Below are 129,942 nucleotides of genomic sequence, written 5' to 3'. Positions count from 1 at the left end.
GCTCTCTCCCCCCCAGTCGCCCGCTCTCTCCCCCCCAGTCGCCCGCTCTCTCCCCCCCAGTCGCCCGCTCTCTCCCCCCCAGTCGCCCGTTCTCTCCCCCCCAGTCGCCCGCTCTCTCCCCCCCAGTCGCCCGCTCTCTCCCCCCCCAGTCGCCCGCTCTCTCCCCCCCCAGTCGCCCGCTCTCTCCCCCCCAGTCGCCCGCTCTCTCCCCCCCCAGTCGCCCGCTCTCTCCCCCCCAGTCGCCCGCTCTCTCCCCCCCAGTCGCCCGCTCTCTCCCCCCCAGTCGCCCGCTCTCTCCCCCCCCAGTCGCCCGCTCTCTCCCCCCCAGTCGCCCGCTCTCTCCCCCCCCAGTCGCCCGCTCTCTCCCCCCCAGTCGCCCGCTCTCTCCCCCCCCAGTCGCCCGCTCTCTCCCCCCCAGTCGCCCGCTCTCTCCCCCCCCAGTCGCCCGCTCTCTCCCCCCCAGTCGCCCGCTCTCTCCCCCCCAGTCGCTCTCCCAGTCGCCCGCTCTCTCCCCCCCCAGTCGCCCGCTCTCTCCCCCCCCAGTCGCCCGCTCTCTCCCCCCCAGTCGCCCGCTCTCTCCCCCCCAGTCGCCCGCTCTCTCCCCCCCAGTCGCCCGCTCTCTCCCCCCCAGTCGCCCGCTCTCTCCCCCCCAGTCGCCCGCTCTCTCCCCCCCCAGTCGCCCGCTCTCTCCCCCCCAGTCGCCCGCTCTCTCCCCCCCAGTCGCCCGCTCTCTCCCCCCCAGTCGCCCGCTCTCTCCCCCCCAGTCGCCCGCTCTCTCCCCCCCAGTCGCCCGCTCTCTCCCCCCCAGTCGCCCGCTCTCTCCCCCCAGTCGCCCGCTCTCTCAGGCTCTCCCCCCCAGTCGCCCGCTCTCTCCCCCCCAGTCGCCCGCTCTCTCCCCCCCAGTCGCCCGCTCTCTCCCCCCCAGTCGCCCGCGCTCTCCCCCCCAGTCGCCCGCGCTCTCCCCCCCAGTCGCCCGCGCTCTCCCCCCCAGTCGCCCGCGCTCTCCCCCCCAGTCGCCCGCGCTCTCCCCCCCAGTCGCCCGCGCTCTCCCCCCCAGTCGCCCGCGCTCTCCCCCCCAGTCGCCCGCGCTCTCCCCCCCCAGTCGCCCGCGCTCTCCCCCCCAGTCGCCCGCGCTCTCCCCCCCCAGTCGCCCGCGCTCTCCCCCCCAGTCGCCCGCGCTCTCCCCCCCCAGTCGCCCGCGCTCTCCCCCCCAGTCGCCCGCGCTCTCCCCCCCAGTCGCCCGCGCTCTCCCCCCCAGTCGCCCGCGCTCTCCCCCCCAGTCGCCCGCGCTCTCCCCCCCAGTCGCCCGCGCTCTCCCCCCCAGTCGCCCGCGCTCTCCCCCCCAGTCGCCCGCGCTCTCCCCCCCAGTCGCCCGCGCTCTCCCCCCCAGTCGCCCGCGCTCTCTCCCCCCCAGTCGCCCGCGCTCTCCCCCCCAGTCGCCCGCGCTCTCCCCCCCAGTCGCCCGCGCTCTCCCCCCCAGTCGCCCGCGCTCTCCCCCCCAGTCGCCCGCGCTCTCCCCCCCAGTCGCCCGCGCTCTCCCCCCCAGTCGCCCGCGCTCTCCCCCCCAGTCGCCCGCGCTCTCCCCCCCAGTCGCCCGCGCTCTCCCCCCCAGTCGCCCGCGCTCTCCCCCCCAGTCGCCCGCGCTCTCCCCCCCAGTCGCCCGCGCTCTCCCCCCCAGTCGCCCGCGCTCTCCCCCCCAGTCGCCCGCGCTCTCCCCCCCAGTCGCCCGCGCTCTCCCCCCCAGTCGCCCGCGCTCTCCCCCCCAGTCGCCCCGCGCTCTCCCCCCCAGTCGCCCGCGCTCTCCCCCCCAGTCGCCCGCGCTCTCCCCCCCCAGTCGCCCGCGCTCTCCCCCCCAGTCGCCCGCGCTCTCCCCCCCAGTCGCCCGCGCTCTCCCCCCCAGTCGCCCGCGCTCTCCCCCCCAGTCGCCCGCGCTCTCCCCCCCAGTCGCCCGCGCTCTCCCCCCCAGTCGCCCGCGCTCTCCCCCCCCAGTCGCCCGCGCTCCTCCCCCCAGTCGCCCGCGCTCTCCCCCCCAGTCGCCCGCGCTCTCCCCCCCAGTCGCCCGCGCTCTCCCCCCCAGTCGCCCGCGCTCTCCCCCCCAGTCGCCCGCGCTCTCCCCCCCAGTCGCCCGCGCTCTCCCCCCCAGTCGCCCGCGCTCTCCCCCCCAGTCGCCCGCGCTCTCCCCCCCAGTCGCCCGCGCTCTCCCCCCCAGTCGCCCGCGCTCTCCCCCCCAGTCGCCCGCGCTCTCCCCCCCCAGTCCGCCCGCGCTCTCCCCCCCAGTCGCCCGCGCTCTCCCCCCCCAGTCGCCCGCGCTCTCCCCCCCAGTCGCCCGCGCTCTCCCCCCCAGTCGCCCGCGCTCTCCCCCCCAGTCGCCCGCGCTCTCCCCCCCAGTCGCCCGCGCTCTCCCCCCCAGTCGCCCGCGCTCTCCCCCCCAGTCGCCCGCGCTCTCCCCCCCAGTCGCCCGCGCTCTCCCCCCCAGTCGCCCGCGCTCTCCCCCCCAGTCGCCCGCGCTCTCCCCCCCAGTCGCCCGCGCTCTCCCCCCCCAGTCGCCCGCGCTCTCCCCCCCAGTCGCCGCGCTCTCTCCCCCCCAGTCGCCCGCGCTCTCCCCCCCAGTCGCCCGCGCTCTCCCCCCCAGTCGCCCGCGCTCTCCCCCCCCAGTCGCCCGCGCTCTCCCCCCCAGTCGCCCGCGCTCTCCCCCCCAGTCGCCCGCGCTCTCCCCCCCAGTCGCCCGCGCTCTCCCCCCCCAGTCGCCCGCGCTCTCCCCCCCAGTCGCCCGCGCTCTCCCCCCCAGTCGCCCGCGCTCTCCCCCCAGTCGCCCGCTCTCTCCCCCCCCAGTCGCCCGCTCTCTCCCCCCCCCCAGTCGCCCGCTCTCTCCCCCCCCCAGTCGCCCGCGCTCTCTCCCCCCCCAGTCGCCCGCGCTCTCTCCCCCCCCAGTCGCCCGCGCTCTCTCCCCCCCCCCAGTCGCCCGCGCTCTCCCCCCCCCCAGTCGCCCGCGCTCTCCCCCCCCCCAGTCGCCCGCGCTCCCCCCCCCCCCCCAGTCGCCCGCTCTCCCAACAACAGCATGCCCTCAAAAAAGCCTCGGCACCGCCAGGCACTCCAGCTCGTTAATGATATCTTAAAATGGAGCAAATGGTCTGGATGCGAGAAAATCTAACTTTATTAACTGAAGAAAACTACACCACACGATCAAAGTAATAAAGAAACTACACCACACGATCAATGCAAAATTGCTTAACAGGGGAAGGCAGATGGCAAAATGAGGGATAAATGGCTACCATGTAAGTCTTACAATCTTAGCAATTTCCCTTAAATTACCACCCCTCTAACTCCTTGCTAGATTGCCCTGCTGAGGAGTCAGAAACCTGCTCACCTGTGGTCCAAAGAGAGAGAAGAGCTCACCTGCAGTCCAAGGAAAATAAGAGAGAGATATGCTTCTGTGAAGCTATCTTTATATCCTGGGAGCTCCTGCTGTTTTGGCGCTGAAAATGTCTGTGTGCAAATTCGCGCTGAAAAGTTTGAATACACAAGAGAAAGGTCATGACCTTCCTCCATTCATACATGAGACATCACGTAGTAGAGTCAATTTCAGTGAATGGATGTGTGTAATCAACCCAATTTTGCTTGCTGTCTGATGATTGGCTGATTCAAACGGGCTATTTCCCAGTGGCCAAACTGCTCCCATTGTCTGGAATGGGTTTGGATGGATTACCCATTCTTTTAAACTGTTTCCCCCCCCCCCCTTGTCTGTGAATGGCTTTGAATGGAGTTGAATTACTGTGTAAACAGCTTGGGAGGCTATAGTAAACAAAGCCATTTCCTGTGGACAGCTTTAAGTGGTTTGATCAGTTTCTGTAAACACATCGATTGTATGGCAGGGCGGGGGAACTCCACCCCCTGTCCGGACCCGCCTATGCTACAGGGTGACTGACTGCCCAGCTCCATTCAAATGCTAACAGAAACCCCCCTTTGATTGGCAGGTCTTTCTCACAGACACACTTACAAGCTGCTATTGTCTCCTGCCATGTGGTCCGACAGCCATTTTAAGCCCTGGAATATTAAAACAGTCCAAAACTCCATATTTTAATAAAATGATTTTCCTCTCAAAGTGTGCGATTTTCACACACTTCTTTGATTCCAGTGTCCAAGTGCCACTCTGCCTACGAGCTTTTCAATGCAGCCTTTTTGCAATTCTGGGTATGTTTTAAAGCATTGTCCAACCCAGAGGCAATTTAAGTCACACAATTCTTCGTACTAATATTTCCCGATCTTCGGGGCTGAGGGGATTTTTGCCAACCCCTACATTCCTCCCTTGGATACTTCCAACTTGCTTGTAGTATCCTCTTAAAGAAGTGAGCAAAATTTTCTGACCCCCGACCAACAACCATCCCCTGTATTTACCTATAGCTAGCTGTCACTGATCCCCTGACCCATCTATTCCCCTTAAATCTGAGAAAAACCGTGGTACGGTAGGCATCTACAGATACATCAACTACAAAATGTTACAACAAGGGGTCTCATACCCCTGCACCACTTGTTACATTATAACATGTTACAAAATTTTGCAATCTTGGTTATACAATGTAATCAAAATGATTCCAAGCACGGAGAGGGTTCTACGCCTCTGCACCACTTGGGACTATAAAACAAGATACAAAAATCTCCATTAAACATTTGAAACAAAATGCTGAAACAATTGAAACAAAATGCTGAAATAAACCCCGACCATCACGTGCCAATGATGGGTCACAAAATTCGAGTGGGTATTGCTCCTCCCACCCAGGCAGTAAATGTTCCTTCCACACCCCTTTAATGGTCTTAAACTTTTAAAACATACAGAATGGATTTTACAGAACAGTCTGATCTGCTAGCCCTGAGCCGTTCCCTTGTCCCTTTGTGGAGGCGGGGTACCCCTCATATTTTACAGACCGAGACCGGGGAGTATGGGATCGCGACTCCCAGTCCCTCCCCTGTTGAAGTGCCTTATTGTTAGCTCTGGGTAATGACTCAGTACACTCTTGGATTCGTCAGACGGACAGGCCTTTTATTTCGCTTGCAAGGGGAATCAGCACCTCTACTCAAGGGGTGAGGCTACTATTCCAATGATACAGCGTAAGCGTTCCATATTTATACAGTGTAACAAACAAGTTTAATTGACATTCCTTTGTTCCTCTATCAGGGTACATTTTAGATTAATCATCAGGTATTAATGACATATTGACAGAAGGATCCTGGACACAAGTCAACCGTTAATCTATAACCGGGCATGAATCGTGTAACCGGAGGTCCTCTTTAATCTTAATCATGTATTGGGAGGCTAGGTTTGCTTACGGTCGCAAGTTATCAGGTCACTGGTTACTTCAAAGGAACCCATTGTTTTACTTCTACATTCTCATTAGGTGGGCAGACATCTGTTCTTGGCTGCAATCTAAGTACGTGCAATAGCTCTAGTTACACATCGACTCTTGACCGGTGTCAAGTCTGAAAACTTTTACCCAGCAAGCACCTGAAATTAACCCCTTATAATATGTAGATTTCCTCATTCACCCCTTTTGTCCTTTCTAAGGACAATCTATTTCGCTAAGTTTAAGAAATTCTACATCAAAGGTCTCCCCCTTAATATCCTCATATTCAGACATCATTGGTACTGGAGGAGTTGACGTTAACAAGGAAAGGACTTTTGTACACAATTTTAAACAACCAATCAATAAACTAATTAAAATTATTATCATAAAAGAAATCACTGTTTAAAAGTACACATTCTTCTATGCATGGTTTGCCCTTCAGGGATCTGGGTAAATCAATATGGCAGTTTCAATTATCGTTGACAAAGAGAACAGTCTTGTTAAAGTCCAAATCCAGTTCATCTTGGCAGTGTATTGTCTTCAACTGATGCCTTCTTACAATGGGACGCGTGTATCCATGTTGGTCGCTCCTTTACTTTTACAGCGGTGTTTGTGGTCAGGAGTACTTGGAAGGGTCCCTGAAATCTGGGTTGAAGGCCATTCTTTCGCTTGAAGATTTTTATGTAGACGTTATCTCCTGGCTCGAAAGTATGGCACTTTCCTTCAGCGGGATCGACCTGGGCTTCCTTCACCTGTTGATGGAAACTAGAAATGCATTTGGTTAGTGCAATGCAATAACTCAACATATCTTCCTCCATTTTATGAATGTCCATTTGTTTAGCTGTTAAAGGTGCCGAAAAGGGCAATCTTTGTGGTCTTCCCATGACGATCTCGTGAGGCGACAATCCTGTAGTTCTGTTGGTAGCAGACCGCATTGTCATTAAAGCTATGGGTAACAAATCAACCAATTTAAGTCCAGTTTCTTTACACAGTTTTGCAAGCTTGTTTTTCAGCATCCCATTATATCTTTCCACTAGTCTAGCCGACTGTGGATGATAACTGCAATGGAGGTGCTGGTTAATCTGTAAGGCTTTGCATAGTTCCTTAATCACTGTTCCCGTAAAATGGGACCCATTGTCACTTGACAGTTTTGCTGGTATCCCAAAGCGAGGTACAATGTCCTTCAATAAACATTTAGCAACAGTAGTGGCGTCACTCTTTCTACAAGGAAACGCTTCAATCCATCTTGAAAACATATCAATAATAACTAATACATATTTAAAGCTCATACACACAGGTAGTTCAATAAAATCCATTTGCAAGTGTACAAAAGGGCCCATGGGGTTTGGGTGGGATGCGGGCTGTACCTTCTTTATTTTCCCTGCATTCATGGTCTGGCAGATAGTACAATTTTCACATATTTGTTTTGCCAACTTTGAGATTCCTGGTGCATACCAGGTCTTGAGGATATAGTCCGCCATCCCCCCCTTTGCCCGCATGGGTGAATTTATGAACACATCGGGCGATTGGTGATAATAATGATTTGGGTGCCACCATGCGGCCGTCATGATGGACCCACAAGCCGTCCGTGTTTTTGAAACAGTGATTAACATCCCACTCCGCTATTTCTTCAGGGCTAGCCTTTTCTTGATGGGCTAGCACATCATTCAGGGATGGGGTTTGTTGTTGATCTATACTTTCTTTAACTGGACAAATCTTAACCTGTGATCCTATCTGTGATAAGGCTATGGTTTTAGCAGCTTGATCTGCTGCTGCATTTCCCAGTGCAACCTCATCCAAATGCCCTGTGTGCGCTTGGCACTTAATAATCACAACTTGTTTAGGTTTTTGGATTGCCAATAAAAGGTTTTTCACCTCTTGTGCGTTTTTAATTTGGGTTCCGGAAGATGTTAAAAAACCACAAAGTTTCCAAATCTGTCCGTAATCATGGGCTACTCCAAACGCATATCTAGAATCGGTATAAATATTAACAGATTGAGCTGTAGCCAATATACATGCTCTGGTTAGCGCAAATAATTCCGCTTGTTGTGCTGAAAATGAACTTGGGAGACGAAACGCTTCTATTGTTCCGTTCTGGGTAGTCACTGCATATGCTGTTTTTGGACTTCCCTTCAAGTCTCTCAATGCTGATCCATCTACATAAAATATATAATCTGGATTTAGTATAGGGTCTTCAGTCAGATCTATCCTTGGTTTAGAAACCAACTGGGTGATTTCTACACAGGAGTGTGGTTCTCCTTCTCCCTCTGTGGGTAGTAAAGTAGCTGGATTCAGGGTGTTGCATCTTTTAATTACCAATCTTGTATTGGACAAAAGTTCTACCTCATATTTAGTTAACCTGGCTGAGGTTAGATGTTGGGTAGCACATTTGGTGAGAAGAATTTCAACCGCATGAGGAACGTACAAAACAGTCTGGTGACCTAGAGTGGTCGTCTGTGCCTGCTGAACGGCATAATACGCTGCTGCTAAAGCAGGCAGACATCCGGGTAATCCTCTTGCTACTGGATCTAATTGAGTGCTAAAAAATGCTACCGGCCGCTGTTTATCTCCATGCAGCTGCGTCAGCACTGATTGTGCGAACCCTGATTTCTGATGCACGAATAAGTTAAACGGCTTGTTGTAATCTGGGAGTCCCAAAGCTGGGGCCGATACCATAGCTTGCTTAACTTGCCGGAAGACTTCCTCGGTACCTGGGTTCCATTCCAATTTCTCCGGCATGGTGGGCATACTAATATCAAGTAATGGTCTGGATATCTCGGAATAATTTAAAATCCATTGTCTGCAATAGCCAGACATTCCTAGGACATGTTTCATTTCCCTTTTTGTCACTGGCTTAGGTGAATTGCAAATTGCCGCTACTCGATCACTTGTTAGCTGCCTGGTATTTCGTTCTAACTGATGTCCCAGATATTTTACCTTTTCTTGAACGATCTGTAACTTGGTTTTGGAAACCTTGGCCTAGAAATTCATTATAGCCACTTTTGGGGCGGTAAAGTCAGGCGGCCGCTAAAGTTTGCGCCCGGCGCAAATTCGAGGCCACTTCCCCGATATTCATTAGCTTCGCCCTAAGAGTTTGCTCGAGCGCTAAAACTGGCGATGCATGGCTCTCTTTAGGTGCTAAGCCGGCGGCCCGGGCGCTAACACCGGAAGGTGGTTGCAGGGCAGGTGCGGCGAGCTGCTGATTGACGGCAGACACTCTGGCTCCGGTGAGCCCTTAAAGGGGGAGGGTGGATTTGGTTTTTTGAAAGGCCGAGACTGCTGTATTTGTGTTGTTGGGGAGGGCTTCTCTCCATCAGTTTGTTATGTGGTACCGGCACACCACCACCACCACCACCTCCTCCTCCTCCTCCTCCTCCTCCTCCTCCATCATCATCTTTGTCTCTCACAAAGTGTTGCAAAACGGCTGCCTTTTCTACTGCAGGAGTGCCCTTTAATTTGCGCTCCCCGCGGCCCGCCTCGGCTGTGTACCGTTCCACTTCACAGTCGTTAGGGCCGCCCGGCGCACAATGGGGCGGCGCGAGTGAAGTTCCGGTTCCGGGCGCACAAAGGGCGTTGCACGACGAAATGACGTCATGATCTGCGCGCGCAGCAGGGCGCGCGCTAAGACTTTGCGCCGGCGCTAAATGTCTACTGAAGTTGGGGCGAGGCGCAGATCGTGCTGTGCCCGGGCGCTAAGCGCCTAGCGCTCGAGATCTACTCCTCCTAAGGCGCTAACGGCTGGCGCGCCCAACTGAATTTCTAGGCCCTTATGTCCTTTATCTGCTAACGCCGTTAACAAAATTAAAGAGTCTTGGACACAGGCTTCTCGGTTTGGTGAAGCTAATAGCAAATCATCTACATATTGAATTAATGTTGAACCCGCTGCTAGGATTACATCGTCCAGATCCTTCTTTAAGCATTGAGAGAAAATCGTAGGGCTTTCGGTAAATCCTTGTGGGAGTCTAGTCCAAGTATACTGCTGGCCTTTATAGGTGAATGCAAATAAAAATTGTGACTCTGGATGTATTGGTATTGAAAAGAAAGCGGAACATAGATCAACTACCGTGTAGAAAGTAGTGTCTGCCGGTATGCTGATTAAAATGGTGACTGGATTGGGGACCACCGGATAGGTAGGGAAGACTGCTTCATTTACTGCCCTTAAATCTTGCACAAACCTCAATTTTTGGGACTCCGCCTTTTCTACTGGTAGAATCGGGGTATTGCAAGGGCTTTTAGTAGGAACAATAATACCTTGTTCTAAAAGTGATTCAATTACTGGCTGTATCCCCCTTTCTGCTCTTTCAGACAATGGGTACTGCTGTCTTCGTGGTAATGGTGCCGCTGGATTTATGGTAACTTTATAGGGTTGTGCCGTATACATTTTTCCTACTTCGTTAGGATGTTGTGCCCATAATTTCCCTGGGACTTGTTCAAGCCATTCTTCAACCTGTTTGGATAACCATACTCCATTGTGTCCCAACTCTCTTCTTTCGAGAAATCCATTAAAAATTTCCTTTGTAGCTAACTTTACTGCAAATCCATTACTGTCATACTGGAGAAGGGCGGCTCCCTCTTTATACCATGTATACGTTACTGGTAGTGAGCTCATTCTCAGTACCATTGGCCCCAAGTCCTTTGAACGGTATCCTTGTGCCACAGCTAAAGTCAGATGTGGCTTGGAATGTTTTATCTTGAACAATGACCTTGAAGTCATGGTTAGATTAACTAAGGCTGCGATTCCTTCTGGCCCAACAAAAACCATTTCGGTGGATAAAAGGTAACTTAGTTTTAAAAACGGGTGATAAAACTTTTCCAATTTCCAGTTGTGTCCAATTTTATCATAATAAACGGTACAATGCAAATCGTAGTGCCAGCTTATGTTTAAGGTATTAATATAGTCAGACAAGACGTATGTCATTTCTTCCCATACCTCTATTTGGTCCACTAAATCTGATCGTAAATTTCCTTGTAGCACTTCCCATGTATACAGAACAGGGTGTTGGGTCTCTTTCATTGGGCAAATACAAGCCTTTTCTTCTGGGATTTGCACCGTTATTCCCGTGGGGGAACATATTATAGTCGCGTTCATCTTGCACAGTAAATCTCTCCCACATAAATTCATACCGGAATCTTCAGATAGTAAGAACGTATGTCCTTGTTCATATTGATCAAATTGTATTGTTATTGGCGCTGATCTTTTTAGACTTTGGGGAATCCCAGTCACTCCTATTATGGAAACCTTTGTTCCGCTTGCTGGGATTTTCTTGGCCAAGTCTCTTCCTATCATGGAAAAGGTAGCTCCTGTATCTACCAAAAAAGTGGTTGGCTGACCTGCCACTTCAATCTCTATTTCTGGTTCACTTCGGGCATCTTTGGAAACTACGGGCATTTGGGTTTCTGGTGCACCTGGTTCTAACTGTCACTGGCTCTGTCCTTGACTACCTCTTGTAGCGAAAGGATTGGAAGTGGTAAAGTCGGGATTCTGTATTCCACCTCCCGTTCCCTTATTTGGGCATTGGGCTCTCCAATGGCCCATTTGTCCTCAATCAAAACATCCCTGCTGACCTAATCCTCCAAAACATCCCTGCTGACCTGATCCTCTGCCTCTATAATTTCCTCCCCTTCCTGCCCGGTATCCACCTCTTCCTCTGCCCCTTCCATATCCTCCCCAATATTGCTGTTGTTGATATTGTTGTTGGGCAGCTATGGGAAACGGTTCTCCCAGTGGTTCACTTTTCTCATACTCTACTAACATGTTATAAGTCTTTTTCCCTTTTTGCTCTCTGTTTCTTTCTTGTAAATCTTTAAGTATAGAAGTCAATTCAGGAAGTTTCTTCTGCCTCCACCCCAAACAAATCAATTGTAATGGTTCTTTTAATTCCGGGCGGAGGCCATTTACAAGAGCACTTACCAAGGGGCCTCGTGATTCTTTTTCAGCCAATCCTGAAAACTCTTTCATTTGTGATTCTACTCGCTCTATATAATCTTCTACATCCTCATCCTTCCTTTGGGTAGTTTCCATTATTTTTGACCAGTTAGTTTTCTTGGGGAAGGTAGTATGCAAGTCGGTATACAACTGGGTCCATAGTCCCTCCGCTGGAGGGTTGGCTGGGCCTGCAGTGGCTGAATTACGATGGGTAGAGAAACCTTTAAAGGTTTCTTCTAATTTCTTGAACTGAGATTCTTTCAACCAACCTTTACAAAGGATTTCCATATCCAAAATACTAGGTTGGTGGCACAGAACAATCATTTTTAACTTTGCTATTGCTTTTTCTAATTCTAATTCTGGATCTGGGAGTTCACCCATTATAGTTCGCAACTCAGACGGGGACCACGGACGGTGAACAGCAACATTGCCGTTTCCTTGAGGGTTCGGAAATTATTTCATGGGAGCCTGTCTAACCGGTAAAACCGGTGATTCTAATTCTACGGGGGAGGGAGGAGCCGTGGGGGGCACCTCTAAATCCGGACTACGGGGGTCCTTACTTCGGGTTCTAGATGATACCCCCGGGCTGGTATGGGGCCATGGTGATGATAAGTGGGGGGCAGGAGCCCGCTCTCTATATGGAGGGGGTGATGATACCGACTGACGTGGGGAGGGTTTTGGCAATGCTGCTGGTGGTGGCTCATACTGAGGATATAACCTCCTAGTTGTTTGGACTAAATCATCATCACTATCCTCCTTTTCTTCGTCTATCGTGGGGGATTTCTTCTCTTTACTTAATGGGCATTGCAGAGCTTGAGGGATCTTTTTCTGCTTTTCCTGCTCTCTCCCCCTTTTGCTGGCAATAACACTCATCTCCCTTTTTTTCGGCTTCTCTTTTCCAATCACAAAATGCAGACCAATCCACACCCTTATTCCTTTTTCTTCCGGGGTCTCTTTCTAGCAGGCATTCCTCGAGACAAGTAATTGTCTATATTAAACGTTCCATCTGGTGGAAAGGGGTGATTACTACCTGAGGTCCATTTGAACCAATTTGGTAAGTGGTCAATAGCTGACTGACCACAATGTTTTAACATAAAAGCGGCTGGCGTGCCTTTTTCAGGCAGTTTACTGTTACTAGAACCCATTGTAGCAGCTTAAATACTTTAGTGTTAAAACATACAAAAATTCCGTAACATTCTATGATCTGCGTGGGACGCCTCTACAGATCAGACATGACTAAACATTAATACATATAACAATAAACAATAAACAATACACTTGTTAAACAACAACCAAAGTGTTACTAAATCCCCAACCTATGCAGCCTTACTGGACAAAGTTGATTGATAATAACAAGTAGTTAAATACTCACTCTCATAAACATTAAACATTAACACTGTGTTTCAGACAATCGCCCACTCTTCTTCCCTCTACCCTACTCCCTTTAGCCAAATTTTTAGCAAAAAGGGCCTTCAATTTGTCCCAACTAACTTCACCCACTCTCTCTCCTTCTACCCTACTCCCTTTATGGAACCTTGCTAGTTCAATTTCCAGTAAATCGCTAGCTCCTTAGTTAATCAAATTCGTGACTTAACCTTCTCTCTCTGGTACCTTTATTTCAGCGCTTCCTACCATCCTTTTCTGCACGATCCTGTTCGCGGGGCGTTAGCGCCTCATGGCTGATCCTCTGTTCCATTTCTGAAAGGGAAGCAGTCACAACGGCAGTTTAACCTCCGAACCCTGTAAGTCAATTACCCGATGGCAGTACTGTCCAATGGAATAAACAGACTATGCGCAGCTATGCTTCTGGCAGGGAAAGTCCCAAAAATGTGGCAAAACACCACCTTCGGCCGATGGGATTTTTCCTAACCGAGCAACGTACTCGGCATCTGTTAACTCACCAATTGGTACAGCAAGCCATCTCGGTGGAACCTCCAAATTGTTGAAGTGCCTTACTTCTTAGCTCTGGGTAATGACTCAATACAATCTTGGATTCGTCAGACGGACAGGCCTTTTATTTCACTTGCAAGGGGAATCAGCACCTCTACTCAAGGGGTGAGGCTACTATTCCAATGATACAGCGTAAGCGTTCCATATTTATACAGTGTAACAAATAAGTTTAATTGACATTCCTTTGTTCCTCTATCAGGGTACATTTTAGATTAATCATCAGGTATTAATGACATATTGACAGAAGGATCCTGGACACATAAGTCAACCGTTAATCTATAACAGGGCATGAATCGTGTAACCGGAGGTCCTCTTTAATCTTAATCATGTATTGGGAGGCTAGGTTTGCTTACGGTCGCAAGTTGTCAGGTCACTGGTTACTTCAAAGGAACCCATTGTTTTACTTCTACATTCTCATTAGGTGGGCAGACATCTGTTCTTGGCTGTAATCTAAGTACGTGCAATAGCTCTAGTTACACATCGACTCTTGACCAGTGTCAAGTCTGAAAACTTTTACCCAGCAAGCACCTGAAATTAACCCCTTATAATATGTAGATTTCCTCACCCCCTCCCGTCGTCCCTTGACTGGCTGCAGAAAATGATGGGTGCCTGTGTGGCGGCTCTCACTGGCCCCACACTCAAACTTGGATCCCAGATCCGGCCACCCATTCATCCTCCCCAGCCACACTTACACTCTAACTTTGCCCGTGGGCCCTGGGTGAGTTCCTCCCTTCCCCGAACGCACCCACACGACTCTAGGGTCTCCCTCTCCCCTTTACAATCTTTCCCGGGCCATCACCACCCACTCCCGGGGAACGCGTCCCTATCTGACAAGGCACCCGCGCTTCCCCACCATGACTCCTCAATAGCGAGGTCTCCCGCAAGTGAACTTTGGTCAGGATAGTGCTGGGTTGGGGGCCGTGCCCCACCGAGCTGGGGCCATCTCTTCCACGTAGGATGAGTAGGCAAGTTCCTCCGGACCCTGTCCGGTTTCTCCCGAAGGTCGCTGCGGAGTCTCCTCCTGGATTTGTCCAGTGGCGAGGTGATCCCCAACATTCTGTATCCATATCTTCATTCGATGCCCAGCTCAGGCTGGGCAAACAGGGCTGCTCCTTTGTCCACTCTCCTGTAAAAAACTTAAAAGGACATGCAGCCAGGTCTCTCACTGACCTGCTGCCTTAGGTGGAGACATAATCGGGTCCCTCGACCTCGGACCAAAATAAAAGCATTTAGCACACTTATAAACTTAAACTTTAAAACTACTAGTTATATCAAAACTTAAAATTCAAACACCTTAAAAACCAGCTATGTAGATTGTAACTTAACACAAAGCTATAATACAAATGCCGCCCGTCTCCGGATGGCCAGGCTAATCTCTGGTGTCACCGTCGCAGGTTACTGCTGCCTGCAGCGAAGCTGGACTGATTCCAACTTCTGGTCCCTGGCAGCTTATGGCTGCTGATTGGGGACCTCTGCCCTTTGGCTTCTCCCTGGTTCGGGAGACCGCCCTACTCCACTGTAAAGCGGGTGACCATGCTTTCTTGGGCTGGGGCACCTTAAGAGACCTTCTGAGGGGCGTCTCTGTGGGGGAAACTTTGGCTGATGGACCCTGAGCCTGGGTCACAGCCCTAGCTGGCTGGGAACCTTCTCCCCCTGGTGCAAATAGCCCGGACTGTATAATATACCTGGCAGCCTGCCGGTACTCCGGGTTTGTCTCCTTTTCCCTACCCACTCCGGTACTGGGGGCAGGTATTCCCTCACCACCCGCTGCTGGTGGCTGAAAATCTTCCTCTCCAGGTTCAAAACCTGGTACCGGCTCCCCTGCAAGAGGAATTGCTATCCCTTCCTCCCCAGATTCCCACACCATAGGGGGAAGCACTCTAGAAGCGGTCTGGGAAGCTTGTCCCTTTAAACAGGCGACTGCGCCTGCACGAACCTCCACCCTGGAGTCCCACGGCAGAGGCTGTGAAGCCTCTGTCTTCAAACAGACGACTGCGTCTGTGCAGAGAAACCGAAGAGGAGCCGCTGTGGTCCTGCAGGCAACTGCGCCTGCGCGAACAATCTCTTCACAGGGCTGGGGAACTGCTACACTATCACAGGCAACCGCGCCTGCGCATTCAATTTCTTTGAAAAGGGTAGGAAGAACCGTTGTGTCTTCCAAGCAGGCTACAGCGCCTGCGCATATAGACTGAGAAGCAGGGACCTTTAAACGGCTGACTGCGCCTGCGTGCATGGCCTCACAGTGACCAGGAGCCGCTGGGGGTTCCAAGTCCGTGACTGCGCCTGCGTGAACCCAGTGTTGGGAAACCTGTCCCCTCAGGCGCGCGACTGCGCCTGTGCGGGAAAACTGAAGAAGAGCCGCTTGGGTCACAGGCTGGGGAACTGCGCCTGCGCGAACAGGCCATTCAAAAGACTGGGGAATTCCTGTCTCCAGATAAGCGACTGTGCATGCACGGGCAGTCTCTTCTGTGAATGAACTCGCAGCAGCCTGCAGATTTCTACTCTCAGGCTGCTGTTTCTCTGTTTCTGAGCCAAATAACTGGTTGAAATTTAAACCTTGGCCAAAGCTTAGGTCCCACTGGGGCGGGGAAGTGTCCCAATTGGTGGGCCGGACAACTTTGCCCTTGGAACAAGCCACAGTGCCTGTCTTTACAGCCTGTGAACTTGAACTTGTATGGTCAGATTTATGCAATTTTCCCTGTGTCCCATCCCTGCCTGTAATCACTGCCACTGGCCCGGACTCTCATGGGTCCCAGAAAGTGCCTGCACGTGCATCCTCCTTGGCCAGCATATCGGCCAGTCATCGTGGGGAGGCAGAGGTGGGCGAGGGGGCTGCTGCACCACTGATGGCTGCTACCTTTCCCTGATTGGCCCTGAGGAAAGATTTTATCGACTCCAGGATGGACTCGACTGTATCGGGAGGAGTTTCTGTCTCTGCCTTCTGAGTTGGGGCTGTGGGGGTCCTGGCTTTATCGTCTCACCGAGGCTTTTTACAATCCCTGCACCAGTGGCCCTCCTCCCCGCACCTGTAACAAGTGACCTTGTTCTGGGAGGGACGTCTCCCCTCCTGGCGCCACTCTTTCTTATATTGAGCCCCAGGTTTGACCTCGTGGACCTTACCCTTGTGCTGGGGGGTCCCACTATTCCTACCATTCCTATATGCTACAGTGAGCTGCCGGATTACAGTCTCTTCGGTTGCTAGGGGGTCGCGGGTGTCAAACCAAGTATCAGCCTTCGCTTTTATCTGGGGCAGGCAATTGGACACCAGGCAACGAAGCCATTGGGTCCGCTGCTGCTGGTTCAGTTGTGCCCTATTTTGTCCCCCTGTACACGCGCTGTTGTAGACTGGCCACAGCCTGTCTGTAAATGCCTGTGGGGTCTCCCCTTCCTTCTACAGTGTTTTCCCTATGCGATCGAATGGATTGCCATCGTTCGCACCCATGGCTTCCAGTATTTCCTCCTTTTAGTCCTCAAAACCCTTCTGCCCTCTCTTAGCCTCATCTGACAGGGTCTGGTAGAGCTTACTATCTACAGAGAAAAGCAACATTTTGGCTTTCTCTTCCTCACCACAGGCGTTAACACAGGCTGCCTGTTCTATCCCTTGGAAGTGCACTTAGGGGTCTCCCTTTTTGGAGAGGAGGGGAATATGTTTCACCAGGCCTCTGAGCTGTTGGGTATCATAGGCTACCAGATAGGTATGCTGAACAGCCCCTGGGTCATTATCATTCACGGGCGGACCGTACCTCCGTTGTCGGAGGGTGTACACTGGTCCTGGTCCCTGCCTGCCTAGCGGGACCTGCTGGCATTCTTCTACCACCCCATTGTCCATCCCTTCTTGATGCCAGAGCTCCTCAAAACCCAGAGCTGTCTAATTCCCTAGCCAGCCTTTCCCTGGGTGTTGCCTGTGGGGTGGTTTGATTTGGGCTGCTGGTACTGTCCGACAGACTCCCCTTCAAACTTATGAGACATACCATCCCTTTAGTCCCCCTTAACTCCATACCCAAACTCTCTATCTTTCGGTTACATGGGGTATGATCTGCTCCACTAAACCTTTGGTTGCAGGCCAGCTTATAAGCTGCCTTTACCTCCCTAACCATTTCCTCCTGCTCTGTTACTTCTGAGGTGAGGCGGGCATTCTCTTCCCGCAGTCTCATCTCGTTACTCCTTGCTTCTGTAAACTGGCACTTTAGGAACTCTATCTTGTGCCTCGCATAGCTTTTGCCCTCGCTAGCTTCTTGGGTGAGGTGTGCGTTTTCCTCCTGTAGCCTCATCTCACTGTCCCTAGCCTCTGTGACTTCCTGTACAAGGAGCTCTATCTCTGCCTGGCATTTTGTGACCTCTAGTGTGAGGCGTGCATTTTCTTCCCGCACCCTCATCCCACTATCTCTGGCCTCATTCACCTCTCATATGAGGCATTCTACCTCCACCTGGCATTGTTCCAACTCAGACTCCTGATACTTGGCCTCTGTAACCTCCTCCCGCACCCTCATCTCGCCCCCCTTAACCTGGCCACTTAAACTAGAATAGGTCAGCTTAGACACTGCCACTACCTTCCGCAGGATTGCCCACAGACTGAGAGCAAGAAAGGCAAAAGCTGATGCTTTCTCCAGATCCAGACCACTTATCATATCAAAAACTGCCTCCAGTCCTGCCGCGGTCGCCAATTTGTAGGGGGCATATTTTACCTGGTTTACGGTAATTTACCTTCCTTTACTTGGTTTACCGTAATTTACCTGGTCAAGCAGCCCTTTTTTCCACTGCACTGAGACCAGTACCAAACAGCGGTTTCAAATCGCTAAACCCACCCTTCCAGTTCTGACTGGAGGAACTTATAATTAATGATATATTAAAATGGACCAAATGGTCTGGATGCGAGAAAATCAAACTACACCACATGATCAAAGTAATAAAGAAACTACACCACACGCTCAATGTAAAATTGCTTAACAGGGGAAGGCAGATGGCAAAAATGAGGGATAAATGGCTACAATGTAAGTCTTACAATCTTAGCAATTTCCCTTAAATTACCACCCCTCTAACTCCTTACTAGATTGCCTTGCTGAGGAGTCAGAAACCTGCTCACCTGTGGTCCAAAGAGAGAGAAGAGCTCACCTGCAGTCCAAGGAAAATAAGAGAGAGATATGCTTCTGGAAGCTATCTTTATATCCTGGGAGCTCCTGCTGTTTTGGCGCTGAAAAGGTCTGTGTACAAATTCGTGCCGAAAAGTTCGAATACACAAGAGAAAGGCCATGAACTTCCTCCATTCATACATGAGACATCATGTAGTTGAGTCAATTTCAGTGAATGGATGTGTGTAATCAACCCAATTGTGCTTGCTGTCTGATAATTGGCTGATTCAAACGGGCTATTTCCCAGTGGCCAAACTGCTCCCATTGTCTGGCATGGGTTTGGATGGATTACCCATTCTTTTAAACTGTCCCCCCCCCCCCCTTGTCTGTGAATAGCTTTGAATGGAGTTGAATTACTGTGTAAACAGCTTAGGAGGCTATAGTAAACAAAGCCATTTCCTGTGGACAGCTTTAAGTGGTTTGACCAGTTTCTGTAAACACATCGATTGTATGGCAGGGCGGGGGAACTCCACCCCCTGTCCAGACCCGCCATGCTACAGGGTGACTGACAGCCCGGCTCCATTCAAATGCTAACAGAAACCCCTCTTTGATTGATTGGCAGGTCTTTCTCACAGACACACTTACAAGCTGCTATTGTCTCCTGCCATGTGGTCCGACAGCCATTTAAGCCCTGGAATATTAAAACAGTCCAAAACTCCATCTTTTAATAAAATGATTTTCCTCTCAAAGTTTGCGATTTTCTTTGATTCCAGTGTCCAAGTGCCGCTCTCCCTACGAGCTTTTCAATGCAGCCTTTTTGCAGTTCTGGGTATGTTTTAAACAATTTAAATCACACAATTCTTCATAATGTTTCCCGATCTTCGGGACTGAGGGGATTTTTGCGAACCCCTACAGGGGCTCCCTGCCAGAAGCAAGCTGCCATGAGTGGAGGGCCACCTCAGTCCCACAACCCTTTTGTAGAACAGAAGGGGAAAAATCACTTCTCTCCATACCCTGACCCTAAGGCTGCACCTAGGAGATGGTGGAGATCTGGATGGAAGCGAACACAACAGCACGCTTTGCACATTGCTAGCCATTACTGGACATTTGCCTCCGGTGTAAAAATGTATGCCAATAGCAATTTCTAGACTCTAGGACGGATTGGATTTTGTACGTGCTCGCCATTAATCTGACCCAGTTCACGCCAATCTCTCTGTTGACAGAGTTTTTTTCTTTTGCAGATGTTCGAACTTTAATGACTTTTTTTTAAGGTACAGGATCCAAGAACATGTTTGTCAAGGTAGATGTCATGAAACTCGCAATTTAGATAATGGAATCATTATTTGCGTTGGATCACATAGTCGGGTCTCCTAGTGAAACGCATTAAACCACTAAAAGCTCCCAGGGCTGTTTACAGACAAGTCGGGAGCGCCTGGGATCCAAAGCTGTTCGATTTGGAAGAACAGGAAAGCTGGAGGTATGACTATCACTACTGCACAGGTAAATGTAATGTTTTCAACCGTTACCACACTGCAAATGTGAATTTCAGTGAGATTATTGGATACGGAGTGAACAGGCGCGAACCATCCTCCTCCCATCTTTTCCTTTCAGATGATAGGGACCAAAGGCGTTGTTGTAAGAATGACTTTCATTTGAAAAGTTGAATCCCATTCATTGCAATTGCTGCTCAGCATATAGCGTTATACAGAACGAATGAATATTCTTTAACTTAAGGGGTAGCATTTCGTAACTAGTATTATAACATGGTGCCAGAGATTTTCCATTCCCCAAACATTTTTTTGTAAAGGTCAAATCATTCAAACACAGAAATGTTCATTCTTTACCAATTTGAGATTTCTTTCCCAAGGCCTCTGATAAGTTTGAGAAATTGAAAGCAGATTTAGACGATCACACGTGAAATGAGGCTGGAATCTCGGTCCTAGACGCTAGGATTACAATGTAGAATGTAGTATTCGTCTTTGAGACAACCAGTTCATGGATACTGGTTGATGGGAGGATTGTAGCACAGGAGAAAAAATAACCAGCTGTTCAGAAAAGTGATCCCCCACCTTTGGCCAGTGAATGGATGGGTTCTGGAAAATGAATGTGTGCTGTTAAACTACTGCGAGATTTTAAGAATAAATCCGGAACAAGACTATTCGGCCCAGCCAAAGCCCTCCACACGGAGTCCATGGATGCTTATCCCCATCCCCAAATCATTTGCTTCACCGATCCGGGCACTCATGGGGATGGCGAGATGCCCGCTAACCTTACAAGAATGTCGCTGGCTTTAAATATATAAAAAATTGCAGTTTATTGATGTTTTAAAATTGTTAGATGTTACCTCAAATAAAATAAACCACTTCCATTCCCAAACACCGCAGAAGGTTCCATAGTGATTGCTTAAAGGGACTGAGTATTCTACAAAGTTTACTCATCATTCTAAATGCGGTAATGTGGATGTCTTTCTCCTCTGGTGTTTTCCAGTCCACCCTTGTTCCTGCATTTAATGTTGTCAATCTACTTGTCAAGATTAACTTGGATCTAACTACTTTGTGCCGAGTCCCCTCTCCAGTCCTCTAGCCCCCCCATTCATAATCTTGCTGAAAATGGTTTACATACTTCACAGGAACAGAAGTAGATCATTCAGCCCCTCCAGCCTGTTCCATCATTCACTTAGATCATGGCTGATCTGTACCTCGATCTCATTTACCCACCCTTGCTCCATATGGCTTGATACCCTTGCCCAACAACAATCTATTGTTCTCAGTCTTGAAAGTTTCAGTTGACCCAGCATCCACAGCTTTTTCAGGGGAGAGAGTTCCAAATTTCTACTATCCTCTGTGTGAGGAAGTGCTTCCTAATTTCACTCCTGAATATCTTGGCTCTAATTTTAAGATCATGCCCTTTTGTTCTGGAGTCCTCCACCAGAGGAAAGAGTTTCTCTGCATCTAACACCTATCAAATCCAATTTTTAAAATAATTGTGAACACCTGGATTAGATCATATTTGCTATGGGGGGGGGGGGTACTTCGAGCAAACACCTTGAAAAGATAAAACACAGAACCAATCTGCGAGCCCATCTGCTGCCGATTTGACTGCTGAAATGAGTGACTGTACAGGTGCTGGCGTTGATATCTCAGCCGGATTCCAGATGTGAAGGACACACGCTGGAGTTGACGCCACTTTAAACAGTAGGTCCACTATACTAAAGGCCGAGGCGGCCAAGAAATCCAGCGCTAACCAAATGCTGTGTAGTCATTAACCCGTGTGGAGCCTCCCCGGGCATTGCAACCGAGAAATAGTTGGAACTTGCAATTGTATACGTGCAAGCAGCTTGTGTGAGAGCAGTCGTGTGTTTATTTTTAATTAACTTTTCTTTTTGCTCCAGTATTTTCTCCAAAAACCGGGAATGTCCCTTACAGGTGAGTGCTGTACAGAAGGGAAGCAGAAGAATGGCATTAGTCACCCGGGCGCCATCTGATTTCCTTGCTGTTAAAACCACCCTGTATCTTAACAGGACCTGTTCAAAAGCTGGAGATCGGATATGAAGGGGCAAAGCACAATGTATTAAATTATTGGATAATACTAGATGTAATACCACATTGCGGCCTATTTTGTGTAACTGCTCCAGACCATTGACAGAACAACCAACCGTTTTGGGAAATGCATTCAACCTGTCAATCATTTCTCTTTTGCAGGGGTTGAAATCTGTTTTCTGCGATTCGGAACAGGAGAAGGCGTTTTTCTTCATTCAGATTTATGTGATCCCAGCAGCGTTTCTGCTGGTTTTAGTCTTTGGGCTGACACTGAACTGCCTGTTCCTGTGCGCTATGGTCCGCCAGACCAAGCCCTGGAACCACAGCACCATGTTCCTCAGCAACCTGACGGTGGCCGACACCATGTGGATGCTAACCCTCCCCTTCCTCATTCACTACCACTTTACCAGGCTGCAGTGGGCTTTCGGCGATGTCGCTTGCAAGATCGTGAGGTGTACGTACCATGTCTGCTTCTACTCCAGCATCTACTTTGTGACTTGCATCAGCCTGGACCGCTACTTGGCCATCGTGCACCCTTTGCAGTCATTCTTCTTGCTGAGCAGGCGGCAGTCCTTGTATGTGTGCGTGGGGGTCTGGGTGCTGTCCTCTATGGTCAGCATCCCCTCCGCCTTCATGGCCTTCACCGTCCTTTGCTCCAACAACCAATCTGTTTGCACCCTCTACGTCTTTTCCCACAACACTAACAAGACATTGCCCTACTCGGCTGTCAGCACGGTGACCGGTTTTCTCCTGCCCTTCGTGGCCATCTGCTACTGTTACTGTTACTCCATCAAAGAGCTCAAAAAGCACAACCTGCACTGCACCCAAAAGAGAAAGAAACTCTTCCGGCTGATGTACTCAGTCCTGGTCATTTTTGGCCTCATGTACCTGCCCTATCACCTCATGAGGAACACCTGCATCTTACTGAGAGCCTTCTGGAGTAACCAGACCCAGCTGATCTACAACTCGGACACGGGCTTCTCGGTGGAGATGGTCATCTGCAGCTTCAACACCTGCGTCAACCCCTTCTTTTATTTTATAACGAGTGGCAACGCCAAGAATTCTCTGAGAAAAACCCTTTCCAGTTGTTGCAGGAAAACCAGACGGCAGCTTAGGCTCAAGGTGGCCGCAGTCCATCCAGTCTAGAGAGCTTGGTATCCAGGGTGTTTTTAACACCCCTTATGTCGCACACTGACCATTTATCACTATGGAATCCAAGCCTTCACAGGACTGCATGGTACCAATGTGATCATAAAGATATTTGTGCACTTTCCACAAGGTACTGTTGACTTACCTTGAGTACTTTACATAACAGATAAATATTTAACATCTCTCTCGCAGTTTAAAATATAATTGCTGCTAATTAAACTTCTCTGTCCAAGTACCAACTTTTAAAAAATATAATTGGGTCCTTGATTTGTTTTATTTTAGTTGCTATAATCGTACAAGAAGATAAAATGTTTTGTATTACAGTGTGCCTTTCAATCACACCACAAGGACATCTGCAAAGAAAACAGTTTGCAACTACCTTTTGGATATCTATCAACATTGATCTATAATATATTAAAAATCTTATGCTGCCACACACTTCTTTTCTACAAAACTTGTTTTGTCACAATCTCATCGCCGCCCCCTCCCCTCCCAATAGTGTTGCTATAGCACCTCTATTTTGTCTCTCCCAGCTTCTAGGAACATCGGTGCAGGAGTAGACTATTCAACTCCTTGGGCTTATTCCGCCATTTATTTAGATCATGGCTTATCTAATTCTCATCTCCATTTACCAGCCTTGGTTCCATATCCCTTAATACCCTTACCTAACAAAAATTTATCCCTCTCAGATTTGACATTTTCAATTGACCCCCCCAAGCCGCAACAGCTTTTTTGGGGGAGGGTTCTAGATTTCCACTACCCTTTGTGGGAAGATGTGCTTCCTGACATCACCCCTGAATGGCCGAGCTCTAATTTTAATGTTACACCCCCTTGTTCTGGACTCCCCCCACCAGAGGAAATAGTTTCTCTCTATCCATTAAATCCTTTAATCATCTTAAACACCTCCTTTAGATCAGCCCTTAGATTTCTATTTGCAAGGGAATTCAAGCCTAGTCTATGCAACCTGTCCTCATAATTTAACCCTTTTAGTCCCGGTATCATTTTGGCAAATCTGCACTGCTCCCCTTCCAAGGCCAATATATCTTTTCTGAGGTGCGGTGCCCAGAACTGAATGCAGTGTTCCAGATGTGGACTAACTAAAGCTTTATACAACTGTGGCATAACTTCCACCCCTTTGTAACCCAACCCCTTTGTGATAAAGGCTAACATTCCATTAGCTTTATAATTATTTTTTGTACCTGCCCACTAGCTTGTAGTGATTTTTGTACATGGACCCCTAAATCTCTCTGCTCCTCCACAATTTCTATCTTTCCTGGGTCTAAAGTGGATGACCTCATGCTTTCCCACATTAAACTCTATCTGCCACAATTTTGCCTACCTAACTTAGTTATCAGCAAATTTGGATATACGGCTCTCTATTCCTTCATCTAAGTCATTGATAAAGATAGTGAAAAGCCGAGGCCCCAGTACAGATCCCTGGCGGACACCACTAGTCACATCCTACTAATTGGAGTACATACCCATTATCTCTACTCTCTGCCTTCTACCTCCTAACCAATTCCCTACCCATGTCAATAGGTTTCCTGCAATTCCATGCACTTTCATTGTTGCTAACAGTCTCCTGTCTGGAACCTTATTAAATGCCTTCTGGAAGTCATATAAATAATATCAAAAGACATTCCCTTATCTACCACATTAGTAAGCTCCTCAAAAAATTCAACTAGATTAGTTAGACATGACTTACCCTTTACATTCTGTGCTGGCTCTCCCTGATCAGTTCATAGTTGTGCAAGTGCTCAGTTGCTACTAACTTCCCCACAACAGACTCAATAATAACCTTCAAAAGGAAATTGGATATATACTTGAAAAGGAAACATTTGCAGGGCTATGGGGAAAGAGCAGGGCGTGGCACTAATTTTATAGCTCTTTCAAATAGCCATCATAGGCACGATGAGCTGAATGACCACCTTCTGTGCTGTATGATACAATGATTCTATGTAATTTAATTTATATCCCCCTCCTTTCCTTCTGCTCTGCCTCCTCTTTGCCCTGTCCTAGTGCCTGCACCACTCCCTTCTTTGCCCCTTCCCCAAGCTTCCAGCCATCTTATCTCTCCCAATAGACCCCACACCCCCGACCCAAGCCCCGGTCCATGCCTCACTGTTGCTACTCTCATAACTTTGCCTTACTGGTTTTCCCCGACATGCTATTCCTGTCTCTACCACTCCTGGTGCCAAAACTCCCCCCTGGGTTCTCCTTCATGAACCCATGCTCCACTCCTCTTACTGCCAGAGTTGTACGCTAGTCTTGTCTCTCTCACCTCCTCCATCTGTCTTATGGCCCCATCCCACTTCTACTTCATCTCACCACCCTCCTATCTTTGGGCTGTGAATAGCGTGCAGGTCCCCCTTTTCCCATCCCTGCCCATCCTTCTCACCAGCTCACTGCGCATTGTGTTCTTGGTTCAGGCTTTGAACCTAGCCTCCACTCCCTTCTTCACTGGGCCTTCCAGTCCAGCCTGAGACCCAGCTTCCCTTCAGTTGCCTGCTTCCTGGGGCCAGAACGTTCCTGGTGCCTAGTGTTGTGTATGTAATATGTGTGCTACTCTGAACCTATGGACAGGACTGCACTACTTGTAGGGCGTAGTGATACGCAGTACCACTCCTGGCCATAGGGGTATAAATAGTACTGTGGGTACTGATCTCCCCTCAGTTCCCGCCTGTGGGCATGAAGTAAAGATCTACGTGTAGTCCCTACCTCCAACCAGTAAAGACCTGTTTGAGTTATACGTTTAAGTCTTTGTGTTAATTGTTCAATACAATACACATACTTAACACTGGCGACGAGTCAGGTTCTTACCCTGCGGCAGTTGAAGAGAGGTTTCAAACATCACCACCCCACTAGAAGCGACAGGCTTTAGGACTCTGAAGCCTCCATCAGCGACTGAGCACTGGAATGCAGCAGCCATCCTGACAGCTTCCAGTGACTGACAGAAGTCTTTCTGCAGTTTCCTTGTTCAACCTAGGTGGTGGGGTAAGCCGTGCAGTGTTGGCTGCAAAGACAGGGCTGGGGAAGTTGGAGAAGATAAGGGCGATCGCAATCCCTGATAAGAGCCGCGGTGAAACGCGCGAGCGGGTAAGCCAGAGCCCGGGAGGGAGCGAGCAAGAGCCGCTTCGGTCGGGAGCCACTTCGCTATCCAGCGATCGCATCCGCTGATAAGGGCCGCACTCGGGCAATCGCGGCGAAGATAAGGGCCGCACTCGGGGGCTGAAGGGAGACGGCGTCGGGGGACGGGTGAAGACCGCCAAGCGCGGGAAAACCGCCATTTTGTGGGCGGAGGACGACGGCAAGAGCGGGAAGCCGCCATCTTTGATAACAAGTAAAGAAAATAAAATCTGAGAAATTGCAAATCTACAATGCCTAAACACGGGAATATTAGCACCTTTGATAGTGACCTCGAAGATTGGGCCATATATGTTGAAAGAGTAAAAAATTATTGTAAGGCCAATAAAATTCGTGACCAAGATAAAGCTCTAACATTATTAAATTTAATGGGTGCGAAGACATACGGGCAATTGAAACACCTGTTATCACCAGATGAACCGGCGGATAAGACGTTCGATGAGATTGTTACTGTCCTGAAAGATCATCTAAACCCCACGCCGCTGATGCTAGCGGAACGATTTAAATTTTACGACAGAAGGCAGCTACAGCATGAAAGCAATGCTGAATATTTGCTGGAATTGCGTAAATTAGCGAAATATTGCCAGTTTGGAACGGGACTGACAGAGGCACTTCGAGACAAATTTGTGTGTGGTTTATTTAAACAGGATACACAAAAGCGACTGCTCGAGGAGAATGAGCTGACGCTTGAGAAGGCGGTCACTATGGCAGCAGCACACGAAGCCGCAGCGAGAGGCACGGCAGTAATGCAGCTACGGTCACCGGAGCTCAGTGCACACAAATTGGGTGTGAGTTCTGGCAAATGTTATCGTTGTGGAAAGACAACGCATGATCAGAACCAGTGTTGGTTTAAAAACCAAGAATGTAGAACTTGTGGTAGGCTTGGACATATAGCTAGAGTATGCAGGTCAGCGAAGAAGACCAGCAACAAGAAGTCACCGCAAGGAAAATACGCAAAGGTACACAAGGTGGCCGAACAGGAGTCCGATTCAGACGCAAGCAGTATTGAACTGGCTAGCTTAAGGGTACTCAACGTTGGTAAGGGTGCAGACCTCCAGACAATTTGGGTTACTCTTCAGATAGAAGGAGTCCAAGTAAAACTGGAATTGGACACTGGATCGGCATTGACGGTCATAAATAAGAAAGATTACGGAAAGTTATTCCAACATATTCCCCTACAGGATACGGGGATTATATTGAAAACATACACGGGGCAAAGAGTGTACCCCATCGGGAAAATAGAGGTTGCAGTGGTCCACAAGGGCGAAGACAGTCAAATAATGGACTTATATGTGATATCTGAAGGAGGTCCTCCACTACTAGGATGGGAGTGGATTAGGAAAATGAATATGGACTGGCATTTCCTACAAACAATAACGAGTGAGAACTCGGTGAAGATAGTCGGCCCAGACTCTGGAACGGATGATGGTAAGCCCAACTCAGGTGCAAAAGACAAAGTTTCAGCACAGAATTCCACTGAGCAACAACAACATAGTTTAACTGTGGATTCTGAGTCTGGCAAGTCTACTGATGTGCCCATTTCTGAGGGACACCGGGCTCGAACTCAACTCCATTTCAAACTACAACAGCAATTAGAACAAATGCTTCGCCGTTTTGAGCAAGAGTTGAATGCAACGAAAGAGTTCTTTGATATAGAGTTGGAGAATCTGGAAAGACAACAGAAGCAGCTGATGGAGAAAATGGAGCAGGAGCACACAAAACGTCTGATGTCAGAGGAGTTAACGGTCAGCCAACTCCTGCATATGCTGAAGGACAGGACTCTGAAATGGGAAAAACTTGAACACGAACTTCAATATTCAAACGAAAGGGGTTCGGAGCACTCAAAGGCTATTGGAAGAGCTGAGGTGGCAACACAGACTGAGATGACTGCAACAGAGCAGCCCTTGGATGCCAAAAGTACGCTGACTCACGTCAACGTAGAACAACAGACCGCTGAAACAGCTGCTCCGGTAGAGGGATTGAATAGTCCGATCAATCAATCTCCAAAAGAAGTTGAAGTAGTAAAATCTCAAATGAGGTCATTAGTAAACGACTTGCTGAAAGCCCAGAAAAAGCTGGATGAAGAGGTACGCATGAAGAAGTCTCTTCAGGAAAGATGTCTGGACTTGGAACAAAAGCTGGCTAACGCCCAGCTGGGTATGGAGGAAATAGAAGACCCTCTCGCTGGCCTAGATCAGGACGACACCGAATATTACTATGTCCTGTCCTGCCCAACTTGTAACTTCGACTCCCACCATACAGAAATCATGGAGGAGCACCGAAAGTCTACAGAACATCGGGAGAAGGTGGCTCTACTACGGAAAAAGGAGGAAGAGAAGGAGGAACTGCGCATGCAGCTGGCAGCTGACGGAGCCCAGAGAGTCTCCAAGAAGCAGAAAAGGAAAAGTCGAAACAGAAGATGACCCATCTGAACCATTATTACCTCTACCAGATCACACACGTGGTCCCTCCGAACGGAGCCAATTCAGTTCGGAAGTTCAAACTGTTAAATCCATGGAAGGACTATTGAATGAGTCACTCCAGCAACGTGAACCGACTACACCACAGAGATTGAATCTGTGAACTGTTTTCCGCAGAGACTGAATCTGTGATCTGTTTTGACATGAAGTTATCTATGTATCTATGTTATTCTGTTATGTAAACCTGAAGTTATATATGTATATATGTTATTACGTTATGTTAAATGGGGAGATGACTGTAAAGCTAGGAAGGGAGGAATGTTGTGTATGTAATATGTGTGCTACTTTGAACCTATGGACAGGACTGCACTACTTGTAGGGCGTAGTGATACGCAGTACCACTCCTGGCCATAGGGGTATAAATAGTACTGTGGGTACTGATCTCCCCTCAGTTCCCGCCTGTGGGCATGAAGTAAAGATCTACGTGTAGTCCCTACCTCCAACCAGTAAAGACCTGTTTGAGTTATACGTTTAAGTCTTTGTGTTAATTGTTCAATACAATACACATACTTAACACCTAGGGTCTGAAGACTTTCTAATCTGGCTCTGCCAGTTGTGGGGGAAACCAAAATGTTCTGAGGAGACAAGTGTCATTCAAATAAAATGACAAAACCTAGTAAGTATGCAGATGAATAGTGAATGATATTTAACATGGTGAATGTCAGATAATGTATATCAATACTAAAATCAGTAACTATGATTACACAATGAAATTACATCAATAAATTAAGTAAAGCAGAAAATGATTTGTCTGAGTTGCTTCATGAAACGTTGAAAGTATCACCTTATTTTATGGTTAATAATTGCCAAACTAGACAGAATGTTAAACATGATAAGTAAATCCATAGTGAAGTTCTAGGAGGGTACATGGATACTCTTATAAAGCAGGGGTGAGACCAGTGTTGGTCACTATACTTATGATAGGACAGAAAGGTAATAAAAAAGATTCCATGAAGTACACCAAGAATAGTAGCAGGTTTTAAATAGATGGACAATGAAGAGAGCCCAAGGAAACTAAATCTGTTACCAGTGGTAAAAAGAGATGCATAAAAAAGAGATTTAACCCAAATGTTTAAAATCATGAGGATTTCAGTGGAGTCAGAGGCCAGAGCCTCTTCACAAATGGCAAATATTGGAACACGGGAAGTGTGTTATTGATGGATTTTAGTACAATTCTGTCAGAATCCAAAAAGCACAAACACTGTCGCAGAAAAAGCAGACCAGAAAAAAATGTATCTCTTGAAAAATAATTGTTTTTCACCTCCAAACATCCATTCAGGATACCAACAGAGTCTATTGCTCACCAGAAACAAAATGCAAACTGAATAATACACCCATCCAACCGCATATCAATTCCCAACTAACAGAGCAATCAAGAAAGGTGAACTGCTTCTTGATAAAGTGAAGAATACTTGACACCATAATAATGCTTACCTTGTAGTGTATATTATCCATAGTCTTTAGTCATCAGTGGTATGAAATTAGTCATCACCAGCAGTGCAAAACATGCTCATTATGAATCGGCAGCCCATTTTGCACTGCTCTAGATTTATTTTCCCCACTGGCTTTAATGGAAAAGAAAATAGAGTGCATTGTAAAACAGGCTGTCGATTCGCTATGAGCATGTTTTGTTCTCATGATGCAGACCAATTTCACCCCTCAGGAGTTTGCTTTGCATTGAATAGTTTAGATGAGGAACTAATCAGCAGGTGGTGATGATAACACATTCAGAACGTCCGACCTCTATATCACCTGATTGAAATGTTATGCTGGGAAACTACAGAAACAATGATTTTGACATTATACTATGTGTTTGGCCTCATCATTGGTGTTTTCTCCCATGGGTATCATCAAAATGGCTTTCAGCACTCCACAAGATACCTGCTCAGTTTGAATTAGGATTATGTTGCTGTCACCAACAGCTCCATAAAAAAGAAAGTCATACATTTATATAGCACCTTTCACAACCACCGGACATCTCAAAGTGCTTTACAGCCAATCAATTACTTTTGGAGTGCAGTCACTGTTGTAATGTGGGAAATGCGGCAGCCAATTAGCACACAGCAAGCTCCCACAAACAGCAATGTAATAATGACCAGATAATCTGTTTTTGTTACGTTAATTGAAAGATAACTATTGGCCAGGACACCGGGGATAACTCCCCTGCTCTTCTTCGAAATAGCGCCATGGGATCTTTTACATCCACCTGAGAGTGCAGACAGTTCCTCGGTTTAACTTCTCACCCGAAAGACGGTACCTCCAGCAGTGCAGCACTCCCTCAGCACTGCACTGGAGCGTCAGCCTAGCTTTATGTGCTCGAGTCCCTGGAGTGGGACTTGAACCCACAACCTTCTGACTCAGAGGCGAGTGGAATCACGGCTGACACTAATGTTCCATACTGGAACATTATATTGGAGGTAATTATAATTTTTGATAAATGACTTATAGGGGGTGAAATTGGGTATAGCCCCGCTTGGGGCGCTAGAATTGGTGGTGCGCAAATTCTACCGCCAGGCGCAACTTATCGCCACCTCGAGCGATATTGGGTTGCATCGCCCCTAAAGGTGATTGCGGCGTAAAATCAGACGCTGCACGGGACCCCTAAGGTGCTAACCTGGCGGCGCTACTCAATATCTGGGTGGCCAGGCGCAGGTGCTGTCAATAATCGATGACCACAAGACATGCTGGCACCGGCCAGTTCTTAAAGGGCGGGTCATTTAGGATCAGCAGCCACACTCATCGCCCTGTAGGCCTCAAAATCGGCGCTGTGCATTCTGTGGCGTTACAAACTTTGACCAGATGGAGAGGGTGAGGCAGAGAGCGGAGCGCTTTACCGATGGGGCATTGGATGCTTTGGTTGGTGCAGTGGAGTGCCGGCGAACAGTGCTGTACCCTGACAATGGCAGGAGGCCTCATCAGAACGAGTACCGCAGAGCTTGGAGGGAAGTTTCGCAAATAGTCAAATCCAGCAGCATGGCGCCCAGGACTCCTGTGCAATGCAGGAAGAAGTTCAACTATCTCACTCGGGTCATTAGGGTGAGTGGCTTTTTGGCAATCTTCTTCATCCCTCCATCTGCACCTGACTTTATGGCCAGAGGGTGCGCGATGCCCCAATGGCCATCTGTCAGCCAGCACCCATGGCCCTTTCTGGGAACGCACACGCACATTCAACTCAGGGCATACTGTAAGGGCTGTTCCACCATGGGGGGCATGAGATGACAACTCGGCATACTGTAAGGGCTGTTCCACCATGGGGGGCATGAGATGACAACTCAGGGCAGCATGTTTCATCACTTCCCGTCCTTTCTCCTGCAGGCCAAGCTGGCCAAGAACCGGAGGGAACAGATTCGTACCGGAGGAGGCCCTCCTCAGCTGTAGACACTGACGGACCTGGAGGAAAGAGTCCACCAGATTGTTGGAGGCCGGATGAGTGGTCCTGTCACCACTGGAGCTGCCGACCCCATTGTGCACAGCGATGGTAAGGTCATCATATTTTTGAACTGTCTCCTTCCGCTTGTTCCCCCCACCAGCATGCTTTTCCACTCTGGACCCATGTCAGAGCATTGCAGCACTCTTGCATCCCTTGTTGCCACCCTGTCCTTTCGCTAAAGCCACTCTTCAACCTCCCTGCTTTCAGATGCTGCACCACCAGCTCGGGAGCCGGGCCATCAAGCTGCCAGGGACACTGACTCTGGAGTCGACGAGCAGGAGGAAGCCGGACCATCCATACCACCCTCAGGCGAGCCAGCCCATCTGCAGACTGGGGATAGTGCTTCCCTGGAGGGGAGCGGGGGGGATGGCTCTGAGGAGGAACCAGTTGCAGGAACCAGTGGGCTCCAGCAACGCAAGGGGGGTAGGGAAGCTCGGGAGCCGTCTCCCCGGAGGGCGAGTCAGGCCACGATGACTGCTGCACAGAGCGCAGAAGAGGTGCATTCCCTCGCAGAAATGAGCGCCCAGGCTCGGCTCAGGCACACTGAGCTGATGGCTGCAGAGGCAAGGATGCCTGAATCCATCAAGACACTGGCAAGGAGAGTGCAAGACTTCAGGGCAGCACAGACGAGGAGTGTACAAAACTTTGGGGCAGCACAGGAAAGGAGTGCCCAGGGCTTCAGGGCAGCACAGGAAAGGAGTGCCCAGGGCTTCGGGGCAGCACAGGAAAGGAGTGCCCAGGGCTTCAGTACATCACTGGAAAGGACTGTCCAGGGCTTCGGTACATCACTGGAAAGGACTGTCCAGGGCTTCGGTACATCACTGGAAAGGACTGTCCAGGGCTTGACCGAAGCACTGGAAAGGACTGTCCAGGGCTTCACCAAAGCACTGGCACCTGCCACGCAAGTGCTGAGTGCTGCCACGCAGTCACTCGCTGGCCTCATGCAAAGGCAGATTGAGGCCACGCAAGCACTGACTGCTGCCAACCTCGATGGATCAGGCAGGATTACCCGGGGCCCTTGCAGCACCACAGCAGGCCAGCAATCTGTGGACCAGCCGATTGGTTCGCATGCTGCGGTGCTGCCCCGTCAGAGTGCCAGTGTGTCGGCCGACCACGGAGCAGGTGTCCGCTCTCAGGATGTCAGCATTCCTGATGTCACCGCTGGCACGTCTCCACTGCAGCTGCCATCACCTGCAGGACAGACTGCTTCCACCCATGCCCAGTTGGAGCAGTCAGCATCCGGGTCCTCCAAGCCCAGAGTCCGTCCAGGCCGTCCCTCAGGGGCATCTGCGCTTTTGGACAGTCAGCAGGCGTCCCCCAGCCTTCATGCAGCCACTGGGGTCCCATTACGGAGGAGCTGCAGGGAGGGAAGGGGCCGTTCTCGCAAGAGAAGTAGATCACCATCAAAGGGGAAAGAGTAGAAGGTGCTGCTGAGACGTCTTATTTCTAGAAATCAAGGCCGCGGATGCTGGTCTGAATGTTAGTAATATTTTGGATAGTCTCCCGGGTGTGCGAGGCACTTGGTCTGAATGTTAGTAATGTTTTGGATAGTCTCCCGGATGTGCGAGTCACTTATGTGTTAGTTTGTTAGTTAAGCTTTCTGGTGCCATTGCTTTGTCATGTTGGAAGGAAGCACAGTTTTCAAAATAAACAAATTATTTTATTGTCATTGGCCATGTCTGCTATTTACATTCATACTGGCCTTCATAGGCTTTGGGTTATCCGAATGGTTCCATTCCTGGTCTTCGATTGGCACCAAGCATTCCGTGAGAGGGGCCTAGAACTGACTCCTTATCAGCCTCTGACGGATGGCCCTTCCAGTTTCTGGGTCCCTCCTGTCTTGGTCCTCCTCCTCCTCCTCCTCTGCTGGTCCTTCAATGTCTGCTGGCATTGGCTGGGTGCGCAGGGTGGCGAGGTTATGGAGCATGCAGCAGACAACAACGAAGTGGGAGACTCGCTCTGGTGAGTACTGCAAGGCGCCTCCCGAATGGTCCAAACAGCAGAACCGCTGCTTCAGCACGCCGATTGTGTGCTCCACAATCCTCGTCGCCTGATGGCTGACGTTGTAGTGCTCTTCTGCAGGGGTGCTAGGCGAACGGAGCGGGGTCATCAGCCATGGGCACAGAGGATAGCCCTTGTCACCGAGAAGCCAGCCTTCTGGGTGAGCCGGGGCCTCGAAAAGGTCTGTTACTGAAGTCTGGCGCAGGATGAATGCGTCGTGGCTGCTGCCTGGGAACTGAGCATTGACCGCGAGGATCAGCTGCCGGTGGTCACGGATCAGCTGCCGGTGGTCACAGACCAGCTGCACATTCAAGGAGTGGAACCCCTTGCGGTTGCGGAAGTCCTCAGGATTCAAAACAGGCGCCCGCAAAGCCACGTGCATGCAGTCAATGGCGCCCTGCACCATAGGGAAGTCCGCTATTGCCGCGAAGCCCTCTGCGTGCTCCCGCTGCTTCTCCGGTGTTGCGGTGAAGGAAATGTACTGCCGCCGCCTTTTAAACAGGGCATCTGTTACTTGCTGGATGCAGCTATGCACCGCAAACTGGGAGATGTTGGCAATGTCCCCAGTTACTGCCTGAAAGGAGCCGGTCGCATAGAAATTCAGTGCTACTGTAATCTTGACAGCCACCGACAGAGAGGTCCTGCAACTTATCTGTGGCTGAAGATCTGCCTGAAGCAGGTGGCACAGCTCAGTCACCACCTCCTTTCTGAATCGCAGCCTCCTAAGACACTGCTCCTCTGATATGTTGAGGTAAGAGAACTGCTGCCTGAATACCCTGGCAGCGTAAGGTCTGGTGTGGCGACGTCTGTTGGCCCTCCTCCGTCTGGCCATTCCTGGCCCTCTCTCCCTCCGTCTCTGTGCCCTTTCCAGATGGTCGAGCAGCAGGACGTTCCCCTCCAAAGCAGCCCCCATAATAATAGATAACAAGAAATTATACAGGGTGTAAACGCTCACCAGCAGCAGGGTGATGGTCTGAAGGCTGAAGGTCCCCTGGCAGCGCTGGGTCACTAGTGATATGGCTCTCAGAGTGCAACTCTGCAACTCTGTGAAAATCTCAAAGAAGTTGTGCTCCCAAAATGGCTGCCGCATTTATACCAGTGCAGTCCCCTTTAAAGAGCGCCCCCCTAAGCCCGAAAGCGACTGGGGAACGTTCCAGTAAGCTGTCCTTATTAGCGCCAGGCGGAACGAAGGGGCGCACCACTGAATTTCCGGTCTGGGGCGCTAAGATTTAGCGCTGGCGCTAAAACCCAGTCAATATGGCAGGAAGCGCTGGGTTTACTGCGCCCGGCCGAAAATTGGCTAACGCCCCACTTCTCGGGCTCTTTAGGCGCTAATCGCTGGCGCTACCAACCGAATTTCTCCCCCATAGTATTTTATTTGAACCTTAACACAGTTAACTGGTTACTTTGAAACAACTAGAAATGAAAAAGTTACAAGCAATGTTCATATTAAGCGGCCATGCAGCGGTCTGGAGGTCCCGCTCAGACTGCTCAGCAGCTTTTAAATGGAAAAACTGCACATGCTTGGAAACCTGAATGGGCCGCGCAACCCGTTAACATAGAAACATAGAAGATAGGAGCAGGAGTAGGCCATTTGGCCCCTCGAGCCTGCTCCGCCATTCAATGAGATCATGGTTGATCATCCAAATTCAGTACCCTGTCCCTGCCTTCTCACCATATCCCGTGATCCCTTTAGCCTTAAGAAATATATCCAACTCATTCTTGAATATATTTAATGAACTGGCCTCCACTGCCCTCTGTGGTAGGGAATTCCACAGGTTCACCACTCTCTGGGTGAAGAAATTCCTCCTCATCTCAGTCCTAAATGGCTTACCACTTATCCTTAGGCTGTGACCCCTGGTTCTGGACTCCCCGGCCATCGGGAACATCCTTCCTGCATCTAATCTGTCTAGTCCTGACAGAATTTTATAAGTTTCAATGAGATCCCCTCTCATTCTTCTAAACTCCAGCGAGTACAAGCCCAATCGACCCAATCTCTCCTCGTACGACATTCCTGCCATCCCAGGTATCAGCCTGGTGAATCTTCGCTGCACTCCTTCCATGGCAAGAACATCCTTCCTCAGATAAGGCAACCAAAACTGCACACAATACTCAAGGTGTGGTCTCACCAAGGCTTTGTACAACTGCAGCAAGACATCCTTGTTCCTGTACTCGAACCCTCTCGCTATGAAGGCCAACATACCATTTGCTTTCTTAACCGCCTGCTGCACCTGCATGCTTACTTTCAGCGACTGGTGCACAAGGACACTCAGGTCTCATTGCACTTCCCCTTCTCCCAATCTATTGCCATTCAGATAATAATCTGCCTTCCTGTTTTTACCACCAAAGTGGATAACCTTGCATTTATCCACATTATATTGCATCTGCCATGCTTCTGCCCAATCACCCAACCTGTCCAGATCATACTGGATTTTCCGGGCATCCTCCTCACAGCATGCTCTCCCACCCAGCTTTGTGTCGTCTGCAAATTTTGAGATATTACATCCAATTCCCTCGTCTAGATCATTAATATATATTGTGAATATATTGTTAAAGGGGCCATGCACCCAAAATAATATTCGCGGGAACATTGGTTACAAGTACAGACACAAGAGTTACATGGTAGATGAGTATTATTAAATAACAGAAAGAAATACCATATTCCCAATCACTGCAGGGGGAAAAATTGCCAACAACTGGTGAAAATTTGAAAAATATTCTGCTGCAGGGTGAACACTTTGGAATAAATAAGTCAAATTCTGTATTTCGAACACTTTATTTACAAAAGCCTCAAGCACTGCAACTAACTCTCACAATATGCACATACAGATAACACGAGATGCAACACCTGCCCTTTTACCTCCCCCCTTCCCACTGTCCAGGCCCCAAACACTCCTTCCAGGTGAAACAGTGATTTACTTGTATTCTTGCAATTTAGTACACTGTATTCGCTGCTCACGATGCGGTCTCCTCTACAATGGGGAGACCAAACGCAGATTGGGTGACCGCTTTGTGGAACACCTCCGTTCAGTCCGTAATGGTGTGACCCCGAGCTTCTGGTCGCCTGTCATTTTAATTCTCCGCTCCACTCCCACTCTGATCTCTCCATCCTCGGCCTCTTACACTGTTCCAACGAAGCTCAACGTAAGCTTGAGGAACAGCACCTCATCTTTTGATTAGGCACTTTGCAGCCTTCTGGACTCAACATCAAGTTCAACAATTTCAGACCATAACCTCGGCCCCTATGTTTTCTTTTTTCTCTCGCATGGCAGCTGTTGATGATTCTGCCATCGCCATTTATACCTCATCCAGAGCCATCTTTTAGTCATAGAGTCATAGAGTTATACAGCACGGATAGAGGCCCTTCGGCCCATCATTTTGTTTCTTAACTTGTCCCATTACCATCTCCTTTTGCCTTGCACCATCATCCCTTTTGTTTTCTAATCTCTCCTGCCTTCCATCCGATCACAGACCTTCCCTTTGTTCTTTCCTCCCCTCCTCCCTTTCCCTGCCCCACACTTGCTTAAAAATCTGTTACTACTCTAACTTTTTACAGTTCTGACAAAGGGTCATCGACCTGAAACGTTAACACTGTTTCTCTCTCCACAATGCTGAGTGTTTCCAGCATTTTCTGTTGTTGTTACAGATAAATATCATTGTTCAGTTTTACACCAGATGGCACTGTTCTACAAGTGCATGTCTAAGGCAGCTGTTAGTTGCTTGAGTGCAGCACTTAACCCTGCATGTCCGTCCATTGTGTTCTGCCCTAGGGCAGTTTCAAACTCGAGTCTCACACATGAGATTCTTCATCCACTTACTAGGGAAGAGTGGGGGAGGTGGCTTCTCGTTGCCTTCCTCATGGTTTTCATCTTTGGAGTACCTTCTCCTAGTTGGGCTGCAACCAAGGCTAAAGAGCCCCGCCTATACTTTACAATGGGGGAGGGGGGCACCCGCACCCATTGGACACGAGCACTCCTGGTGGACATCAACCCAATATTCAGAGCCGGTGCTCCAGTTTTCACTCGCCAGCGCTGTCTGGAGTGAGGCCAGAGCCCAACCTTTCTAACTCAGAGGCGAGAATGCTACCATTGAGCCAGTGGTTACTCCGTCTGGGCATGAGTACCACGCTGGATGTCAACCCAGGGCTTAGAGATTCTTGTATTCACTTGCCAAGGCTTACAGCATGTAACATTTTAAGGGTACAGTAGCGTAGTGTTACTAGACTAGTAATCCAGAGGTCTGGGCTAATAATCCAGAGGCATGAATTCATATTCCCACCACGGCAACTGGGGAATTTAAATTTCATTAATTAAATAAAACCGGAATAAAAAGCTAGTGTCAGTAATGGTGACCATGAAATTACCGGGTTGTCGTAAAAACCCATCTGGTTCACTAATGTCCTTTAGGGGAGGAAATCTACTGTCCTTACCCAGTCTGGCCTACACGTGACTTCAGACCCACAGCCATGTGGTTGACACTTAACTGCCCCTCTGAAATGGCCCAGCACCTCTTCCTGATTTACCTCAGTTGTACCAAACTGCTACAAAGAAGTACTGCCGCGGTTCAACCTTCTCAAGGGCGATTAGGGATGGGCAATAAATGCTGGCCTTGTCAGCGATGCCCATATCCCAGTCTCAGGATACGGGGTAGGACATTTAGGACTGAGGTGAGGAGAAATTTCTTCACTCAGAGGGTGGTGAACTTGTGGAATTCTCTACCACAGAAGGCTGTGGAGGCCAAGTCATTGAATATATTTAAGAAGGAGATAGATCGATTTCTAGACACAAAAGACATCAAGGGGTTTGGGGAGAGAGCGGAAATATGGTATTGAGATAGAGGATCAGCCATGACCATATTGAATGGCTGTGCAGGCTCGAAGGGGCAAATGGCCTACTCCTGCTCCTGTTTTTCTATGTTTCTATGTGAACAAATAAAAACATTTTTTGCCCAATTGTTGTGTCTCTCGGACACACTCCTCATGTGGCCAAGAGGGTGGGCAATCTGCATCCAGGCCTTCATTTATGATGATCTTGTGTCAGTTGCGAGTAGGTCAAGTGAAAGCAGCCAGGGTGTAGATGTTACTCCGTAGATGTTCCAGTAATTTATGCACGGCTCATTTATGACTTATAGGTCCTTTAAAAGTATTGCGTTCTATTTCTGACTACAAAAATCAAGCATTGATAGTTTCAATGATATGGTGACTATGGCAATGCTGCTGGCAACATTTCATGAAGAAAAAAAATTAATTCATAAACCAAATTTTGAAATGCTTTCAGCCTGAATTGAATAGTGCGCTTCCAGCGTTGCATTTTCAATAAGTAAGTGTAAAAAAAGGAAGGAAAGGGTTAATATTTAACCAGCTTCCCACAGTTTTCAAAGGAATGCTTTGTAATAACAACCTGATTCATATTGCCTTATGATCGAACTTCATTTAGCCACTGCCCCCTGGTGGCCCTTTTGCTGGCTGCATTCGTGTTTTTTTATAATAAAAAGTTTTAAATTACACATTGACTAAGTTGCTTTAGAGCAATGATTCACAAATCATAATGAGTTATTGGAATTTTATGCTAAAAGTAATCAGCCAAAATCCTAAAATTCATTGTGTTAAACATAAAGAAAATATACCAGTGATACAACATTAAATGTATGGGGCAGAATTTTGTTCCATGTGCAGAGGTGCTAAACAGCAATAACAGTAAGCAGTGTGCTGCCGCGAGAATGTTAGTCCTCTCCACTGAATTAGTAGCTGTGAAACTTTTTCGCAAATTTTAGCTGGGCAGTGGTCAAGCATACGAATATTTTCATTGTTTCAAGGTCCCATTTTGTGATAGGCCAGTTTAAATGCAGGCCAGGCAAGCCCCACAGGAACACACACAAGAGGCAACAGCGCTAATATTTTTTTGGGGGGGTTACTACTTTTTCCAAAACAAAATTAATTAAAATAATGAACTAATTCAAAAGCAGGGAAAATAAAATAAAATTCCATGTCTGCCCACCAGCCATGGGAACATAGCTCCAGGGTGTGCTGTGTCACGAAGGGGATTGAATTTAAATTTTTTGTGTCATACAAGCCTTTGTTTGCAAATGATATTGAGACTGCTTGGGAGGTTGTGTAGTGAAGGCCCCAAGCAACGGTTTTCAATATTGTGAATTGTAGGAAAATAAAATCAGAACAGATCTAGCAGCTCAAAACTGGGCATCCATGAGGTGCTGTGGGCCATCAGCAGCAGCAGAATTGTATTCCACCACAATCTGGAACCTCATGGCCCGGAATATCACACACTCTACCATTACCATCAAGCCAGGGGACCAATCCTGGTTCAATGAGGAGTGCAGAAGAGCTTGTCAGGAGCAGCACCGGGCGTAGCACCAGTCTTCAGCCAATTTGATTCACTCCACGTGCTATCAGGAAACAGTTGAGCGCACTGGATACAGCAGAGGCTATGGGCTCCAACAACATCCCAGCTGCCGTGCTGAAGACTTGTGCTCCAGAACTTGTTACGCCTCTAGCCAAGCTGCTCCAGTACAGCTACAACACTGGCATCCATCCAACAATGTGGAAAACTGCTCAGGTATGTCCTGTCCACAAAAAGCAGGACAAATCCAATCCGACCAATTACTGCCGCATCAATCTACTCTCAATCATCAGCAAAGTGATGGAAGGTGTTGCTGACAGTACTATCAAGTGGCACTTACTCACCAATAACCTGCTCACTGATGCTCAGTTTGGGTTCTGCCAGGACCACTCGGCTCCAGACCTCATTACAGCCTTGATCCAAACATGGATAAAAGAGTTGAATTCCAGAGGTGAGAGTGACTGCCCTTGATATCAAGGCACCATTTGGCCAAGTGTGACATCGAGGAGCTCTAGTTAAATTGAGGTCAATGGGAATCGGAGGGGGGGGGGAAACACTCCACTGGCTGGAGTCATACCTAGCACAAAGAAAGATGATTGTGGTTGTTGGAGCTCAATCATCACAGCCCCAGGACATCGCTGCAGGAGTTTCTCAGGGCAATTTCCTAGGCCCAACCATTTTCAGCTACTTCATCAATGACCTTCCCTCGATCATAAGGTCAGAAGTGGGGATGTTCGCTGATGATTGCACTGTTCAAATCCATTCGCAACTCCCCTGATAATGAATCAGTCCATGTCCGCATGCAGCAAGACCTGGACGAAATTCAGGCTTGGGCTGATAAGTGGCAAGTAACATTCATGCCACACAAGTGCCAGGCAATGACTATCTCCAACAAGCGAGAGTCTAACCACCGCCCCATGACATTCAATAGCATTACCATTGCTGAATCTCTCACCATCAGCATCCTGGGAGGGTCACCATTGACAAGAAACTTAACTGGACCAGCTACATAAATACTGTAGCAACAAGAGCGGGTCAGAGGCTGGGTATTCTATGGCGAGTGTCTCACCTCCTGACTCCCCAAAGTGTTTCCACCATCTACAAGCACAAGTCAGGAGCCTAATGGAATACTGTCCACTTGCCTGGATGAGTGCAGCTCCAACAACACTCAAGAAGATCGACCCCATCCAGGACCAATAAGCCTGCTTGATTGGCACCCCATCACTCCCTCCACCACCGACGTACTGTGGCTGCAGTGTGTACCATCTACAAGATGCACTGCAGCAACTCGCCAAGGCTGCTTCAGCAGCACCTCCCAAACCCGCGACCTCTACCACCTAGAAGGACAAGCACAGCAGGCGCATGGCAACACCACCACCTGCAAGTTCCCCGCCAAGTTACACACTATCCTGACTTGGAAATATATCAGTATTCCTTCATCGTCGCTGGGTCAAAATCCTGGAACTCTCTAACAGCACTGTGGGAGTACCTTCACCACAAGGACTGCAGCTATACAAAACCCTGGTTAGACCATACCTGGAGTACTGTGAGCAGTTCTGGGCACCACACCTTAGGAAGGATATATTGGCCTTGGAGGGTGTGCAGGATCGGGTGGGATATGTGTCGGTGCAGGCTCGATGGGCCGAAATGGCCTCTATCTGCACTGGGGTTTCTGTGATCTGTGATCTGTGATACCTGGACTTCAAGGGTTGTTATGAGGAGAGATTACACAAACTAGGGTTGTATTCCCTAGAATTTAGCAGGTTAAGGAGTGATTTGATCGAAGTTTTCAAGATATTAAGGGGAACAGATAGGGTAGAAAGAAAGAAACTATTTCCGCTCGTTGGGGATTCTAGGACTAGGGGCATAGTCCAAATATTAGTGTCAGACTTTTCGGGAGTGAAATTAGGAAACACTTCTACACACAAAGACTGGTAGAAGTTGGGAACTCTCTTCCGCAAACGGCAATTGATGCCACATCATTTGTTAATTTTAAATCGGAGATTGATAGATTTTTGTTAACCAAAAGGTATTAAGGGATATGGGGCAAAGGTGTGTATATGGAGTTAGGTCACAGATCAGCCATGATCTAATTGAATGGCAGAACAGGCTCGAGGGGCTGAATGGCCTACCCCTGTTTCTATGTTCCTATGCAATGGTTCAAGAGGGCAGCTCATCACCACCTTCTCAAGGGCAATTAGGGATGGGCAATAAATGCTGGCCTTGACAGCGACGCTCACATCCCAGGAACGAATAAAAAAATAGCTTGAACAGGGTGGGGCGGGGATGGGGGTAGAGCAGAGGACCAGCTTGACCTAGGTTGGAAGGGAGTGGGGGGGGGGGGCAAAAGCGTGCCATCATGAACTGGATGGAAAACAACAACAACAACTTGTATTTATATGGCACCTTTAACATCGTAAGACTTCCCAAGGCACTTCACAGGAGCGTTATCAGACAAAATTTGACATTGAGAATCATAAAGAGATACTAGGACAGAAAGAGAGAGGTTTTCAGAAGCTATTTAAAGGAGGAGAGTGAGCTAAAGACGCAGAGAAGGTGAAAGAAGACTGACAGGTTGAATTGAGCAGGACGAGGGAGAAGACTGACAGCATGGACTGGGGTGGGAACAGGGTGCTGGCTTAAACTGAGGAGCAGGGGGAAGAAGAGTGCCAGCATGAAGTGGGACATTTGGAGGAGGAGAAAATGTCTCTTCAACAGGGTGGTGTAAGAATGATGGGATCGATACTCTGACAAGAATAGTCAGCAAGGGCACTAGACAATTCTTTAACCCCTTCACCTTATCTCCTCATCAAGGACTATCTAGGGTTTACCATCCAATCAATGCCTAAGAGCTAATGATGCCTAAATTTGACTCACCGAACTGTCTAAAATCAGCCAGTTCCAATAATATTAGTATTTACACCTCCCAACCTCCCATCAGGATCTGCACAAGATACTGGGTCAATGAATTAACCCTTTTTTGCCAATTTTGAAAGAAGAAGTCAGACAACAATGTCATGAACTAACAATTGTTTATTCACCTTAGTTAACACCATTTAAACTTAAACATTGAGTATGCAAATAATTAGTAGATAGCATTAATTGATGAAGTAAGTAACAGCTAACAAAGGCAGTTCCGTTATGTCACAGTAATTCAGCATTAACTGCTCACTGATTATAAATTTATAGATAAAGAAACAGTCTGTTGAATAGATTAAATTCTATGAGGGTGAAATTGGATTGGGCCTGAAAAAGGGTGCAAGGGGCGCGATGCGTGATCTGCCTGCGCCCGTTCAAAATGGTGCAGGGGACACGCAAAATTCGTGCTGTCTGTTCATTTACATGATTGGAGCGCCGAGCTCAGCGCTAAATGCGCGGCATTCAAGGGGGGGGGGCCAATATATTGTCTACTGGCCAATAAAAGTTTGCTTCGGCTCTCTGCACTTAAAGGGGAGGTACTTTGTTCCAGAAGCATCTCATTGTCACTCTGTTTGCAGCCATGGCTCAACAGGGAAGAGAAAAGGCAAGGAGATTCTCTGATGCAGCACTGGAGGCCTTGGCCCTGGGGGGTACACAGGGGAAGACATGTCCTCTACCCGCAAAGGCCTTCCAGGCAGAATGCCAGAGGGCAGTGGGAGGAGATAACACAAGCTGTCAGCGCCATGTGTGCTGCCCTCAAGGCCTGGATCCAGTGCTGCAAGAAGTTTAATAACCTCAGGCGAGTGGTCATGGTGAGTGAGTGCATCTTCAAGTGCCACATCCCACCAGCCGCACCACTAGCCTCACATACTGCTCAATGCACCACGCCACAGAAACCACAGAAACCCCACAGTGCATATAGAGGCCATTTCGGCCCATCGAGCCTGCACCGACACATATCCCACCCGATCCCCGTAACCCCTACACCAACACATATCCCACCCTATCCCCGTAACCCCACGTATTTAATCCCCCTAACACTAAGGGTCAATTTATCATAGCCAATCATCCTAACCCGCACATCTTTGGACTGTGGGAGGAAACCGGAGCACCCGGAGGAAACCCACGCAAACACGGGGAGAATGTGCAAACTCCACACAGACAGTCACCCGAGGCCGGATTTGAACCCGGGTCCCTGGCACTGTGAGGCAACAGTGCTAACCACTATGCCACCGTGCTGCCCTCATCACTCACCTACCAACAATCTCTAGCAATCACAACTCATACTCCACAATCATAGCTTCACCTCACCTCCAATATTCCCTTTAAGCTGTGCGTCTGTGCAGCCACGCAGCTGTCTAGAGGCCCCGCGCAGTTGGTGAGCCGGCTTTTAAATAGAAAAACGTGCATGCGTGGAATTTTGAATGGCTCGCCACGCCCATGAAAGCAGCCACACGGGCCAAAAGAATATTAGAGGGAACATTGCTCACCTCACACACTTACCACTGCTGCAAACCTCACACTCATATCTCATGCCTTGCACACACTGCCAGCTATTCAACCATAACACGCATTGCACCACACTCACTGACACACATTCCTTTCTCTTGCAGGCCAAGGTGGCTCACAACTGCCGTGTGCAAAAAGAAAAAAAAGACTTGCATTTACATAGCGCCTTTCACAATCTCAGGACCAATGCGTTTCACAGCCAATGAAGTACTTTTGGAGTGTAGTCACTGTTGTAATGTAGAAAACACAGCAGCCAATTTGCACACAGCAAGCTCCCACAAATAGCAATGGCCAAATAATTAGTTTTTAGTGATGATGATTGAGGGATAAATATTGGCCAGGGAACCAGGGGTAACTCCCCTGCTCTTCTTCAGAATAGTGCCATGAGATCTTTTATGTCCACATGAAAGAGCTGACCTGGCCTTGGTTTAACGTCTCATCCGAAAGACGGCATCTCCAACAGTGCAGCACTTCCTCAGTACTGCACTACAGCAGACAGGTAGGGGAGACACACGTCTTCAAAAGCTCACTACGCTGGAGGAGACAATGCTGGAGATTATTGAAGGGGCCGTCACTGAGGCCGCGGCAAGCGGAGAGGTTGAAAGCATTGATGATGACGATATGCTCATACCTAATCGTTCTTCTCACATCCCACTTCCCCCTCATGACACAATCATTTCTCACTTATAAGCTACTGATGGTGTAAGCATGCACATCTTGATTCCCCACCCCCTTCTCTCACCATAACCCAACCCTTGTGCCTTTCTCCTTTCAGATACCCAAGAACTGCCACCAGCCAAGCCTGTACCCAACCTAGTAGAGAAGGAGAGTGATGGAGAAGAAGAGGCACCATCTCTCGATCTGACACTCCCAGGCACCAGCTCAAAAAATGGCACTCCGCGTATTTTAGAGGGTAGTATAGAGGTGGGATCTGCACGTGGTGAGACACCGGGCACGAGTGGACTGCAGCAAGGCCAGGAGGAAAGGGTAGCTCGGGTGCCAGCTCCCCGCAGGGTGAGGTCACACACGAGCTCTGCTGCACAGGAGTCAGATGATGACTTTGATGGGGCGGCCTTCAGCAGAAGGGTGATGGGCATGCACACAGAAATGCTTGGTGCAATGCCATGTCTGCCAGAGAGTCTCTTGTCAGTGTCAAGGATCATGGAGGAATCTGGCTCCAACATTGCACGGTGTTTTGCGCAGAGCTTGGAGCCCATGATTTCCAGGATGGAAGTGATAGGCAACTCTATTCGAACACTTGTAGACCCAACCATGATGCTGGATGTGATGGGCGATGTTGCAGCTTCCATTGCAGCACAAGCGGAAGCGACCCAATGTCTGAGTGCTGCCGTGGAAGCTCAGATTTCTGCCATGCAGGCTTAGCTTTCTGCCACGCAAGCTCAGACTGATGCCAACATGGCTGGGTTTACGAATGTGGAAAGGGGCTTGCAGGACCTTACAGCAGTCCAGCAATCTGTGCTCCAACAGATGGGTAGGAATGCTGAGGCGCTGCCCCAGGGGAGTGACAGTGGCTCTACTTCTCCACCAGTGCCCTTGCTGCTGCCTGTCAGCCAGCCAGCCCAGACTGCTGCCACCTATGCCGAGGTAGTGCAGTCTACAACTGAGCTTTCCAGCTGCTCGAGGTGATCCTGCAAGGCCATCTGCAGTGCCCCCATGGAAAGTCAGCAGCCTTCCACCAGCCATGCTGCAGCCACTGGGGTAGTACTGCATAGGAGCACTAGATTAGGCAAAGGAACACAAAAGACAGACACTAAGGGAATGCACAAGGGTGATTAGTTGATTTTGTTATGTAATTTTGGATAGATTCATTTATAAATTATGTTTGGAATGTTTGTTTTGTGGTGGCTCTCATTTCATGCCCAGGAGGACGCTGTGATGTTCTATGACAGAAGGATGGTAAGGTGGGGAAGTGATGAACAAGGAGATCTGGGGTTTCATGCAGGGGAACCTGATTCTGATGAGGTGCTCATGGACAGACAGTCCGGAATGGGGATCAGTTATCGGTCTCCTTCCTTCCTCTTCCTCTTCCTCCTCCTCCTGAGGTGGTCGTGGAACCCGTGGTGGCAAGGGCTGCGCCCTTATGATGGCCCAGTTGTGAAGGATGCAGCAGACCACCACGAAATGGGACACCTGCTTCGGCGTGTACCAGAGGGCACCTCCCGAGCGGTCAAGGCAGCGGAACCATTGCTTTAGCACCCCGAAGGTCTGTTCGACGAGGTTCCTCGTGGTGGCAAGGCTCTCATTATATGATTGCTGGCCACAAGTGGTGGGGTTGCGGAGGGAAGTCATCAGCTAGGTATAGAGCAGCCACCCTCGGGTTCGACGTGGTGGCTGCAATATTGCTGGCACACTGGACTGGCACAGGATGACATCATGACAACTGCCAGGATATCGGGCATTCACCATCATGATGTGCTAGGCGTGGTCGCACACTAACTGCACATTAAGTAAGTGGTAGCCTTTGCGGTTGCGGTACATCTCATGATTGAGGTGCGGCGCCCGCAAAGCCATGTGTGTGCAGTCGATGGCACCCTGCACCAAGGGGAAGTCTGACATTCTGGCAAAACCAACTGCACACTCCTCCTGCTTCTCTCTGTTCAGAGAGAAGACAATGACATCCCTTCTCCTGGAGTGCAGAGCCTCTGTGACCTCCCGGATGCAGTGATGGACGGCAAACTGGGAGATGTTAGCTATGTCTCCTGCTCCAGACTGGAAGGATCCAGTGATGAAAAAATTGAGGGCCACCACGGTGACCTTGAGGGCCATTAGCAGTGCCGTCATCACCCTGCTCTGAGGCTGCAGGTCTGGTTTCAAGAGGTTCACCTGTTTGGTGAAGCGGAGCCTCTGAGTATACTGCTTCTTGTTTTTATGAGCTGGTGTGGATGAACTGGTTGCTGTGCTTTACTCTGCTGGATGGTGTTAGCCTTCTGAGATACCAGAGTGATAAACTGTTGTCTATAGAGTGCTAGCCATGACTCCCAGGTCCTTTGCTCCTGGGTAAATTGACCTTCTGCACTGATAGCTGTATTCGAACTTGATGGCTTAAATTTCGCCTTTGTTGATCTCAGAAATGTATACATCAAAGTGACAGACGTGTATCTTATAGCTTTCTGATTTTACGAAGACACCCATCTACATATACTGGACAAAGAACTCCTATACCTTCTAATGCAAGAACTACTAAAAGAACTAAAATTAAACTAAGAACTAAAGAGTGAGGACTAAAGACTAAAGACTAAGGCCTAGAAATTCAGTGGCCTGCGCCACCCGTTAGCACCCTAAGAGGGCACTTAGTGGGTTTTGCACCACAGGCCACAGCTCCCGCTAAATTTAGCGGGACGCTAATGGCGGCGCTAGCCGTTAGCGCTGCGCCACTACCGATGATGTCATTGGTGTGCGCAGCGCCCCGCTACCGCCCCGATTGCGAAATTTAGTAGCACCCCCTGCTTTAAAGCCGGTCGCAATTTGCGACCGGTTCAGGGGGGCCTACCTGCGGCGGTAGAGGCGCTGAGGTGCAGGGTGGCCATTTTTTTTGCTGGCCGCCTGCCAGCACCTCCCCGCGCCGCCGTCCCTGGCCTCCTGAGCACCCCCCTCCCGCGGAGTGCCGGCTGTGTCCCAAGAGCCCGGCACTTCTCCTCGGTGCCGGGCTCTTTTGCCGGCACTCGCGCTCTTTGAGCGCGCTGCAGCAGGCTCCTCCCCTTTAAGAAGGGGAGGAAGGCCTGCAGTACCGCAGCGTGCCGTGCCGCAGCGTGTGGCACTGCGGCACGTTGCGCTGTGATTTTCAGTTGCAGCGTCCCAAGAGGGATGCGGGGCGCCTCGAGTAGCGCCGCGCTTCTGTCTGGGGTGCTGCAACTGAATTTGCGTCGGACGGCCGCAACTCCTTCCAGGGCGGTACTTCCGGCACCCTGGCGAGGAGGTGCCCCGTTTTTTCTAGGCCTAAAGACTTTAATGTCAAAAATGCCATCTTATATATCCTCAATGTCCAAATAAACCTGTTCAGTTCTACTTTCCTAGCATTCAGCCTGACCACTGACTCCAATCACACCAAATTGAATTAACAATTAGTAATTAAATTATTATAGAAATGGACAAACTGGATTAAAATCTTGTTTGACCTTTAACTTTGCTTCCAGCTTGTCAATGGAATTCAGCTCATTCTTTTGGAACCTGTCATTTGTTATAATACCTGACTCTCCTTGGGCTCGTAGCAGGGTTTCAGCTGATTAATAGAATCCCAGTTGAGCCATTTATTTTTCTCTGTCATAGGTAATTTAATATTTAATAAACTACTGATGACAATGTACAGCGAACTCATTATAGCCCTTCCCAGGTTCGTAGGAACATCATGCCTGCTTTGTTTTGCCAGCTATAGTTAAAGTAAAACACCTTATCGCTCTCTTGATACTCCACTTGGCATACTTTTTGATCCAATTGCACTGTTTGCCAATTTTTTTGCACAATTGCATAAACTCCCTGCACGTGTTGCTGTCACTCTTTTAGGTATTAGGGATCCAGTGGCAGGAGCATTGATTCTAGTTTCCACTGACTCATATAAGAGATGTAAAGGTAAGGTCATCTGGTATTCATGATCTTAACGGAGTCACTCCATTGGACTTACTGGGAGTAGGTCTGAGAGCCATGGATACCAGAGGCAACTTAACATTCCAGTCCTTTCCACTAGAACATATATACTTCTTAAGGAGACTGACTATTGTGCAATTAGTGCTTCCCACCTGTCCTGAGGCTTTAACAGTGGTAAGCAATATGAAGCTTCTATTTTACTCCTAGAGCATCCGAAATCCTATCACTTCTGATGTGAAATGGAAACCCCTGTTGTAATCTATACAGAGACACTTGCCATCTGCTGAATACATGATTGATCAGCAGGATGGATGGTAACCACCACAATATCCTTGGATATTGGTAAAAAGGTCCTTGACTGTGAGAATATACTTGTTTGCCCTTTTAGATTTAGTCACAGGTTCCACCCAGTCTACTTGTATATCTGACAACAACAATAACTTGCATTTATAAAGTACCATTAATGTAATAAAATGTCCCAAGGTGCTTTACAGGAGTGTTATCAGGCAAAATTTGACACCAAGCCACACAAGGAGATATTAGGACTGGTGACCAAAAGCTTGTTCAAAGAGGTAGGTTTTAAGGAGCATCTAACAGGAGGAGAGAGAGGTGGAGAAGTAAGGCTGAAGTAAACTTCTCTCCTGTAAAGGAGCCCAGTGGCGAGCGGTAGCTGATTAAAATCTACAGTAGACGGACATTTTTGAACGTGGGTCTCCATACATGAAGCACCCAGTGTTAATAGGTAGTCTGTTTTAATGTTTGATCATTGGCTCCAGCCACAGCATTTCCCATAGGAATTCTGTAACTATTCTCCTATGGCAAGAGGGAACTACCCACTTACAGGGTCCTCCTTCACTAGGAGCTGGTTGTGCATCTGGAATCTGACTTTATTCTGTTACATTATTTGTAATTCCCTGTTGGTTTTAAGATCCTCTGAAATAATGGGATATGCCTGAAGATCTTGAAGATAGAAGTACATTTTGCCTACAGTCTTGTCATTTTTTGCATCACCATTAAATTCCCATCAGGTGCACCTCAGCTATCTCGATAGCTCCCTGAGATGTGTTTTTGCTTTCCCTCTGCTGGGTTGTTACCTCCACTTCCATAATCATATTCGACTTCAGCTCCTGGTTGGTTCTTGATTGAACATGGTTCCTGTTAAGAATCCTAATTTAACCAGACTGAATGCCTCATCATGGCTTTAACCTTGCTCCAAGAAACCTTTAATTCAATCTCCCTAACCAGCCTGTCGACCTCCAGCATCAACTGTGGGTTCTTAATTACTTCCCCTTTGCTGTTTTATTTCCCTAATTTTCCAATAAGGACAAGAATTTTACAAAACTTTTGCATGTATAGTTAGGGTCTGTACGTATCACAAACTTGTTGAGCCCTTTTTGAATCACTATCATAAATGGCCACCGTGATGTGTGGATGAGAGTCCTTCAGATTGAGGAAGTGCATAGGATCCATTAGGACTAAATTCGGCCCCTTCCACCCCCATAGCTATTGTGAGCTCTCCACCAAATTTGTCAACCTAGGTTGTGTAGCATAAGCATCAGAAGTGACATTAGGTGGTCCCGCCTGTGATGGGATTGCAGCAGCCACAACAGAGGGAGGACTCCTTCTCTGGGTACATTTATTTTTTTGCAGGAGGAGTGGTACATGTTTTTGGTCATTTTATCAAACCAAACCTCAAACACCTCCAATTTAAAATTCTCATCCTCGTCTTTAAATATTTCATGACCTTGCCCTCCCTATATTTGTAACCTTCTTCAGTCCTACAACCCTTTGAGAACTCTGTGATCCTCCATGGCTGGCCGTTTGTGCATCCGCCACTCCTTTAGCCCCACCTTTGGTGGCCACGCCTTTGGCCGTCTAGGCCCTAAGCTCTGGAATTTCCTTCTTAAACCACTCTACTTCCTTCTCCTCCTTTAAGACCCTCCTTAAAATATGCCCCTTTGACGTACCTTTCAGTCACTCCTCCTAATAGCTCCTCCTTTGGTTCGATGTCAATTTTTGCCTGGTTACATTTCTATGAAGCGCTGACGACATTAAAGATGCTATATAAATGCAAGTTGTTATTGTTGTTATCAGTGTCAGTGGCAGCACTCTTGTCTCTGAGTCAGAAGGTCATGAGTTCAAGCCCCACATCAGAGACATGAGCAGTGCACATAATCCAGGCTGATAATTCAGTGCTGCATTGTCAGCGGTATCATCTTTTGATTAAACCAAGGTCCTGTATGCCCTCTCTGACAATCAATCATTTTTGGTGGATGTAAAAGATCCCGTGGCACTATTCAAAAAAGAGCAAGGCAGTTTCCCGATGTTCTGGCCAATATTTATGGCTCAACCAACATAGAAACATACATAGAAACATAGAAGATAGGAGCAGGAGTAGGCCATTCGGCCCTTCGAGCCTGCTCCACCATTCAACAAGATCATGGCTAATCATCCAAACCCTAGCACCCGGTCCCTATACCGACAGCCATCCCACCCAAGCCCTATCCCCGTAACCCCACGTATTTAATCCCCCCTAACACTAAGGGCCAATTTTTATCATGGCCAATCAACCTAACCCGCACACCTTTGGACTGTGGGAGGAAACCGGAGCACCCGGAGGAAACCCACGCAAACACGGGGAGAATGTGCAAACTCCACACAGACAGGCACCCGAGGCCGGATTTGAACCCGGGTCCCTGGCGCTGTGAGGCAACAGTACTAACCACTATGCCACCGTGCTGCCACCGAACATCATAATAAACGGATGATCTGGATTATACCTCAATGCTATTTGTGGGACCTTGCTCTGCAGAAATTGGCTACCGAGTTTCCCCACATTATGACAAGGTAGATGCAGAGAGGATGTTTCCCCTTGTGGGGAAATCTAGAACTCGGGGGCATAGTTTCAGAATAAAGGGTCGCCCTTTTAGAACTGAGATGAGGAGGAATTTCTTCTCTCAGAGGGTCGTAAATCTGTGGAATTCTCTGCCCCAGAGAGCTGTGGAGGCTGGGTCATTAAATACATTTAAGGTGGAGATAGACAGATTTTTACAAGATAAAGGAGTGAAGGGTTATGGGGAGCGGACAGGGAAGTTGTTTTGAGCCCAAGATCAGCCATGATTTTATTGCATGGCGGAGCAGGCTCGAGGGGCCGAGTGGCCTATTGCTGCTCCTATTTCTTATGTTCTTATGTTCTTATGAACATATGAATTGACAGACAGGAAAAGACCAGCTGGTCCATCAAGCCTGCCCCATATTCATGATGGCCGGAGCATCGTGACAAGACACTTCCCTTTGCCCCGCAGCCATGTAATCTTCTGGGAGAGGCAAAACACCAGAGAAAAACACAGGGCCAATAAGGAAAAATATACTCTAGAATATTTCTCTCTGACCTCCTCAGGCAATCGAAACCAGTCCAGGAGATCACACAGAACAAGTGTTATCTAAATTATCATATCTGTATGATGTGATCTCTGCTGCCCAGCTACAACAGTGACTACACATCAAACTTACTTCATTAGGTGTAAAGCGCTTTGGGACATCCTGAGGTTGTAAAAAGCACTAGATATAAATGCAAGTCCTTTCCTTTTCTTTGTAAACACGCAGCTTAGGTTAGGAACCCGTGTCCCGTTGCACTTTCAGTGCCATTATTTGTTTTGACATGTATATTCAGGACTGATTAGCTTTCCTTTTCTTTCTTGGTTGTCTTGTATGTAGGTTGGGGCTGGGGGAGAGCTGAGCGAAAGCCAATCCACACTATTGAAATTTATTTCCTCAATGGCCCTGAAATTGCGGTGTCTGTGACAGCGTACTCTCAGAGTACGCCACCATAATCCCTTTGATATGCCCTGCAAGTCCCGGATTTCCACATGCATCCACAGGGGGCTCCGAAAAAGCAATCGCTGGCGCAGAGTTGGGCTATGTGCCCAGCGACTGGCCAGCAATTGTCCACATAAGTCTTATGGTTGATGCAAGCAGGCATAGGGCCTGTTTGCATCAGTGTAAGGGGATATCTAAAGCTTAAATTAAACATTTATATATCCTAAATTATGCACATACACTGTATTAAATGAGTTTATGCAAATATTGGCCCATATTACAGGTTTAATGATGTTTAACATGATTATCAAAAAAAATAATTTTTATTGAGGTTGGTGCAATGAAGGTACTTATGAATAAAATTCTATTTCTGTAAATTGTATAATTATCAGATTTCAAGATTCCATTGCATATTATTAGGGGATTCCCTTTGTAAATGATTGAAATGGAATCCTCCTTTGTGATTGGAGGACCGGGCCAGCATGATCCCAGGTACGCTTCTGACCGGCCTGCGCCCCTGGGATCCGTGGGCCATTTACGCTGCCGTCCGCCTCGAGGCCTGAGACCGCAACTCTTCGCTGCCCGGCTGCCAGCAGGTACTTTCGTAGTTGTTTTGCGGGTCGGGGGCGTACTCTGGAGGTACGCCTCCGACCACAATTTCCAGGCCATTATCTAATTGATCCAGTATGTCACAGGGTTCGCATGAACCAATAAATGGTGTTAGTGACCCATTACAATGTAGAGAGAAGGACCAAAGATTTCAACTCTGACCAGTGAAACAAGAACGGTGTGACTAATAAAGCAATTTGTAAGGGTGCATCAAAATATATTACTTTTTCTACAAAAAAAAATGGGTGCTTATCATTGAAATAAGTGGGAAATAATTGGTGTTAACAAAAACGATCAGAATATTAATAAAAAAATGCAAGAATATTAATAGTAATGAAAGAATATTAATAATAATGAAAGAATATTAATAAGCATAATGCAGAAGCCACGTCACGTGACAGTGGATCATGCCAATTTCAGGATGTGACGTTGGTTCTGATACAGGCGTGGGCCAATGGGAGCAATTGGTGATAGTTTGATTGACAGGCGGACGCTGGCGAGAGTGGACGATGTGGGTACACTGGGCAGGTGTGCTGTTGCTCGCTGTGAGCGGAGCCCTGGGTGCCCAGAGCCACAGTCACGGGGTGCTGGCAGTGGATGTGCGGAGTCCGGGTCAGGTTGCAGTTGCAGGTCAGGTTGTTGAAGGCTGCACTGGGCGGATTGCAGCTGGTTCTGGGCAGCTCTTCCGCTTTGGCGAATGCCGAGCTTTTTCCTTCCCCCCCTCCCCAGCGCTGCTAACATTTGCTGTGCATTTTACATCAAACTAAAAGCTAATGGATGCCCCTTAAAACTACCAACCTTCTTTATATCTGCCCTGAATGAGCTGCTGCCGCTGACAGGCTGTAAACTTTTTTTTTTGAACTTGTTGGATTTTGAACTTTGTGTCTCTTTTTTAGTAGCTTTTGTTGATCACTTTCTTCCTTGAATTGTATGTCGTCATGCCTTTCATTTTAATTGCTTTCTTTATAAAGTTAGTGAGAAAGAACTTGTATTTAAGCAGTGTCTTTCACAATGTCAGCATTTCCCAACCTGCTTCATAACCAATGAAATATTTCTGAAGTGTGGTCACTGTTGCAATGCAGAGAATTGAACAAGTTCCCACAAACCGCAGTGAGATACTTGACCAGGTTTCCGTTAGTTTGCGTTGGTGTCAACCGCGCAGTCCGGGTGAAATCGGCCGAACCAGTGCAAAAATCGAGGAATTTTAAACGTAAGTTGCGTCAATCGTAAATTGAGCTTCCGCAATGTTTTAACGCTGGTTTCTGAATCATTTTGCCTGTGGCTGGCCCTGCCCACAAAACTGGCCATGCCCCCAGATCAAAAAAATGAGGATGGCGATTGTGCCCATTTGCAGACGTTTAAGGAGGGTCTTCAAATCGAGCTATTTTTCTTAGCGCAAGTAGGCACGTTTAAAAAATTTTATGTATTAAAAAATATTAAATTTACTAAGAAACTGACTACACCAATGAAACTACTAAATGGTTCAGTGTAGATGGATAAGGGAGAACCAGTGGATGTAGTGTATTTGGATTTTCAAAAAGCATTTGAGAAGGTGCCACACAAGAGGTTATTACACAAAATTAGGACTTGGGATTGTGGGTAATAGTGTGGATTGAGGATTGGTTAATGGACAGAAAACAGAGACTAGAAATAAACGGGTCATTTTTGGGTTGGCAAGTAGTAACTAGTAGGGTACCGCAAGGATCAGTGCTTGGGCCTCAGCTATTTACAATCTATATTAATGACATAGATGAAGGGACTGAGTAACATCCAAGTTTGCTGATGATGCAAAGTTAGGTGGGAAAGTAATCTATGAGGAGGACACAAAGTGGCTGTAGAGTGATATAGACAGGTTGACTGAGTGGGCAAGAACATGGCAAATGGAATACAATATGGGGAAGTGTGAAGTTATCCACTTTGGTAGGAAAAACAAACAAGCAGAATATTTTTTTGAATGGTGAGAGACTGGAAAATGTTTGCATTCAGGGACCTGGGTGTCCTTGTACATGAATCACAAAGTTAACATGCAGGTATAGCGAGTAATTAAGAAAGCAAATGGTATGTTAGCTTTTGTTACAAAGGGATTAGAGTATAAGAGTAAAAAAGTCTTACTACAATTATAGAGGGCAGTGGTGAGGCCACACCTAGAGTACTGTGTACAGTTCTGGTCCCCTTACCTAAAGAAAGACATACTTGCTTTAGAGGGAGTGCAATGAATGTTCACTAGGCTGGTTCCTGGGATGAGCGACTGCCCTATGAGGAGAGATTGAGTAGACTAGGCCTATATTCCCTGACGTTTAGAAGAATGAGAGGTGATCTAATTGAAACATATAAAATTCTTAAGGGGCTTGATGGTTCATGCTGGAAAAATGTTTCCCCAGGTTGGGGAATCTAGAACTCGGGGTCACAGTCTCAGAATAAGGGGTCAGCCATTTAGGACTGAGATGAGGAGAAATTTCTTCACTCAAAGGGTTGTGAATCTTTGGAATTCTCTACCCCAGAGAGCGGTGGATGATCAGTCGTTGAATATATTCAAGACAGAGGTCGATAAATTTGGGGGAATGAAGGGAATCGAGGGATATGGGGATAGTGCGGGAAGATGGAGTTGAGGCAGAAGATCAGCCATGATCTTGTTGACCGGTGGAGCAGGCTCGAGGGGCCGAATGGTCGACTCCAGCTCCGATTTCTTGCGTCGTTCTTCTTCATTTGTGATTATGCAAATTAACTTTAGCGGAAACTTGAACTGTAACCTAACCAGCGTACTTTGCTCCCATTTTCCCGATTCTGCCCAAAGCAAAAACTTAACCCCAATTAGTTTTAGTGATGGTGATTGAGGGATAAATGTTGACTCAGATACTGGGAAAACTTCACTGCCCCCCCCTTCACATCGTGCCATGGGATGGATCTCGTGCATCCACCTGAGAGGACAGAAGAGGCCTCTGTTTAAAGTCTCATCTGAAAGACGGCACCTCAGACAGTGCAGCACTCCCTCAGTACTGTACTGAAGTGTTGGTCTAGATTATGTGCTCAAATTTCAGGAGTGTTGCTTGAATCCATGACCTTTTTGACTGGGTGCACGTGCTGCCAATAAGCCCATCGGCATCGTGGAAACAGCTTCAGCTAGTTAACCCATCTTTTGCCTCCACTCCTAGAAACTTAGTGAAAGCTTTACTCTCGGGTCAAGTTAACTTGGTTCACATGTTGAAGTGATGTACGAGTCTGATCTTTCTTGTATATGCTTCAATAGAAATACTAAAAAACTCCATTCACACAGCCACAATTGCTCCTTCTACCTACCGTTCTGAAAACCCTTTTTAAAAAAAAAAAAAAAAAAAAAATTTAAACTTTAAAACTTACTTAAAATTTCTTAAAATAACTTCCCTCCCTTTCCCAAACAAAATTATTGCATTTCAAAAGCTCCACGATAAAATATATCTTCCTCCGCAGCCAATGAACAACTTTACACTTGCTTTTTTCAAGTGTAACTTCTAAGGACTTAACCTCACTGAATCCATCAGTGAAATCCACAAAGTTCACTGCGCAAGCGCTGCCTGTGCAGTCGCACGCGCTGTGAATAGACCTCGGGTCTGGAAATGCCGGCGTTCCCCGCATGCGCTGTTCCTGCTGAACGCCGGCATTTCCAACGGCCAGAAGCGTGAGTAACCCGAACATACTCACGCTTCTGGCCTGGAATTTCTGGCCCCATGTTTTAACGCTGGTTTCTGAATCATTTTGCCAGTGGCTGGCCCTGTCCACAAAACTGGCCATGCCCCCAGATCAAAAAAATGAGGATGGCGATTGCGCCCATTTGCAGATGTTTAAGGAGGGCCTTCAAATCGAGCTATTTTTCTTAGCGCAAGTAGGCACGTTTAAAAGTTTTTATGTATTAAAAAATATTTAATTTACGAAGAAACTGACTAGTGTACACCAATGAAACTACTAAATGGTTCAGTGTAGTATTTTTTAAAAGTCATTTGCAGTGATTTAAAATCCGGTTACAGGTGGAGGACTGGACACTTATTAAAAATGCTCACTTTTTGTGATAAACCCATTTTCAGCTGTATTAAAACTGCACGAGGTTACCACTCTTAAATATATCTAGGAACATTTTATAATACAAAGAAAAAATAAATGATTACGTTCTGTGCTGTATTTGTGTTGGTTTATTGACATCTGTTAGTCTTTTGAAGATGTAACTAGTAGGATGGATAAGGGAGAACCAGTGGATGTGGTGTATTTGGATTTTCAAAAAGCATTTGAGAAGGTGCCACACAAGAGGTTATTACACAAAATTAGGACTTGGGATTGTGGGTAATAGTGTGGATTGAGGATTGGTTAATGGACAGAAAACAGAGACTAGAAATAAACGGGTCATTTTTTGGGTTGGCAGGCAGTAACTAGTGGGGTACTGCAAGGATCAGTGCTTGGGCCTCAGCTATTTACAATCTATATTAATGACATAGATGAAGGGACTGAGTGTAACATCCAAGTTTGCTGATGATACAAAGTTAGGTGGGAAAGTAATCTATGAGGAGGACACAAAGTGGCTGTAGAGTGATATAGACAGGTTGACTGAGTGGGCAAGAACATGGCAAATGGAATACAATGTGGGGAAGTCTGAAGTTATCCACTGTGGTAGGAACAACAAAAAAGCAGAATTTTTTTTGAATGGTGAGAGACTGGGAAATGTTTGCATTCAGGGACCTGGGTGTCCTTGTACATGAATCACAAAGTTAACATGCAGGTATAGCAAGTAATTAAGAAAGCAAATGGTATGTTAGCTTTTGTTACAAAGGGATTAGAGTATAAGAGTAAAGAAGTCTTACTACAATTATACAGGGCATTGGTGAGGCCACACCTAGAGTACTGTGTACAGTTCTGGTCTCCTTACCTAAAGAAAGACATACTTGCTTTAGAGGGAGTGCAATGAATGTTCACTAGACTGGTTCCTGGGATGAGCGATTGCCCTATGAGGAGAGATTGAGTAGACTAGGCCTATATTCCCTGACGTTTAGAAGAATGAGAGGTGATCTAATTGAAACATATAAAATTCTTAAGGGGCTTGATGGTTCATGCTGGAAAAATGTTTCCCCAGGTTGGGGAATCTAGAACTCGGGGTCACAGTCTCAGAATAAGGGGTCGGCCATTTAGGACTGAGATGAGGAGAAATTTCTTCACTCAAAGGGTTGTGAATCTTTGGAATTCTCTACCCCAGAGAGCGGTGGATGATCAGTCGTTGAATATATTCAAGACAGAGGTCGATAAATTTGGGGGAATGAAGGGAATCGAGGGATATGGGGATAGTGCGGGAAGATGGAGTTGAGGCAGAAGATCAGCCATGATCTCGTTGACCGGTGGAGCAGGCTCGAAGGGCCAAATGGCCGACTCCAGCTCCGATTTCTTGCGTCGTTCTTCTTCATTTGTGATTATGCAAATTAACTTTAGCGGGAACTTGAACTGTAACCTAACCAGCGTACTTTGCTCCCATTTTCCCAATTCTGCCCAAAGCAAAAACTTAACCCCAATTAGTTTTAGTGATGGTGATTGAGGGATAAATGTTGGCTCAGATACTGGGAAAACTTCACTGCCCCCCCCTTCACATCGTGCCATGGGATGGATCTCGTGCATCCACCTGAGAGGACAGAAGAGGCCTCTGTTTAAAGTCTCATCTGAAAGACGGCACCTCAGACAGTGCAGCACTCCCTCAGTACTGTACTGAAGTGTTGGTCTAGATTATGTGCGCAAATTTCAGGAGTGTTGCTTGAATCCATGGCCTTTTTGACTCGGTGCATGTGCTGCCAATAAGCCCATCGGTATCGCGGAAACAGCTTCAGCTAGTTAACCCATCTTTTGCCTCCACTCCTAGAAACTTAGTGAAAGCTTTACTCTCGGGTCAAGTTAACTTGGCTCACATGTTGAAGTGATGTACGAGTCTGATCTTTCTTGTATATGCTTCAATAGAAATACTAAAAAACTCACACAAAAATAGATGTACATGGTCAACAAGCTTCTCTTGCAGTACATTTTTATGTCTGCCCTGTTTTGTTCTTGTTCAGACTTGCCGTTGAGCAATTACCATAAGTTTTTCTTGCAGATTAGGAGCAGCTGATTTTTCTAAATTAGATGTTTAATGTTTAGACCTTGGGATTCCACCTTGTTTCTTCTCAGCTGCTGTCGGTTTGATTTGTTTTGTGCAATATTCATTTACTTCCTGGGGATATCTTGGTGACCCAAGCTTTAACCATCAGCTCATCACTAAGGTGGTAATAAACCTGATTTGTAGAAAGTCTTTCAAGAAGTTTCCTGTCGTTTGTAATATGCATGATATATTTTTAATCTGTTTAGTTGTGCGTGTTAAAACACGCTATTATCCCTGGCATGTATAGTTATCAGTGATCCTGTAATAACAATCCTACACAGCATGGTCTACAGAGCAGTAGTGATACCCGCCCTCCTGTATGCTTCAGAGACATGGACCATGTACAGCAGGCACCTCAAAGCACTGGAGAGGTACCACCAGCGCTGCCTCTGCAAGATCCTGCAAATCCAACATCTGTGTTCTCGCTCAGGCCAACGTCCCCAACATTGAAGCTTTGACCACGTTCAATCAGCTCTGATGGACGGGCATATCATCCGCATGCCCGATACGAGACTCCCAAAGCAAGCGCTCTACTCGGAGCTCCGACACGGCAAGAGAGCCCCAGGTGGGCAGAGGAAACGCTTCAAGGACACCCTCCAAGCCTCCTTGAAAAAGTGCAACATCCCCACCGACACCTAGGAATCCCTGGCCCAAGACCGCACAAAGTGGAGGAGAAGCATCCGCGAAGGCGCCGAACACCTCGAGTCTCTTCGCCGGAAGCCAAGCGCAAACAGCGGAAGGAGTGCACGTCAACCTAAGCACCCCACCCACCGTCTGCCCCTACAGAGACTGTAGGTCCCGCTTTGGACTCATCAGTCACCTGAGAACTCATTTTTAGTGTGGAAGCAAGTCATCCTCGGTTCCGAGGGACTGCCTAAGAAGAATAGTAACAATCCTACACACAATATGGATGTGGTGTACCTTGACTTCCAGAAAGCCTTCGATAAGGTTCCACACAAAAGATTGTCATGCAAAATTAAGGCTCATGGGATTGGGGGCAAAGTATTAACGTGGATAGAGAACTGGCTGGCGGATAGAAAACAGAGAGTTGGAATAAACGGCTCGTTTTCAGAGTGGCAGGCAGTGACCAGCGGGGTGCCGCAAGGATCTGTCCTGGGACCCCAGCTGTTCACAATATATATAAATGATCTGGATCAGGGAATTGGATGCAATATTTCCAAATTCGCTGACGACACTAAACTAGGAGGAGGGGTGGGCTCTGATGAGGATGTCAGGAGGCTACAGTGCGATTTGGACAGGTTGGGGGAATGGGCGGATACGTGGCAGATGCACTATAATGTGGATAAATGCGAGGTTATCCACTTTGGGGGTAAAAACAGGAGGGTAGATTATTATCTAAATGGCAATAGATTGGGAGATGGGGAAGTGCAGAGGGACCTGGGTGTTCTTGTGCACCAGTCACTGAAGGAGAGCATGCAGGTGCAACAGGCGATTAAGAAGGCAAATGGTATGTTGGCCTTCATATCAAGGGGGTTCGAGTATAGGAATAGGGATACCTTACTACAGCTGTACAAGGTGCTGGTGAGACCGCATCTGGAGTATTGTGTACAGTTTTGGTCGCCCCATCTGCGGAAGGATGTTCTTGCCGCGGAAGGATGTTCTTGCCATGGAAAGAGTGCAACGGCGATTCACCAGGCTGATACCTGGAATGGCGGGAATGACCTACGAAGAGAGATTAAATAGTTTGGGCTTGTACTCACTGGAGTTTAGAAGATTGAGAGGGGATCTCATCGAAACATATAAAATTATGGCAGGCCTGGACAGGCTGAATTCAGAGAGAATGTTTCCAATGGCCAGGGAGCACAGAACCAGGGGCCACAGTCTAAAAATAGCGGGCAAATCATTTAAAACAGAGATGAGGAAGAATTTCTTCACTCAGAGTGGTGAGCCTGTGGAATTCCCTGCCACAGAGGGCTGTGAAGGCTAATTCAATAAATATTTTCAAGAGAGAATTGGATATATTTCTGAAGGCTAAGGGGATTAAGGGTTACGGAGAAAAGGCGGGGACGGGGTACTGAACTGGTAAGATCAGCTATGATCTCAGACGAGGATCAGCCATGATCTCATTGAATGGCGGAGCAGGCTCGAAGGGCCGAATGGCCTACTCCTGTTCCTATCTCTATGTTACTATGTTAATATCTCCCTCTTATTGCTAGCTTTTTTATAATTCTCTGCTTTTCCTATAAAGCTCAAATATACCCTGCTTCAGCATCTTGAACGTAATTTTCTGAGACTAGTCACTTGCCACACCATCTGCAGTAGTATCAATCATAATCACTGCTCTCAAAAGACCAGAACAATCTTTGTTTGATACTGCTAGATTTAAAACCAAGTTGGATGAAAATGGCGTTGTCTGTAAGCTACTGGTTATTTCTTCCTCCCACCCCACCATCTATGTATTTATTTTGAGATATAGATATATTTCCTTATTAGTTTTCATGACAAGTTCTTTCTTGTTCTGGTGCATTTTTCCACTGAGTTAACCTTCATGACAGGAAGAGAAATGGAAACCGCCTCTGGTTGGAAGATTATCTTCTGAAAAAAGTTAATAAATTGCAGCTTGAACATGTTCACTGAATTTTACTGCTGTTTGTGCTAAGTTTTTTTTAAAGGAAAGAGTGCATGATAGTACTAAGAGGATCCATTAAGATGCAGTTGAAAGCGAGCAGTAATGGAACGCACATTTGCTGTATTCAGCTGTTGTACAGTAGAAATTACCTTTAGCACTTACACTTTATGTACTTAAACAGGGAAGCTTGTACTTTTTGCTGGCAATGTGTTAAAGCAGTAGAGGCATAATCCAACTCGAGTGACTCTGCATGTGTTGTATAAAGAAAGTTAATCTTGCTTATCGCTGAAGTATGTCTTGAGAAAATGTTGTAATTAAAGTAATAGCATTGATGTGATTTTGCTTCTAATTCTCTCACTGTAGATCACATTAAAATTCCTCTTTTGGAGCCTGTTTCTGTCCTTTTGGAACCTAATGAATATAAACGAGTTGTGGTTACAAACATCAGTCACCAGACTGCCGCTGTGGTTACCCAAGTATACTCTCAGAAGCAGAATGTGACGGTCTCACTCTCTAAGGTAAGTAAGTGCATCTATGAAAGGCTAACATGGCCTCCCTCATCTGTACTTGCCTTTTTGATCTCTAATGTGTGTAAATAATCAAGTAGAGATGGCATGAAGGATGTGAATTATCTGCTGTTTATAGATTTTTGGTTTCACCTTTAAGAATTTTGATGAAATCAAAGTTTATGTAATACTATTCTTATTCTACAGCATAACATTCACAAAGTATGTGGCAGACACCCAGCAGTTGAAAATATTGCTGCCCGCAATTGTTTTTTGGAAATCAATTTCGATGGGGATCTTGATTTTCTTCTCTCCTTCAATACTCATTTGACCATTGGTTTAAAAAAAAACACTCAAGTACAGCTATAATTCTACTTTTTTATTTTATTCCAACTGGACTCGGTGGAATTGTGACTTATCAATACCAGGTGACCATCTGGTGAAGCAAAACACTGTTAAAACGATCAGAGGTATCTTGTAATGCAGTTTGGAAAGCCCATTGCCTGAAATGTTGTGCCCCGATTGAATCAAAGTAATAATTTAAAAAATGAAACAATACTTAGAATACAAGGAGCCATGGTCCTTAAATTTGTGAATTGAAGATGAGGAGGCACTTTGCTGGCTTTACAAAGAAACTAAGATTGAGTGGGAATTTGAGCCAGTTGGAATGCAAGCCAGTTTGACCAGATTGGGTTCAGGTCTACATGAAGCAGAAGAGTTCTCTGTTGTGGAATTCAAACCAAATCTGCCAACTAGTGTATCATCATTTGTACCCTCAGATTTTTTTGGTTGCTTTGACTGATAGCCAGATTTGATGGCTGGGGACAGTTTGAGTTACACTGAACATCTGCGTTTTAAGAATATTTTAATTTTAGCAATGAATGGTGGTGGTTCAAAGCAAAATTCTGCGGATGCTGGCAATCTGAAATAAAAACAGAAAATGCTGGAAATGCTCAGCAGGTCAGGCAGCATCTGTGGAGAGAGAAATTCGGGTCGCGGGATTCTCGCGGGTGTAAGTCCCCGACCTGCACTTACCTTGCGCGCCGGCCATTGTGCTGTGGGCCCCTGTGGAATTCCGATCCTGGGCCTCCTCCAACTGCTGGCGCGCAGTGCTTGCGTATCCCAGGGGCGCAGTTAGTTCAATGCGTCACCTGGGATCGCGTGGGCCATGGGGAGCCAATCGGAGCAGGGAATGATTCATTCATAAGTTTGACAGGAAGGGCTGTCAAACTTATTAAAAAAAACTTATAATCTTATAAAACCAAAACCTTAAACTTATAAAACCAAAATATCACTAAATCATCAAATAAAAAAAAATAAAAAAATCACATTTTAAAAATAAACTATAAATTACATGAAATAACTATTTTAAACAATTTAAATTTTTGAAAAATAATTTTATTTTCTAACGGGGCTAAAAATAAACTTACCTTGCTTTAAAGTATTTAAAAATATTAAACCTGTGGAAAAAATGTTTAAATTTTAATTAATTCACCACTTACCTTGTAAAAAGCAGGCCTTGCGACTACTTTTTACACATCTAACTTCTGGAGACTTACCCTCCCGGGAAAATCTGCAAATAAAAAAAAAATGTAAGTTCGATGCGCATGCGCAGCCTCTCCTGTGCACACGTTCGACCTCTGAACCCCTTCTTTCAGGGGAATGGAAGTGCCGGTTTGCCGTGCATGCAGGAAACCGGCACTTCCATTAGGCTTACGGGTGAGTACCCCATGCGTACTCACCCGTGGAGACCCGAATTTCTGGGCCAATGTTTCAGGTCGATAACCCTTCATCAGCTCTCTGGTTACCCAGCGTGCAAATCCTGTTCCGCTGTAACCTTTTGACATTTTAGGCAGACTTGCAATCTCAGCATGTCAGTGATACATTTTCAGGAAGTTGACTTATTTCCCTGTGTGTCTCAGTTCTTTCCTGCAGACTCGTCGTATACAAGCTCAAGTGCTGGTGTAGTGCTGATGTTGAAGCCAGCTGCTGTCAAGGCGACATTCTATATCCAAGCTGGAGAGGAGATGGTGTCAGCAGTTCTGTTGGCTCTACCCTACACTGCTCTAGGTATATAAGCTGTTATAGCTTTCTTGCCTTCATTATAGAAAACTGTAGTGTAAGACTGTCCAAGCTTTTGGTCTTCATGTGTGTCATATGTGCACACTATGGAGCTTTTTGACTACATATAAAGTTTAACCCACATTTTCATCAATTTGTATATATCTCAAGTTGCTCATGCTAACAGATCTTGGTGTTTAGTTTAGAATTTATCCACCAATTTGGAACAGTGCTAAGAGCAGCCTTTTCCGAATCTGCAAACTCTCAAATTCAAAACTGGACAAACCAGTGAATGTAAAATATAGGGGGAGAAATTCAACTCCTGGCCTCCTGTTTTGAGCCTGAAAAATGGGTGGGCAGCAGTTGAAAATTGGAAGGGTGAGGGTTGGGGCACCTTGGCCCACCCCATTGACACCAAGGTCTGGCCATACCTGTAAAAGGCCTGTACAGCTGCTTAAATGTGCAAATCTGAGCCCTACACCGGTTGTAGGATGCTGATTGCATAATTCAGGTACGAATGAGCAAAGTACATGCGATGCACGCTCCACCTTCTGTTAGACATTGAGTGGCCTAACCGGCCATCAGGAACTGTTGTGGCTGCTTAATCAAAGGCCCAGGAAATTTGAGTGTTTATTTTTGTGGGCCCAGGAGAAGCAGAAGTCCTCCTCCTGGACCCACAAATTATCTTTGGCCAGCTGTTGGTCTGTTTGAGGCCCTCCCCGTGATTGCCTCCCCTTCAGGCCCTCGTGTAACAGGCTGTATAAATCAGCAACAGCCTGTCTGGAGAAGTGCAGCTTCCTCATGTACTGTTCTTCAGATATATCCAGGATAGTGACTCTTGGCCTATAGACCCTGTGGGCTGTGTAAGGCCTTTGACGAGCAGGTCTCCATCCACGCCACCTATCTTCTGCTGCTGCTTGTCTTGGCTGTTGAGACTGAACCAGAACCTTGTTCGCAAGGTCAGCGTCCTATTTGATCCCAAGATGAGTTTCCGTCCCCAAGGCCGCCTAATTCCAGCTCTGTAATATCCCCTGTCTCTGTCCCTGCCTCAGCTCATCTGCTGCTGAAACCATGCTTTAGTTATCTCCAGACTCAACTATTCCCATACACACCTGGCTGACCTTTCCACCTTTCACCCTCCACCCTCCGTAAACATTAGCTCATCCAAAACTCTGCTGCCCATATCCCAACTCGCACCAAGTCATGTTCACCCCCTGTGCTCACTGACCTACACTGGCTCCTGGTCTGGCGATGCCACAAATTTGAAATTTTTATCCATGTGTTCAAATCTCTACATAGCCGCGCCCCTCACTATCTTTAGCCTCCTTCAGATCTACAGGAAACTTTCGATTTACCGGCACCTAAATAACCGGAAATCTCGGTTAACCAGCAAAATTCAGGAGTAGGTTTTACTTCATATTGTATTTGCCTTCCTCCGTCTGTTGCTGTGTAAGGGTGTTGCTAAGCTACAGAGACGCTTGGAACTTGTGGCCATTGTTCTACACTTGTTGCTAAGCAACAGGGTTTGTTGCTTTATACGGAGCTGTCAGCTCTCCCTACCTTTTACTATAGCGTTCGGTTATCTGGAATTTTTGATGAACTGGCACCACGTCGGTCCCGTCCGTGCTGGATTAAAAAAAAGTTTCCTGTACAACCCTCCCAGATCTCTGAGCTTCTCCAATTCTGGCCCCTTGTGCATCCCTGGTTTCCATCACCCTACCATTGATGGCCATGCCTTCAGTTGCCTAGACCTTAAGCTCTAGAATTCCCTCCCTAAACACCTCTGCCTCTCCTTTTTAACATGTCCCTTAAAACCGACCTCTTTGAACAAGCTTTTGGTCACCTGTCCTAATATCTCTTTGTGGCTCAATGTCTTTTGTTAATGCTCCTGTGAAGCGCCTTGGAGTGATTTACTATATTAAAGGTGCTATATAAATGCAAGTTGCTGTTGTTGAGGTTGCTTCTGCTCCTCTTCCTCCAACTTCTTAACTATCCATAGGAAGGAAGCCGAAATGTCACCCGTGATGAGCAGTGAGTGCTTAATCAGGGTAAGTTAGGGGAAAAAGTCACAAGAAGCAAATCTGGAAGCTCAGAACTGCCTACTACTTGCAGTAGCGCACAGATCCTAATGACCTGGGTACCTACAGGTGAGTGCCCCTTTAAATCTAGCTTCCACTCAGGTCAGCCAGTTTGTGAAGCCAATGCCATTATGTTGTACTTGGCAGGTTTGCTACTGGGTGGAGCTTCTGGCCTGCCCAATTAAAATGGTGTTGGCGTCCTTAACGTTGTAGGACCCCAATTTCTATTTATTAATGAGGCACCCGTCTGTAACCAGTGGGTGCGTTTGCCACCTTCATCAGCTCTGGAGTTCAAAAGGCGGTCGGTGAGTTTTCAGCATGAATGGGACAGTAAGTCGATTTTTAACCCCTCATCTTGGTGAGTTGGGGTAAATTTGGAGCAGTGGTCTGGAATAGGCTGTAAAAAATCCTGTGCAGTTCATAATTGCCAGTTTTAGCACTGTCTGTTGTGTAAGAGCACTGGAAGATATTGGGCCAGATTTTGCGGTAGATATAATGATGAGACTATCAGCCCTCACAGTTATTTATGTGGAAGTCAGACAGCAACTTCCGGCGACTGCACATGCGCGGTTAAATGTGGAAGTTGCTGTCAGAGATGCCCTGCTCCTCCAAAAGCTGCGCGATAATGGTATCTTGCCATCTGACTCGCCATTCAGTACATTGAAAGGCGTGAAGTTGCTGTGCTCACCTAATAGATAGGGACTAAACTCACCAGGAAAAGTTAGGGCTTGTCCATTCCAGTGTAAGTACCCTTTAAACGGTGTGATAAGTTTTAATTACTGCCAAACAGCACCTCTGGCACTGAAAATTTACTTTTACTGGTCTGGAGTCTCATTCCTTCAGATTTTAATTATACTTGGAGATGTAAAAAAATGTTTACATTTTATTTAACTTTCTTCCTCTTTCATCTCTCTTTATACAATCTTTCTCCCTCTCTATTTTGCTTTCTGTGCCTGATTTGACGTTGAATTCACTATTCTAACTGACGCTTCCTGGCTGAGGCACTGTGCTGCTTGTTAACGATTCTTCAATCTGATTGGTTAAGGAGATACATAGTTGCTTTCCCTGTTCACACAGGTCCCAGATGCTCTGTAGAGGGCGCTGCGCTTTTTAGATAGTTGCAACATCCAGTGCAAAAGCCCTGGAAAGTCTATCGGCAAGTGCAGGTGCAACGAATGACCAGTGACCCTTGTTTGCTGCTGAGCACAATTTTTGGCCCGCCCAATGTATGACTCTCTTGGACGAATTCATGGGGGAGAAATTAATTATAGCCCTGTTTGGGGCGCTAAATTTTAAAAGTTTGGAAAATTATTAATGTTTCTAAACTTTGAAAACATTCGGTTTTATGCTCCAAGAAGGAAGTAGAGCGCTAAATCAAGCGCTCCACTTCCTTCTTGGAGGGCAAATGGGCAGCAGGCAGGGCGGAGACTTCAGCAGCGCTGCACACTGGGCCGTGCAGCGCTGCCGTGCTCAAAGGCTCCTTCCCTCCCTTTAAAGGGAAGGGCCATCGCTGCAGGCTCTGCAATAGAAAAATTACCTACCTGGACCACCAAGGTAGCCGCGATCCCGCGCGATCAGCCTGGCACTCGAGCAGAGAAGCCGGGCTGATCGATCGCTGGCAGGCACCCGCGAAAAAAAGCGGAACAAGAAAGGCAAGTTTTATTTTACTTGCCTCGGCCATCTCTCCTTTAATCATCGCCACCCAGAAGCGGCCGGCCGACCGATGCACGGCGCCTGCAGCTTTCGGTGTTTTCGACTGGCGCAGCTGCAGGGGGCGGAAGTCAATTTCGGGTCCGGGGCGATGTGCACAGCGATGACATCACGATCTTCGGGCAAAGGAGATCGGGGCACAATGTAGTAGCACTGGCGCAAAAGTCCCGCCGAATATGGCGGGAGTCGACATCAGCGCCGTGTCGGTCGCAAAGCCATTTGCACCCCATTATCACTAACCGGAGGTGCAAAGACACCCAATTTCGCACCCCCCCCCCCCCCCCCATGTTTTTTATTTGCCTCCTACCCAATTTTTGATTGCTCTCTTCTCTTTCCCTTCCCCCACATGTGATGTCATTGCGTGATAACTAATGGATGGCCCCTTGCAGGGTATATTAATAAATTATTGTATTAATCCAGGTTCTATAATTAGTTCTGTGTGAGGATCTAATATTCACTAAATCTAATAATAACTCTGCAGTGGTACAACAGTTTCTTCCTGGGTGACGTAGCTCACTATACAATATAGGAATCTTGTAAATTTTCTCTTCAAATCCCTTCATGGTCTCGCTCTACCCTACCTCTCCATCCTTCTCCAGCACTACATTGTACCTTTAGTTCGCTCAGTGTACCGCACACTTTCCACTCCACTGTTCGTAGCCGAGCCTTCAGTTATCTTGCTCACACCATTAAAATTTCAGCCAAGCAACATTCAACCCACCTTCAAAAGCTTCCTTAAACCTACCTCTTTGTACCTTTAGTAACCTCCTCTAATTTCCTTAGTGCATTGGGATGTTTTGCTACATTCAAGGTGCAATATAAATGTAAGTTTTTTTTTGTTGTGAACATAACATAAGAAATAGGAGCAGGAGTAGGCCATACAGCCCCTCGGGCCTGCTCCGCCATTCAATAAGATCATGGCTGATCTGAATCTAGACTCACGTCCACTGCCCTGCCCTCTCCCCGTAACCCCTAATTCCCTTATCTGCTAGGAAAATGTCTATCTCCATTTTAAATTTATTTAATGTTGCAGCTTCCACAGCTCTCTGGGGTAGCAAATTCCATAGATTTACTACCCTCTGAGTGAAGAAGTTTCTCCTCATCTCAGTTTTGAAAGGGCAGCCCCTTATTCTTAGATTATGCCCCCTAGTTCTAGTCTCGCCCATCAGTGGAAACATCCTCACCGCATCCACCCGATCAAGCCCCCTCACAATCTTATATGTTTTGATAAGATCGCCTCTCATTCTTCTGAACTCCAATGAGTAGAGTCCCAACCTACTCAACCTTTCCTCATACGTCAACTCTCTCATCTCTGGAATCAACCGAGTGAACCTTCTCTGAACCGCCTCAAGAGCAAGTATATCTTTTCTTAAATATGGAAACCAAAACTGCACGCAGTATTCCAGGTGTGGCCTCATCAATACCCTGTATAACTGCAGCAAGACTTCCCTGTTTTTATACTCCATCCCCCTTGCAATAAAAGCCAAGATTCCATTGGCCTTCCTGATCACCTGCATACTAACTTTTTGTGTTTCATGCACCAGGACCCCCAGATCCCTTTGTACTGTAGCACTTTGCAGTTTCTCTCCATTAGATAATAACTTGCTCTTTGATTTTTTTCTGCCAAAGTGCATAACCTCACACTTTCCAACATTATATTGCATCTGCCAAATCTCTGCCCACTCACTTAGCCTGTCTATGTCCTTTTGCAGGTTTTTTATGTCCTCCTCACTCACTGCTTTCCCCCCCATCTTTGTATCGTCGGCAAACTTGGATATGTTGCACTCGGTCCCTTCCTCCAAATCGTTAATATAGATTGTAAAGAGTTGGGGTCCCAGCACTGACCCCTGCGGAACACCACTAGTTACTGATTGCCAGCCTGAGAACGAACCATTTATCCCAACTCTTTGTTTTCTGTTAGATTGCCAATCTTCCACCCATGCCAGTATATTACCCCCAATCCCGTGATTTTTTATCTTGATCAGTAATCTTTTGTGTGGAACCTTGTCAAATGCCTTTTGGAAGTCCAAATACACCACATCCACTGGTTCCCCTTTATCCACCCTGTATGTTACATCCTCAAAGAATTCGAGCAAATTTGTCAAACATGACTTCCCTTTCGTAAAACCATGCTGACTCTGTCCTATTAAATTATGTTTATCCAAATGCTCTGTTACTGTTTCCTTAATAATGGACTCCAACATTTTGCCAACCACAGATGTTAGGCTAACTGGTCTATAGTTTCCAGCTTTTTGTCTACTTCCCTTCTTAAATAAGGGTGTTACATTAGCAGTTTTTCAATCTGCCGGGACCTTTCCTGAGTCCAGGGAGTTCTGGAAAATGATCACCAATGCATCCACAATCCCTACCGCCACTTCTCTCAAGACCCTAGGATGTAGGCCATCAGGTCCGGGGGATTTATCCACCTTAAGTCCCATTATTTTACTGAGTACCATCTCCTTAGTGATTTTAATCATGTTTAGCTCCTCCCCCCTCCCCCCCCCCCCCCCCCCCCCCCCCCCCCCCCCCCCCCCCCCCCCCATTGCACCCTGTTTGTCCAGTGTTGGGATATTTTTAGTGTCCTCTACTGTAAAGACTGATACAAAATATTTGTTCTGCGTCTTTGCCATCTCCACGTTTCCCCCACTAGTTTCCCGGTCCCATCCTCTAAGGGACCAACGTTCACTTTAGCCACCCTTTTTCTTTTTATATAGCTGTAGAAACTCTTGCTATCTGTTTTTATATTTTTTGCTAGTTTACTTTCATAATCTATCTTCCCTTAATTAATCTTTTTAGTTATTGTTTGCTGGCTTTTAAATGCTTCACAATCTTCTATCCTCCCACTAAATTTGGCTACTTTATATGCCCTTGTTTTCAGTCGAATACTATCCTTTATTACTTTACTAAGCCACGGATGGCTGTCTTTTCTTTTACTCCCATTTTTTCCTCAGTGGAATATATTTATCTTGAAAGATGTGAAATATCCCCTTGAATATAGACCACTGCTCTTGTACCGTCTTACATTTTAATCTGTTTTCCCCAGTCCACTTTAGTTAATTCTACTCTCATACCTTCATAGTCTCCTTTATTTAAGCTTAGTATGCTGGTTTGAGATCCAACTCTCTCGCCCTCAAACTGAATTTGGAATTCAACCATATTATGGTCACTCATTCCAAGGGGATCCTTTACTAGGACATTTTTTATTAATCCTGTCCTCATTACACAGGACCAGATCTAAGATTGCCTGCCCCCTGGTTGGTTCAGTTACATACTGCTCAAGGAACCCGTCCCTAATACACTCTATGAACTCTTCCTCAATGCTGCCATGCCCAATTTGATTAGTCCAGTCAATATGAAAGTTAAAATCCCCCATGATTATAGCTGTTCCCTTATTACAAGCCCCAACTATTTCCTGATTTATACTCCGACCAACAGAGTTGCAACTGTTAGGAGGCCTATAGACTACGCCCACTAGTGACTTTTTCCCTTATTATTCCTTATCTCCACCCAAACTGTTTCACTATCCTGATCCTTTGACCCAATATCATTTCTGACTATTGCAGTGATTCCATCCTTGATTAACATAGCAACCCCACCTCCCTTTCCTTCCTGTCTGTCCTTCCTAATTGTCAAATACCCTTGTATGTTTAGTTCCCAGTCATGATTATCTTGCAGCCATGTTTCCGTAATGGCTACCAGATCATACCCATGTGTAGTTATTTGCACCGTCAACTCGTCAATTTTGTTACGAATGCTGCGTGCATTCAGATAAAGAACTTTCAAATATGTTTTCTGACAATTTATTCCTGCTTTTACCCCTTTTACTACTTTACCTTTATCATTATACATTCTGTCCCTTCCTGACACGCTCTGGTTTTTATTTCCCCCACTGCTACCTTGCTCTATTGCCTTCTCCGCTGTCATTTTTATTTTTCGCTCTCTTAAAACCGCCCCCCCACTAATTAGTTTAAAGCCCTCTCTACAGCCCTAGTTATTCGTTTCGCCAGGATTGTAGTCCCAGCACTGGCCAAGTGAAGTCCGTCCCAACGGAACAGCTCTCTCCTGTCCCAGTACTGATGCCAGTGTCCCAGGAAGCAAAACCCATTTCTCCCACACCAGTCTTTGAGCCACGCATTTAACTCTCATTTTATTTACCCTAGCCAAATTTGCACGTGGCTCAGGTAGTAATCCAGAGATTATTACCCTTGTGGTTCTGCTTTTTAATTTGGCCCCTAGCTGCTCAAACTCCCTCAGCAGAACCTCCTTCCTATCTATGTCGGTACCAACATGGACCACGACAACTGGATCCTCCCCCTCCCACTCCAAGTTTCTCTCCAGCCCAGAGGAGATGTCCTTAACCCTGGCACCGGGCACCGGGCAGGCAACACAGCCTTCGGGACTCTCGCTCTCGGCTGCAAAGAACTCTATCTATCCCCCTAATGATACTATCCCCTACCACTACAACATTTCTTTTAACTCCCCCCCCACTTGAATGGCCCCCCCCTCCACGGTGCTGTGGCCAGGTTGCTCATCCTCCCCGCAGTCCCTGTTCCCATCCTCACGGAGTAAGAGCCTCAAACCTGTTGGACAAGAGCAAGGGCTGCGGCTCCTCCAACACTACCTCCTGGACCCCCGTACCTGCCTCACTTCTAGTCACACCATCCTGACCCTGGCCACGGACTACATCTGAATTAATTAATCTAATTGGTGTGACTACCTCCTGATACACAGAGTCCAGGTATCTCTCCCCCTCCCTGATGTGTCTGTGTTTGAAGCTCAGACTCTAGCTCTTCAACACGGAGCCGGAATTCCTCGAGCAGCCAACACTTACTGCAAATGTGATCACCGTGAGCATCAATGGTGTCCACCAGCTCCCACATATTGCAGCAGCAACACATCACCTGATCTCCCATTCTATGTAATTAATTAAATGTATTAATATTATTTTTAAATACCCGCTGCCCCGATTCTAGATGATGAATATCGCACCTTAGGAACTATAAACCACAGAGTTTAAGCTTAAAGAGAGAAATACTTACCAACCAATCACTTACCCGCTTTCTGGTGACATCACACTTGGATTACTTTTTACCTCTCTCCTTCCCTCTGAGTTCCGAGTTCGGAGACTGGTAGGCCTTACCTGGTCTCTGGGGGCCTTTTATAGCCCCGCTCTGCGGCTCGAGTTTCCCACCGACGCTCTGAGGCCTTACCTAACCTGTGAATGTGAGTTACTTGCGAATCCGCTGTCATTGAAGTCTGACGGTAATTGAAACGCCTTTGCAAATTCAAATGGAAATGCTTGTGGAGAGCCTTGCAAAATAGGACATTGGTTTACTCATAAACTTGCTGTTCTTTGAAAGTAAAAGGACGTTGGAGTGAAAGTCAACTTCGGAGCGCAAAACAGGCAATAGCAGTTCGGCAGCCTGTTGCACACCCTCAACTGAAGCCAATGGAAAGGAAAATCAGATGGGGTGTATAATGGTGGGCGATGTGCTATTGCCTGTTTTGCACCCCTGCCACAGTTCAATTTCACCCCTAGCGTTTGAGGAAGGTGACTTTATAAAAAGAAATGTTCAACAGATAGTCTCTTTATAGAATAATAATACTGATTCTTTGTTCCCCACTCCCCCCTTTCAGATCCTGTACCTGGTGCCTGCAACACAGAGTTTGTCTTAGAAAATGACCCGAACCTGCACCTGATGTACAATATTTATGAAACTGCTGTTTTGTTTGCACCAGCTAACTTGGGTACAGTGAGGTAAGCCAACAACATGGACAGTCAGTAACTAGCATTGACATGGCTTTGAAGTGTCTACTGAAAGTGATACTATTTTTCTGTGACTTTTGGTCAGTGTAGTTTCGTCCAGTACCCATTTGTTGTTGTTAAGGTGACTGGATATTTTTTTTGTTTTGCAAACGGGAATGAGAAAAATTGTTGCCATTCACTACTAGCCACTGACTCGTGCAAGGGTGGTATTGTGCTTTAGCACTGTATAAATGTGCTTCTTTAAATATGCTTTTTGACTTGCATGATTTAAAATATTCCAGTGTTTTAGGCTTTTCAGAAAGCGGTTTTGTCACACTGTGGAGTTTCTAGAGCTGTGTTGACTAGTTACATTGATTTAAAAAATTCATTCTTGGGATCTGGGTGTCGCTGGCAAGGCCAGCATTTATTGCTCATCCCTAGTTGCCCTTGAGAAGGTGGTGGTGAGCTGCCTTCTTGAACCGCTGCAGTCCGTGTGGTGAAGGTACTCCCACAGTGCTGTTAGGGAGTTCCAGGATTTTGACCCAGTGACTATGAAGGAACAGCGATACATCTCCAAGTCAGGATGGTGTGTGACTTGGAGCTGATGGTGTTCCCATGCGCCTGCTGCCCTTGTCCTTCTAGGTGGTGCAAGTTGCGGGTTTGATGCACTTATTGGTTGGTCATTAGTGGAAATGCTGTGTGGTAAAGCCGGCAGTTATATCAGTTTGCAATAAGCGGAATGGAGTTCTTGGGCTAGAAATTAGCTATATCCCTGCCAGCTCGCTTGCGCCCAAAATTTACCGCTGGGCGCAGAGCCACTCGCGCCCATCCGATATTCAGTTTCAGCGCCCCAAGTCGAGGACGGGCGCTGTTCCAGGGTGTGGCCGCCCCCGCTTGGGGCGCTGCAACTGAATATCGGCGCGCTAGTTGCCGCAGCGCCACCCGCAGCGGAGCGACAGGCTGCGGTACTGCAGGCCTTCCTCCCTCTCAAGGGGGAGGTGCCTGCAACAGCCGGAGCCCCGATCGCGAGTGCCGGCAAAAGAGCCCGGCACAACGGAGAAGTGCCTGGCTCCCGGAAACCAGCCGGCAATGCAGCGGGGGGGGGGGGGGGGAGGTGGTGGAGGAGGCCGGGGAAGGAGGTGCGGGCAGGCGGCCGCCGAAAAAGCGGCCGGCCACACCTCCACCTTAAAGCGCCCCACTAAGGCTACATTACGGACCCGGTCTCTGAACGTTGTTTGCGGCCGCCACTAAATATGGGGGTCGGGCCGGTATCGGGGCGGAACCGGGGCACTGCACACACCGATGACATCATCGGTGCCGGCGCAGCGCTACCGGCTACCGCTGCCATTCCCGCTGCGCTGAATATCAGCGCAGCCTCTTTTGGCGCAGAAGCCCTCTTTCGGCGGTACCTGGGCGCAAAGCTGGTGGGGCCTTACTGAATTTCTAGGCCCTAGTGTTTTCTGGCTTGCAACTTCCAAAAGGGGAGGGGGGAAAAGTAGAAAAATATGATGCTTCTAAGAAGTGTTGTCTTTTTTAAGCCTAAAGCAATTTTTCCTACCACATATTGTACTGAAAGCATGTAGTCGGGTTAAACAAACTGCTAACTTAATGTTCAGAGAAGTATATATTTTTTTGCTTGCATTTTATAGACAAATGCTGCCTCCTGCTTGTGATGTTAAGACTGATGCTCACACCAGGTGGAGGCTGACTTATGATATTTACCAGTATTTTCTGCCGGAGAATGACCTCACCATGGAAAGCCTATCGAAAGGAATGAGTAAAATGTCATCTGTACAAAACATAGAAAAGAATGGAATGAAGGTAATTGAATGTATGTCATTGGCATAGGATGATATAAACCTCAAGTTTGCCACTTTTGAATTTGGCTGAAACCCACTCATGACATAAAATATTTGTCACTTGTGACCTCAAAAACGTTGTATTTTCCCTTTAGTAGTTCATCCGTTTTAAAATGATCATTTTCATTTTAATCAGTCACTTGTGCCATATGCTGTTTTGTGGGATCTTACTGTGTGCAAATTGACTGCCATATTTGCTGACAAAATGTGTGACTGCACTTCCAAAAGTAACATTGATTGCAAAGTACTTTGGGGCATTCTGAGGATGTGAAAGGTGCTATATAAATTCAAGGTATTTGCTTTTAATTTAAATATTCTCCTTTAGACTGTGACAGATTCAGTACGGTAAAACTGTACCATGCACTTGCTAGAAGTGCGCAAAACCTAGAATTTACTTATGCTCACTTTTTTAAGATTTTAAAAAACACATACATTTTAGTGGTCAGACTTTGTAATTGTACACTAATCTCCAGCAATTCAACGTTCTTGGATAATGATTACATTTCAAAGCGGACCATCCACTAAAGGTTAACATGATTGTACTTCCTGTCTCCTGGAATTGAACCTCCAGTGCAATAGCCAACTGCGTTTTAGTGATTATCCTCTATTGTAGTACGAGCCCAGTGTGATTCACGCAATAGACTTGTTCGTGCTGCTACAGCAAGGCTACAGTGAAGTGTCACCTAAATCTGGTTCACTAAACCTTTACTAGTGCATTCCAAACCTTCGTGATGTGTTCGTGTCTCCTATAATATAAAAACCATGTAAAATACTCTTCGAGAAAAGACCTCATTAGAACTTTCTTAAAAAAAAACAACCAAAAAAAAACAACCAAAAATGATACTAACAACCACCTTTTTCGACTCTGATTATCGGATCTAGTTCAAATATGTTCTAAGCAGTCACTATATAAAGTTTCACAAAGGAATTGGTTTCAATGACTGTACACACTTGTATTCTAATGATGTGGCATTGTCTCAGTAAAACTTTCAATCCATAATTGCTTAATATATTGGAGTTTCAAAATTTTTGAGTTATACATTGACTTTTTTTTTTAAGTGTTTGATAAATCATCATAAAAGCTGTACAACTTCATTCAGCATACTTTTCAAGTCTTTGCCAAATGAGTTTGCGAAAATGCTGTCCAGGTCACTAAAGGCTAGATTTTCTATGAACAGTAAATATAACGAGAAAATACATTCAATTTGTTACCGCCAAGCTAAATTCATTTAAATGTATAATGTCAAATCACACTTGTAATTGGCTTTGAACTAACAAAAGTTTAGGTGAGGCGTATTGCATTTTCTACATACTGTATCTTAGGCTGTCTCTGTCTCTCTCAAAAGTTATAGAGCGTACCTACACATGTTATATCAAAAGAAAGCTTATGATTAGAGAAGTGTCAATAGGCGTATTTACTTTTTGGTCAAACAAAAATTGTTCGGACAGTAGACAAAAAAGGGGAAAAAAATCCGCTCATTAGCGGTTGACCAATCCTACTGCTCATTAGCGTTGAGTGACGTGATGGTTGACCAATCCACGCGCTGCGTCACGGGGGGGGGGGGGGCGTTTCATGCCATTTGTGGGCGGGGCCTAATCCTTCAAACTGCCGTTAGTGAGGTGAGTGGCGGCCATTACAGACCGGCCGGGCCTGAAGCTCAAAATTTCTCTCCATCCCTCTCGCTCTCGCTCTCTCTCTCTCTCTCTCTCTCGCGCGCTCTCTCGCGCGCTCTCTCTCTCGCGCGCTCTCGCTCTCGCGCGCTCTCGCTCTCGCGCGCTCTCGCTCTCGCGCGCTCTCTCTCTCTCGCCCGCTCTCGCGCCCTCTCTCTCTTGCGCTCCCCCCACCCCCCCCTCCATCTCCCGAAGCAGGAGTACACCCTTGCGGTCTTCAGGCGCCATTCCCTCCTTCCTCCCCGACCAGTGAAAAGCAAGCTGCGGCTAATCGTGACAGGTGAGGATGGTGTTTGTTGTCCAGTGACTAGGTCGGCGTGCTGCAGCGCGAGCTCAGCTGGGGTGACTTGGGCTGGGCCTGAGGGGAGGGAGGGACAGAGAGAGGAAAGCAGGGGGAGGGAAAGAGTGAGAGGGAGGGAGAGTTCGCCGCCTTCCTTCCTTTGCAGGGGTCCATCGGGCCAGGCCTGAGGCGTTCCTTCCCCCCCCTTTCTAGGCTAATCCCAAACTAAATCCAGCAGTCTCTCTCTTTCCCCCCACCCCCCCCCCCGTCTCTCTCTTCTCTTTTGCGCCCCCCCCCCCCCCCCAGTCAGTCTCAGTCTTTCTCTCTCTCTCTCAATGATAAAGGGTATTGTGTTGGAATGTGAAGGTTGGAACTCATTTTGAGCTCTTCTGTTTTGTTATAAAACTAGGCGGAAAATACATTAAAAAAAGTACAGTTCTGGATTTTTCTTTAGTGCACTGGTCTGGGGCACTTGTATGCTACATTGCTTCCAATCTGCTTCATTCATTTTAGCAAAGTTTAAAAAAATCTGTTTAATATTCAAGTACAAATTTGATCTGCTTAAGACCTGTACCAAAGAACTTGGGCCTAGAAATTCGGTTGGTAGCGCCAGTGATTAGCGCCTAAACAGCCCGAGAATTGGGGTGTTACCCAATTTTCGGGCGGGCGCAGTGAATATAGTGCCACCTCCCATATTCAGTATCCTTTTAGCGCCGGCGCTAACTCTTTTCGCTTGCCCGCGGGCGCAGGCAGATCATGACGTCATAAGAACATAAGAAATAGGAGCAGGAGTAGGCCAATCGGCCACTCGAGCCTGCTCCGCCATTCAATAAGATCATGGCTGATCTGATCCTAACCGCCAATCTACTATCACAGAACCATCTCCTGAATCTAACAGAATTAGACACATGAAGTAGGAGCAGGATCAGGCTACACGGCCCCTGGGCCCGCTCCGCTACCCACAGGGCCATGACCGATCCGAACCTAGACTCATGTCCAAATTCCTGCCCGCTCCCCGTAACCCTTTATTCCCTTTACTTCTAGGAAACTGTCTCTTTCTGTTTTAAATTTATGTAATGATGTAGCTTCTACAACTTTTTGGGGCAGCATATTCCATGGACCTACCACCCTCTGAGTGAAGTAGTTCCTCCTCATCTCAGTTTTGAAAGAGCAGCCCCTTATTCTAAGACTATGCCCCCTAGTTCTAGTTTCACCCATCATCGGGAACATCCTCCCCGCATCCACCCGATTCAACCCCTTCACAATCTTATATGTTTCAATAAGATCACCTCTCATTCTTCTGAACTCCAATGAGTAGAGTCCCAATCTACTCAACCTCTCCTCATATGTCCATCCCCTCATCCCCGGGATTAACCGAGTGAACCTTCTTTGTACTGACTCGAGAGCAAGTATGTCCTTTCTTAAGTATGGACACCAAAACTGTACGCAGTATTCCAGGTGCGGTCTCACCAATACCTTGTACAACTGAAGCAATACCTCCCTATTTTTATATTCTATCCCCCTAGCAATGAAAGCCAACATTCCATTGGCCTTCTTAATCACTTGCTGCACCTGCATACTAACCTTTTGAGTTTCGTGCACCAGGACCCCCAGATCCCTTTGTACTTCAGTACTTTCCAGTTTCTTGCCATTAAGATAATAACTTGCTCTATGATTTTTCCTGCCAAAGTGCATAACCTCACACTTTCCAGTATTGTATTCCATCTGCCAAATCTCTGCCGACTTACTTAGCCTGTCTATGTCCCCTTGCAGGTTTTTTATGTCCTCCTCGCTCACTACTTTCCCTCACATCTTAGTATCATCTGCAAACTTTGATATGTTACACTCGGTCCCCTCCTCCAAATCATTAATATAGATTGTAAAGGGTTGGGGACCCAGCACTGACCCCTGTGGAACACCACTAGTTACTGATTGCCAGTCCGAGAATGAACCATTTATCCCAACTCTCTGCCTTCTGTTAGATAGCCAATCCTCGATCCATGCCAGAATATTACCCCCAATCCCGTGATTTTTTATCTTAAGCAATAATCTTTTGTGTGGCACCTTGTCAAATGCCTTTTGGAAGTCTAAATACACTACGTCCACTGGTTCCCCTTTATCCACCCTATATGTTACTTCCTCAAAGAACTCCAGCAAATTTGTCAAACATGACTTTCCCTTCATAAAACCATGCTGACTTTGTCCTATTAAATTATGATTATCCAAATGTCCTGTTACTGTCTCCTTAATAATGGACTCCAATATTTTACCTACCACAGATGTTAGGCTAACCGGTCTATAGTTTCCAGCCTTCTGTCTACTGCCCTTTTTTAAATAGCAGTTTTCCAGTCTGCCGGGACCTTTGCTGAGTCCAGGGAGTTTTGGAAAATTATTACCAATGCATCCACAATCCCTACCGCCACTTCCCTCAAGACCCTAGGATGTAAGCCATCAGGTCCAGGTGATTTATCCGCCTTGAGTCCCATTATTTTACCGAGTACCACTTCCTTAGTGATTTTGATCGTGTTTAGTTCCTCCCCCCTTATAGCCCCCTGTTTGTCCAGTGTTGGGATATTCTTAGTGTCTTCTACTGTAAAGACTGATACAAAATATTCATTCAGTGTTTTTGCCATCTCCATATTTCCCACCATTAATTTCCCGGTCTCATCCTCTTAAGGGACCAACATTTACTTTAGCCACCCTTTTTTCTTTTTATATAACTATAAAAACTCTTACTATCTGTTTTTATATTTTTTGCTAATTTACTTTCATAATCTATCTTCCCTTTCTTAATCAATCTTTTTGTTATCTTTTGCTGTCTTTTAAAGTTTTCCCAATCCCCTCTATCCTCCCACTAGATTTGGCTACCTTAGATGCCCTTGTTTTTAGTCGAATACTATCCTTAATTTCTTTACTTAGCCACAGATGGCTGTCTTTTCTTTTACACCCTTTTTTTCTCAGTGGAATATATATTTTTTGGAAGTTGTAAAATAACTCCTTAAATGTACACCACTGATCATGTATCGTCTTACCCTTTAATCTATTTTCCCAATCCACTCTACTCAATTCCGCTCTCATACCTTCATAGTCTCCTTTATTCAAGCTTAGCACGCTTGTTTGAGATCCAACCTTCTCACCCTCTAATTGAATATGGAATTCAACCATGTTATGGTCACTCATTCCAAGGGGATCCTTTACTAGGACATTTTTAATTAATCCCATCTCGTTACACAGGACCAGATCTAAGGTTGCTTGCCCCCTGGTTAGTTCAGTTACATACTGCTCAAGAAACCCATCCCTAATACACTCAATGAACTCATCCTCAAGGCAGCCCTGCCCAATTTGATTTGTCCAGTTAATATGATAGTTAAAATCCCCCATAATTATAAATGCTCCCTTATTACAAGCCTCAACTATTTCCTGATTGATACTCCGTCCAACAGATTTGCAACATTTCAGTGTGCAACGCCTTTTTGGCGTCCCGGACCGGATATTCGGTGGCGCCCGCAACCTTTTCACCTGGCGCGATTAGTGACAGTTGGATGGAGCGTTCCCAGGCCCTTCTTGGACTCTGGGGGCGCTATTTAAAGGGGACAGCACTAGTATAAAAGCTGCAGCCATTTGGGCTGGCCATTCTGATCGTTGCTGGAGAGAGTTGCTGACCGTCTGTTGGACAGTAATTTTCTCATTGAGCCTTCGGAGGCACTGGTACTGGCAGCTTGAGGGCCCGGCTCCTGAGCTGGTGATGCAGCATCTGAAAGCAGGGAGGTGGAAGAGTGGCTTTAGCAGAAGGACAGCTTGGCAGCAAGGGATGCCAGATTGCGGCAAGGCTATGACATGGGTCCACAGTGAGAAATCATGCTGGCGGGGGGAACAAGTGGAAGGAGACAGTTGTAAAAGGTGAGAACCTTACCATCGCTGTCGACAATGGGGTCGGTAGCTGCAGTGGTTACAGGACCACTCAGACATCCTCCAAGAATCTGGTGGACTCCCTCCTCGAGATCCGTGAGAGTGACCACTTGTGGAGGTCCTCCACCGGTGCGAAGCTGGTCTTTGCCAATCCTTGCCAGCTTTGACTGCAGGGGAAAGGAGGGGAAGTTATGTTACATGATGCCCTGAGTGATCATCTCATGCCACCCATGGTGCAAGAGCCCTAACATGACACCTTGAGTCAAATGTGCATGTGTGTGCCCAGAAAGGGCCATGGGTGCTTGCTGGCAGATGGCCAATGTGGCACAGCCCACCCTGTAGCCATAAAGTCAGGTGCAAATGAAGGGATGCAGAAGTTTGCAGAAACAACACTCACCCTCACGACCCGAGTGTGGTCGTCTAATTTCTTTCTGCATTGGACAGGGCTCCTGGTCACCATGCTGCTGCAGTTGACCCTCCAAGCTCGTCGGTAGTCCTTATGATTCGGCCTCGTGCCATTGTCTGGGTAGAGAACATCTCGCCGGCGCTCCACTGCGGCCACCAATTGCTCCAGAGCCTCATTGGTGAAGTGCTCTGCTCTCTGTTTCACCTTCTCCATCTGGTCCAAGTTTTTAGCGCCAGAGAAGGGCCTGCGCCGATTCTGAGGCCTGCAAGGCGCAGAGTGTGGATGCTGAAGCTGACTGACCCACCTCTTTAAGAGCTGGCCGGCGCCTGGAAGTCTCGTGGTCATCAGTAATAGAGAGCACCTGCGCTGCGCCTGTCCGCTCCGATATTGGGTTGCGCCGGAAGATTAGTGCCTTAGGAGTCCCGTGTAACGCCTGAATTCGCGCCTCAATCCCCTTTAGGGGCGATGCAACCCAATATCGCGCCAGGCGGCGATAAGTTTCGTCTGGCTATAAACTTTGCGCAGCGCCAGTTCTAACGCCTCAAGCGGGGCTATACCCAATTTCTAGGCCTTGATCTTTTATAAGTGTAAGTATTTTAGCATAGTTTGATAGTCTTTTAAAAAAGTTATTAACTCATCTGAGGTTTTAAATATCAGGCACATGAGTGGAATTTGACCAAGATTAGCCTAAAGTATAAAAGGGTAAGTTCAATCATTTGTTTCGCAATCAAACTTCAGTATTTACGGCTGCGCAGTATAGCGTGCTCATGGTGCAATACTGTAAGATCTTAACGATCTCGGAGTTCTTGGACAAGACACCAATAGGCAGCAGCCAGTGTGTTTGAGCAATAGATCAAGATTTATTAAGCATACAGCGTAATATACTTAATATTAGGCAATAGCTTTAACGAGTAGCTCGCATCCCTCGGTCTCTGGAACCTCTCGGGCGCAGATGATGTCATCTTAAGTCTGTTCCTTTGTCCTCGCAGTACATCTGTGTGAAACTGTTTGAATATTGAGGTTTTAACCCATTCCTTCTCAACAGTTTGGTTGGCTGGTGTCCATATATGGTCTTTAACAAAATCACCTTTTTTAATTGGTTGTAATGGTCAAAATACAATTGTCACTCAGGCTAAGGCTAGTAACCTGGCCACTCTTTCCAGTACATTTCCATTAACCCTGTTCTGCTGTTGTGTTATCTTGTTTATAGCTTTTCACCCCATTGGAATTTACCATATCTCTTTCATTTCATGCCTCAAGCAGTACAAGGCCTTTCTCTACACCAAGGGCCCAGATCGTTTCAGTGCTGTTTCACTAGTCTTGATGTATCCAGACTATCTCACTTTAATCTACCAGATAAATACCTTAACTTCCATGATATCTCTCATTTATTGGAATTTATACTAATTATTCTTCAAATATAGTTGCAATTAGTTTTGTTAAGCGAATTCTAAGTTCTAACAGCATTATAATGGCCCAGAAATTCCAGAACGGGGCTTGCAGCGCGTGCAAGCCCCGTATTTACACTTACCCCGCGCTACTGCCGATCAGCTCTAGGGACGCCTGGAATTGGTGTTTCCAGAAGAAGAATCCCGGGCAGCGTATGACGTCACGCCGCCCAGGAGTGCAGCCAGCGCGAAGCCAGGAGTGTGCAGTGCAAGTGAGACACGCCCCTTGAGGTCTCAGTTTCACTGGACACGCCCCCAATGTTTCTGTCAAGCTGCTAACCATTTTTACATGCAAAGCAGCAGTTTAAATAGGTTTTTGGAAGTTTTTTGAAGATTTTGGTAACTTTTATAAACTTTTTAAAATGTTTACATTATTTTGAGTAATCTGAAGTAGTTTTAAACAGAATTAAAGCAATTTAAAGACTTTTAAAAGCCCTAAAAGAATTTTTTTAATTCCATTTATTTATTTAGCAATGTCATAGAGTCATAGAGTAATACAGCACGGATAGAGGCCCTTCAGCCCATCGTGTCCGCGCCGGCCATCAAGCCCTGCCTAATCTAATCCCATATTCCAGCATTTGGCCCGTAGCCTTGTATGCTATGGCATTTCAAGTGCACATCCAAATGCTTCTTAAATGTTGTGAGGGTTTCTGCCTCCACAACCCTTTCAGGCAGTGAGTTCCAGACTCCAACCACCCTCTGGGTGAAAAAGTTCTTTCTCAAATCCCCTCTAAACCTCCCGCCCTTTACCTTGAATCTATGCCCCCTAGTTATTGACCCCTCTACTAAGGGAAAAAGCTCCTCAGCATCCATCCTATCTATGCCCCTCATAATTTTGTACACCTCAATCATGTCCCCCCTCAGCCTCCTCTGCTCCAAGGAAAACAAACCCAATCTGCCCAGTCTCTCTTCATAGCTGAAGCGCTCCAGCCCTGGTAACATCCTGGTGAACCTCCTCTGCACCCTCTCTAACGCGATCACATCCTTCCTGTAGTGTGGCGACCAGAACTGCACACAGTATTCCAGCTGTGGCCTAACCAGTGTTTTATACAGCTCCATCATAACCTCCTTGCTCTTATATTCAATGCCTCGGCTAATGAAGGCAAGTATCCCATATGCCTTTTTTACCACCTTATCCACCTGTTCCGCCGCCTTCAGGGATCTGTGTACTTGCACGCCCAGATCCCTCTGACCCTCCGTCTTGCCTAGGGTCTTTCCATTCATTGTGTATTCCTTTGCCTTGTTAGTCCCCCCAAAGTGCATCACCTCGCACTTTTCCGGGTTAAATTCCATTTGCCACTGTTCCGCCCATCTATATCGTCCTGCAGACTGAGGCTACCCTCCTCGCTATTTACCACCCTACCAATTTTTGTATCATCCGCGAACTTACTGATCATACCCTTTACATTCATATCCAAGTCATTAATGTAGACCACAAACAGCAAGGGACCCAGCACCGATCCCTGTGGTACCCCACTGGCCACAGGCTTCCAGTCACAAAAACAACCTTCGACCATCACCTTCTGCCTTCTGCCACTAAGCCAGTTTTGTATCCAATGTGCCAAGGCACCCTGGATTCCATGGGCTCTTACCTTCTTGACCAGTCTCCTGTGCGGGACTTTATCGAAGGCCTTACTGAAATCCATGTATACCACATCCACTGCGTTACCCTCATCCACACACCTAGTCACCCCCTCAAAAAATTCAATCAAATTAGTCAGACATGATCTTCCCTTGACAAAGCCATGTTGACTATCCCTGATTAATCCTTGCCTCTCCAAGTGGAGACAAATTTTGTCCCTCAGGATTTTTTCCAATAATTTTCCTACCACTGATGTTAGGCTCACTGGCCTGTAGTTCCCCGGTTTTTCCCTACTACCCTTCTTGAATAATGGTACTACATTAGCAGTTCTCCAGTCCTCTGGCACATCCCCTGTGGCCAGAGAGGTCCTGAATATATGTGTTAGAGCCCCCGCAATCTCCTCCTTTGCCTCACACAGCAGCCTGGGATACATTTCATCCGGGCCTGGGGATTTATCCATTTTTAGGCCAGCTAAAACCGCCAATACCTCCTCCCTCTCGATGTTAATATGTTCGAGCATATCACAGTCCCCCCGCCCTATTTCTATGTCTACATCGTCCTTCTCCATAGTGAAAACAGATGCAAAAAATTCATTTAGAACCCCTCCTACATCTTCTGGCTCCACACACAGATTGCCACTTTTGTCCCTAATGGGCCCTATTTTTTCCCTAGTTATCCTCTTACCCTTAATATACTTATAAAACATCTTCGGATTTTCCTTTATTTTGCTCGCCAGTGTTATTTCATGGCCCCTCCTTGATCTCCTAATTTCTTTTTTAAGTATCCCCCTGCACTTTTTGTACTCCTCTAGGGCTTCCTCCGTCTTTAGCCTTTTGTATCTACCAAAAGCCCTCCTTTTTTTCCTAATCCATTCTCGTATATCCCCTGACATCCAAGGTTCCCTGTGGTTTTTGGAACCACCCTTGACCTTTACGGGAACATGTTGCCATTGTATGATCTCAATCTCCCTTCTGAAAGCCTCCCATTGCTCCGATGCGGATTTTCCTACAAGTAGCTGAACCCAGTCCATTTTGGCCAGATCCTGCCTTATCCTATTAAAATCGGCCTTCCCCCAATTTAGAACCTTTATTTCCGGCCCATCCCTGTCCTTTTCCATGACCACCTTAAATCTTACCATATTATGGTCACTATCACCAAAGTGCTCACCTACTAGCACTTTTTCCACTTGGCCGGCCACATTCCCTAGAATTAGGTCCAGTACCGCCCCCTCTCTTGTAGGACTTTCTACATGCTGGCTCAAAAAGCTCTCCTGGATGCACTTTAAGAATTCTACACCCTCTGAGCCTTTCACACTCTGACTATCCCAGTTAATATTGGGGAAGTTGAAATCCCCCATTATTATTACCCTATTATTTGCACATTTCTCTGAGATTTGCCTACATATCTGTTCCTCTATCTCCCCCTGACTGTTTGGAGGCCTATAGTACACTCCCAGCAAAGTGCTTGCCCCCTTTTTGTTTTTAAGCTCCACCCATATGGCCTCATTAGAGGACCCTGCTAATATATCATCCCTCCTTACTGCAGTAATTGACTCCTTAATTAATATTGCGACACCCCCTCCTCTTATACCTCCCCCTCTGTCTCGCCTGAAGATTCTGTACCCCGGAATATTGAGCTGCCAGTCTTGCCCCTCCCTCAACCATGTCTCCGTGATAGCAACAATATCATACTCCCATGTGTTTATCAACACCTTCAGTTCATCCACCTTATTTGCAAGACTCCTTGCATTAAAATAGATGCCATCCAGCCTTGCCCTTATATATTTGCCCTGTCTACCAAGCTGACTTGTTTTTTTCTCTATAATTGGCAGCACATCCCCCCCTATTTCAGCTCCCCTCTGTATCCCATCCCCCTGCCAAGTTAGTTTAAACCCCCCCCCCCAACAGTGCTAGCAAACCTCCCCGCAAGGATATTTGTCCCGCTCTGGTTCAGGTGCAACCCGTCCGACTTGTACAAGTCCCACCTTTCCCAGAAGCAGGCCCAGTGATCCAGGAAAGTAAAACCCTCCCCCCTACACCAACTCTTTAGCCACGCATTCATCTGCTCTATCCTCCCATTCCTATACTTACTAGAACGTGGCACTGGGAGTAATCCAGAGATTACAACCTTTGAGGTCCTGCTCTTTAATCTGTTACCTAGCTCCCTAAATTCTTGATGCAGGACCTCATCCCTCTTTTTACCTATGTCGTTGGTACCAATGTGGACCACGACCACTGGCTGTTCACCCTCCCCCTCCAGAATGCCCTGCAGCCGCTCAGTGACATCCTTGACCCTGGCACCAGGGAGGCAACAAACCATCCTGGATTCACGTCTACGGCCACAGAAACGCCTATCTGTTCCCCTTACTATAGAATCCCCTACCACTATTGCTCTCCCACTCTTTTTCCCCCCTTCCTGGGCAGCAGGAGCACCCCCAGTGCCAGGAAGTTGGCTGCTGCTGCCTTCCCCTGGTGAGTCATCCCCCTCAACAGTATCCAAAGCGGTATACTTGTTTGAAAGGGGGATGTCCGCAGGGGTTCCTTGCACTACCTGCCTGCCTTTGTTGCTCCGCCTGATGGTCACCCCCTGTGCTGCCCTACCCTGAGGCGTGAACAACTCGCTAAACGTGCTATCCACGAGCCTCTCAGCATCGCGCATGCTCCAAAATTCATCCACCCGCAGCTCGAGCGCCGCAATGCGGTCTGCAAGTAGCTGCAGCTGGATGCATTTCCCGCACACATGGTCGCCAGGGACACTGGCAGCGTCCCTGATTTCCCACATGGAGCATGTCGTCGTCATACGTGTCTTCACACTGTTCCCTTTGGGGAACTGTATGAAGTGGTGGAAGGATTTATGGCCATGATTAACGCTCATTCCGTGACCGTAACCATCTTTGAACCAGGCATTAGGGCGGTTAGTCCTATGGCGGGAGGGTTTTACGGGCTCCCACAAGCTATACAAGGAGGGGGGGCCACCCACACCCACGGACGCAAATATCCCACTGGATGTCAACCCAGAATTTAGAGCTGGAGCTCCGACTCCACTTGCCGGGACTGTCTGGAGCGGGGTTCGAAACCCTACCCTGATCTGGCCCAGCGGCGGGGATCCTACCGCTATGACAAAGGCCCAATCCGATTAGCAACGTGAAATGGCAGCATAGGGCTCCAGTCACGGGGAGGGAAAAGGCGCAGGAAACGTATGGGTGTCACCTTTTGTGCGGAGTGGGCCTTTTGCGTAGCAGTAAGCATCCCCGCCGCTGGGCCAGAAGGAGTAGGGTTTTGAACCCCACTCCAGACAGTCCCGGCAAGTGGAGTCGGAGTTCCAACTTTAAATTCTGGGTGGACATCCAGCGGGATACTTGTGTCCGTGGGTGTTGGTGGCCCCCCCCCCCCCCCCCTCAGATGGGTTGTGGGAGCCCGTAAAACCCTCCCGCCATAGGACTAACCACCCTAATGGCTGGTTCAAAGATGGTTACGGTCACGGAATGAGCGTTAATCACGGCCATAAATCCTTCCACCACTTCATGCAGTTCCCCAAAGGGAACAGTGTGAGGATACGTACGATGATGACCTCTTGCGCAATGCACCTCCTTGGACCCTCAGTCGCAGATGCGAGGGGGCAAGTCATGCAATTGTTAAATTTTTCATTTTATTGACATGTAAAATGTTGGCCCAGTAATTCCCTTCCAAATGCGCGAGTACGGTCGGGGTACTTACGCATCTGGCCGGATGAAATGCCGGCTTTCAGCATGCACAGTGCATGTGGGGAAAACCGGCATTTCCTGTCCTCTGAACGAAGGGGTTCAGAGGCAGAACGCGTGCGACTGCACAGGCAGCGCGTGCGCAGTATAATTCGCCGCTTTCATTAATGCTTTCAGTGAGGTCAAGTCATTACAACTTACACATGAAAAAAGCATGGGTACAGTTGCTCCAGAGGCTGCGGAGGAAGATATTTATTATCGTGGAGCTTCTGAAAGTATGTATGTCTGTATATATTCCTTTGCGTGTTATGTATATATTCCTTTACTTATGTGTATGAATGTATTATTTAATTATGACTTTCAGAGAAAGTAACTTATTGGAAAATCATAATTAAAAACATACATTCATACACATTAGTAAAGGAATATAAAACATACATACATATACGTAATGGAATATATGTGGACATACATACATAACTCATTCTCACATTCCATTCACACAGCCACAATTGCTCCTTCTACCTACCGTTCTGAAAACGTTTTTTAAAAAAAAAAAAAAAAAAAAAAATTTTAACTTTAAAACTTACTTAAAATTTCTTCCCTCCCTTTCCCAAACACACACATTGCATTTCAGAAGCTCCACGATAAAATGTTTCTTCCGCCGCAGCCAATGAACCACTTTACACTTGCTTTTTTCAAGTGTAAATTCTGAGGACTTACCCTCACGGATTTCATGAATGAAATCTACGAAGTTCACTGCGCAAGCGCTGCCTGTGCAGTCGCACGTGCTCGAGGTCTGGAAATGCCGGCGTTCCCCGCATGCGCTGTTCATGCTGAACGCCGGCATTTCCAACGGCCAGATGCGTGAGTACCCCGAGCGCACTCACGCCTTTGGCCGCGAATTTCTGGCCCAATATGTTTTTCTTAGCAATTTAATGATTTGACCTTCACTTGCAGTCTGGCTGTTTGTTATCAAAACTTAGTCAAAACTGCTTTTGACTGCAGCTACATTTTGAAAAAGTTTTCTAGTTACCCAGGAGTAATTATGGGTAATATTATTTGGTCAATGGCTACACTTAAGTTATACATATGATTCTCATCTACTAAATATCTTTAAATATCAGCCTTTCGTACAATACGCATGACTGTTTTCCTATCTGAACCACACATTACAAGCAGAAGGCAATATTGGCCAGTTTCTTACCACAGAGGTGCTTAAAAAAAATTCAGTAGTTTTCGCAAGTTCTTGATTTCCACCTCCTTGTGGCTGACTAAATAATTAGAAAGAAAAAGAAAGACTTCCATTTACATAGCGCCTTCCACGACCTGAGGACATCCGAAAGCGCTTTACAACCAATTCAGTACTTTTGAAGTTTAGGCACTGTTGTAATGTAGGAAACGCGGCAGCCAATTTGACCACAGCAAGCTCCTACAAATAGCAATGTGATAATGACCAGATGATCTGTTTTTCAGTGATGTTGATTGAGGGATAAATATTGGCCAGGACACCAGGTATAACTCGCCTCTTTTTCAAAATAGTGCCATGGGATCTTTTAGGCCCACCTGAAAGAGCAGACGGGGCCTCGGTTTAACGTCTCATCCGAAAGATGGCACCTCAGACAGTGCAGCACTCCCTCAGCACTCGAGTGCCAGCCTAGATTTTTTTGTGCTCCAGTCTCTTGGAGTGAGACTTGAACCCACAACCTTCTGACTCAGAGGTGAGAGCGCTACCCACTGAGCCACGGCTGACGCTCCTAGTTCATTAGTAGAAACCTGTGACTCGGTATGGGCAAGGAGGGCCCTGTTAAAGTGGGACTTAAAATCATATGGATGGATTCTTTGAGCACATTTAGCTTGCATGTTTTTGAAAATCAGGAAAAATGTACTACTGCAAATCTGAAAATATTTGGCAGGTATCCTACACAGCAATCATTCGGCAGTTTATTCTCCCTATAGCCATACAGCACATTAAGCTTGTCTTATTTTCATCAACCACTGCCACCACTGGGGGTCTGTGTTATACACTCTAGTCTCTTGAGTATTGTTTAACTCCTCGCATGTTTTCACTGATCTTCACTCTCGATGCTTGAGGTAAGGAATGGACTGCTTTTAATGCTACTGGAATTTTTATGCTGCCATGCTGGAATTCATCATGAAACACTCTACAAAGGCCCAACAAATGTTTGATGCACTTAAATGCCATTTTACTGGTGTGTTCACTTGCCTCTGAAGCATGCTAAGACATTCCCATGTGTCTATATTCAGTTGCACTGCTTTAAATAGTGCTTTAGAGTTCTTGGGCTGGATGTTAATGGGGAAGGCGGGTTGGAAGCAGGCGGGGCAACCTGGGAGAACGGGTTTCCTACAGGCCCTGCCGACTTTAATGGCGGGGCCTAATTCACACGCGAGGCACTTGTTTCCCTCCGGCAGCCAGCCAGATTGAGAGGCTGGCTGGCACCGTCAGGTAGGCCTGTGGCACTAGGCTGCACAGAGGAGGGAGGGAGGGATCAAGTGTGGTTGGCCTCCAGAGAATCGGGGTGGAGAGAGGAAGAGAGGCTTGCTCTGGGGGTGGAGGGGAGGGAGAAGAGAAGATTGGGGCCGGCCTCCAGAGGATTGTTTTGGGAGGGGGTGGGTGGGTGGCGGGAAGATCGGGGCCGGCCTTGGGATCATTGGTGCGGGGCTCCGGGAAGGCGATCAAAGGCCTTGGGAGGGGATCTCCAATCGCGGGGGGTGGGTTAGGTAGGGACCCTGGATCCAGGAGGTAGGTATAAAGAAACTTACCCCATGGATACAGCAGTCCTCGCCTTGCTGTAACCTCCATGTAAAACCCAACCAGCTAGTTAAACACAAAATGGAGGTTAAAGAAGAGGCTTCCAGCCTCATTATGATACTTAAATTGACGTTCCGCCCCCTGGCAGCGGGTTGGCTGCCCACCCCTGTTCCGGCTCACTTCCTGCCTCCGTTAAAACCAGAAGGAGGCGGGTTCAGTTTGGGTTGCTGATTTTTAACAATGTAAGTAACCCCTGCTCCTAACCCACCCATTTTTTAAGGTTAAAATTCTCCCCTATTGTGTCAGTTTCATTCTTTGTATGACAACACAATTTTGTAACTGGCTTGTTTAAAACTAAAATCTACATCTGTTTGTTTAATTTTTTTCCCCTTGTTAGACAACAAGTTGAGCTTTAATTGCACATGTCTTTGGGAATAGATTACAAAATTGGATGCAGGACCAGTAGATTTATTTGTCCTGAACAGATGAATTGCACACAAATGAATACTGTTTGTCACCATTTAGTGTCCTATTTGTATTGAAGAACTGCTTAGTGATGTAACTCTCCAATACTGGTTCCCAGTTCTGATGCTGTTTCAGCCACTCCATTTTATTTTGGCGAGCAGTTTCTCCACAGCAAGATGCACTTGAATGCAGTTGCGTGTGTGTAAGGTTACATATGCGCAGTTGTTTTCAAGTTTAAATTTTGAAATTACTTAGATATTTATATAGCGCCTTTCACGACCTCCGGAGGTCCCAAAGTGCTTTGCAGCCAATGAAGTACTTTGGAAGTGTAGTCACTGTTGCAATGTAAGAATGACGGCAGCCAATTTGTGCACAGCAAGCTCCCACAAACAGCAGTAAGATAAATGGCCAGATGACAAATATCCAAATCGGTCTTACTGATGCTAATATCTTTCCTAGTGGCTGAGTGAAGTCTGTACAGGGCAGTGATGGCAAAACGGCTTCACCAGTCTGTGCAGAGATAGCCTTAGCCTCCAGGTGGCCATTATTTTTACCCTCCCCTGCTTCTGACCACACATTACTTGGCATTTGTATTGCAGGCTGAGGCAGCCTTGCTGTCTGAGGTGTGGCTAAACAGCACCAACTTTGGTGGGTGCCGCTTCTTGTGATACTTGCCACTAACTGCTGTTGGCAGCATCCTCTCATCCTAAATGGAGTAAAAGAAAGAACTACCATTTAGATTCAGGTCAAGAGAAAGAAGATCCACTAATCTCTTACTGTATTTTAGTTTAGTTAATTGGTATACTTGAAGACTAAATGTACATTCATTCATTCTCTCACAACCATAGATCAAGACAGTAAGTTCATTTGAGCAGACTATAGTCTATGGAAACTCGTATGTTGGCACTGGAGTGATATACAATGTTGTTGTCAGAGACCCTCATTTGAAGACCTCTGCTTCTTATGCCCCTGTGTCCACATATGCCTGCAGTTTGTCCTCCGAAGGATACACATGTAAGGATTCAGGTAAGGAAAAAAATAATTTAAAAAAAATTTATTCAGGGGATGTGGGTGTCGCTGGCAAAGCCAGCATTTATTGCCCATCCCTAATTGTTCTTGAGAAGGTGGTGGTGAGCTGCCGCCTTGAACCGCTGCAGTCCGTGTGGCGAAGGTACTCCCACAGTGCTGTTAGGGAGGGAGTTTCAGGATTTTGATCCAGCAACGATGAAGGAATGGCGATATATTTCCAAGTTAGGATGGTGTGTAACTTGGAGCGGAACTTGGCTGGTGTTCCCATGTGCCAGCTGCCCTTGTCCTTCTAGGTGGTAGAGGTCACGGGTTTGGGAGGTGCTATCGAAGAAGCCTTGGCGAGTTATAGAACTCCAGGTATAAATTTTTTATAAAATATAATAATGAATTGTGTTCAGACTCACAGTTGAAAAGGAGAATGGGTGAGAGTCTGAATTGGTGGACGCTGGGTATAAGTTGGCTGCTCGCCCATCTAGCTCAGCAGATATATGACCGAGGGGCTAGAGAGGAACTAAAGAATAGTTTTATTTTTGATTTGGGTAATTGTATAATTTTGGGGGGAAATGTTAAAGGGAACTTAGTCAGAAGATGCTCTTATTGCTCTACATCACCTATAACCATTAGTACATTTTAAAAACAACAGCCAGATCACAGATGGACTTCAATTTCTCCCCACCCAAGATTTTGAGTTTCAGGCAGCTTCAGTGCGAATTGACCAGCTCAGTTCATGCATCCTGTCTAATATGCACCCCTGTGCTCGCTGACCTACATGGCTCCCGGTTAAGCATCGTCTCGATTTCAAAATTCTCATCCTTGTTTTCAAATTCCTCTATGGCCTCGCCCCTCCCTATTGTCAGGGAGACAGAGGAAAGGGAAGCAAGGATAGAAGCAAAAGACAGGAAGGAGAAAAGCAAAAGTGGAAGTTATTATGTCCGTGTATAATTGAGACACGGACTACAGGAGTTGATTATAACAAGTCTTTAGTGAATGGAGACAACCTGGAAACTGAAACTACAGAAGCCTGCTAGGGCCTTTTATACAGGGGTGATCACTGCCGGTACTGCAGTCTGAGACCAGTTATTCCCTTAAAGGTACATGCACAACAATTCCTCCCCTTTTAGATAAACAGTACATAACATTCATTTAACAACTAAATAATAACTAATTAAAATTACGGTTGCTAGATACATTGGTTGAAGTTAAGCAATTATAAGTTCAGTCTTTGAGGAGGCTTCCTGATTCTGTCTGGATAACGCCTCTTTGGGATATCAGGTTCTTCTGGCAAGGTTGAGTCGGGATCAGTGTCGTCGTTCGGTTCGTCTGCTTCCAATATCACCGATTCTGCGGCAGATGCAATTGGTACTTCGGTTTCATCGCCAGGTGTATCAGATCGTGGTGTGGAGTTGACGTTTTCCAGTGACTCTAGAATCTGGTCAGCATGGCGTCTTACAATGCTCTCTCCAACGTCCACGGTATACATGAGAGGTCCTTGCTGTGTACAGATCGTTCCTGGCTGCCATTTCTCTGTGCGGTAGTCCCTGGCCAAAACTGGTTGACCGATCTTAAAACTCCTGGTCGGCCTTTCATTCATATTCTGAAACTGCCTGTTCTCCACATCTCTTCTGACGTTTGGCTTAACCAAATCCAAGCGGCATCGTACTCTTCGATTGAAGAACATCATGGCTGGAGTTTGGTTGGTAACCGCATGTGTCGCATTCCGGTAGGCAAACAAGAAGTTATCCACCTTGTGTTGTAGGGGTATATCTTCATTACACATTGCCTTGATAGCCTTCTTGAATGTTTGAGCAAACCTCTCGGCCAATCCATTAGTGGCTGGATGATATGGGGCGGATGTGTAATGCTTAACACCATTGTTCTTTAAGAACCTCCGGAACTCTTCAGACACAAACTGTGGTCCATTGTCAGAGCAAATCTGTTCAGGCAGCCCATTCCTGGCGAATATGGTTCGTAAGACTGTGATAGTTTTTTCTGTGGTGGTTGAGGACATTTTTATTACCTCTGGCCACTTTGAATGTGCATCCACTGCAATTAAAAACATCGAGTCCATAAAGGGACCAGCAAAATCAATGTGCACCCTTTGCCATGGAGATGAGGGCCACTCCCATGGATGTAGAGGGGCTTGTGGTGGGGCGTTTTGGACCTTCTGGCATCCAGCACAGCTCTTGGTCATCTCTTCAATTTCTCTATCGATTCCCGGCCACCACGCAAACGCTCTGGCTAAGTTCTTCATTTTTACCCCTCCCAGATGACCCTCATGAAGCTCATTGAGCACTCTATCCTTCAATTTGGGTGGAATTACTACTCTGGATCCAAACATCAAGGTTCCTCTGCACACTGACAGCTGTTCTCTTCTCGGCGAGAATGCTGGCAGCAGTGGTTCGCCATGTGCTGGCCATCCCTTCACCGTTAAATCATAGACCCAGGAGAGTGTCGGGTCATTTCGTGTTTCCTTTTCTATGTTTGCATTCGTCACAGGGAGACATTCGACTATAGTCGAGTGGAATAACTCCACTGGATCCACTGCCAGTTCCTCTTCCACCGTCGGCAACGGTAGGCGCGACAATCCATCAGCATTCCCATGCTGTTTAGTTCCTTTGTACTCGATGTCATATTGGTGTGCCCCTCGGAACAGGGACCACCTCTAGCCGTTGTGCCGTCATTATCGGTACGCCCTTCTGAGGGTTGAAAATGGAGACGAGAGGTTGATGATCAGTTAGTAGAGTAAATTTCTGACCGTGCAGGTAGTGATTGAACTTCTTCACCCCCCACACCAGGCTGAGGGCCTCTCTGTCAATCTGGGCGTAGTTACGCTCGGCTGAAGTTAACGAGCGTGACGCAAAAGCTATCGGCCTCTCTGAACCATCAAGGAATTTATGTGACAGTACCGCCCCAATGCCGTAGGGAGACGCATCACGCGCCAGTCTTATCGGTAGTGATGGGTTGTAGTGAGCCAATTCTTCTCTTGAAGTGATTCGGTCCTTACTCTTCTGAAAGGCCCGCTTACATTCATTGCTCCATTTCCATGCTACTCCCGTTTGTAGTAGGGCGTTCAGTGGGTGCAGAATTGTGGACAAATTCGGCAAAAACTTATGGTAGTAATTCACCAATCCGAGGAATGACCTCAGTTGCGACACATTTTCAGGCGCTGGTGCCTTAACTACCGCTTCAATTTTGTCAGGGGACTTATGCAACCCCTCTTCATCAATCACGTGGCCACAATACGATATCTGTTTCTTTAAAAACTCGCACTTGGGGCGATTGGCTCGTAGCCCATGTTCACGTAGTCTAGTGAGCACCTGCTCTAGGTTGGCAAGGTGTTCACTGTCATCTTCACCTGTCACTAGGATGTCGTCCAAGTAACACTGAGTCCCCGGAATCCCTTGCAGGACTTGTTCCATCGCTCTTTGCCATATCGCCGGAGCTGATGCTACTCCGAATACCAGTCGATTTATACTGGTAAAGACCTTTGTGAGTGTTTATCGTGAGATACTTACTTCCTAGAGGATTCTTCAACCTCCATCTGCAAATATGCTTGTGCTAGGTCAATTTTTGTAAAACGCTTCCCTCCAGATAGTGAGGCGAAGATATCTTCTATCCTTGGAAGAGGATATTGTACTGTGTGAAGGACTGGGTTCACCGTCACCTTGAAGTCCCCACAGATGCGAACCTTCCTTGGCTCCTCAGACTTATTGTTTAACGTTTTCTTCATGACCGGAACGATGGGTGTCGCCCACTCGCTCCAGTCTACCTTAGATAATACGCCTGCATTCTCCAGATTCTCCAGCTCTGTTTCGATGGCTGGGCGAATTGCATCTTGCTTTGAAAAATTTGGGAATTGCATTCTCCTCTATTTTTATCGAGGCGATTACGCCTTTAAGAGTGCCCAGTTCTTGTTGAAATACCTCTTTGGCGTCAGCTAAGATTGTTGACAATCGTCCAGGAGTGACGTCGTCATCCTTTTTACCAGCCACCGTCAGTGCCTGAATGGAGTGCCAGTCTAAACTTATCTTTCTGATCCATTCACGTCCCAATAACGGTGGTCCACCATCTTGCAGAATGTAGAGATACAATTTCCGTATTTTCTTGCCGTTGTATTCGACAGGCACCTTTATTTTTCCTCTGGGGTATACTTTTTGCCCCGTATACGTCCTCAAGACAATGGATGTCTCTCTCAAGGGTATGTGTGAGAATAGCCGCTCGTAGTCTCGTCGATTCATGACGGTTAGAGCTGATCCTGTATCCAGCTCCATTTTGACTTGGGACCCTGCTATCGTGAGGGTGACCCAAATGGTTCGGTGATCCTCTTTTGCGATTTACGTTGTGAAGTTTGAGACAGCTTAGTCTCTTGTTCCCGTATTCACTGTCGCTCATCTGGTCTTCGGAACTACTGTCCGTCATCTTTTGTACTTTCCTGTACGGTTCCTTAGTAGCCTTTTTGTTGTCGTTGGTCTTCTTCCCAGACCTGCAAACTCGTGCAATGTGTCTAATCTTTCTGCATTGCCTGCATATTTTGTCCTTGGACCAGCAGTCCTTCTGGTCATGGTTTGTTCTGCCGCAGCAATAACATTTTGCAAATCCCCGTGTTATTTCGTGGGCGCCGTATTCCTTTGGCTTTTGTTGTATTTCCGCAGCTCCCCTTGTTGCTGCTTCGTAAGATACTGCCACGCTGAAAGCCTTATCCAGCGTCAGCTCTTTCTCTGAGAGTAACCTCTTCTGGGTTCCTTCACTCAGGAGTCCACAGACAAATTTGTCCCGTAAGGTATCTGCCAGTCCTGCTCCGAACTGGCAGTGCTTTGATAGCTTGCGTAGTTCCGTAAGGTAATCAGCATTGCTCTCATTTTTATGCTGATTTCTCCTGTGGAATTTAAATCTTTCTGCTATCAGCAGCGGTGTAGGATTTAGGTGTTCCTGTAGGATAGCAACAATTTCGTTAAAACTCTTCGCCTTCGGTTTGGCTGGAGTAATGAGGTCCTGCAATAGGCCGTACGTTCTTGCACCCATTAAATTTAGCAATACCGATGCCTTTTTCTCATCGGCTATTTCGTTTGCCTCGCAATATACCTCGACTCTTTCCACATACGTGGTCCAGTCTTCTATTGCATTATCGAAGGCAGTGATATCACCAGTCTTTGGCATCTTGAAAATCTAAGATTGTGACTCCCACGCTTTGCCTTCATCCCTGATGAATCAAAATGGCGCCTCCCGCGCTTTTCCTTCTTCCCCACCGAGTTAAGATGGCGCCTCCTGCCGCTGCTGCCAACGCTGTTGCTGGCGATTATTTATTTTACTATCCTGTAATGGCGACGCCCTATGGTCTTCGCGCCTCCCCGATCGCTGCTGCCAACGCCGCTCTCCGCGGTATTTTTATTTTTCTATCGCGCTTCAATATTTGCTCCGTTAATTGAATAACCGTTCCCGTCTTGGAGCAGACCCTCTGGGACACTTCCCTCCCTCTTCTTAGGTCCGAACGCTGCCCGGCTTCGAAGCACCGGCCGCGCCCTGTGTGCTCCACCCTCTCTCTTTGCTTCCCGACTCGCTGCCCGGCCCCGTTGCAGAGCCACCCAATCGAGCTCTAGCCCGCCGCAGCCCAGGAAGGATCAGTGCACTACCTGCCACCAGCCCGATTTAGCTGGGAAACCACAGACTGGAGAACAAAGCCTGGCTCTCGACAGTCTCTCCTGCACTTTTCAATTCGATGATTTGGAGGGCGGTTGCCCACGGTCGACGCCCATTTCTCGAGTTTCTTTGGATTATTTTGTTTTTTTTCTTTCTTCTGGCTTCGACCTTCAATAACGTCGTCTGAGGTGCTGCCGAGTTGCAGGTAAGTTTGTTTCTTACTCGTCGCCAGTATTATGTCTGTGTATAATTGAGACACGGACTGCAAGAGTTGATTATAACAAGTCTTTACTGAATGGAGACAACCTGGAAACTGAAACTACAGAAGCCTGCTAGGGCCTTTTATACAGGGGTGGTCACTGCCGGTACTGCAGTCTGAGACCAGTTATTCCCTTAAAGGTACATACACAACAGAAGTCCAAGAAATCAAGGGTGTAAATCAAACATGGCCACAGTAAATAATAATTGTAAGAGTGTTTATAAAAAAAAAAAAAAAAACAAGCCTGAAGGTTTTGTGTCTTAATGCGAGGAGCATTCGTAATAAGGTGGATGAATTAGCTGCGCAAATAGATGTAAATGGATATGATATAATTGGGATTAGAAACATAGAAGATAGGAGCAGGAGTAGGCCGTTTGGCCCCTCGAGCCTGCTCTGCCATTCAATGAGATCATGGCTGATCATCCAAATTCAGTACCCTGTCCCTGCCTTCTCCCCATATCCCTTGATCCCTTTAGCCTTAAGAAATATATCTAACTCCTTCTTGAATATATTTAATGAACTGGCTTCCACCGCCCTCTGTGGCAGAGAATTCCACAGGTTCACCACTCTCTGGGTGAAGAAATTCCTCCTCATCTCTGTCCTAAATGGCTTACCTCTTATCCTTAGACTATGACCCCTGGCTCTGGACTCCCCAGCCATCAGAAACATCCTTCCTGCATCTAGTCTGTCCAGGCCTGACAGAATTTTATAGGTTTCGATGAGATCCCCTCTCAATCTTCTAAACTCCAGTGAGTATAAGCCCAATCGACACAATCTCTCCTCATACGTCATTCCTGCCATCCCAGGTATCAGCCTGGTGAATCTTCGCTGCACTCCTTCCATGGAAGGAACATCCTTCCTCAGATAAGGCGACCAAAACTGCACACAATACTCGAGGTGCGGCCTCACCAAGGCCCTGTACAACTGCAGCAAGACATCCTTGTTCCTGTACTCGAACCCTCTTGCTACAAAGGCCAACATACCATTTGCCGCCTGCTGCACCTGCATGCTTACCTTCAGCCACTGGTGCACAAGAACACCCAGGTCTCTTTGCACTTCCCCTTCTCCCAATCTATTGCCATTCAAATAATAATCTGCCTTCCTGTTTTTGCCACCAAAGTGGATAACTTCACATTTATCCACATTATAGTGCATTTGCCATGTTTCTGCCCAATCACCCAACCTGTCCAAATCGTACTGGAGTTTCACGACATCCTCCTCACAGCATACCCTCCCACCCAGCTTTGTGTCATCTGCAAATTTGGAGATATTGCATCCAATTCCCTCGTCCAGATCATCATTAATATATATTGTGAACAGCTGGGAGACATGGCTCCAGGGTGACCAAGGCTGGGAATTCAACATCCAGGGGTATTCAATATTCAGGAAAGACAGGCAAAAAGGAAAAAGAGGTGGGGTAGCATTGCTGGTTAAAGAGGAGATTAATACAATAGTAAGGAAGGATATTGGCTCTGATGATGTGGAATCTGTATGGGTAGAGCTGAGAAATACCAAGGGGCAGAAAATGTTAGTGGGAGTTGTATACAGACCCCCAAACAGTAATGCTGAAGTTGAGGATGGCATTAAACAGGAAATTAGAGATGCATGCAATAAGGGCACAGCAGTTATCATGGGTGACTTTAATCTACATATAGATTGGGCTAACCAAATTAGTAACAATACTGTGGAGGAGGAATTCCTGGAGTGTATACGGGATGGTTTCCTGGACCAATATGTCGATGAACCAACTAGAGATCAGGCCATCTTAGACTGGGTATTATGTAATGAGAAAGGATTAATTAGCAAACTTGTTTTGCAAGACCCCTTGGGGCGGAGCGATCATAATATGATAGAATTCTTCATTAAGATGGAGAGTGAAGTATTTGACTGAGACTAGGGTCCTGAATTTAAATAAAGGAAACTACAATGGTATGAGGCGTGAGTTGGCTAGGATGATTGGTGAGCATTACTTAAAGGGTTGACGGTGGATAGGCAATGGCAAACATTTAACGATCGCATGGATGAACTACAGGATTTGCTCATCACTGTTTGGCCTAAAAATAAAACAAAAAAGGTGACTCAACCGTGGCTAACAAGGGAAATTTGGGATAGCATGAGATCCAAGGAGAGGACATATAAATTGGCCAGAAAAACCAACAAACCTGAGGATTGGCAGCAGTTTAGGATTCAGCAAAGGAGGGCAAAGGGATTAATTAAGAGGGGGAAAATAGAGTATGAGAGTAAGCTTTCAGGGAACATAAAAACTGACTGTAAAAGCTTCTATAGATATGTGAAGAGAAAAATATTGGTGAAGTCAAGCGTAGGTCCCTTGCAGTCAGAATCAGGGGAATTTATAATGGGGAACAAAGAAATGGCAGACCAATTAAATACATACTTTGGTTCTGTCTTCACAAAGGACACAAATAACTTCCCAGCGATGTCGGGGAACATAGGGTCTAATGACAGGGAGGAACTGAATGAAATCAGTATTTGTAGGGAAATGGTGTTGGGGAAATTGACGGGATTGAAGGCCAATAAATCCCCAGGGCCTGATAATCTACATCCTAGGGTACTTAAGGAAGTGGCCCAAGAAATAGAAGATGCATTGCTGGTCATCTTCCAAAATTCTATAGACTCTGGCACAGTTCCCATGGATTGGAGGGTAGCTAATGTAACCCCACTATTCAAAAAAAGTGGTAGAGAGAAAATGGGGAATTATAGACCGGTAAGCCTGACATCGGTAGTGGGGAAAATGCTAGAGTCCATTTATAAAAGATGTAATAGCCGAGCACTTGGCAAACAGTGACTGGATCGGACAAAGTCAACATGGATTTGTAAAAGGTAAATCGTGCTTGACTAATCTACTGGAATTTTTTCAGGATGTAACTGGTAGAATAGATAAAGGTGAACCAGTGGATGTGGTGTATTTGGACTTTCAGAAGGCTTTCGATAAGGTCCCGCATAAGAGATTAGCGTGTGAAGTTAAAGCTCGTGGGATTGGGGGTAAGGTACAGACTTGGATAGAGAACTGGTTGGCAGACAGGAAGCAAAGAGTTGGAATAAATGGGTCTGTCTCAGAGTGGCAGGCAGTGACTAGTGGGGCACTGCAGGGATCGGTGCTAGGACCCCAGCTATTCACAATATATATTAATGATCTAGACGAGGGAACTAGGTGTAATGTCTCCAAGTTTGCAGATGAAACAAGGCTGGGTGGTTGTGTATGCTGTGAGGAGGATGCCGAGAAACTCCAATATGATTTGGGCAGATGCAGTATAATGTTGATAAATGCGAGGTTATCCACTTTGGTGGCAAAAACAGGAAGGCGGATTATTTGAATGGCAATAGATTGGGAGAAAGGGAAGTGCAACGAGACCTGATGCCCTTGTGCACCAGTCGCTGAAGGTAAGCATGCAGATGCAGCAGGCAGTTAAGAATACAAATGGTATGTTGGCCTTCATAGCGAGAGGATTTGAGTACAGGAGCAAGGATGTCTTGCTGCAGTTGTACAGGGCCTTGGTAAGACCACACCTCGAGTATTGTGTGCAGTTTTGGTTGCCTTATCGGAGGAAGGATGTTCTTGCCATGGAGGGAGTGCAGCGAAGATTCACCAGGCTGATACCTGGGATGGCAGGAATGACGTATGAGGAGAGATGGGGTCGATTGGGCTTATATTCGCTGAAGTTTAGAAGAATGAGAGGGGATCTCATTGAAACTTATAAAATTCTAACAGGACTAGACAGACTAGATGCAGGAAGGATGTTCCTGATGGTGGTGTAGTCCAGAACCAGGGGTCACAGTCTAAAGATAAGGGGTAAGCCATTTAGGACAGCAATGAGGAGGAATTTCTTCATCCAGAGAGTGGTGAACCTGTGGAATTCTCTACCACAGAAGGCAGTTAAGGCCAATTCATTAAATATATTCAAGAAGGAGTTAGATATATTTCTTAAGGCTAAAGGGATCAAGGGATATGAGGAGAAAGCATGGACAGGGTACTGAGTTTGGATGATCAGCCATTATCTCATTAAATGGCAGAACAGGTTCGAGGGGCCAAATCTCCTGCTCCTATCTTCTATGTTTCTATCTCTGAAATCTCCTCCAGCCCCACAACACCCCCCCCCCCCCGTGCCGAGATATCTGCACTCCTCCAATTCTGCCCTCCTGAGCATCCCTGATTATAATCGCTCAACCATTGGTGGCTGTGCCTTCTGTTGCCTCGGCTCTTAAGCTCTGGAATTCCCTGCCTAAACCTGTCTGTGTCTCTCTCTCTCTTTCCTCCTTTAAGACACTCGTTAAAACGTACCTCTTTGACCAAGCTTTTGATCACCTGTCCTAATTTCTCCTTGTGACTCGGTGTTAAAAATGTTTGTCTTTTAACACTCCTGTGGAGCGCCTTGGGATGTTTTACTCTGATAAAGGCGCTATATAAATACAAGTTGTTGTTCTAATACATAGCCACCCTGTAGGCAGCTATACGCATAAAGTTTTTTTTTAATTATGGGAAGTAATTTTTTTTTCAACAAACAAACAGATGACAATTGAAACAGGAAGCCTGGAAAACATTTAACAAATGTATATAATATTTTTTCTATATATGTAAATGTTGAATTTTGATGCTGGTGAAGTGAGGTGCTGAGTTTGTTCAGGAAACTGTTTGCTTGTAATGCCCGTGTCCATTTTTTTTTATCAAAGGGCATTTTTTTCTTTTAATTCTAATATAATGTAGAATTACACATTGTACTTTTTTGATATGACTGTGATTAGCCTTTACATTGAGCTTCCAGCTCTTTCACATGTAGTCTAAGACCATGTTGAAGTTCATCTATAAAAGATGTACAGTAATAGCATTATAAAAGATGTAATAGCAGAGCACTTGGAAAACAGTGACCGGATCGGACAAAGTCAACATGGATTTACAAAAGGTAAATCGTGCTTGAGTAATCTACTGGAATTTTTTGAGGATGTAACTAGTAAAATAGGTAAGGGAGAACCAGTGGATGTGGTATATTTGGACTTTCAGAAGGCTTTCGATAAGGTCCCGCATAAGAGATTAGCGTGTAAAGTTAAGGCACATGGGATTGGGGGCAAGGTATTGATTGGATAGAGAACTGGTTGGCAGATAGAAAGCGAAGAGCTGGAATAAACGGGTCTTTTTCCGAGTGGCAGGCAGTGACTAGTGGGGTACCGCAGGGATCGGTCCTTGGACCCCAGCTATTCACAATATATATTAATGATCTAGACAAGGGAACTAGATGTAATATCTCCAAATTTGTAGACGACACAAAGCTGGGTGGGCGTGTGTGCTGTGAGGAGGATGCCGAGAAACTACAGGATGATTTGGAAGGTTGGGTGATTGGGGAGAAGCATGGCAGATGCAATATAACGTGGATAAATGTGAGGCTATCCACTTTGGTGTCAAAAACAGGAAGGCAGATTATTATCTGAATGGCAATAGATTGGGAGAAGGGGAAGTGCAATGAGACCTGGGTGTCCTTGTGCACCAGTCACTGAAGGTAAGCATGCAGGTACAGCAGGCGGTCAAGAAGGCAAATGGTATGTTGGCCTTCATAGCGAGAGGGTTTGCGTACAAGAACAAGGATGTCTTGCTGCAGTTGTACAGGGCCTTGGTGAGACCACATCTTGAGTATTGTGTGCAGTTTTGGTCACCTTATCTGAGGAAGGATATTCTTGCCATGGAAAGAGTTCAGCGAAGATTCACCAGGCTGATACCTGGGATGGCAGGAATGACTTATGAGCAGAGATTGGGTCAATTGGGCTTGTACTCGCTGGAGTTTAGAAGAATGAGAGGGGATCTCATTGAAACTTATAAAATTTTGGCAGGACTGGACAGACTAGATGCAGGGAGGATGTTCCCGATGGTCAGGGAATCCAGAACCAGGGGTCACAATCTAAGGATAAGGGGTAAGCCATTTAGGACAGAGATGAGGAGGAATTTCTTCACCGAGAGTGGTGAACCTGTGGAATTCTCTACCACAGAAGGCAGTAGAGGCCAATTCATTAAATATATTCAAGAAGGAGTTGGATATATTTCTTAAGGCTAAAGGGATCAAGGGATATGGGGAGAAAGCAGGGACCAGGTACTGAACTTGGTTGATCAGCCATGATTGCATTGAATGGCGGAGCAGGCTAGAGGGGTCGAATGGTCTACTCCTGCTCCTAGCTTCTATGTTTCTATCTTTTTTGTAATGTTCCAATTCATCATCAGGCTTTATGTTTAGCATCCAAGTCCAGATAATGCTTTTCTGGCACATCTGACTTTGTTATTGAACCTAATCTTCACAACAGTTTCTGGAAATGCTGTAATTGAAATGTGGGCACCTCTACAAGGAGAGACACAGGTCACTGAGGTTTCACCAGAATTTGACAAGAATCTGGTAGAATTAACATTGGTAGATTTGCATAATCTCAGCGTTTCATTCCCCCACGTGGTTATAGTATTTCACCTATGGAGAGCCTAAAGTACAAATGTAACATTTAGCAATCTATCCTTACAATATATGGGGGTACATATGATACTTGTGTAAGTGTATACCACTGCAAAAACATGTGCAATGGTTAAACTTGCCAATTTAAACTAGAAGAGTGGGAATAAAGGAGCATGGGTAGTATAATTTCCCCTATTAATTCTGCTGTGCCATTTTGTTAGCCATGGCAGATGTATCCTTTTAATCCCAGCTCTTTGCCCTTTTCTCCATATCTCTTAGTCTCCTGACTTCCCAAGTAAATATTAACCTCCCTTTTTAAGCATCCAATTAACTGTGTGTCTCTGATTTTCCAGGGCAGTGCATTCCACGATATCACAACTCATTTGTATGAAGAAATGGTTTTCATGAATTCATTTTTCAATCAAATTTTGTCCTAGATTACCTGCTAAAGAGAAGACTCGTTTTCCCACCTATCCTGTCGCTCCATTCATTATTTTAAACACCTCAATCAGATCATCCTTAACCTTTTCAACATGAGCGAATATATCCACATTTACTCTGTCTCATATCATAACTAAATCCCTTCATCTTGGTGAATTGTCACTGGACTTTCTCGGAACAGCATTATTGCCTTCCTAAGAAGGGGTAGCCAAAATTCAATACAGTATTCCAAATTACATTTCTCTACAGTGCTGCAGCTGAACTTTCTTGCTATATATTTGTGACAAATCCCAGCTTCCTGTTCTCCTTTTTGATCACTGCACTCACAAGCTAGCTTTTGATGACTTGCATACCTGGCTCCGAGCAATAAGTAGTATTGAAGCTGATAACCTCGTCCCCCATTCGCCCCATGTTTTGACAAGTGATGACCCGTGGAGTAGACCAAAGCCAATTTAATCATTTAGGTACATCTTATCCTTGACTATATCAAAACCCCTTGTAATAATTACTTATCATATTGTTCAGCAAACTAATATTCCACCTATAATTATGTAAGTTCTCTTTCACCCCTCCCCACACCAAAGAATTGTTATTAAAAAAGCTGTCTACATCAAAAGCGAGGAATGACTAAATTATTATTTTGAGATATCTCATTGTACGAGATATCAAATTGCCGCTTCAATGGTGAATTGAATCTACTAGTATTAACTTTTTGATCTGGTATTAAGCAGCGTCACCTTAATTAGGATGTTAATCCGGGATTAACAGGTTCTATCCAAAACAAATGATTTGTTTTTGTTTCTGTTTTGCAGGCAGAAGTTTCATCTACATACAGGTTCTGTGCACAGTAATTGGAGTCTATGGCTTATCGCTCTGCTTGGTTGGGCATAGAATCTTTGAAGCAGGTAAAGTGTTTAATAAAAACAAAAAAATGTGGAAATACTCAGCAGGTCAGGCAGCATCTGTGGAGAGAGAAACAGAGTTAACGTTTCAGGTCGATGACCCTTTGTCAGAACTGGAAAAAGTTAGAGATGTAACCGATTATTAAGCAAGTGCAGGGGGGAGGGGAGGAAAGAACAAAAGGGTAGGTCTGTGAGAGGGTGGAAGGCAGGAGAGATTAAAAGACAAAAGGGAGGATGGTGCAAGGCAAAAGGAGATGGTAATGGGATAAGTTAAGAAACAAAAGAGTAAAGTGTTTAATAATATTGTCTTAAAATATTGCTCCTTCCAGTTGGATTTCATATTGGAATATCGTGTGTAACGTAAAGATCCTCTTCTCTTGAACGTTCTTCCTCTAGTCTCCCTCCTTCCTCTTCCCCCCCCCCACCCCCCACCCCCGGCATAAAAATCCTGTAGATTGTAAATTGTGGAATTGGTTTTAGGGCATTTTTCCCTCTGTTTTTAAAAAAAAAAAATGACAATAGCGAATTAAGATGATACTTAACGTTCCCAGAGCAAGTAGTAATAGGTTATGCATATCCCGTCGCACTTCAAACGCCTTTCGCTCGCTCACGCGTGCTCTCAATTTTTTAAGATGGGTAAGAATAAGAAATGTGTCTGTTAATGAGCAAGTTGGTCTGCTCAGAATCTTTGCAGAAATATAGTGCCGCCAGTGTAAAAGGAAAGCAGTTTGTAAATAGGTCAATTTTGTGTTGGAGTCTGTTAGTTGAGATAAAAGCAAAACTGCAGATGCTGAGAGTCTGCAATAGAAGGCAACTGCTGGAAATACACACTGGTCTATTAACATCTGAAAAGAAGGGTAGAAAAATCCATGCTTCAAGTTGCACAGCTAAAGGTCTCGATCCAAAATGCTGGCCTGCTTGATGACCGTTGCCTGCTGTGTATTTCCAGCAGTTCTTTTGCATTGCTTCTAATCCACCTGATATTAAGTGGAGTCAGTTGAGTGAAGAGAGGAAGACTTGCATTTATATAGAGCCTTTTACAACCGAAAGCACTTTACAGCCAATGAAGTACTTTTGAAAGGCAGTCACTGTTGTAATTTAGGAAACGCAGCAGCCAAATTGCACACAGCCAGCTCCCACAAACAGCAATGTGATAATTATCAGATTATTTGGGTATTTTTTTTTAGCGATGTTGATTGAGGGATAAATATTGGCCAGGACACCGGGGATAACTCCCCTGCTCCTCTTCAAAATAGTTCCATGGGATCTTTTACATCCACCTGCGAGAGCAGACGGGGCCGCGGTTTAACATCTCATCCGAAAGGGTACATGTTCGGGTCCCACGTAACCCAGCTCTGATGGTATTGTGCACTGCAATTGCACCACCTCTGATTCCAGTGTTGTGCTATTATGGTTATCCTCAGTGGATAAGAAAGTGATATTTCCTTTGCCAGATTGGATTTCTAAACCAGACTAACTTGTTTTTTTTCAACTCTTTATAGAATTTCTCTTCTTTGGATTCTTGATCTTCGGATTCCTGAGCTTTGTGTTGGCAACACGATTCTCTGCACTCGACTTCATCAGTAAGTGAGGAATAAGAAACCCAAATACCGAATGTTCTTTAGTTTCCAATTTGTCCAACAAAACACTTGAAAATACTTGTGCCTCTTCAATGTTATGTAATTTCTCCTCTTTGCTATCCTCAAGGTGAGCGCTCATAATCGCACTGGTTCTCCCAACTAAAATTTAAATTGCATTGCACACTTGAGAGAAATTTTATCTGATTGGGCAAGGAAATGCTACATATGCTTTGAAAAGTGTAATAAAAATGTCAATGAACTGAAGCTGGTGGCAGTGAAGATAATATTAAATGTTATGCCATGTACATGTTTTATTTAGTGAATGGATATTTTCCTGGCCGGGTTTTCGCTGCTTTCGGTGATTTGTGCCATCCCTTGATATATCAAGCTGCTAATGGAAAGCTTTTCACAATACAGTTAACAAGAAAGAAAATGAGCTTTAACCCTCTTTCCCCCCAACCCCCTCCATGAGCAAATCTTTGTGCTTCCACAATCATACTGCAGAATGTACCTATCCATCCAACTCTTCATATGAGCACCTCAGACTTGGAAGCTAACACCACTGCAGGGACTTGTCATGTGTCATTGCACAAAGACTACCAACGCCATTTTTTACCCAATTATTAACAACAACTACTTGTATTTATATAGCGCCTTCAATGTAGTAAAATGTCCCAAAATGCTTCACAGGAGTGTTCTAAAACAAAATTTGACACCGAGCCACGTGAGATATTAGGGCAGATGATCAAAAGCTTAGTCAGAGGTAGATTTTAAGGAGCGTCTTAAAGGAGGAAAAAGAGGCGGCAAGGTTTAGGGAGGGAATTCCAGAGATTAGGGCCTTGGTAGCTAAAGGCGTGGCCAAAAATGGTGGAGCGACTAAAATTGGGGATGCTCGAGAGGCCAGCATTAGAGGAGCACAGATATCTTGGAGGGTTGTGGGGCTGAACGAAATTTTTAAATTAAAAAAAATTAATTTAAGGAATGTGGGCGCCGCTGGCAAGGCCAGGGGTGCGTTGGAATAGTCAAGCCTAAAGGTAACGCAGGCATGGATGAGGGTTTCAGCAGTGAATGACCTGAGGCAGGGGCGGAGTAGGGAATGTGCCGGAGGTGGAAAAATTAAATATTTGTACATTAAATAAAACACATTCTGGTCATGCCCCTGCATTCTGCCATTCTGGACAGCAGCCTGGGAAACCACAAGGAACATGATTAGCCTTGCACTTCCAGTGGACCCAGTTCAGTGCTTGCTGGGCCTACCCACCAAAGAGGTAGGCTCCTCGCAACGAGCAGATTCGAATAACTCCCAATACTAGTGTTGTGTATGTACCTTTAAGAGAGAACTGCTTTTATACTGTAGTACCGGCAGTGACCACACCTGTATATAAAGCCGTAGCAGGCTTCTGTACTTTCAGTTCCAGCATACCCTCTGTTCAGTAAACACCTGTTATTACCGTTCTTCTGCAGTCCGTGTGTTATTGATACGCGGACACTATAGTGGCGACGAGCAGGTTCGAACTCGCCTGCAGTACAGCATCACCTCACGGGGATCCATCCCTGAAAAGAAGCTTCTTGGAGGTCGAAGCCAGAGCAATGGGCGTTGACCGTGGGCAACCGTCCAGTGATCCATCGGAGTTCAGTGAATCGCAGGGGAAGCTGTGGAGAGCTGGGCTTGGCTCCCCAGTCAGGGTGTTCCAGCAAATCGTGCTGGTAGCAGGTAGTGCGATGACCCTTCTGGACTGTGGCGGGCTTGAGCTCGATCGAGCGGCTCTGCAAGGGGGCCGTGCAGCGTCGTCGGGAAGGAAAAGAGAGAGAGAGAGGGTGGAGCACAGTCGGTGCTCAAGAGCCGGGCAGCGTTAAAGAAAATAAGAGGGGAAGGAAAAGAGACGCGCAGTGGACAGCGTCGAAGAAGAATAAAACGAAGGCATTTAACTAACAAAAGAGACACATCGAAACTGCGGGACACTGCCATTACTATTTAGAACACTAGGAGCAGCAAGGGGAAGAAGGAAAAGCGCGGGAGGCGCCATTTTAATCCATTGGGGAAGAAGGAAAAGCGCGGGAGGTGCCATTTTAAACCACCCAAGATGCCGAAGAGTGGCAGTATCACTGCTTTCGACAACGAAATAGAAGACTGGACCACGTATGTGGAAAGAATTGAAGTGTACTGCAAGGCAAATGGGGTGGCCGATGAAAAGAAGGCGTCGGTATTATTAAATTTGATGGGCGCGAGAACGTACGGCCTATTGCGGAATTTAATTACCCCAGCTAAACCAATGGAGAAAAGCTTTGAAGAGATTGTCAATATCTTACAGGAACATCTAAACCCTACACCGCTGCTGATAGCAGAAAGATTCAAGTTCCATAAAAGAAACCAGCACAAAGATGAGAGTAATGCTGACTATCTTACGGAACTACGCAAGTTATCGAAGCACTGCCAGTTCGGAGCAGGACTGGCAATACCTTAAGGGATAATTTTGTCTGCGGGCTCCAGAGTGAAGGAACCCAGAAACGACTACTTTCGGAAAAGGACCTTACGCTAGAAAAGGCTTTCGGCGTGGCAGTACCCTACGAAGCAGCAGCATGGGGAGCTGCAGAAATACAACAGAAACCGCAAGAATATAGCACCAATGAAATGGCATATGGAGCAGAAAAGTGCTATCGCTGTGGCAGAACAACCCATGACCAGAAGGACTGCTGGTTTAAGGACACAGTATGCAGGCAATGTGGAAAAGTGGGACACATGGCACGAGTCTGCAGGTCGGGAAAGAAAACCAACACTAAAAGAACTACTAAGGAAAAGTACAAGAAAGTAAAAAAAATGACAGACAGTAGTTCAGAAGATCAGGAGAGTGATAATGACTCCGGGAGCAGGAGACTAAGTTGTCTAAAGTTACATAACGTGATCGCAAAGGAGGATCACTGAACCATTTGGGTCACCCTCATGATAGCAGGGTCCCAAGTAAAGATGGAATTGGACACGGGATCAGCCCTAACAGTCATGAATCGACGAGACTATGAGCGGCTATTCTCACACATACCCTTGAAGGACACGTCCATTGTATTGAAGACATACACGGGGCAAAAAGTCTACCCCAGAGGAAAAATAAGGGTGCCCGTTAAATACAACGGCAAGGAAACACAAACTGTATCTCTATATACTACAAGATGGAGGACCACCAATATTGGGACGTGAATGGATCCGAAAAATACAGTTGGATTGGCATTCCATTCAGGCGCTAACTGTGGCTGACAAAAAGGATGACGACTGTCAAAAATTCTAACTGACGCGAAAGAGGTGTTCCAGCAAGGACTTGGGACTCTAAAAGGAGTAACGGCAATGATAAAAATTGAAGATAACGCAAACCCCAAATTTTTTAAGGCCAGACCGGTACCGTACGCGATCCGCCCAGCCGTCAAAGCAGAGCTGGAGAGTCTGGAGCGTTCGGGTGTGCTGTCCAAGGTGGACTGCAGTGAGTGGGCCACACCCATCGTTCCTGTAATGAAGAAATCATTGAGCAGCATGCCTGGGGAGCCGAAGAAGGTTCGCATCTGTGGGGACTTCAAGGTAACTGAACCCAGTCCTGCACACAGTACAATATCCACTTCCGCGGATAGAAGATATTTTCGCCTCACTATCTGGAGGGAAACGCTTTACGAAGATTGATCTGGCCCAAGTGTATCTACAAATGGAGGTAGAAGAAGCATCTAGAAAATACCTCACGATAAACACTCAAAGGTCTTTACCAGTACAACCGACTGGTATTCGGGGTAGCATCAGCTCCGGCTATTTGGCAGAGGGCGATGGAACAAGTCCTACAAGGGATCCCGGGGACCCAGTGTTATTTGGACGACATCCTGGTTACGGGTGAAAATGACAGTGAACACCTTGCCAACCTGGAGCAGGTGCTCACTAGATTACAAGAATATGGGCTACGAGCCAACCGCCCCAAATGTGAGTTTTTCAGGAAACAAATCTTGTATTGTGGCCACATGATTGATGAAGAGGGGTTACATAAGTCCCCAGACAAGATTGAGGCAGTAGTCAAGGCTCCAGCACCAGAAAATGTGTCACAACTGAGGTAATTCCTCGGGTTGGTGAACTACTACCATAAGTTCTTGCCAAAATTATCTACAATTCTGCACCCACTGAACGCCCTGCTGCAAACTGGAGTAACATGGAAATGGAGTGATGAGTGTAAGCGTGCCTTTCAGAAATGTAAATGCCTAATCACTTCAAAAGAAGTATTGGCCCACTACAATCCAACACTACCGATTCGGTTGGCATGTGATGCGTCTCCCTACGGTATTGGAGCGGTGCTGTCACACAAATTCCTTGATGGTTCAGAGAGGCCAATAGCCTTTGCGTCGCGCTCGTTAACCTCAGCCGAGCGTAACTACGCCCAGATTGACAGGGAGGCCCTCAGCCTGGTGTGGGGGGTGAAGAAGTTCAATCACTATCTGCACGGGCAGAAATTCACCCTACTGACTGATCACCAACCTCTTGTCTCCATTTTTAACCCAAAGAAGGGCGTTCCGGTGATGACAGCGCAATGGCTGCAAAGATGGTCCCTTCTTCTAGGGGCACATCAATACGACATAGAGTACAAGGGTACGAAACAGCATGGAAACGCTGATGGGCTGTCGTGCCTGCCGTTGCCTACAGTGGAGGAAGCACCTGCAGTGGACCCTGTTGAGATATTCCATTCGACCATAGTCGAATGTCTACCTGTTACAAACTCAAGTATAGAGAAGGAAACCCGAAATGACCCGACACATTCTCGGCTCTATGATTTGACGGTGAAGGGATGGCCAGCACATGGCAACTCACTGTTGCCAGCATTCTCGCCAAGGAGAGAACAGCTGTCAGTGTGCCGGGGGACCTTGATGTGTGGATCCCGAGTGGTAATTCCACCCAAGTTGAGAGAGAGTGCTCAATGAGCTTCATGAGGGTCATCTGGGAGGGGTAAAAATGAAGAGCCTAGCCAGGGCGTTTGTGTGGTGGCCGGGAATCGATAAAGAAATCGAGGATATGACCAAGAGATGCACAGGATGCCAGAAAGTCCAAAACGCTCCACCACAGGCCCCGCTACACCCATGGGAGTGGCCCTCATCTCCATGGCAATGGGTACACATTGATTTTGCTGGTCCATTTATGGACTCAATGTTTTTAATCGCCGTGGATGCACATTCGAAATGGCCAGAGGTCATCAAAATGTCGTCCACCACCACGGAGAAAACTATTGCAGTCCTACGGACCATCTTCGCCAGGAATGGCTTGCCAGAACAGATTTGCTCCGACAATGGACCACAGTTTGTGTCCGAGGATTTCCGGAGGTTTTTGAGGAATAATGGGGTAAAACATTACACATCTGCCCCATATCATCCAGCCACAAATGGATTGGCTGAGAGGTTTGTTCAGGCCTTTAAAAAAGCAATAAAGGCGATGTATAACGACAACATACCACTACAACACAAGGTGGATAATTTCTTGTTTGCTTACCGGAATGCGACACATGCAGTCACCAACCAAGCTCCAGCCATAATGTTCTTTAACCGAAGGTTAAGATGTCGCCTGGATTTGCTCAAACCAAACATAAGATGAGATGTTGAGGATAAGCAATTCCAGCACATCAATGAGAAGCCAACCAGGAGCTTCAAGATAGGGCAACCAGTCTTGGCCCGCGACTACTGAACAGAAAAATGGCAGCCAGGAACGATATGCACACAGCAGGGACCACTAATGTACACAGTGGACGTTGGAGAGAGCATCGTGAGATGCCATGCTGACCAGATTCTAGAGTCACAGGAACAAGTCAAACCCATACCACGAGCATGCGCACCTGGTGATGAACCCGAAGTACAGATTGCGTCTACCTCACAATCAGTGGTATTGGAAGCTGACGAACCAACCAATGACAATGAGCCAGAATCGACTCCGCCGCAAGAACAGGATACTCGAGAAAGGCGCTATCCAGACAGGATCAGGAAGCCTCCTCAAAGACTGAATTTATAAATGATTACTTCAGTTGATGTATATAGTAGAGAAAATTGTAATTGTAATTATTATTTAATTGTTAAATGAATGTTATGTACTGTTTATCTAAAAGGGGAGGAATTGTGTATGTACCTTTTTAAGAGAGAGCTGCTTTTATACTGTAGTACCGGCAGTGACCACACCTGTATATAAAGCTGTAGCAGGCTTCTGTACTTTCAGTTCCAGCATACCCTCTGTTCAGTAAACACCTGTTATTACCGTTCTCCTGCAGTCCGTGTGTTATTGATACATGGACACTACAACTAGCTACAACAAACATGGCTGAAGCACATGCAGTAGCTAGCTAGTTGTGACCTTTAGATTTGAACTTAATTTACTGGATTTAACTTTGGTGGATTGGTTTACTAGGTTGGAAGCTCTTTTAGAAACTTCATTGAGAACAGTATTGAGAATCTTATCAGAACCAGAGTGGCAAGTTCAATTTAATATTATTTTGAAAGAGATTTTGTAGTTGAGGAAATGGGAGCATTGTACAAAACATATGCACTGTTGGATATCTGTGTCTGATGTGTGTCAGCTGTGGCTCAGTGGGTAGCACTCTTGCCTGAGTCAGAAGGTTGTGGGTTCAAGTTCCACTCCAGGGACTTGAGCACAAAAATCTAGGCCGACACTCCAGTGCAGTGCTGAGGGAGTGCTGCACTGTCGGAGGTGCCGTTTTTCAGATGAGATGTTAAACCGAGGCCCCGTCTGCTCTCTCAGGTGGACGTAAAAGATCCCATGGCACTATTTCAAAGAAGAGCAGGGGTTATCCCCAGTGTCCTGGCCAATATTTATCCCTCAATCAACATAATGAAAACAGATTATCTGGTTATTATTATATTGTGCGCAGCAAATTGGTTGCCATGTTTCCAACATTACAACAGTGACTACACTTCAAAAGTACTTCATTAGCTGTAAAGTGCTTTGGGATGTACAGTGGTCATGAAAGGCTCTATATAAATACAATTTTTCTTTCTTGTCTGTTGATAATGCACTAATATGTTGTCCTAAAGGCTCCTTGTGCACCTCCTTAAAGATCTTTCTGTTTTGCCAGTTTTATGAAATCATTTGATGTCCTTAAGACTTGCTGTATTCTTTTACAGGACGGTTTGCCATTTCAGTAGCAGTGGGACTGCTAGGTGGTATGGCAGTGACCCTGGTGAGGTGGAGGTTTGGCATTCCTGTACTCTGTGTAGGGTTCGTGGGATTGGTGCTGGGATTTTTGGTGGCAGCAATCATTTTCTTTACTCCACTTGGTAAGTCAAAGGAGAAAATCAATTCACTTTTAGTATTGTAGAAATAATTGTATCCATTTTCATCCATGTCTTGACGATAAGAGGAACAAAGTATTTGACTGACTTGCCCAAGTATGTGTCTTTTTTTTCTTCGTCCTTCCCACCTCCCCATCCAGCTAGCTGTGGTTCTGTTGCTTTGCTGTGCCAGCTCTTGGCTAAGAGGATTTAAGACCAGGAGATTTGGTTGGTTTCAAAGGTCTTTTGTGAGCCTGTAGTGATTTGCTGCCATCTTAGTTCTGCCAGTTTCTGCTTAGGGTTGAGTTTTTAAAGTTTTCCTCAGGAACATTATTTCTATGACTGGGTTCTGGTTCATGAAGGTGCTTTAACACTGTTTTTGACAAGTTGTATCTCGCTGTACTGCTAGTTTTGAAAGTCCTTTAGTGGGGCCCTTTTTATATTAATGTGCACTCCACAGGAGCAATTGTTCAGCAGATACGCATCTAGGACTGGTGGGGCAGGGAAAGGAGAGAAGTGGAATAAAATGAGGAGAATGCTGGCTGTATGAATCGGGACCTGTGCAGGTGCAAGTGAATTCTGGTGATCCATCAGATTCATTTTCTACAAATTACCAGTCCACAATGTATTTTATACACCACATCGACTGACTGTATAATGTACCAATACTGTGTTTAGATATTTACGTTTTACAAGTTTATTTACCATTTTAGCTGCCCAGTTATGGCAAGTGTGATACATTATGCAAATTATAACTATTTTAAACCACTTGGAACAAAGTAACTATTTTGGATTAGTCCAAATTATCAATATCTCATTCTATTTTTATTCATTTTTAAATCTCAATACAGGAGGCGAAATGGATAAAATGCACCAATTAATAACATTTATATATTTTTTTTAATTGAAGAGGAAGTGGTAACATCATGTCACTAATGCATATGCATGAGAAATGGGGACTTTCCCATTTCTATGGAAGGTAGCAGTATTTGTCTTCTGGTAAAATGCAGAGGTTATGTCGCCAGATTGTCTGCACTGAATGAAAATTGAATGCAAAGTGTAAGTCAGCTTAATAAATAGTTAAAACTACAAATGCTGGAAATGAGAAATAAAAACAGTAAATACTGGAAATATGCATTAGTCAGACAGCATTTGCAAAGAGAAGAGACAAGTGATGGGCTCGGGTTTTTGCGGTCAGTGGTGAAGGAACGCCGCTCACCGTTCATTGCGCTTGCAGCTGCCCACAGACTTTTTGCAGGCTTTTGAACAGCAACTTGTGGTATTTAGAGATCATTTCCAGCGCGGCGCCCTCTACAGGGGATCTGTGGCATGTGTGAGCAAGTAACAGCGTGTCTCCTCATTTAGCAAAATGAAGAATCCTCCGAGACACCGTCTAAACCAGGAGATATCAATTAGAATATTTAATTCAATGTAAAATCATGTACAGAAAGCGAAATAGAGGGCGAACGAAAGATGGGATTAAGAGAGCGAGATCAAAGAGACAAAGAAAAAATGTTTTTAAAAGAAATTTAATTAAAAAAATCTCCAATAATTAAATTCTGAAGGGATGAGACTCCACACTTGTAAAATTAAATTTTCAGTGCCAGAGAGATTGGTTGGCAATAATTAAGACTTATCCCGGCATTAAAAGTTCGCACATGCATGAATGCACCAGCCCTAACTCTTTTTTTCTGGCATGTTTAGTGGGTAAGTACCGCAACTGCAGGCCCTTAATGTGTTTGAATGCCGAATCTGTTGGTGAGGAAGTGGTGTAGTGAAGCTTGTGGCGGAGCAGGGAAAATCAAACACCAGCTTCTGGATTTCTGCCTTTAACTGCGCATGTGCGGACTCTGGAAGTAGCCACTCAGGCAATACCGCCAGCAGGTCTCGATTTACCCCATAATAACGGTGAGTGCGGATAGCCTCACCGTTATTCCTATCCCAAAATCCGGCCAGCTATGTTCTGGGTGGCTGCCTTGCATCAGTTCAAAAGTTGTCATTTCACTTTATACTGCAGATCAGTCACCATCTGTATTTACAGCATTTTCTGATTTTTATTTTTTGTGTAAATGATTTTTTTGTATAAATTTAGCTTATTTGGGAATGTGGCCAAAAAACCTTTTCTCGCTGGGCAAGTGTATGTGGTGACAAAATGGTGTCATTTGTGTGTACCAAATGTTTGTGCGACGTTGATGTTGAATTTTTCCTTGATGTCTAATTGCAGTTGCCTATTCTTCCCAAACAGCAAATTTTGCTTTATTCCGCAATGACTTCAACTTTTGGATTGTATTTGTCTGTGTGACGCTGGTGGTGCCTGTGGTTCTGATTCTATTTCCAAGGCTGGTAAGTACCTGTATTTAATATCTTGTGTTTTCCAGTTCAAGAGTAAGTTTTCTGCAACAGTAGTGGAAAAACCGCTTGAAAAGTAAGCAGCATTACAATATATTTTAATACTAATTTTAGGGAAAAGAACACTTTTTTTCGAGTATTCCTCCTCGCCCAGTCTGACATGGATCTATCTTCTGCCATTTTGTGGGGATCTCCAACATTTAAGTATAAATCTGCCTCTTTCTTCAGTACGTACACTGAAATGGAAAGGCATATATTTTTATAGTGCCATATCAAGCCCGTTGTTCAGATGAGACATTAAAGCGAGCCCTGTCCGCCTGTTTCGGAAGATATAAAACATCCCACAGCAAGAGCAGGGGAGTCCTTCAGGTCTCTGGGCCAGCATGCATCCCTCAGTCAAAAACAGATTGGCCCAGAATTTGCTGCCAAAGTGACGGCAAATTTGATGGCGCTAGCTGTTCTGTGTATATCGGCCAGCAACTTCTGGCGTGCAAGAGGTGCCCCGTGAATTGTGAATTGCTACAAGTTGCTGGATGATTTGGGCCGCTCCGCTGTTAGCCTTGTGAAAATGACAGCTTGCCCTTAACCTCCCTGTGAGTTTCATGAAATTGCTTCATTTGCGCATTAAATGTCAATTAAGCTCGCCGCAGAAAATTAGGGTAATTAACTTTAATTTTAATAAAAAAAATTTTTTTTTTTTTTTTTTTTTTTTTAAAGAAGATTTATGTTCCTGCAATGACGCATCAACCTCTCTGACCCAGAAACTGACAATTTAAACTGTGGAGCCTCATTCCTACAGATAGTAAATTGTCAGAGTGTAAGGGGGGCATCTTTTAACTGGTTTATGGTAATTTACCTGGCCAGCAGCCTTTGCCTCTGAGCTCTGACCAATTCCAACCTCTTTCCTGGTTTACGGTAATTCACCTGGTCAACAGCCTTTTGCTGCTGCACTCTAAACCAATTTACAAACAGCGGTTTCGAATCGCTACCCCTCCTTCAGTTCTGAGTGGAGGAACTTATAATTAATGATATTAAAACGGAACAAGTGGTTTGGATGAGAGAAAAATCAAGTTTTATTACCTAAATAAACTACAATCCAAAGAATAAACTATACCACACGAACACAGTAATTACAGTAAAACTATATAACGGGGTTGCAGATGGCGAAAACGAGGGATAAAATGGCTACAATGTTATTTAAACAATCTTAGCAATTCCCTTAAATCACCACCCCTTAACTCCTGCTAGGTTGCCTTGCCGAGGAGTCAGAACACCCTGCTCACCTCTGGTCCCAGGAAGTAAAGAGAGAGATAGCTTCTCGGCAGCTATCTTTTATACCTGGTGAGGTCCTGCCGTTCTGCCCTGCAAGGGCTGTGTGCAAAATTCCCCGCCCAAAGGGTCCAATACACAAGAGAAAGCTGTGATTGGCTAACTTAGAGTGGTTGGACTGGGTTAATGTGTCTTCCGGAGCTCCCTGGGCTGAAACAAAAGGGAAATTCAACTGCTCTATTGTCCAGAATGCTAGGTGATTTAAGCCCATTCAGTTCTTAAATGGATTCCCATTCAAGATCCAAAAGTCTCTTCTGCAGTTTAGATGTATCCACTCGATATACAAACAAATGCTAATAGCATTCAATTGCTTTGTAAACAAAGCATTGTCCTGTGGTAATGTTTTGTCTCCATTGAACCTTGCTTCCAGACACACAAAGCTGCTTTCCAAGCCCCTTTGTCTTCGGCCATGTGGTATGACAGCCATTTTTACCCCTGGAAATTTAAAAGCACAACGCCCAGGGATTCTTTAATCAAAAAAATTAATCTTCAGAACTGTAAATTATTGTGAATTCTTACAAGAGGATTTTTAAAATTTTCAATTTAAAAAAAAAAAAAAAAAAAAAAAAAAAATTATTTTCCTTTTTTTCCCCTCTCCCTCTCCCCCGGCCCCCCTCTCACCCCAATCTGTCTTTTCCTCTTTTATTTCTCTTTCTGTACCTGAATTGACTAATTCACCCTCCTTCTCTGTCATTCCTGTTTCTTAATCCTTAAAACTCATTGGTTAAGGAAATAGATTATTGGTCCTGTTGTTGACTAACGTCCCAGATACCCTGTTGACCTTGCTGTTACCAGCTCACACTTCCAGCAACTTGCAGGGCAAAAACTTTTCGAGCTGAAGGGTGAGGGAAAAAGTCTATCTAACAGGGCGCGCCAAGAGATGCCCCACTCCAGAAAATTCTGGGCCATTAACTGGTCATTTATCTCATTGCTGTCTTTGAGACTGCTGTGTGCAAATTGGCTGTCGCGTTTGCCTACAAAACAGTGACTATGTTTCAACATTGCCTGCAAAGTGCTTTGAGGATGTCAAAGTTGTTCTATAAATTCAAGTACTTTCTTTTGCATTTTTCTTTCTTGGCATTGTTGTGAAGGTACTGATCTGCTGGTTGGTTTGAGTTTCAGTGGATCTAATCCGTGCAATCATCAAACAGCACGTGGTGAGATTTTTTCCTTGTCTGAAACCTAGAGGGCGTCTCCCCCTCTGAACATCATATGTAGTCAGTACATGCCTAAGTAATCATTGATTTCAAAAATGGTAAAGGGAAGCGAGACTGGATTTTGTAGAATAAGTGTTAAATATATTCCTTCTAATAGTGTGTGTTTTTTTAATAGCTGAACATTATCACGTGTGCACTGGTTGGCTCTTATGCTGTAATTATTACAGTTGGAGTATATGTCTACACCAGCCTGACTTATATAATTCTAAATGTCATCAAGAGAGCAATACACCCAGATTTTGCGAAGGTGTATAGCGATGCTCCTTTCCAGCGTACAGGTAGGTGTTTCGGCTCAGTAAAATCTTCCTCTTGGGGTTGAAGAAAACATAAGTGTGGTTCTGTTTGTGCAGCAATGAATACAAATGTGTTACCCCATTAACTGGGAGTAGCAAATTAGATCACTGTTACTGAAGTACTGTTCTATATATCAAAGCCCGCTATGTTCATAAATGAAGAATCGGTGGCAGTAATCTCCAGTTTAAATTCTGGGAATGTTGGTAATCTGCTCTGTAACTTTAATAAAGACAGTTTACCGCAGTGATTATAGAAATAGGATAAGGTACAGTTATTTTTAATTAAGTGCATAAGCAAGTACACTAACTCTATTAGCATATATCTTTTTGTCCATATTATAAACCCCATTGATTTTTGTTACACTGATGGTAATATTTTAATTCTTTCTTCTCCAGATTACATCCTGACGTCTATATGGGCATTTTTGTTTGTTACTGGTGCAGCACTGCAGTTTGTTTTGGGGAGAAATAGATCCTATTTTCCACCTTGCCCATACAACAAATGGAAAAGCAGGAGAAATTCAGCATGTGGAGAGCGAACACCTCTGTTACAGCCACCCGAGATATTGACCATTTGAAGCTTTTGAGTTTTGTTTTTGTGTGTGTATTTACCCTTCATTCCTGTGGTGTTTATCTCACATTGGTGATGCAGAGTTCTGCACTAACTACTCTTCAAAATGGAGAATCGTGTTGTCCTTGGAGCTTTCAAGTTTTAATGTAGGATATCCTACGGAATCTGTTTTGGTTGAGTCTGTGAAAATGAACAATTTTTAGAACTCCCATTTGGATTGAATATTCCTGTGTCACTTGTATGTTACAAAAATTGTCAATGGTGCAGGTAAATGGCTTGTGTCAAAATGACTGTTAAGTTTTCAGTAGCCTATATCCGTTTACTCTGGCTGATCCCCTGTCTAATCTGGCCCATGTGAAATATACAGCCAAGGATCCTGGGTGGCATTCAGCAGATCAAAACTGAATGACACCCGACTGGCAAGCTGTGTGACATCTGAGCGCCAAAGTTGAGAGTTTTCCCTCCTTGCAAGTGGGGGAGGAAAAATTCTATCAGTTCTTTCTGCTGGATATGAAATTGACAATTGTGATATTTCCACAATTCTGAAGCCATGAGTTATAGTTACTGAATTTAAAATTTTAAGAGGTAATTTGTATCTCTGTTTCCTTGTGTATACGTCGGATTATAAAGGAGATAAAGTTGAAATAAAATGAGAAGTAATGTTTCCTAGCTGTGTTTTAAATGATTTAGCATTTCATTTAAAGGAAAAGGGATACTAATTCTTCAATATTCTTTTACTAACGTTAGCACAGCTTTAGACAACGTGTTATGAACATGTGTGTACCACACCCCTTTTTACAGTGCTAGCCTAAAATATAACTTAATAGTAATTGTACTGAATAGAATTGCAACATTTTTGCCGTTTACACCTGAATTGTACAGCTTCATACTATTTTGTGGTCTTTAACGTAATTGAAATGTAAAATAACAATTGCTGTGAAATACTTTAGTTGGATTGGATTTAACTTTTTCTGGCTGTTCAATGTTATAACCTACTGCAAGAATCATTTATAAAAAAAAAAGTCACTTGCACACCAGTATTTACTATATCACTTTCAGTTCTGGATTCCCAGATGACTTAGCGAGGTTATCCAGGCAGTAGCTGAGTGGTCACGGGTTCAATCTCTGGTTAATGAATCTCGATTGGGATAATGGTGAAGGTATAATTGGTTCAGTGCCCTTTGAAAATGGCCAGGATTATCGCTCATGCTTTCCACCATGCTCGCTATCCAGCAACCTGCTGTTGAAGGGGCCAATATGTAACTGTCCAAACTGATTTTGCATATAACCTTTTATAGCAGGCAGGCACCAATCACTTTCACCCTAACCAGTCTGGGTTTATACTCAGTCCCAGAAGTGCAAGGGCAGTGTTTAACCCACCGTGTAACCCAGTTCCTCATTACATTTGTTTTTAATATATCTTGATGCAAAGGATTATTTTTGTCCTATTTGGGAGTCTTAACGTAGTATTAGATATGGAGCTGAAATTTTTGTGCATGTCCTAGAATGTGAAATACCTTTTGTGGAATGGGTGGGGGGCAGGGGGGGGAGCGGGTGGAGAGAGAAGTGGTGGAGAGGAGGCAGAATTCAAGTCTTAGCTTTTAGCAAATGGATAGTTTTCTTCCTTTTTCCCCATATCCAAAGAAAAATATATTTGGCTGCCTAATAATTGAGATGAGACTTGCTGTCAGCACCGAGAAAAGAATCTGAAATCCAGGGCTGGTATCTGACCTCTTGCAGAGACCAGAATGCTAATTTGCACTATTGCACTTATTTTGTCTGCATGGGATGCTCTGAATGCTATTTTGAACATGGATGAGTATTTTTAAGGCAGTTTAGAAATTGTGCAAATGAATTCCTTTACCTTTTAAAGATGATAATTCCTGTTTCCTGAACCTTTGTTGTTGGAAGAAATAATTTGTGCCATTAACAAAAATTGATAGTGAACTGAAATAGCAAACTCTGCAGATATTCTGCACCTAGGAACAGGAGGAGGCCATTCAGCCCCTGTTCCACCATTCAGTTAGATCATAGCTGATCTGTACCGCAACACCTTTGTTCCATATCCCTCAATAGCCTTCCCTAACAGATTACCTGTTAATTTTCAGCAGATTTGTAAGTACTTCTGTAATATATTGTATAGATTGATACATTTTCAGGCTGTAATACCTCTCAATCTTCAAAGAAGTGGATCTTGTGTGATTCATCATCAGTGCACTATGTTTCTCCTTGTAACATGTTCCTGTATGTAATCTACAGAAAAATGCAATCTTGTGATACTGTTATTCATATCTGATGTTCTTGACTGCTATTATATCATTTTGCCTTGGTCCACAATTCTGATTACTGACTTTACTCATAACTGTTGTTGCTTCAAGGAAGGGTTAGAAACCAGAGACACTGTAGACATGCTAGACCACTTGTTCATTCTCTTTTTCTCTCTCTCTCGCTCGCTTTTTCTCGCTCACTTTTTCCTCTCACATTCTGTCTTTCTTTCTCGCTCTTTTTCTTAACCAGGAAATAATGAATTGCTGTAAATTACTGAATAATGCCTACATAATACAAGATAACTTGTCCCCAGTATTGGTAGTGAATTATAAGGCAGTCCGAGTTCAGTTAACATCCTACACCGAAAGTAATACTGAATCAATTTTCAACTAGCATCTGACCCTCACTTGAGATTTCTGTCTTTACAATTACTCCCATGTGCTTTATCTTTTTTACAATCTGTATGGAGAGTTAATGGGGATTGTTTTTTTTTGCTTCTAGTCAATGGTGGATATAGACTGGAAGAATGTTCTAGTGTCAACAGTGCTGAGCATTAGCTACTTGAAGGATTACCATTTTATGGAGTGATAGTATTTCTCAGCAATGACATAAGAATGATTGATTCCACCGTGAGGCTTTTGAATGTTGATTAAAATCGCAAAGCTCAAGTGGTTTACCTTAACTCCACCGTGGAGGTGCTGCCTCACCACTCACATTTACCATGGTCACCGGCCCAGTGTAGCAGTCTCTTTGGACTGCGTGATGCGCATGCACCCATCGGGTTTCTCTCGCTTGCACTTTGAGTTGTCGGGTAGTTTAATTCTGTAAAATGGTGTGGGAAAAACACTACAAAAGTTAGAACTCTGGAAATGAAATCAGAAATTGTTGGAAATAAATGAGCCAATTGGCATCTAAAGTGAGAAAAGGCAGATGAATGCTTTTGAGGTTCTACATCTGAAGTTAGGCTATCTTGTCTTTTTACTGGTTCTGTCTGTTTCTAGCATTTTCTGTTTTTTCCTTTTTCAGATTTCTGGAAGTCGGTTGCCAATTGAAAGCGCACCCATTCTGGTGTAAAATTGTTAGAAATGGATAATGTGGAGGTAAACTGAGAGAACGACATCTATGTTATTGGGATAAAGTAGGACTTTACTTGGTACATATGGTATTGCACAATTTATATTTTTTAATACCATTTACAGTGGCTTTTGTACAATTAAAGGGATTTTTATGAATACCACATTCTTTGAGCAGTCTTGACCGTACAGGAGAAGCTAACAAAATTTCAAATACGGTAGTTAAGCAGGTGCACGTGTTCATGCAAGTCTGTTTTTATACTATCTATCTTGCCAAATGACCAATAGATTCTTCCTGTAAAGAAATGTATTTAGTATCTTATCCTAAAGCCCCAGAAGGATTTTGTTGACCTGTAAATTGTATGTACTTTTTAATTTTTCAAATTAAAGTTTCCATTCATACTAAATGCTATTGTTTTAATCTATAATTGGTCTTGTTAGTCAATTTTCAAATGGAACAGTTAGTTTATGCATATTAGTATTACTGTCCAATCGGGCCAGAACTTGCTGAAAAAATAACGGCGTGTGAACAATGCACATGTTCTTAAATCAGCCAGCAAGTTTAGGGCATGAAGAGATATGCCATGAGTTGCAAGTCTCCCGATCTTGCTGGTTGATTTTATGCCGCTCCACTGTTTACTTCGCACAAACAACATCTCGCCCTTAGCCGCCCATTAGTTTTAAGGACTTGCTGGATTTGCTCATTAAACTCGCCACAAAGTTAAGTCTAATAATTAATAGCGTAAGTACCCTTTTAATAACTTGATAATTGTTAATGACTGCCAATCAACACCTCTCACCCAGAAAGTGAACAATTTAAACAGGAGTCTCATTCTTCAGGTTGTGAATGGTTGTTGGAGATTTTAAAATGTCAAATTATAAATGTTGTTTTCTTACTTTTCCTTTGTCTCCTTTTTTCTCTCAATCCAATTTCTTTCTCTTTCTGTACCTGATTTGATTCTAATTCACCCTCCTTCTGCCATTCCTCTGTTTATCAATCCTTAAATCTCATTGGTTACGAAGATACACTGGTTAAGAAGGTACACTGATGGTCCTGCCACGCCGTTATCAACTCGCACTTCTAGAAAATTAGGGCACAATCATTTATTTAGCTGAAGGGTACAGGAAGAAGTTTAACTAACAGAGTACACCGTGAGATGCCCTAATCAGGCAAGTTCTGGTCCATTATATCAACACTGAGAATTCAGATTTTGAATGAAGTGTAATACTGTTACACAAACATGAAAAAGGATAGGAACAGACCAGCTGGTCCATCAAGTTTGTCCTGTCTAGATATGGTGCACTCTCCATTTACCACTAAACCCATCTTCCCTTTCCTCCCATCTCCCCCAATAACTCAGTTCAGCAATAACTTCAGAGAAAAATGTCCTAGGCCAATTTAGAAAAATGCCTCTAGTAAATGTCCTCTCTGATCCCTGTAGCCAATTGAAAAAGCTCCAGGAGCCCATTGTGACTCATCACTATATCTTGTTAACCTACCTACCTTCTTTAACTTGATGATTTTGAAGTAGATGAAAAAAGGAAGTACTTCGTAGCATCTAACCTAACTCTGCTTTTGTCATTTGAACTGCTGTCCCTGATTTCTCTCCTTTTCAAGTAACCTATCCATGTGGACAGAATTTAATCCTTTCATTATTTTAAAGACATCAATCATAATTTCTTAAGGTCTATGCTTTACCAAAGAAAAAATCCAAGCTCAAACCTGTCATGGATGTGCAATGATTCATGAACAATAACCCCAGTTTTGTCTGCTGCTCATCAGCCTTTAGTGTGCAAACATGCATGGTATATATCTGCTATGAATTGCCCCAGCCCAAATGCATTATGCTGCACTTGTCCATATTATGACATATTCCAGACACTGGTGCTATGCCACCTGCAACATTTTTCCATCTAAAGTCCTTACACTTACACCTATCTTTGTCATCTGCAAGCTTGAAAATTGCTCCTCCAATGCCCTTGTCTAAATTAATAACGCATGCCTGTGAAATTCCACTTGTGACTGGTCCCCATGCAGAGCTGCTACCATCTGCATAAATACAATCCATTCTTTATCCAGCCTAATAACACTCCACCGATCCCACATATTGCAGCCTTGCTTAGAGGACTTGGTGCTGCACTTTATCAATGGCAATTTGAAAATATATCAACTAGTCGTCTTTCTTTCATCAACTTCAATACCTTCATCAGTTAAAGTACATCATTTACTTTATAATTTTAGCAAAGGATTTAAAGGACTTATTTTAAATGTACTCAACATTCTACCTAGTGTTTTCTGAACCTGCATTCTGCTGAGAGACCGGTCCAATTTGTGTCCTCTCCATTGAACAATACTGCTTCATGCAATGACTACTGGAAAGGATGGCTTGATGGTACTTGTGTTCTGTGTAGCTGTAATATATTTCATTTTCATAGAAGTAAACTTCTGTTCCCTGATTATGTTTGGGGGGAAATAACTTAGTTACACATGGCCATAACTGAGGGGATTCTTGCTAATGCATCATATGAAGCTGAAGTAATTCTGAATGAATGCTATCCTGTGGGAAAGGGTTGCTCCACAGGTGGAGACCAGCAATAGCTGTTTGCAGACTTTCTGGTCTCTGTGTTTGAAACAATGTGGACAGCAACAGAAAAAATACAATCAATAAGAGGGCCTTGAGGAAACTAAAGAATAGCATATGTTATATGGCCTGTCTGACTTCTGAGGGCTGCAGAGAGAGAAATGGAATTAATATGGTTGGAAGATAGGAACATAGGAACAGGAGTAGGCCATTTAGCCCTCGAGCCTGTTCCACCATTCAATTAGATCACAGCTGATCTGTGAACTAACTCCATATACCTGTCTTTGCCTATATCCCTTAATACCTTTTGGTTAACAAAAATTTATCACTCTCCGATTTAAAATTAACAATTGACCTAGCATCAATTGCGTTTGAGTTCCAAACTTCTACCACACTTTGCGTGTAGCAGTGTTTCCCAACTTCACTCCTGAAAGGTTTGGCTCTAATGTTTAGACTATGCCCCCTCGTCCTAGAATCCCCAGCCAGCGAAAATAGTTTCCCTCTAGCTACCTTATCTGTGCCCCTTAATATCTTGAAAACTTTGATCAAATCACCCTTTAAACTTCTAAATTCCAGGGAATACAACCACAGTTTGATAAAATCTCCTTGTAATTTAACCCTTGGAGTCCAGGTATTATTCTGGTAAATCTATGCTGCACTCCCTCCAAGGCCAATATATCATTCCTAAGGTGTGGTGCCCAGGACTGCTCACGGTACTATAGGTGTGGTCTAACCAGGGCTGTGTACAGCTGTACCATAAATTATACCCCCTTTTTTCTAGTCCTCTAGAAATAAAGGCTAGCATTCCATAGCCTTTTTGATTATTTTATGTACCTGTCCATGACATTCTAGTGATCTAAGATTCAGCTTGGGGAGCAGGAGAGTGGTACAAAATTGCATTAGTACACCACCCATTCACTTATGCATCATAAGTTAAAATCCAGTCATCAACAACAACTTGTATTTAGAAAGCGCCTTTAACGTAGTAAAAGGTCCCAAGGCATTTCAAAGTAGCGTTATCAAACAAAATTCAACACCGAGCCACCTAAGGAGATAATTAGGGCGGACCAAGAGGTAGATTTTAAGGAGCATCTTAAAGGAGGTGGAGAGGTTTAGAGGGGGAATTCCAGAGCTTGGGGCCCAGGCAACAGAAGGCACGGCTACCAATGGTTGAACGATTTATAATCGGGGATGCTCAAAAAGGCAGAATTAGAGGAGCGCAGATATCTTGGTGGATTGTGGGACTGAAGGAGATTACAGGGATGGGGAGGGGTGAGGCCATGGAGGGATTTGAAAACCAGGATGAGAATTTTAAAATTGAGGCTTTGCTTAATTGGGAGCCAATGTAGGTCAGCGAGCACGGGTGATGGGTGAACGGGACTTGGTGTGAGTTAGGACACAGGCAGCAAAGTTTTGGATGACCTCAAGTTTACGGAGGGTAGAACGTGGGAGGCGGGTAGAACGTGGGAGGCTGGCCAGGAGTGCATTGAAATAGTCAAGCCTAGAGGAAACAAAGGCATGGATGAGGGTTTCAGCAGCGGATGAGCTGAGGCAGGGACGGAATCAGGCAATGTTATGGAGGTGGAAATATGCGGTTTTAGTGATGGTACGGATATGTGATCGGGAGCTCATCTCGTGGTCAAATATAACACCAAGGTTGCAAACAGTCTGGTCCAACCTCAGAGTTGCCAGGGAGAGGGAAGGAGTCACTGGCTACGGAACAGAGTTTGTGGTGGGGACCAAAGACAATAGCTTCAGTCTTCACAATATTTAATTGGAGGAAATTTCTGCTCATCCAGTACTGGATGTCAGACAAGTAGTCTGACAATTTAGAGACAGTGGAGGGGTTGAGAGAGGTGGTGGTGAGGTAGAGCTGGGTGTTGTCAGCATACATGTGGAAACTGATGCTGTGTTTTTGGAT

At 46.0% G+C, this 129,942-nt stretch overlaps 2 protein-coding genes across 2 annotated transcripts; both read left to right on the top strand.

Moving 5' to 3' along the window:
• The first annotated feature begins 22,117 nt into the window (after positions 1–22,117).
• Positions 22,118–22,969, top strand: LOC147107096 (P2Y purinoceptor 1-like). The gene has a single exon (XM_086007534.1). It carries the CDS (start codon positions 22,118–22,120, stop codon positions 22,967–22,969), a length of 852 nt encoding a protein of 283 aa, XP_085863660.1.
• A 31,326-nt stretch (positions 22,970–54,295) lies between these two features.
• Positions 54,296–125,846, top strand: LOC147107095 (transmembrane 7 superfamily member 3-like). The gene is made up of 12 exons (XM_086008142.1): positions 54,296–54,471; positions 62,934–63,088; positions 64,999–65,146; positions 74,563–74,683; positions 76,321–76,492; positions 93,613–93,790; positions 107,386–107,478; positions 108,978–109,058; positions 116,193–116,345; positions 118,585–118,682; positions 121,350–121,512; positions 121,924–125,846. Exons 1-12 carry the CDS (start codon positions 54,351–54,353, stop codon positions 122,103–122,105), a joined length of 1,665 nt encoding a protein of 554 aa, XP_085864268.1. The 5' UTR covers positions 54,296–54,350; the 3' UTR covers positions 122,106–125,846.
• Positions 125,847–129,942: the final 4,096 nt, after the last annotated feature.

Source organism: Somniosus microcephalus, chromosome 15 (assembly GCF_052327205.1).
Source record: "Somniosus microcephalus isolate GS21.2 chromosome 15, FLI_Smic_1.0, whole genome shotgun sequence".
Classification (NCBI taxonomy): domain Eukaryota; kingdom Metazoa; phylum Chordata; class Chondrichthyes; order Squaliformes; family Somniosidae; genus Somniosus; species Somniosus microcephalus.
This window is presented reverse-complemented; position numbering and strand designations above follow the sequence as displayed.

Excerpts from the sequence above, each read along its gene's own strand:
- LOC147107096 (XM_086007534.1), top strand. The coding sequence starts at position 22,118 with ATGGTCCGCCAGACCAAGCCCTGGAACCACAGCACCATGTTCCTCAGC.
- LOC147107095 (XM_086008142.1), top strand. The coding sequence starts at position 54,351 with ATGTGGGTACACTGGGCAGGTGTGCTGTTGCTCGCTGTGAGCGGAGCC. Across the intron at positions 116,346-118,584 it reads CATTTTCTTTACTCCACTTG|CAAATTTTGCTTTATTCCGC; the intron begins GTAAGTCAAAGG and ends CTTCCCAAACAG. Across the intron at positions 118,683-121,349 it reads TGATTCTATTTCCAAGGCTG|CTGAACATTATCACGTGTGC; the intron begins GTAAGTACCTGT and ends TTTTTTTAATAG.